Source organism: Mustela erminea, chromosome 13, assembly GCF_009829155.1.
Source record: "Mustela erminea isolate mMusErm1 chromosome 13, mMusErm1.Pri, whole genome shotgun sequence".
NCBI lineage: Eukaryota > Metazoa > Chordata > Mammalia > Carnivora > Mustelidae > Mustela > Mustela erminea.
The window spans coordinates 67,970,994-68,093,008 of NC_045626.1; the positions used below are offsets into that span (position 1 = coordinate 67,970,994).

General features: G+C 41.2%; 1 protein-coding gene across 1 annotated transcript; it reads left to right on the forward strand.

Moving 5' to 3' along the window:
* The first annotated feature begins 64,304 nt into the window (after positions 1-64,304).
* On the forward strand, positions 64,305-121,570 carry LOC116572281 (solute carrier family 5 member 4-like). Its single transcript, XM_032311155.1, is given in 16 exon segments — positions 64,305-64,439; positions 65,149-65,220; positions 66,857-66,961; positions 68,726-68,785; positions 70,523-70,627; positions 75,036-75,141; positions 95,556-95,636; positions 100,514-100,610; positions 100,612-100,729; positions 103,457-103,592; positions 106,158-106,265; positions 109,394-109,544; positions 112,653-112,821; positions 113,574-113,789; positions 117,034-117,136; positions 121,169-121,570. Coding segments are annotated over 16 exon segments (1,977 nt in total). The 3' UTR covers positions 121,384-121,570.
* Positions 121,571-122,015: the final 445 nt, after the last annotated feature.

The following is a 122,015-nucleotide window of genomic DNA, read 5'->3' on the forward strand; positions in this document are numbered from 1 at the left end:
TTCCCTTAGGTAGGATCAGTAAAAAGACCATTATGCTTGCTTTCCCCACTTAAAAAAAAATATTTTATTTATTTATTTGACAGACAGAGATCACAGATAGGCAGAGAGACAGGCATAGAGAAAGAGGGGGAAGCAGGCTCCCTGCTGAACAGAGAGCCTGATGTGGGGCTCGATCCCAGGACCCAGAGATCATGACCTGAGTGAAGGCAGAGGCTTAACCCACTTTTCTCCCAATGTTGTACTGGAAGCTTCAGACAGGGTACTTAGGAAATAAAAATATATTTTAAAAAATCCAGTTTGAATGAAAGAAGTAAAACTATCTCTATTTGTAGAAATATGATTTATATATAGAAAGTATCTAAAATACACTTAAAAAAAAAAAGAGAAAACTATTCGGACAACTGATGAGGTTAAGCAAGTTTCAGATGAGAGATCCACACAAAGAAATCACTTGAATTTCTCTACAATAGCAATGAACAATCCTCAAATAAAATTGAGAAAAGAATTTCTTTTATAATAGCATCAGAAGAGTCAAATAATGAGGGGTACACAATAAAGGAAGTTCAAAACTCATACGCATTAAGTTATGAAACATTATTGGGAAAAGTAGTTCAAAAGACCTAAAGAAATGGAAAGACTACCCATAATCATGGATTAGAAGACACATACTATTATGATGCAAGGCTTCCCAAATTGTCTACATATTCAGGAAATCCCTATCAAAATCCCAGCTACTTCCCCACTGCCAGAAATTTACATATTTATCCTCAAATGCACTTCAACATGCAAGGGACCCAGAAGAGCAAAACACTCTTGAGAAAGAATACAAATGAGTACTAACACCTTCTCCTTTAAAAACTTAAAACAATGCTAAAGTAATCAAGATAATGTTATCCTGGCATGAGGATTGACATTTGGATCAAGGGAATGTGTAACTGTCCCTCAGAACAATGTATTACCTAAAATATAGCCCATGAAAAATTACACTAGTTACCAAGCATGCTTAGATATAGCCTTAAGGAAAACATATACAGGCAACAGGCCTCTGCGGGAGAGGACGATATATGTCCTTAAACCTGAGCAGCTAGCTGTGAATGCCCAGCTAGGTCAGGGCCAAATGCCGCCTGCTTCATTTTTCCATTATCTTCCCTTCCTGCCGAGAGCACCTGTGCCTAATTAGATGAACCCTTTGAATGTGCTTGCTCAACTATAAACTTTATACTGCTTGACCAGATATATTTCACCTTCCCTCTTGTTTATCTACAAGGCATATGATTAATGTTTAGCCTTCTTCGGCTCCTTTGTTGATTACTGTCTATAGCAAATAAAAACGGAACTGAGGAGTTGTTGGGGGCAACAGTCTTTTCTACTATTGTCCCCTGCTCCCTTTCTCTTGCAGCTGACTTGTTTGTGCCTCGTTCTTCTGCCATGCACAGTCAGGAAGTGGCAGAATGGATCTGAGAGCTCGCAAATCAACCCTTAAGGTTGATTGATTTAGAAAAGGCAGCCAGCCAAGACAACTCATTCAGAAACAATCATCTTTTCAGGAAATAATACAGGAACAAGTAAATAATCACATGGAAAGGAACAAAGTGGATCTTCCCTCCTCACATGATCCACAGGAAATGATACAAAGGTATTACAAAGCTAAGTGTGAGAACTAAAACCACAGCTGGAAGGAAACACAGGAGCAAATCCTCATGATCTGGAATTATTCAAGGGTTCCATAGATATGACATCAAAAGCACAAGCAAGAAAAAAAGAGGTAAATCTTATTTAAAATTCAAAACATTGGAGCTTTAAATGAAAATCTCAAGAAACAGACAAGACAACCCACAGACTGGGAGAAAAACGTTTGCAGATTTATATCTGAAAAGGAACATAATACCACTTATATAATTGTGTTTTTTTTAATTAATTTTTTATTTTTTATAAACATATATTTTTATCCCCAGGGGTACAGGTCTGTGAATCACCAGGTTTACACACTTCACAGCACTCACCAAAGCACATACCCTCCCCAATGTCCATAATCCCACCCCCTTCTCCCAAACCCCCTCCCCCCAGCAACCCTCAGTTTGTTTTGTGAGATTAAGAGTCACTTATGGTTTGTCTCCCTCCCAATCCCATCTTGTTTCATTGATTCTTCTCCTACCCACTTAAGGCCCCAGACATTTCTGCAAAGAAGACATCCAGATGGCCAACAGACACATGAAAAAGTGCTCCATATATAATTGGTTTTTAAAAAGTAACCTAATTTGAAAAATGTGGGCAGAGGATCTGAGCAGATATTTCTCTGAAGAAGATATGCAAATGGCCAAAAAAAGCACATAAAAAGATGCCTAAACCATAACCACCGGGGAAGTGGGAATCAAAACCTACATGAGCAAACATGCCCCACCCTCCAAGATGGCTGTGGTCACCCATACAGAGGACACAGAATGTTGGCAAAGACAGGGAGAAATCAGAAACTTGGTGCAGCACTGGTAGAAATGTGGGATGGGTCAACTACTCTGGAAAGCCCTTTGGCAGTTCCTCCAAATGCTAGACACAGAGTTATCATCTAGCCTGGATGGACGTTCTGCTCCTTGGTATCTCCCCCAAAGAAAACACAGAAACTCTGCACGTAAGTGGGCATGACAACATTACTGCTCATCCCTCCCAAGTGGAAGCAAGCAAGTGTGCGTCTACAGAGGAAACTGTAGTCACTGCTCTACCCAAGCAGTGGAACCATTTTTAACAGTAACATGGATTGAATTACTGAAACATGGTACAGTGTGGATGAACCTAGTACATGAAAAGAAAGAGGCAGTCACAAAAGAGGCAAGACAGAGATGAGGTGAAAGACCCTAGAGGACCCGCACCCAAGGACGCACTCACAGACCACTGGATGCAATAAGCAAGAGGATTTTATTCGGGCATGCTCGGACTCCCAGGGACACTTGACCACGAAATCCGCGAGGGATGGGTCAGTGTCTGAGAGCCCCGATCTGTTTCGGGAGTGACTTAATATAGAATTTTACAGTCCATTACATCAGAGCCCTCACTTTTCTAGCCAGTAATTTCAAAGCATTACAGCAAGGCCTACACACAGGTAGCCAATCCTTTAAAACCAACCATACATTCTGGCCAGTCACCGTTAAGGTAGTGTACAGTAGAGGGTACGTGTTGAATTGCACGTTTCTAACCTTTATCTGTATACGTGCTGAACCGCACGTCTCCAGCTAGCGTACGTGCTGAACCGCACGTCTCCGGCCTTGGTACGGGAGACAACCCTTATCAATTTTACTTAGTAGTAGGGGAAATTCTTAACAGGGGAAGGGTATAACTTTATTTGATTACACAGCGAGCGAGGGTTTAAGCAATTTTTCATTTCTTAGCAAAGCATTAGAAGCATTATTATACAGAAGCCAGAAACAGCTGGGTTAAACACAGATTTTTGCTATTTGTTATCCTGTTATGCTGCTTGCTGACTCCCTTATCTATGGTCAGCTGGCCACAGTTTCTTAGTTAGCATAAGCTGGTTATAAAAAGAGTGTTAAAACTTATAGGCTATACTATAGTTCTGACCTGGGGTCCTTCAGAGGCGCTCTGTCTCAAGTGCCCAGAAGGCAGTCTACAGAAAGAAAGTAAATTAGTGTTTGCTGGGGCAGGAGGTGCAGGTGACCTAGGAGGTGAATCCTGAGGTACAGGGTCTCTGTTGGGGTGGTGATGAAACTGTTCTAAAACATGATTTGAGATGGATATACTAACCTTACTAAAGTATGTTCTGTAAAAGAAATATAAAATATATAAAATAAAATAAATATACTAAAACGGCATCTAGTGAATATCCTAAAATCCATCGAATTGTAAACTTTAACTGGTGAGCTGTATCGCATATGAATTCTCTCTCTCTGTATGCCTACATATATATTTAAAGAGTCAGTGCACGATTCTCAGTCTTAGGACCTCTTTACCACTGACATCAGACATTGTGAATGTTACACTATCCCAATATTCAGGGCTAAGGACTTACTGGTCAGATCCTCTTTTGGCAGGGTTGAGGGCACTGGGCTTTGGGCCCTACCCGTCACGATGGAAGCCTCCATTAATTTGGGCAAGAGCCAGCAGGTCTATGATGTGTGTTGTCAGGCCCCGAGCAACCCCAAAACCCACCCTTCCAGAAGACCAAGGCAGAGGTCACATCTTAGGGCTGTCCTTGTGCTGAACTCCATAGGCACTGCTGACACTGTCATCTGTGTAGGGGTGACCTCTCATGAGAACGGTTGCATCCAGACTACTGCATGACATAGAACCTGGGTTCTTACATCCTCTCTGTGAATTCGCAAAGCCAACAATTGTCCCGGGGGTATGTTTACTTCTTCCTTGATATTCCCATCACCCTTTGACAGCAAATCCAAGAAGACTGGGTACAATAATGAATCTCGGTGACCTTCCTCAACTTTACGAATCCCACAGTGTCAGGCTGCTGCCAACCTGCAGGATTTGTGGCCCCTTCAGGGAAGAAGAACAGAGAGCAGGGACATACTGAATACAGTTCTCATGGCAGGAGTTCTGGCCCCTGTGAGGTGTCTCATGACAAGTCTTTTGGGGGTGGACAGATGATGGACACATTGGACAAAAGACAAGGCAGGCGAGGCTCATCTCCAATCTCTGCCAACCCTCAAGTGGCCAGTCTGCAATAGGTCACATGTCACATGGGGTTCCTCTTCCCAGGGTGTTGGCCTGGGCAAAGCAAACCTCAGAACCCCCAGTTCAGCACCGATATTTGTGTCAGCTCTGATAGGAGGTCCTGATCTTCAGGGATGGAAACAAACATCTTTGTCCTAGGAAAATGCCACCCTTCAGGAAGCCATGTAGGGTGTTACAGGGGGTCCCCTGAGGGAGGGAAGAGGGTATGGAGGGAGATGTATTTTATCAACCACCTCTTCATAATTTCACTTGATGCACCCCCCCTGCCTTAGGGTACTCCTAGCAAATGACTCAATTTGAGAAGGAGCCCCAGGAGCCCCTAACCACCTCAAGACTGGGTGATAGCCTCTGAGCATGTGCACCTCACCTGAGAGCCAGAGACAACAATCACATCTGGCCCACAGCAGACTGTCTCATCCAGGCAGAAACCCACTCTGCCATTGGCGTTTACCTGCTGGTAAGCCCACTTCTCCACCTACACACTGCGAGGCCCACCAAAAGACAGACTGGACCTGCCACGACGTTGCCTGTGGCTTTCATCCTGTCACGACCCTGTGTCCATCGGTAATTACCTGGAGACTGTGGTGCCTGACACTGGGGGAGGCCATGGGCCGAGTGCCCTGGACTCCTGTCTGCACACCAGGCTCAGGTCAGCAGAGATCCAAAGCCTTCTCTTTTCCGTTGTCTTGTCCCCAAAGTCTGGATCCCAGCTCTATGTGTCCCTAGGGGGAGCTAAAACAGCGAGAAGCAGTGCCATTTATCTCTCCTTCCAAACAACAACAATTAATAATAACCTCTTACAACAAAGGTAGAGCCCACGACTCACAGTAAGTTTCTCTCCCACTGTCTCTCTCTCTCTCTTCTAAAGTTCTTTGTTCTCTAAAAAAAGAGCCAAGCAATCATTCCAAGGTGCTTTGTGGTCTCCTGAAGCAACACTCAGGCCCAACATGACCCACATGACCCCTAAAACAACTGGTGACAACAGCTCACCATGACTGTCCATTTTTCCTTTACAGCAAAAGTTGTTGTGTCAAAGAGCAAAGGTCAGGCTGCTGACCTGACCTCCCATGGGCACTTCTCACCAGGTGTAGGAGAAATTCCAACTCCCTCTTTGGAGGGAGAACCAGTGCAGTCCTTCCTTTCCCTGGGGTGACAGTTCGCCGCCTTGACAGTGCATCCCACTAGGGCAGGCAGATCCTGCCCTTTCTCCCCCAGGTGCACGGCACACCCTCTCCTGGAGTCTGCCAGGCCACGCTGCCTCCATGTTCCTTGTCCTTGACTTGTCCCATTGGAAGGCTGTAACCCAAATTATGGTAGAAAGAGTAACATAAAACTTCCTTCCCTATCTCATTCCCTGTACCCATCTGAGGTTGTGCGGGGAGGGGGGTACAGAGCTGCAGGAACATGCACATGGGGTTCTTCCTGTGTCATGCTTCCATGAATCCACTGCAGAGAGCCGGGCCTTAACACTTAACAGGCCTCTCTGGTCCCTGCCTTACTGCCCGGCCACCCCACTCACAGATCAGCATCCTGTCTGCCTGCCTGCCTCCCTGGCTAGCTGCCTTCTCTTCCCCTGCTCAGGTGCTGTACGAGGTGTGGAAAAGAGACTCGATAAAGAAACATGTGTATTGCATGTGTGTGCATGTGTGTACAGGAGTACTGGGGTCACAGCAGTCACAGGACAGATATCACTGCCACTTGTCACCTTGATTCAGTATGCGATTAGCCTGTTCCCCAAATTATTCCCACCTGCTCTGAGACATGAAATCCACCCACATCATCTCACCCTACCTGGGCGTTTCCCAGTGCTCAGGAGTCTCATAGCTGTTCTCCTGCCTCATGCTCATGGGAGTTTGGGGACCTCTATCTATAGGACAGCAAAGGCACTCAGGTCCCCTTTGGTCCTAAGCTCAGGATGAGGCAAATTTTGAGATAAGTGTTCACGGTCCCATTACTAGGTAGACAGGACAATACCATCTGATAACAAAGGCAGAGGTGTCCACACAGTGCCTGTGGATCTGGGCACAGAGGGAAAAACCTGGACCTGTACCTGGGAAGGGGCCAGAGACAGCTGGAGTTGAAGAACCTGGAGCTGTGTCCTGGGCATGAGGGGTAGAGATCAGGGCTAAGAGGCTGGGCAGTGCTCTACATGCTGAGTACAGAACTCTTAGGAGAGTTTAGAAGTCCTGGGGCGCCTGGGTGGCTCAGTGGGTTAAAGCCTCTGCCTTCGGCTCAGGTCATGATCCCAGGGTCCTGGGATCAAGCCCCACGCTGGGCTCTTTGCTCAGTGGGGAGCCTGCTTCCTCCTCTCTCTCTCTTTGCCTGCCTCTCTGCCTACTTGTAATCTCTGCCTGTCAAATAAATAAAATCTTTAAAAAAAAAAGAAGAAGAAGTCCTTTTTAGCATCTCCTGCCAGTGCCCTCAGCAACACAGCTGGCTCCTAGAGTATGTGCGGGGTGTCAGATGGCCCTGGACACTGGGCTTGATGTGTACGGCTCCTCTTTCCCTTCTGGGGGGCCATGGGGTTCAGGAGGCTGACACCCAAGTTTTGTGGAGATAGCATGGGTAGTGGGTAGTAGAGGAGATGGGCCAGGACCCCTCCCAGAGAGTGGAGGGACAAGAGGGGCTCAGTGTGCAGGAGGAGCCCACACCCCACCTCAGGGCCCAGCCCCCCACTGCAGCCTCTGTGGCTCCCCTGCCCACCCAGGAACAACATCATCTCAGCACTCCTGGAAAATACCAGTGCATCACCGTTCCCAGCAGCTCCCCTCACAGAAACCGAATGGTGGGGCTAAGCCAAGGGTCCATCAACAGATGGGGAGGGACAAAATGTGTGTGTGCACATAGCAGAATATTCCCAGCCATGATAAGGAACGAGGTGCTGATCTGTGCTAGGAAACTTGAAAACGTTTGCAGGGTAAGAAGCCAACTGGAGAGCACAGATACTGTGACACTTTCAGCACAGGCAGATTCATAGAGACCAACAGTGACCTCCAGGCTGTTGGGCCAGGGAAGTGGGGCCGGGCAGGGAGGGACAGCTGAATGGCAGGGGGCTTCTCTGTGGGGTAGGGGGCTCTGCCCATGCAGGGCTGACAGCTGCCCCAGAGCATGAGTGCACTCCATGCCACACCTTCTGCGTCAGGGTGGTGGGGATGGCAGACTTCACGCTGTGTGCATTTTCCCCTGAGACACGCCAGCCTTCCAGTGTGGCACAGAGCATGGAGCTGGGCTTCAGGTCCCCGCAATCTGGCTGGCTGACATGACTGCCTGGGTCTGCCTGCCTCTCTCCCTGGCTCCAGTCCTTTCCTATGAGCATCTGCCTTGGGCCCTGCGACTTGAGGCTCTGCCTCCAGGGCCCCGGGCCCTGGGTGCAGGCTGCCAATAGGCAGTCCAGGTGCCACGGACTCTAGCTGGCCAGCCCTGTGTTCCCCTCAACCCAACCACCGTGATGACCAATGTGGGCCCAGGTGCCAGATATGACTGGATCCCCTGCCTTCCTGCTCAACCTCAGGGGCCTCCTCTGAGGCAAGGCACATCTGCCCCCGCCTATCAGCCTGAACAACCCCTGACAACAATGCACAGGGACTCCAACACAGCCTACACTCTAGACACTGCAATTCACTCATCCTCACATCCTACAAAGCTTGTTTGATGGTTCCAGAAAAACCCTGCTAAGTTAGTCCCCAGGTGCTATTGTTATGTTTAGAACAGTAACCTCACCAGATTTTCAAAGGTCACCTGACCCATTTCTGAGGGCTGGCTCAGCGACCACGCTGACTTCTCCTGCCAGCCTAGGACTCAGTCCTCAGGGGCAATTCCCATGATTGCTGGCCAGAGGCATGGCCCTCCAACTGCTCCAGCTGACCTGAGCAGGAGCCCGGCAGAGTAGGGGGAGAAGGGACAGGGCCCTCTGTCAAACAGAACCCCAATCTACTATCGATGTGACATGACACCTCTCTGGGAACCTCCACGAAGGGACAGCCCTTGAAACTCAGGGGCTGTGTCTTACACAAAAGGGGTAAAACAATGATCCACATGGCTTTCTGTGACCTGAGAAGGGGCTATGACCAGGAAGTCAGGATGACATGGGTACCAGGTCACTGCTGGGACCCATGACGGAGAGTAATTGAGCAAAATCTTTGCAGTAGAGGCCAAGGTCCCCACATGCCTGGATTCCTGAGGAACCAGCAGCCTCTCTCCAGGAGCAGGCCCTGGGATGCAGGACGATGCCTTCTGGGTGTGAAATGCAATACTGGACGGCTCTCTCCATCTGCTGGGTCTGTCCAGCACATTGGCAAATCTGGTCTTTCCCAGCAGTGACCTGGAACCCTCCAGTGGCACACCAGAACTGGACTCCTCGATGCGGGCATGCTGCTGGGCCTGAGACACCCAGGCCAGGTCTCCCAGAGGGCCAGGGCACATGGAGTATTCTAGTCTCACTGATGAACACCTCCATGTGCACCCTGGCCAGTCTTTGGTTGATGATGTTGTAGGCCACCAGGATGAGTGCATAACACCGGCATTTCTTCTGACCTACAGGCCAGGTGGCCTGGGACAACTTCCTTGCCTTGGAACCACACCAAGGGGCCATGGGGCAGGCCAGGGGCATCCTAGATGTTTTTGCAGTGGCCTCCTCCTCCTTCCCTAGCCCCAGACTAATAGCCACCAAGTGTGACAGTAGACCCATCCCCTCTGTGCTCAGAGTCAAGGTGGCAGCAGGCTCTCTTCCAGAGGGAAGAGCAGAGGTGCCAGAACAGAACATCATGGGGGCTTGCCTTTGCTCTAGAATTTCTCTGAGAATAGATGAGGAAAGACCTTAGCATTTCAGGAGGTTAATGGACTGTTTTTAATCTCGAGTCTTTTAATTTTGTAATTTTCCAATTGTGCATACTTTGGATTTCTCCTTGGGAGTACTACTGAAAATGCCAAAATAATTGTTGCTCCAAGAATAGAAGATAGCCATCAGACCCTAAGTAACACCTAGACATGGTGTCCTCAAATCTTCTTCTTACTGAGATACGGTCCTAAGACTCATCTAGCATGGATTATCCAAAAACTAGGAAACTGCCACCTTCCAGGGGCATGAGGGACCTGAAGCAGTTTGCCAACCACCCAGACTATGAAATGTGATGGCAGGAAAATATAACTGGATCATTGATGTTTCCCTGTTAGAAATATGTCAGAAAAGAGATGGACTAGAATTGTGAAAAAAAAGGTTCATAAAAATTAAGCTTTAAAAAAAAGGATATTTATTTATTTGACAGAGAGAGAGAGATCACAAGTAGGCAGAGAGGCAGGCAAAGAGAGAGGGGGAAGCAGGCTCCCCGCTGAGCAGAGAGTCTGATGCTGGGCTTGATCCCAGAACACTGAGATCACAACCTGAGCTGAAGGCAAACGCTTCACCCGCTGAGCACCCAGGCTCCCCTTTTAAAAAACTTTAAGGTGTTGTTGGGTGGGTCTGTCAGTTAAGCCACTGCCTTTGGCTTAGATCATGATCGCAGGGTCCTTGGACTGAGTCCCTCATTGGGTTCTCTGCCCGGTGGGGTGCCTGCTTCCCCATCTCTCTCTGCCTGCCTCTCTACTTGTAATCTCTCTCTCCCTCTGTCAAATACATAAACAAGTAAATCTTTAAAAAAAAAAAAAAAAAGTAAGCTTTGCTTAAAAAGTAAACTTTGGGAAGAGAGCCACTCTAAAACTAGACTGCAAAGGACAAAACAGAAGGAAACCATAGGCACATCTCCTGTTTCAATTTTCCTAGCACCATGAACTTTTGACTTCTGGCACATGGAACTGCTCAGTACTAAATCCACCACCGCCTATACACACCTTCTACTATGGACTGAAAAAGAGACAATGTAACACCTGTTAGCTGCCATTACTCATTATCATTCTTCCGAATAAGTGCCTGTGTTGTTCCATCATAAACCTATACTCCCTGCTCAAAATCAGGACCATACCTGATTTCTCTCCACTCTAAGTATCCCAGATGACTGTCCCTAATTCCCCAAATAGAAGTGTCAGTTGTTTTCCAGCACCTACTTCTTGACTGACACCATGATGTACCAATGCAAAGGCCATGTTGGGCTATTTATACATCATCAGGTTATGGCAATCATCAGAGGAAACATTAAAATGCCAAAGTGCACTTCATGTTAAATTCAGATTCCTGAAATTGATTTGTTTACAGTTAAATCTTTTTGGAAAATTTGGTGCAAAAGAACTAGCTCTGGGTGTCATAAGTAAAATTTATATTTTGACAGTACACCAGAAATCCATCCAAGTCATCCATAATAACCTAGAAGGTACTCCTAATAACCTAGAAGTATACCTGTATTCACTCCACAACCTATAAAAAAACAAAAACAGTAAGAAAAACAAAACAAAAAATCCTGGCAAAGTCATAAACTCAAATTAGTTGTTATCCAACACTGGCCAAACAGAGATTACTTGATTTAAATAAAAATATAGTTCTTAAAACTATACATTTTTATAACACAACTAATAAACTTTTCTAAAACTGTGCCAGAAAACCACTGGATAAAATGCTATGACTGCATTACCTAAGGAAGCAAAAATATTGATTTGTAATGTTTAAATTTATGCTGTTACTCATTTTTTCCCAATCCTATTTTAAGTCCTAAAATTTTTTATTTTTCTTATTTTCTTAAATATTTTATTTAATTACTTGATAAGAGGGATAGAGAGCACAAGTAGGCAGAGTGGCAGGCAGAGGGAGAGGAGAAGCAGGCTCTCCATTGAGCAGGGAACCTGATGCAGAGCTCAATCCCAGGACCCTGGTCCTGATCTACAGGCAGCTGCTTAATCAACAGAGCCAACCAGGCATCCCAGGAGAGACTTTTTGAAACATGGTATTAATAATAAAAGTTTTATATAAAATGTAAACATAAAATGAAAATTTAAATCTCCTATGTACTTACCTTTTTTTAATTTTAGTTCATTAACATGGAGTGCAATATTAGTTTCTGGTAGAATTCAGTGATTCATCACTTACATACACCACTCAGTGCTGATCACAACAAGTGCCCTCTTCAATGCCCACCATCGTCTACCCATCCCCGACCCACTTCCCTCCAACAACCCACAGTTTGCAGAGCTGCCTTAACGCTACAAGCTCTAAGAGCATGACCCATCACCACGGTGACTTGATGACACACACCCTTCCTTGGGTATCTCTCTGTCAGCCAAGGCTTTGCAGTTTGGTAACAGGTGTGAAGGCCCCCAAGACGGGAAATGTGAACTGCTGTTCTACGGGTATGTTCATATTAATATTCTGAATTCTATTCTCACAAGATGGCTGCCTTACTCTTAGGGAAATTCGATTCTCTGTGTTTTTTTTTTTCTTTCCCTGTTCATGTACTCCTTCCAATTTGTTGATACTAGTTAATTTGATTTTTCAATGAAGATGGCTGCCTTAAATATTTTCTAAATTAAGAAAACTATATTTTTTAAAAAGATTTTATTTATTTATTTGACAGACAGAGATCACAAGTAGGCAGAGAGGCAGGCAGACTGAGAGGGGGGAAGCAGGCTCGACGCTGAGCAGAGAGCGCTATGTGGGGCTCTATCCCAGGACCCTGAGATCATGACCTGAGCTGAAGGCAGAGGCTTTAATCCACTGAGCCACCCAGGAGCCCCAAGAAAACTGTATTACTTCCAAGGGCCAATTTTTTATATAGTCCTACAGTCAACAGACATGGTAAGACAACACACTTCTCTCACTGGATCAGGAGAATCTTGGTGCGACACCAGCAACACATTCGAGTTAAAGGAGTAACCAACCAGTCAACTCTTCTCAGTGGGAAATGACAAAATCAGAAAGGGACTGTCAGCAGTCAGAATGCAGCCGTTTTTAGAAGGAGACACACTGGAAGACCCTGGGGTATTTTCATGGGTTGATGAGGGTTTCACTGGCCGTCTGCATGATGCCCAAGAGTGGATGGGAACAGGCTTGGCCACTGGGTGGGTGGAATGAACAGTTGGCAGCTGCACTGTCGACTGTTGGTCTCAAAGATACTGCTGGGGTGGGTTCTCAAGGCCAGGCCTATGGAGGGAGAGAGGAGACTGTCCCCTAACCCTACAGTCTCCAGAGGGGATCAAAAGACCTGAGAGGATGTTTGAAAGGAATGGAAGAGTAGGGAGGAACTCACTCCAGCCAGGGTAGCCATCACTTCCACCTAGGTTCCTCAGATCAGCCCACAGATCAAGATTAAGACATTCAGGGGTACCTGAGTGGCTCAGGGTGTTAAGCCTCTGCCTTCGGCCCAGGTCATGATCTCAGGGTCCTGGGATGGAGCCCCACATCAGGCTCTCTGCTCAGCACAGAGCCTGCTTCTACCTCTTGTCTGCCTGACTATCTGCCTACTTGTGGTCTCTGTCAAATAAATAAAATCTTTAAAAAAAAAAAAAGTAGGACATTCAGCAACATTGATTTCCTTCCTGAAACCAGCCATACCCAGCCCAGATGGCCACTTCCATGTTAATTCTTACCATGAACTGCTCCTCAGGATTGGCCAGCTGAAGGCAAGCGAATTCTTGGCAGGGTCATACTGTGAGAGTTGGGAGTGGAATGGCCTGGAGTGTGAATCAGCTTGGGAGCCAAGCAGAACACCAGTAGCAGTGAGGTTCAACCAGCCTTTGGGAAGGCCCTGGATGACAGTGCTGGCCTTGCAAAGAGGTGGGGGAAGGTGTCCAAAGCTACACTTTCCTGGTCCTTCGCTAGGGCTCCATTTGGAAGAAACTGCCTCATATGTTATGTCAGGGCCCCAAACACAGAGGTGAGTGACGACTGAGTCTAGTCTTGTGGCACAGACACCTCCTTTAGGGCACTCGCTCTCCCCTACAGAAACCCTGGTACAGGGGAATTGGAGATCGTGAGGGCAGCTCTTCATTCAGGGCTTCAGGACATTCTCTCAGGGGCCCTGGGCTGGTGTCAGGGGCTCGGGGATCTCCATCCACAGGGAAACAATGACATTCCTGTCCCAGATCCATCACTCATCAGCATGGCAACTCTGGACAGTCCCTTCTGCTCCCCATGTTTCAGTGCCCTCCACTGTCAAATGTGGCTTCCAACCCATTTTGACTCCCATCATTGCTGCTGTGGGGAGGACAGGAGAAAGGAACACAGATTCTCTGTTGGCTGTAAAGCATCATTCCCATGTGAACGATAAAGAGGCGCCTTCCATCCTCCTGTGCAGTGGAGCCATCCCAAGTCTCATGTCTGGATTCACCCACAGCCAGCCGTCTAGCTGATACCATAGGCATTCCATTCCTCAACACCTACAGAGAAACTGGGAAGCATCCGTCCTTTCCTATATCCAGGGCGCTCCTTGTAGTCAATCACTTGGGACACCGTGATGGCACACTAACGTCTAGGCCACAGGGCAGGGAAACAGGGCACAGAGGGCTCTCGAGAATGCCCTTGGGTAGGTGTGGCTGCTAAATGGGATGGGAATCCAGGCCATCAGGCATGCGCACTGCACTTTGTAGAGTTTCTGTAATGTCTCTGCTAAATATAAGCAGTTGTCCACAAAACCTGTGTGTGTTGGGAGTGGGGCAGGGGGCGGAATTCAGAGCACAGCACACAGCGACATCTTCCTAAGTCTGACCTGGAGGAATAAATGCCTGCTGGGCAGCTGGTGAGTAGGGGGAGGAGAAGAGTGGACTAGAAGAAAAGAATATCAAATCCCCCTATGGTCTTCCTGCCGCAGGATTCCAACACTGCTCTCTATTTCTATGCATCTCCCATGACTATTTTTTTTTTTAAGATTTCATTTATTTGACAGAGATACAGTGAAAGAGGGAACACAAGCAGTGGGAGTGGGGCAGGGAGAAGCAGGCTTCCTGCAGAGCAGGGGGCCCAATGCGGGGCTGGATCCTAGGGCCCTGGGATTATGACCTGAGCTACAGGCAGATGCTTAATGACTGAGCCATCCAGGGCTTTGTGAAGAGGAGCAGACAGAAGTTGTGGAGCCTTCCAAAACCACATCTGCCCCTTCCACGATGAGACAGGAAAGAGTCCATTTCTGTCTCCAGACCCAGGCGTACCCAATCAGAGACACAGAATCAGGTACTGTGGAAATTTACTCATTATGTTGATTTAAGAATAATTCTTGCATTTGCTAACATTGATAGAACAACAACAAAAAACACTGAAACAGATATTTCTATTATTTCATATGTTTATATTTAAATTTACTGAGTCCATCACCATTAAGTACAGCAAGTAAGATGAATTTCTCTCTGAAACTAGATCCATGTGTCATAGAAAAAGAACTGTCTATGGGCTAAATATATGGTTCTTAGCTATTTTTGGAACATAGGTCAATATAGATCTCCCCATTAAAATGGTTCTAGATTTTTAGTAAGAGGGAGACACTGTTTTGAGCAGTTTCAATTAAAATAATATTGGAACAGATAATTAGAGGAGGACTCCATAACCCATCCCTCCACGTTCATCCATTAACCACATCTTACAAGTGTGTACTACACACCTTACAATTAACAAAACAATCTCAAAAATTTATGAAAAGCCCACACTTTACATTAAAATACATTCTTTGTCTTTACCATTCTACAAGTTATACAAATGCTTAATGTCAAGTATTCACATTTCAGTAATGGACAGAAATCTGTGCAACAATGTTATGATGGCAGTATCCATATGATGGCTATTCTCAATAGCTGTAGACAGACACATTCCAAAAACCCATCACGTGAGGAAAGACCACATTAAATGTGTAATGTACACATAATGGAATGCTATTCAGCCATAAGAAGAAACAAAAATTGTCAATATTCTGTAAAATGGGTGCATCTTGAAAAACTTATACTCTTTTTGAAAGAAGGCACACACAGAAAGATGTACATTACAAGATCCCACTCTTTGAGGAAACTAGAGCAGGGAAATTCACAGAACCAGGAAGTACGATGGACAGAGGAAGGGGAGAGGGGTGGTTACGTCTTTATAGGTACAGAGGTTACATGAGATGGGATGGAAATGTTTTCAATGTAGACGGTAATGTTGTCTACAAAGCATTAGGGATGTATAGAGTGTCATTGAGATTATATGTACTAATTAATAAAAGCATAAATACTACATAGATTCCATCACATAAAAACCTAATACTCCAAGGCAATAGAAGAGAGATAGGGTCACAGCAGATGTGGAGGTAAAACAGCTGAACAGGTCCCATGACCAGGTGAAGAAGTGGCAAGCTTGGCTTCAAGCTTGGGCAGGAAGGCTGAGGGGTGCGTGTGCTGGAACCCAGTGTGCCTTGAGTGTTTTTCCCAGATTGATGCTGATGAGTTCCCACTGATGACATTCCCTCTATTTGAAAGCCAAGGCCCCATTTCCCTTTTCCATCCTGCTCCCCTCCTCTGTGTTTCTATGTACACCAAGGATGCTGGCCCAGCAGCAGGTCAGGACTTGCTTGTGGTCACTTTTCACATCCATTCACTCTGTCCCTGCATCCACATCAAGCAGTACTCCCCAAGTCATTCCTGACTAGCACAGCCAATGTCCTGACAGCTCCTCTGTGTTCTCCTAGACCCAGTGGAGATCCAGCCCAATGACCTTCCTAGGGACAGGACAGAGGAAGGCGCCCCAACTCGCCCTGAGGTAAGCTCACCTCTCTTTCTCAGAGACAGAAATGTTCCTCCCTTGATTTCTTCCACCAATGGAGGATAAAAATCTGGTACTTTACCTCCCAGGGGAAGGGGTAAGCAGTCTCCCCTTGTGGAGCAATCCACAAGCTGGGTCCAACCTCTTACGGACAGTGGACTCAAAAAGGGTGATGACACGGGACAGCCTCAGTTACAAATTTGATGTGATCAAACAGCCTCTTCAGCAGAAAAGGTTTCTCCTTGAAAAAGATGTTCTGTCAATCAGAATGGACTTCAGAGATCTGCCATGAAAAACTCCAGCATCATTCAAAGTGTCCTCTTTAACACGGGTGGGGGGACAAGGACTCAACCACGATACCTCATCCACTTAATTGCCTGAAGTCCCTCCCAGACAACAGAGCTGGCCCAACAGTGTACAGGATGCTGGGATCCTCACTGTATTTCCTTTTCCCCAATCACAGACAGACACTGGGAAGAATGACAGCTATATGTATTTAGGACTATCAGGCTTTGGGAGGAAATCTAGACTACAAAGAAGCCTGCCGCCTGATTCTGGGTTCCAACAAGGAATGGGGGTTGTGGGATACTGACTGAGACTGTCTAGTAAGGCACGGTGACCACATTGTACAGGTACTGGAAGAACTAGTACATATGGAAGGGGTGATTTTTGTCCATGTGGGATGAAGGCTCTGTGAGTGTGTGTCTGTGTGTGTGTGTCTGTGCGTTATGCTTGTGGACACGAATGTGTGCCTTTCTCAGGAGATCTTTCTCAAACTTTCATCACAATCAAAGTGTCACCCTTCCAAAACGCTATCATCACCCTGGCACACTATATACTCATTCCCCTGCTCACCACAGCTGTACCTGGAGGATGTTTCCATTTGCTTTTCTGAGGTGGGTGAGGTTTGGAGATGAATGATCCAAACCCTTGACCTCCTATATGGAGAGCCAAGATTTGAACCCAGGTTTCAATATGAAAGTTGCTCTGGCCTACACACCTTAGTCCCTCAGCCAGGGGGTCGTGATGTACCATAGGTGCTAGCTAGCAAAGGGGCACCAGCATCTGTGCACACAGCCAAAAACCTAGATCCTACAAAGGTCCCCTACAGGACCCAACATGACACAGTGGCCTCCAAGGTCACAGAAGCCGGGGCCAGGATAGAAGCCCATGTTAAAGATTACAGCCTGGTCCTGGAGTCAAGTGCACAGTGAAAAGTCACATCCTCGTGGACAAGCCCATAATGCTGGAAAGGCTGTGGGCCCATGGAGGACAGAACAGGGCTACATCTGTCATAGCTGGACTCAAGGTGTACACATGACCAAGGGCAGAAAAGCATCACAGAGGGAATTTAGATTTCCATAAGCCTTAGGAAGGTTCAAATTCTCTAAGCACACACTCAGCACCATTGGCAAATAGAAACCCAAGGTCAAGCTTGGTTGGAAGGTTTGGAACCAACACCCCTGGGGCAAATCTCCTGTAAAGCCAGCTTAGAAAATGTTAGCACACACTCCAAGACTCCTCTATGTAAGGAATTTCCCACTGGTCAGAACACCTGGGGCAGTTTGGACAGCCGCTGTCTTCATTGGAAATACACACACACACACACACACACACACACACACACACACACAGACGTATACATACATGGTACAGCCCAAGAAAAGTGGAAGGAATATATCAAACTCATTGACTTGTGGCTTTTTACACAAGCTACAATTTCAGTGTTTTCAAGTGTTGTACATGGGATTTTCTAAAGACAAATGATAAGTGAAGAAAACTACTGGGATCTTTTTCTGAGGATTGAATTCAGCCCCACAAGAAAGGTTGCTTATCATCCCGTGCAAAATCTTACAAAGACATGATGCATACAGTCACAGCATATGGGGATCCTGGGCCCAGAATGGATTTCCAAAGAAGAGTGTGACAGCTAAGTGGCACTTCAGTCAGGAGAGGTTATGGGACTCAGTCCTCACACAGAAGCCAGGTTAGGGTTCACATGTATTTGACTATTTTGCTTTGATCGGGCTCCCCTTAGCTAGAAAGACAAACCCCCTCTTCTCATTTCCTTCCTGCTCCTCCCCCATCCCTTCCTCTGTGCACCAAGGAGAAGGCCGGACAGCAGTGCAGTCTGTACCTCCTAACCATGCACACATTCCCCTCCTGTCCTCATCCATCCGAACTCCCTGCCTACTTCCTGAGCAGCCACACTAGTGTCCTCATAGTGGCTCTGGATCCTCCTAGCTCCCCGCAAGGACCTGATGGAAGAGCTACCCAGTTTGACAGCAGAGAAAGAAACTCCAATTCTCACTCAGGTAAACTCATTTTTTAAAGATTTTATTTATCTGAGAGAGAGGGAGAGAGAGTACAAGCAGGGAGAGTAGCAGATGGAGAGGAAGAAGCAGGCTCCCCATTTGAGCAGGGAGCCAAATGTGGGCCTCCATCCCAGGACCCTAGGATCCTGTCCTAAGCTGAAGGCAGAAGCTTGAGTGTAGAGCCACTCAGTCACCTCGGTAAAGTCATTTTGTGCATCTCAGGGACAACCGGTGTTTGCTTTCTATTTCCATGAACATCTGAGCAGGTACATGCCAGAGGGTAGAGAAAATTTCCTTGGTGCTGAGAGTCTGCAGTGAGTTTATACCATTAACCGACACTGTATTTAGAGGGGCACTGAGAAAACATCACCACCCATTCATTAGGCAATGGCTAGTCATGAGTGTTTTCCAGGAGATAATTTTGTCTATGGAAACTAGCTCTGTAGTTGCTGTAGAGATTGGACTTGGGAGATCTGACATTCCAAACTAGAGCCTTTTCTGGAGGTGATTTTTCTCCTTCTTTGGGTCAAACTCAATGACTGCATCCCATCTAGCTTGCTTACATCAGCAAGGGCACAGAGATGTGTGCACATGTTGTGCACAGGGTGATGTGATTCTCACAGGGTTTCCCTTTATTCACCTGCAGGAGGCGGCAACTGGAAATGGCCCATGTACGTATTCTTAGATCAGTCACATCTTGGGGACAAATCTAGCTGAAGAACAAGGTAGGGCTTTCTCTCCTCCTTTGGTCTGGAGACCTTCCCTGATTCTGAGTTCCTGCTGGGAATGGAGGCTGGGGTAGACTGAAAAAAAATGGTGTCCTGCATTAACCTAGGACCCTGTGCTACAGGTCCTGCAAACAAGAAGGTCATTTAGGTGGTGTGCTTGGTGCATCTGAGGGTTGGGGCTTGTTCCTGTGTAGGTTGATGAGATGGGACTGAGCACGTGGGTGTGCTGAGTGTGTGTTTCATCAGAAGACATCTCCCAGATAATGGAATTCAGTGCACGGGTCAAAGTTTCAAAGCCAAACCTCCTACATCCCCACTGTGCACACCCGCTAGGACACCACATTCTTCGCTGACCACAGCTACACCTGGAGGGCTGCTTAGGATTCCCTTTCCTCAGACAGGGATGGGGAGAAAGGAAGGGACCAACATCTGCCCTAGTTGGGGACATTTCTCAGACATGGTCAAAGCACAAAAGAATCAGGAAGCTTGTTTAGTCTATCAACACATAATCATCAGCCTTAGAAAAAACGCTCACATCTTGAATGCACAGAGTGAAGGCTCCTGGAAAATGGCAACTGCCAGGAAAGCGACAGCATTAGCTTGGTGCCCGATCAAACTTCCTGACAACCTGCTACATGGCCAGGTTAGAGAGTCTCGTGCTCTCACCTGAACTCTGCTCTCTAATGAAGTTACCGCTTGCTGCGGGGGGGCAGGTGGGCTCCTGGAACATTGGGTCCCACTGACTCAAAGGACACACCCACACAGGAAAGGAAGACTGGGAAGAACCAGCACTTTGTGGATGGGGACTCTTTTGAAATGCAGAGATGTCTTATGTTGAAATCCTGTGTCTTTGGTTTTCCTTATCATAAATGATTCACGAAGGAAACAAAAACAAAACAAAAAACAAAAAAACCTCTAGGATAGTTGTGCTAGGATTGAATGCAACCTTGTAACACAGTGTTCTTCTGATGAAATAAAATCTTCCAGAAGAGATTAGAGATAGGTAGGAACAGTGTAGGTTTATCCTGGCAAAGAAATGGTCTTGAAGGGACTCCTGGGTAGCTCAGTGGGTTAAAGCCTCTGCCTTTGGCTCAGGTCATGATCCCAGAGTCCTGGAATTGAGCCCAGCATCAGGCTCCCAGCTGGGGCATGGGGGAGTCTGCCCCCCCGCCGCCTGCCTTTCAAATAAATAAATAAAATCTTAAAAAAAATAAAAAGAAGAAGAATAAGTGATCTTGAGAACGTCCACGACACAGTCGCCAGTTTGAGGAATTTGTCTGTCAGTAAAACCTAGTGTGCATATTAGTATTTACCCTCTTTCATATTGAAGATGTCACCCTGATTCATCCTCTGTAGCTAAACTTGAGTCAATGTTTCTCTTTCCATTCGTGCTCCTTCCCCTGACCTTTCTTGATGCAGCAGCAGCTTGCTCAGTCCATACCCATTTAATCCAACGTCTCCATACACTTGCGTGCATGCCCATACCAAGCAAAACTCTCTGACCTATTCTGCCAAGCCCCACCAATGTCCTGAACGTTTCTCTATATTATCACCTAGCTTCCCTGGATGGCCTGACGGGCGAAGTTTCCACAGAAAGTACAGACAAAGACACTCCATTTTTCACCAGTGTGGTGTGTTGGCCTTTCTTTGTGTGAGACACAACATTCTTCTGACTCTTTTAATAAAATCAGGTGCAAAAATATCAGCATATAGAATTCACATGGTGGGGAGAAGGTTTAGTGAAAATCTGTTGCCAAAAGCTACCTAATCCCAAAGACATTGTGTGTGGGTGGGTAGGCGGACAACCACAGCAGGATCGCCTACAATCTGTAGGGCAGTGAGCTTTGGTACAGGTAACAGCTATTCCTCCTTGCCACCTATTTTGTCTAGTGGGACTCAGGACATGGAACCTGTAGGAAGATTGGGCACCTTTCTGCATGACTCATTTTGCTCTCTTCATACTTTGGGGTTCACTGGCCTCTATCACCCTTCCCCGTCTGGTTTTCTCCCATCACCAAGAGAACAAAAGAGCTGTGCACGCAGGACTAGGCATGATTTGATGTTCATAATGTTTTCTTTTCTGAAATCACAGGTGGCCCTGCCAGAAAGGGGGAGTGGTAGGTATGCTGTAATCTGGAATCTCTCACTGGTTTGGAACAACCTGGACAATGGGCAAGGTGGGGCTTCCTTGTAGGCTCCATCTTGAGAGCCACCCAGAATGCAGATCCTGCTGCAATGAGATTAAGGGTCATGTTTTGGACAAAGTCCTGGGGCCTCATGACCTTGTTCCCAGAAGCTACTTTGCTGTCCTTAGGTGCTGTAGGTTTGGGTGCTGGGCGGGAAGTGTGTTTCCAGGGGAATCCATGTGCTGTGATTCTCAGGGTTGGTGTATGTGTTAGTTTCATGAATAGTGTGTGACCAAACGGGTTTTGTCACCTCAACATGGTGATTAATGGCGTCCACTTTCTCAGCGAAGTTTCCCATCACCATCATGTCATGAATGTCTATGCATGTGAAAACTTTTCAACACGTACAATTTAAATAGGTGTTCACTCCTTGCAAATACATATCAATTCCCCTGGAAAACAAATTCCATCACTAACTAGGAAGGGGAGAACTGTGCCCCAAAGACACAAGGTTGTCTTTTCCAATCCCTGCTACGGAGTCAGTGTCCATGGCACTCTCACCTCATGGTAGGTCTCGGGCAGGAGTGGTCACGGTACCTCCCTCTTACCACTTCACTCACACACCCATCTCTGCATCAGAGGCCCCACGATGCATCTTCCCAACCTCATCAGAAGCACTGAGTGCTGGGACAGACTCCATCCTTCTGCAGGAGGTTTCTGGGGCAGCCTCATGCAACAGCCCGTTCGAGGAGGACCCTGACAAAGAAGCAGTGGCCAGGAAGCTGGGGCCAATTCACTCCATGTTTCTTCGTGGAGATCTACCATTTCCTTTCAGATACCATGTCTAAGAATTAAACCGGCCTTCTCCCGTGGGAAATCACACACCCACCACTGGTCCTAGCTGGGGATCTCTGATGTGGACCCAAAAGGTGTCCTATCAAAGGAGAAATTAGGTCTTCCTCAGGGACTAATCACCACTGTGGGGACCTGGGTCTTCTCCATGCAGAAACAAAGAGTGTTTTGTGCATTCCAAGGTGGTGAAAAAGAAGCTCAGACCTCAACAAGTGTGACAGGACAATCACCACTTCCCTGTCTGCCTGTCAGTGCAAGAGGTGCTTATTTTATCTGGAAGGCTTGGGCCTATATACAAGTCAAGGTGGTTCAGTGCCTGGGAATGGAAACAGAGCCAAATTAGGATTTCACATTTCTTTTGCAGCAAACAAGTGTTTCTCTTGTGAGAAACATGTATTTTAATAGAATCTGATTTTCATATACCCATTTTCCTTACTCGCGTGTGCTGGATCTACGGGAGTTCCTTTCGTAACTCTCTGAGGACACTCAACATGCTTGTGCAGGGTAGTTGCACTATTCTGCATTCTAACTAATACCATACAAAGTCTCAAATTTTCTGAATCCTTCCAAAATGGGTTTTGGGTTTGAATTCCTGGTTTGGGCCCTCGCTACCCTAACAGACAATGCCACAGCTCATGGTCCTTTGGATTTACATTGCCCTCACGATGCCTTATGTTGAGCATCATTTCATATGTCTGGCCAGTGATTTGTTTCCTTTGCAGCACAGTCTTTTTTTAAATTTATTTTTAGCATAACAGTATTCATTGTTTTTGCACCACACCCAGTGCTCCATGCAATCCATGCCCTCTCTAATATCCACCCACCTGGTTCCCCCAACCTCCCACTCCCCACCGCTTCACACCCCTCAGATTGTTTTTCAGAGTCCATAGTCTCTCATGGTTCACCTCCCCTTCCAATTTCCCCCAACTCCCTTCTCCTCTCTAACACCCCTTGTCCTCCATACTATTTGTTATGCTCCACAAATAAGTGAAACCATATGATAATTGACTCTCTCTGCTTGACTTATTTCAGTCTATCCAAGTCTTTTTCTCGATTCATTTGGTGAAATGCCAATCTTTTTTTTCTTTCATTTTGTAAATGAACACTTTTTGTGAAGTAAGGATTGAAAATGGGTGTCTGCAATACGTATGCTACCTTTTCATTCTCATAGTTGTTTCAAAAGAGGATGCATGAGGATGCCTATTCTGGTCTGTAGTCATGTCAAGCATTGTGATGCCATCATGAGCACATTTATTTGGGGGTTTTCTATTTCACTCCCATGTGCCCTGACTATTTTTATGCCAGCACCATCCTGCTTGCTCAGGGAAGTGATATAATGTATTTTAAAGTCTGCATATATGGAGCCAACACCTGCTTCTTCAACGTTTTGGCTCATTGTGTTCCTTTGTGGTCCCATATATATGTTAGCAATTTCTCTGTTTTGAGAACATCCCATTGTGATTTTGGTCAGTGTTGCATTGAATCTGTTCCCCATTTATTCTAGGAACTGGGGATTCACCTTACTTTCTTAGGGTCCAAAGGCCTCCAAAAGTGCCTGTGGGTGTGCATGAGCCTGGGAACTTCTTACATATCAGCGGCCCTGTCAGGCCAGCCACTAATGCTAGAGAAATATGCAGGAGAACAGGGCTTGTGTCTCACTCATGGTTGGCTTCTAGTGTAGTGCTATCCAGGAAAGAGTCTGTCTACAGCCCATTTTACACAGTTATTATCTCAATGAACTATACTAAAATCATAAAAGAAAAGGAAATGACCAATTGCTCACCCCTGAGGGGAGAGCGGTCATGGGCATGTAGAACTGACACTGAGGTGACTGCTGCAGCATCCTGGGCTCATTAGAAGGGATGAGACTCCGATCTCTGTCTCCTTGAAGGGATCTGACTGCACCAGCCCCATGAACATCTGACAGCATAGTAAAGAGATCAGGCAGATGCTGCATGGCCCATAGACATCTCAATGGAACTGGAACGAATGGGTGAGTCAGTCTGTCTAATAACAGCATTATTCCTGTTTCAGTTCCTACAGATTTGTATGTAGAGAACATCTACAACTCCAGCAGTGAGGATGAAGTCCCTTCAAGTAGGGAATGGCACAGAGGAAGGAAACAGTGGGAGAGGACTCCAGGGAACATGGGGTTTCCCCTGCCACTCTGGAGAATGAAGGTGGGTTAAAAATTAGAAAGCAAAGGGACGCCTTGACGATAGACATGATTTGTTCATTTTATTCTTTCTGAATGAAAAAACGGAAACTGTGTCCACGGGTCTTTAGGGTAGTCTGGGTTTGTAATCACCACTCTACTCCTTGGCAGCTATTTTAAGGCACTTTCCCATCAAACCTGCACTTGCCTCCCTTTGCTGCTGCCACATGTCAAAGCTTGGTCTCTTTGCTCATGGCCTCTCCGGAATTGTGCACAAGAGATTCTGTATCTTTCTTGGAATGGGCCTATAACCATCATGACTTGGCAGCCACAACAACCTCCTCCTGTGAGAGAACCAGGACACTAAGTTCCGGGGTGAGCCAGGAGGTGGAAGACGGGTAATCTCTCTCCCTCATGACATCCAGTACCAAACCTTCTTTATCCTGTCCAAGCTGCTGTACCTTCAAGGGGACTCCCAGAGCTGGAGAAGGTAAAGCGTACTTCCCCTGGCTCCACTACATAGTCTCCCATGTCCCTTAGCTTCTGCCAGCCTTCACACCCCACAGAAATCTGACATGTGAATGTGTTTGCAGGAGAGAGAGACCCCCATGCAGCTGCCTTGGAAAACCCCTGTCACGGGCCTGGGTCCTCCAGGCTCGTGTGAAGGGGCTGCTGGACCTGCTTCACACACCTGTGGTCCCAGCTCCACCCTCCCTCTCACCAGGTGTTGTCCAAGCATAGTATAGAGCCTCTCGGGAGCAGGGCCAGGGAGTCACTGCTCCTCTCACAAACCCACCTCTCCAGCACACAACACAAGCCATGTTCCCTACTCCCCCCATCAGGCCCATCCTGTGAATGTTCCTCAGGCCTGCCAAGGGCTCTACGAACACCCCTGCCCCATCCATTTACTGAAAGCCTCAAGAGGAGTACTGGCAGGAACCCTGTGTTTCAGTGACCACAAAGTTACTCATTGTCCAGGGCTGCACTCAACAGCTGAGGGAAATTGGAGAACTTCCTATGCTCTCATTTCCATTCTCTGGAAGTGTTACCTCAGTAACACTTCTGGAAACAGAGGACATTGCGTCAGCCTGAAACACGTCCCTAGGAAGGTCATCTCGGTCACTGGGCCGACATGGGCTATGGGGAGGTGGTTGGCCATCTCTCCCTGCAGTTCCCCAGCAATCCCAGACCTATGACAGCTGCTCCCAACACAGAGGGATCAGAGGCTTGATCCTGAGGGAGCCAGGATCTATACTCTCTTTCCTTGGTTGCCCCCTCTTTGACAACAGTATGACTGGTGAAGCATGGCAGGGGGAAGGACATGGAGCATCATTAGGAGAGGAGGAGGAGGAGGGGAGCAGGAAGGGAGAGGATCAAGGACAGAGGAAGGCAAAGTCCCGCATAAACAGTCATGGGGACACTGATTGCTTCCAGGTGTGAAAGGATAAAACAGACATCCTTCCTGGTCTTGGAGAGAATCGGAGGTGGGAAAAGCAGGTGGGCAACTGGAGACCCACTTCCACCCTGTGGGAATAAGTGACCAAGGTCAGGGAAGACTCAGAGCTGGGGTCCCATCCAACTGAGGTCAGAGCCCATCATCCTCAGAGCAGCAGGCCATAGGTCCTCAGCTCCACTAACTCCCCTTTGTCCTCTCCCACGGCTGCCCCAGCATCATTGGAGCTCTATGCACTGGAAGTTGATTCCCATGAAAGGAGCCACACTGTGCCTCTAATTCATTTCTGCCTCCATCTCCTGCACTTCCTCTTTCTTCTGTCCATAAGCAGCAATTCTTAGCTCTTCCCTATTCCCTGTTTTATGAGGCTCACCCTGGAGAACCTTGTCCCCTGCAGGCTCTGAGGCATTGCATCTGAACTGTTTCATGACATCCCTCTGCAGCCCTCCTCAGCCCTTTCCTAGCATCACCTTGACCCCTCACCACTGAGTCTGGTAACCAGCCCTGGACAGCAGAGAAGGGAGCAGGATTGGGAGTCACAGGGCACTGCTCACCCAGCTGGAGGGGACTCAGGAAGGGAGGCTGGGCCTGGGTGTCCCCAAATGGTTGTCTCCTGCCTGGGAGTCTGGGCTCATGCCACATTCTGCTCTTGCTTCCAGCTCTCAAGAAGCTTCCCTTCTATGGACTTCACAGAAACAACAAGGGAAGCAGAAGAGGAGGACTTGGGAATGGGGTGAGTTGGGCAGGAAAAGGGGCAGGCAAACATGGACACATGTTCTCCCTCATTTCCCTGACTTTGTTGTGGGCACGTCAGGAAGCCACACAAAACCCGGGGTGCTGCCCTAGCCTCTGACCACAAAGAGGAGATGAGAGGAAGATCACAGTCCCTGTAGGCACTAGGAAGCCCTGAGAATATCCCACAGGGAACCTCCACCAGATCCATGCAACTCCCTGTGGTGGTTGGGCAGTGTCCTCCAGGAGCTGCTGACCTTGGAGGGAGGGCAGTTGCTGCCTGGAGGGACTTGACTGCAGACAGCCAATGCATTGTGCTCTTCTGGTAAAGGGCGCCACGACCTATTGATTCCCTCACTCTACATGACCCGTGTCTTGCCCTCCTACCCTGGAAAAGTAACCAGAGGGCTTGCTCCAGAACATCAGTAGTCAGGGAGAGGGAGTAGTGGGGTGGCCTCATCTCACACTTTAGGCATCTGAGAAATGGGCAAACAAGACAGACCCCTGGGCACATGTGAGAAGGCCAGCTCACCCACACTGGGCACATGTGAGAAGGCCAGCTCACCCACACTGCATCCCTGTGGGCACGAAGTAGGCCCTGGTCTCAAGCTGAGTCATGTATGCCTGCCACTCCCTGAGGACCTGCCAAACTCCTCGATTTCCCCAAGCCTCTAAGAAGCCTTGTGGGTGGTAGTGGGTCTCCTCACGGCACCATTTAGTCATGAGAGTTTGATATTCTATTGATTCTACTCAATCCCTCAATCTACAGGGATGACCATCAAGGAAAGGACATGCTGCCTGCTCCCAACTCGCCCGCTGCCTGCCCATGGCATGTGGACTGTACAAACTCGCTTCCCATGGGAGTCGGGAGCACGTCGCCTCTGTAACACCGCGTGTGCAAAGGCTCCCCCCACAGAGAAGGGCATGTTGAGGGCTCTCAGAGAGGCTGGTGAAGGGACATTCCAGCAGGAGGAGGACCTGGCAGTCATGGAGGAGGTCAGGGAAGTGGCTAAGTGACCCTGGGAGTGTAGCCTTCATTCAGTCCCAGGGGTCCCTTGGGAAACTTCTCTTTCTTTATGCCACACAGGGGTCCTGCAGGGAAACCTCCACCTCAAGACCTCAGAAGACACATCCCACAATACACTACAGGCCTCTGGTAAGACCTGACCCAGGCCACAGGCCACTCACTATCTCGTACAACTCCCATCTGCTGTCTCCATAGCTATGCCACAGGACAGTCTGTCCATGACCCTGAGGCACCAGAGTCTCCAGAGATGCTCAGACAAAGAGAGCCAAGAGGGCCCTGGGGACCCACTTGTGGCTTCAATTTGGGCCTGGAGGAAGACTCGGTATATAAACACAAGGAAACACGTCTGCCGGAATGGCCTGACCTCTGCAGGCCAAACAAAGAGAAGACTTCTGTGCATCCCGCCAGAAGATGGCACTGGAACCCCAAGGACAAAACAAGGGGAGCCTCTGAATCAGCCCCCACACCCAGAGTTGACTGCCCAGGCCCTGCTGATGACTAACACTTGGAGCAGAAGGCAATTATCTGGGCCTTCAACAGTCCATTGTCTGGCGAGACTGGGCCCACCTGTGACTGTTGGGCCCAGCAGCCTTCCCAGTCTTTTCCCTGTTTGCTGCAGTGACTGCTCCTCCTCTGCCATCCCTCCAGACCCCAGTAAGAATGCAGATGTTTGTCTCACAACTTTTAAAATTTTTATTTCCCCTAATGCCTCTCTACCAGTTTCTCTTCTCCCTTTCTCAAACCGTTCCTTCCTCCCTTCCTTCCTTTCCTTCATTGTCTTTTTGTTCTTTGTAATCTTTCCTCCTTTCCCCTCTTTCTTTCTTTTGTTCTGTCACCATACAGTACTTCCGTAGTTTTTCATATAGCGTTTCATGACTCACTATTTCTGTGTAAGACCCAAGTGCTCACGGTAATATGTTCCCTATTAAAAGAATGAAATGATACCCACACGGGTGCATCTCAAAGGTCTGCTTCTCTGCAAGTCAAGTGTAAACTTCATGGTAATGAAGTCCACACTACAGCTGGACATGGGATACACTAAGAATTCCCCACAATCCCCTGTCTTCCAAGAGACTGAGCAAATGGGCTATTCCACCAAAAATCTAAATAGTTTCTAAACTGAAATGGGCCTCAAGTGAAGGCATCACCTGAGTGTCTGTAAAAGTCACTCACCTACATAATCTTTGAAACTTAAACATCTAAAATATAATCACAATTTTACATGGGTGTGAGGCTACCACGCAGAAAGATCTGAATTCAGGAAAGTAACAGTGCACCCAACTAGAACTGACATGCAGAGTTTTACACATAGACTAAACCTGAAGGAAGGGGCTAGAATTTGTACACTGAGTCGCGAAGGAACATGAGTGAGCGATCCTTCCACAGCCTCTCCTTTCCTGGCCATTAGCAGACGGTTCACCTGCACAGGAACCCAGCCAATGTTGGGGCAAAGGAGGAGATTTCACATGTACCTCACCTCACTCCACGTATTAATTCATGGTAGGGAGTGCTGGCCCCAATGAATGGCTCAAATCCTGAGCCATATCCTGTCTCTACATTTCAGTCACTGACAGAAATACAATGTCTTTTTCCCAAATGCAGACCCCCTAGTTGATTGGGGGGACCCCAGCATGTCCCCAGTTCCTCCTCACTTGCCTTTCCACAACCAGAATTTGACTTTATCAACTGCCCAGCAGTGGAAGTCCCAGGTCAGATGACCACCCTGAATGACCAATAGGCTTCTTGACTCCCAACTGCCTCAGAACACAGTACATTCCAAACCAACTACCTACATGACAGTTGCTCAACTGACCACACCTCACTGTGGAACTGTTAATGAACAAGGAAAGGGCTGCTCAGGCTGGCCCTTTGGTGCCTTAATGCATGAAGTCTACCAGCCCCCGAGTCTCCTAGACTAAGATCTGAATCACTATCCGTGCAGCCTGGACTAAGGCCTTGTGAGAGCGGGAAGTAGCTGCACTTGCTCTGTGTGTGACCTTTCCTGCTCCTTCCTTCCTCCCGGCATCCACTCTCTGCTGAACAAACTGCAGTTTCTTCTCTTGAATCTAAATACTGATTTACACCCACAGCACCTCAAAGTTGTAGTCAGTGGAAGTAATGTTTGTGACTCCCCTGTTGTTTGGACAGATGCCCATGTAGGTGCTGGTGAACCATGGCTGGGGAGAGCCAGGAGAATGTCTTGGCTGCCAATGATGCCCTGACTCCAGTGTTTGAAGCCCTTATGATTTTTCCTTCTTCTAACCTGAGCCACAATCCTGGAAAATACACCAAAACCAGAACCGTTAAGGTGAAGCTGAGGAAGACCCTGGGATCTCGTCATTCACCTCCTGGTCACACGCACATTCCTGTTCACGAGGACCTGGGGAGCCAACTGAGTCTGAGCTGGGCCTAGAGAGGGTTGTTGGATGTGGTGTGTACCTGACACCCCAGGGACTGGGTGGGAACGTAAGCATTTGGATGAGATAATCTCAAAATGCAGTGCTCACGGTGAGCAGAGAACACAGAGGCTGCTGTTGGTGGCTGGTATCAAATCTTACTAGAAGCCACATGTAACTGGGCAAGTTACTTGACCTTTCTGTCCCTGGCTCCCTGTTCTCCCCACGGGTCGTCCTTACTGGTATTATGTTATGAAGCATCCTAGAAAAAATCCAGGTAACCCTCAAAGACAATGAGTGGTCCCTCATAAGTGCTGCATGAATGTTCCAATATGGCACATCTGCAGGAATAAGCAAGAAATAAAGGGGTGACTTCCCCCAGAGAGGAAATGTTGATGCCGGCAGGGCAGGGAAGGGTAGAAGGTGGCCTTTCAGCATTCACAGGGACATGAGGCTTTTCTGCCCATGGAGAAGTTGTGTCATCGTCTCCTGTCATATGCCATCCTCTGTGTGGGAGGCAGGGGCCAGGGGCTATGACCCCTGTACTGGGGATCTTGGCACTGACATGTGGAGATGTTAAATGGTTTGCCCAGAGTCACAGTGCAATGACAGGGACAGGGAAAGCTCAGGGATAGGAAAGTAGTTGGTTTTCTTAGGACACAGAACCCTGAACCCTGAGTCCTTTAGGTTACATCCATGATTTCTGAATAGAGGGCTCCCCTCCTTCCTTTCCCCAATTCCTCACCCAGATAACAGCACATGCCTGACCCAGCCGCCACCCTAATGGAGTCAATTCAGTCAATTCCTGCCTGAATCAAAAGCCATGACATTTTCCTGAAAGGAACTGCAAGGAAGGCCTGGGAGGCCAATCTGTATCCCTCTTCCCCAGCATCTTTACATGCCAAATTGAGCTCCTGAGGGTCTGACCCATGGTCTACTCATGACCACCCCCCTGTCTCCACTTTGTGCTCATACACAATAGCCACCCCACTATTTGGAAACTTTTCTTGAAGTGACTGTAAGCACATCAGGGAAGTGATGGAGAACATGGGCACGTGGCTGTCCCCCCTTTTCATGCCCAGTTCACCACATTTGTATTTTCTCCTCTTGCTCTGGCTTCCAAACTGCTTCCTCTACTCTCTCTTAAGTCTGTTTAAAAGAAGCTTCCTGAGAAATGAAAGCAAGAGCTGCCCAGAGCATGACAGCCACCCAGGCAGGAAACAGCCAAGTGGGGACACCCAGGCAAATCCTCAGTTCCTGAAGCTCCTCCTCCAGCAGGCTGGACTCACCCCTGCTGACTCCTAATCCCACTCCCTGGTGGGCTGTTCAGGGCTGCTCCCTGGACTCAGTGGGCCAACCCAGGGGTCAGGAGCCAGGGCAACACCAGCTAAAAGGTGTTGAGGAGGGCTTCAGGGAAGTTTCAGGAACATGGCAAATGCGAGGCCTCAGTGCCTGCAGGAGACCAGGTACTTCCAGGTGGACACTGGAAAAGGAGGGGATGGGGAAAAGCTAAGAAGAGGTGCTCACTGGCGGCAGAAAGAGGAAGTGAAAAAGCAGGGAAGGAAAAATGAGTGAAAGGAACAGTGATGCTCCCTGTGCCTGAGCCTTTGAACTCTGCAAAGGAATCCTGTGTGCGGACAATTGCAGGGGGTCCAGGTAGGTCTGGGAAACGACAAGTACAGTCAGAACTGAAGTGGGTGCTCAGCCTCCTCACCACTGGCAGGACAGAGACTGACTCTATCTAGGGGCAGGGTCCACCCCACTGTCCCAGGAGCCCTGAGCCTTTGCTTCCTAGTGAGTCCTCCTCTGATGTTGAACTAGAAAAGCATCTTAACTTCTGCAGTTACACTAGTGATGCACTTGAATCATTTAACTGTGCTTTTATGAAATGGAAAAATGTCACACAACATCTTGATAGCTTCTCTTAAGTGTACAACACTGAAGAAATTATAAAAATTTTTCTTGAGGTAATGAGTCAATATCCAAGGTACCTTACACAGTGCCCCCAGTGGGGTACACCCGATTATGGAGGAAGAAATGGACTTTCTTCAGAGGTGGTGGTGGAGAGGCTGGCGTGGTTGTGGGCTGCTCCATATCCTCAGGGGGATGCGCTACACAGATTGCTGGGAGATGCGCAGAAATAGAGAGCAGTGTCGGCATCTTGTTGTCAGAAGACCTTGGGGGATTAGACATCCTTTACTTCTAGTCTAACCTTTTCCTCTCCCTACTCACCAGCTGCCCAGGGGCATTCATCCCTCCAGGGCAGACTTAGGACGATGTCCCTGTGTGCTGTGCTCTGAATTCTGCCCCTTTCACAAACATACAGGTTTTGTGGGCAACTCCTTGTATTTAGCAGAGACATAATAGGAACACAGCAAACGACAGTGAACATGCCCAATGGCCCTGGATTCACATCCCATTTGGCAGCCACACCTACCCGAGAGCATTCCCGATATCACTCTGAGCCCTGCTTCCCTGCTCTATGGCCTAGACGTGAGTGTGCCATTACGGTGTCCCAAGTGAGTGCCTCAGACATAGGAAAGGACTGATGCTTTCCAATTGCTCTGTAGGTGTTGAGGTACTGAATGCCTATCAAAACAGCTAAACCACTGGTTGTGAATGAATCCAGACGTGGGACTTGGATGGCTCCCCTGCATGGGAGGATGGAAGCTCCCTCTTTATCCTTCACATGGGAATGATGCTTACAGTCAACAGAGAATCCGTGTCCCTTCCTCCTGTCATCCCCACAGCAGCACCGATGGGAGGGGAAACGGGGCTGGAAGCCACACTTGACAGTGGAGAGCACTGAAATGTAGGGAGCTGAAGGGACTGTCCAGAGCTGCCATGCTTATGAGTGATGGATCTGGGACAGGAATGTCATTGTTTCCCTATGAATGGAGATCCCTGAACCCCTGATACCAACCCAGGTCCCCTCAGAAAATGCCTGAACCCCTGAACCAAGAGCTGCCCTCACAATCTCAAATCCACCTGCGCCAAAATTTCTGTAGGGAAGAGTGGGTGCCTTGCAGGAGGTGTAGTGCCATGAGAACGGTCTGTCCTATCTCTGCCTCCTGTCTCTATATTTCATTCCCTGACCCAAATTGTAGTGCAGTTTTCTCCCTACACTGCCCTTCTGGAATACAAGGGGAAGTGTGCATGAAGCCATTCCCGCCCCCCATACCGTTTCTCATGGGGCAAGCCAATGTACATGAAATAAATACAAAAATAAACATTTATATGAGTATTAACCTGAATGTCCCATAGGGAAATGATGAAATACATTATGATATGCCCTTTGATTTAAACTTATGCATTTTCAATTGTTTCAAATAATTGGAACATGATGACATTAAACACAGGGTAGTGAAAAACTGGGAATGGAAGGTATAAAGTATAATCTCTATTCTCAACCATTGAAAACACTTTTACCTAAGTGGAGGAATACTGATTATTTGCCACACTAAACAGGGGTTATCTTGTTAGAAAGGTGACAAAATTTTCCCTCTGATCTATAATATTTTCCCTCTCAAAACGCTTATCTTCTTTATGTTTTGTCACTCATGTCAGAGCACAGTGGGTCAGCAAAGGGTCACATTCTGCTGACGATGCTGCCAGCCACCTGTCCTCCAGGCCAACTGGGACGGACCCCACTGTGTACAACAGAGATCCCCAGGCTTGCCCTTTGACAGGAGGCTACTTTGCATGAAGATTTGTGAGGTTCTGAAAAGACTGCCCACTGCTTCCTTATCCCCCATGGTACATAATTAAGGACAGAAGATTTTAGTCTTGAACACATTTCATCCTGAGTTCTGGTTATAATATGAACATCCAGGAAGGAAAGCAGCTGTCCCCCAAATCTTATCAAGGATAAAGGTAACCTCCTGCCAGCCCTGGGGGGACAGGCAGAATGACCCACGGGATTCATCATTACTGGCCTTGGGGAAGAGCTCACAGCAAACTAGCTCTACCAAGGGCTTTTCACACCGTCCTGGCTCACAGGGATAGCTGCTACTGTTGGACATGGCTGTGAAATTATTCAGGAAAAAGCAGGGCAAGTACAAAGATATTTGTCAATGGCTGACCATTTTCTGGTGGGATTTCTTTTTTTCTCTTTACCAAAGAATTTATCATCTGTCCCACCTGCCTCTTTGTGGATCAATCAATCACTACTTTTTGTAGGGATGGTTGCCTGGAAGATACTAGGATTTTGCACCAAAGCCTCTGCTACAATTCCATTCTCCCATGTGAAAATGGGGTCTGCCACCTCTCAGGCAGGGTGCCTGCACTTGCTCAGCTCTTGCTATACTTCTTGGAAAGTATATTGAACACAGTGAAGAATAAGCAGTTGAGTCTTTCTCTGAAATGATTAATTTCTATTTGCCATATGAGGAGGATACACTCAAGGCCCCGGAATACTGGTCTATGATAAACTGTGTACAGACCACTTTGGGGAAGTCTAGCCAATGTCACAGTAAGGCCATGACATGGATGATTAGAACCAAGCTTCTCCCTTGCCCTTCTAGGCTTAGCTAGTAGCCCTGAGCGGGTCCCTCTCTGGGACTGTACCACTTAGGGTTCCTGTGCTCAGCTAAAGTGTAGGCTGACCAGTTCTCCACTGAGATCAGATCACATGATTGATCCCTTTGTCGCATCCCTGCCTCCTGAAATGGTTATGTTGAGTAAGAGACTTGCCACGGGAAGGGGTCAGTGAGCACTGGAGTCATCTGCTTTCTTTTACTCCCATGTATCTCACCATTACAGACCTTAGGAAGATGGAGCACACATCAAAAATGGTTTTGGCTTTTTCTTTTTGGTTTGGGTTAGTCCTTTGGGTTTGAGAAGGACTGTCAGTATATATCGCTTGGCTATTCCAAAGACACAGAGTAGAATTGCTGATTTGTGGCACCTCATATCTTTGTGATTTCTTTTTTTTTTCTCCCCAAGGACAGAAGGGAGAGTGATTCCTGACCTACTATGCGCCATATGCCTTGAAGCAAATTTCTTTCCAACTTGAATCTCATAGCTGAGAAAACTGCAGACTAATGTGTTCCCTGAGGCCAAGTGCACCCAAGGAGATAGCTGAGAGCCAACCTCGTCTGTCTAGTGACAGGGACTGCCAAGATCCCCTCTGCTTTGCCTACTTCCCTGCACAGGGGCCACCTTCAGCTGTGTGTAGCCTCCAGTTTCGGCATTGTGGGGATCCCTAGGGTTCTGAGAAGGAGGAGCCACAGGAATTCTGATGGGTGATCCTGGTGTGTATAGACCTTCTTAGAGTTCAAACAATAGGATCCTACAGACCAACTAGTAGGGAAACTTGGTGCTTACATTTTCAGGCTTTTCAGGGAAAACTGTCCACTTATTTAGGAAGGAACCAACATTAGTGCTTTAGCTGACACTATTTCAGTGTTGCTTTTCTTAAGGATGAAGCACCGTAAATATGAAAGGAAAAAGACAAAATCTTTGTACTCAATGTGTTGGTAATGAGTAAGGGGGTAATCAACACTGCAGTAGTAAAATGTCAAGTAAGACATGGTTTTAAAAAAATCCAAACATCTAATCAAAACATGCAGAGATTTTCAATGCCACTGGTGATTACAGAAGGGAATATAAAAAGCATCCATTAAGCATCCAACTGATGGAGATGAAAATCCTGCCAACAGCCAGTGCCAGGGAGGCAACAGAAGACTACATTTCACTATCTGTCACATGATGTTCACTGGGATGACATTTGTCAGGCTGTTTCTCAGTATACTGTGACAGTTCAGAAGATGCACGCAGACTTTCCCTACCTCCTGCCTCCTGCCTCCTGCTAAGAAGAATGGGCAAAGCCCAAAGGAGAGTGCCAGGCCCTGTTAATGCAGCATCTTTTATTCTATGTGATGGTCACTGGAGAGCTTCTCCTGATCTGTTTCCTCTGGCGACTGGACACTTGGCTCCTGGGAGGGCCCAAGTTATGTTGCAGTGATGCAAATGACATTTGCTCTAAATGAAGTCTCACAAATTCTAGAGCAAGGCAGACAGGATTTTAAGAGGATCCACTTTCCATTTCCTACAAGCAAATAATTAACATGGTGCCCAGGGACTCTGCCCCCACTTTGACTGCCACCAGAGGTGTCAACACTGCACTGGTCTGGGGAGGTCCAGGAAATGGCCAGACTCCTGACTCTCTGTCCTCCCCATCAGTGTTAAGGCTCTGTGTTTCAGGAACAACAAACACCACCGTCCCTGCTCTACCCTTAGAATCCGTCACCTGGAAGCTCAGAGAGAGTGCTCACAGCAGCAGCATCCATTTTTCTCCATCTGTAGGTGTCCCCAGAAGCTCAGAGCCATGAACACAGAGGAGACCTGGTGTGGACTCATGTTAAGAGTCATTGGGGTTTAGAAACTACGTATACTTGTCATGGGTAACCAATCAAAAGCTCTTCTACTTCTTTTTTTTTTAAAGATTTTATGTATTTATTTGACAGAGAGGGAGAGAGAGAGAACAAGCAATGGAATGGGAGAGAGAAAAGCAGGCTCCCACTGAGCAGGGAGCCCAATGTGAGACTTGATCCCAGGAGCCTGGGATCATGACCTGAGCCGAAGACAGTCACTTAACAACTGAGCCACACAAGTACCCCAACCAAATGCTCTTCTAAGAATTCAACTAATTACTGCAGCTAACCATGGTGTAGCCAAGCCCTGTGTTCAGGGAATTCTGCATACAAAACATAGGAATGGATTCAGAAAAGCATGATCAGGGTCAGGGAAACGAAGCCCCAGCTGCTCACAGATGAGCTGGCCAGAGCTGCCCTCAGCCTTGCCTCTCCTTCCATAGCCACATCTCTAGCCACATGTTCCAGGGCAACTGTGCCCTTGTAACAGTGGGCGGAGTTCATGCCCAGGCCCATGAAAAGTGAGTTAGGAAAGAACCTCACTTTTGTGTCCTATCTTTCACTTAACTCGCACTGTGCTCATGCGTCCAGAGGTTATCCTACATTTATTCTTTCACTTAATGAGAACACTACCTAGGGGGCAAAGCCAGCTGATGAAGAGAAAAAATGCACAGAAAGGCATTTCTGCCTTCATTGCATAACAATGGAGACTATGCAGATGGCCCAAGGGCCTGGCAGGGCACAACCACATCACTGCACAGGGCAACTCTGAGTCACCCACTGCCTCCTTTTCTCCTTTCTCACCCTTGACCCTGGAGGGACTGACCACAGCCCACCTCACTGAGTCTGAAGAGGAGAGACCACTAAACCCTCACGGCCACTCAAAAGGGTGAATCCCGATTTTCCGGGATCCTGTGGGCAAGGATGGTATCCTGGGCATTCCTGACATCACACACCACCTCCTGGTTTGTATACGCACCCGTCCCAGCATTTACAGAGATTTCACCCCTTTGATGTTTAGATAGTGGAAAGGAAGGATCACTCTTTAAACAGAAAAAAGGTTTGAAATTCAGCCTACTCTTCCTATGTCACCTTAACCAACGACCTTAAAAGGTCTCCAACTGCATGTACATATCTTCTATTTTTGTCGCTCTTCATTTGGACATCTGTTTATATCACAAGCATTGGCCAGTGTGAACTGATGCCCACCTCATCCAAATTGTGAGAGAACCCAATGGGGAAGATTCTATCGTGCTTAACGATATAGGAAATTCTATTATTTTCACAGGAGACTGCTCAGTCTTCTTTCCTCTCTCTCCCTTCCCCAACCTTCTCTGGGCATAGCTACGAGAAAACGACAGTCCAGAGAACAACAGTGTGGTTGTGCAGAGCAATTCTTCAGAACCATGAGTTCTGAGCATAAATGATATAAACAAAGGAGGCCACCTTTCTCTCTATTTAATACGACCAATTAGAGTCCTTGAATCAGTTTCTTTATTGACAATGTTACGCAATGAAGGAGAACAGCTTGAGATTCAGAAGACTGAGCTTCCGTGTGTGGTCCTCTCCCAAGAGCTCCTGCATGACCGTAGACAGTCTCCAACCCCAATGTCACCAGCGGATCCTTCTGGTCCATCACACCTCTGAAATAAACTCAGTCTACATGTTTTCAATACTGCAATATTGTAGTTCTGAACCATTGCTGATGGTGGCATATCTATGGTGTCCTGGGGCCTCTTACTTAATCCCAGTTGGCTTTCAAGAAATTAGAGTAGGAATGACTTCAATCTTCCTTCTGGCGAAATTTTTCCACTGCAGCCCAGGGACCCAGAACCTTTAGCTGGACACCAGACTATCAAAAATGACGTAGACTTTCAGCTGATGTGCCCAGTTCTTTGCTAAAGACCTTTTTTTCTACATTACTGCCCCAGACAAGACCTTAAAAACCTTGTCAGCCAACTTGTGCTAGACAGCAGCCATGGTGATATACACTCCTCTTGGCCTTGAACAGAGGCAGTGCTCTGGCTGAAAACTTAGTATGGGGGAAGTCCCTCCTGAGACTGTTGGGGCTGCAATGTCAGAATGCATCATTCCAGAATGGTGCTGTTCTACTTCAGTGGGAGGTTCTGGCAACTGGAGTGCTGCTTCAGGTACACTGAATCCCAGGCACTGTCCAAACACTCAGCTGAAGGTTGTTTCTATAACAACTGTGTGCCTACTAAGCAACTCATTAACAGTTGATGGAAGGTAATTCTTTTTTAATTCAGGGTAGACCACCTCATATGAGATCTTTAAATACCTGGAGCAATGCTCCTATCTCTCCCAGATTCATGGGTGGAAGCAAGAAGTGCAGTGAACTCAAAAGAGAATCAGTGAATCTTCAGAGCCTCCAAGCCTCTGTCCCCAAATATATATGAACAACTTTTCCCTCATCATCTGTTTCCAAGAACTGGGACTGCTTACAGCAAAAATTCCCACTACGTTGTGAGGGTTGTAACATGGGAAGATATAAAATCCATGAGAAGAGCACAATGGATAGAAAAAGGAACACAGAACTGTCCTGTGGTAAGGACTTGACAATTGGATGTTTATTAAACTAGCACACTCTTAACTCTAAGTGGATTCTGATACATTAAACTGTATACTGTGCTCCCAAGAGCAACCATAAAAAACACAAAATGTGTCACTGAGATGCAAGTAAAGGCATTAAATAGAATAAAAGGAGTATTTGGTTATAAACAAGTGGCCATGGTGCATGGCCTGCACCAAGGGGCTCTCCTGCAGGAACTCATTCACGCAGCTACAGCCCCAGCTGGGGATGGGGGCGCTGAAGTGTGGTGGTGGGTGTGGGCAGCTCCCAAGAACAAAGAGCAGCACTTCTCATCAGAAATGGACATGGATGTCAGGAAGTTAACCAGAGAAAACATGGCCTTTTAAGTTTCCTATTAAGATTCCTCTGATTTTTCTTTTCATGTCATTGTTTTAAAAGAACAGAAGGTCTTCTGATATGCCACTTCCCTTATTTTGATTTATTCAGGAATAATCACTGTACCTCATGATATTGGTAACAGAAATGTCTGGGGTTGGAAGCTGCACTTTATGGATTATCTTAATGGAATAAAAGAGCTTTTATTCATCTCTGTGGAACCAGATGCAATTTTGTTCTCAGATACTCAGATTTATGTTCCGGGACAGACCTTCATTTTCTCTCTTCATTCTCTTTTTATTTGGTAGATGGGTGCTGAAAGTGACAAATACATTTACATATAACTACAGAGTCCCACATGATTTTGCTTCATGTGTTGAGAATAGGATTGCATTAGTAATGTTGAGATTGAAAGTTTTACATTCTGAAATTGCTCTACTTCCACAGCTATAAACGTATTCTTTTAAATATTGCCTTTAAAACTGACTTTCTGTTGATCAGATAAATTGTAGCAATTAACACTGAGGACGTAAATAAAAGGAGGTACAGCGTGATGTACCTTAAACCTCTTTAGAACTAACCGATGAATTTAAATTTTCTTCATTTTAACAATTTAACATTTAACATTTTAACATTTTAAGGCATCACTGTTGTTCTGGGGAATGTGGCTCTTTATATTTGTGATGGGTCTTCTCTTGGCAGAACTTTTCATTATGAACAAAGGATTTCCATAAATTATGGCTTTCTATGTGGAAGGGAAAAATGCCTGTGACATGAAAACCTCAGTGCTGGTAGAAACATCCTAACAAATCAGACAAAAGTTCTCACCTAATATCTAGATAACCACCTTTTCTGTCCTATAGCCACATGTTCATGTTAAGTCTACCCATATTCACAGGATTGAGTTAGGAGGCACTTGTGTTTCCTTGCCATGCAAATGTAAAGGATTATTTGTGTGAGAGAAAATTCAGGCATCCGGTGATCTGAAGGAGGAAGAGTTGCCAAATCTGAACAGAGAGACCTGGCAGCTGAATGTGTCAGATCAGAATTAGTCAACATGTGTGGCTCTGGACAATCAACCTGAATGACCTAGAGCAGAAGCTATAAATGGTAGAGACAGACTTTCAGAAGCATCAATATGCTGACAACTTCCTATTTTTCCTCTATCCAGACTTTTCTTCAGGTCCCCTTGGGTATCCCTCTAGCTGCATGACAGGTCTACTTCTAGCTCTCATCAGTGTTTCAGATCCCCGTGGTCAGAAGGAAACTGGATTGCAACCACTTAGGAAATGAGCTTTCTCTTCCAGTCTCTCCCACTTCACTAAATGACTCCAAATTTACCCAGTGATCAGTCCAGAAGACTGGCAGATACTGTAAAACTCCCATACCTCACCACCCACATTCAACTAAGACATTTTAAAAAATTCATTACAAAATATATATTTTGAACTGAGGTGCTTCTGACCACTGCCACCACTTTCATCGTAGCCATCATCTTGGAGTTCAGACCACCACTCTCAATCCAGACAGTAGAAATTGAATGAAAAAGGTCAGTCAGGTGGGAACTGCACTGTTATGTAGTGAGGCACTCTTCTCCCAAAGCATTTAAACATAAATGGTTAATAAAATAGTTTTTGAAATGAGAAGACATAGATGGGAATACAAATATGTAAATATTTACAGGCATCAAAATGAAAAGGAAACCCCAAATGTGAGCAAAGCTTAAGCCCTGTGCACATTGACATCTGTGTTCTGACTTAGGTGGAGGCACCTCAGAGCATGTGTCCACAGGGAAATAGAGACTGAGTCATCCAGGCCAGAGAGCCAGCCAGAGGCAAGCACAGTATTTACAACAAGGGGCCAGAGCAGGAATCTCACTCTCATGAAAGCGGAGGTGCCAAAACAGATGCAGACTACTTCCCAGGGTGACAGAAGACTTAAGAGTCGCTTCCTGGGATTCTTACAGGAATGACTAGAAACATGATTAAAATTAGAAACCCAGCTGAGGGGGAAGAGTCAAGATGGCGGAGAAGTAGCAGGCTGAGACTACTTCAGCTAGCCGGAGATCAGCTAGATAGCTTATCTAAAGATTGCAAACACCTGAAAATCCATCGGCAGATCGAAGAGAAGAAAAACAGCAATTCTGGAAACAGAAAAACAACCACCTTCTGAAAGGTAGGACCGGCGGAGAAGTGAATCCAAAGCGACGGGAAGATAGACCCCGGGGGCAGGGGCCGGCTCCCGGCAAGCGGCTGAGCAACGGCGCACAAAATCAGGACTTTTAAAAGTCTGTTCCGCTGAGGGACATCGCTCCAGAGGCTAAACCGGGGCGAAGCCCACGCGGGGTCAGCATGGCCTCAGGTCCCGCAGGGTCACAGAAGGATCGCGGGTGTCTGAGTGTCGCAGAGCTTGCTGGTATTGGAACGGGAAAGCCGGCTACAGAGACAGAGCCGACAGTAAGCTCACAGCTCGGGGTTACCTTGAACTGGTCGCAGGCTCGGTGAGCTGGAGAGCAGCCGGAGGTCAGGCAGACGGGAGTAACTGGGCGCTGTTCTCTGAGGGCGCACTGAGGAGTGGGGCCCTGGGCTCTCAGCTCCTCCGGGCCGGAGTCCAGGAGGCCGCCATTTGTATTCCCGTCCTCCGGAACTCTACGGAAAGCGCTCAGGGAACAAAAGCTCCTGAAAGCAAACCCGAGCAGATTACTCACCCCGGCCCCTGATAAGGGGGGTGCAAATCCGCCTGGGGCAAAGACACTTGAGAATCACTACAACAGGCCCCTCCCCCAGAGGATCAACAAGAAATCCAGCCGAGACCAAGTTCACCTACCAAGGAGTGCGGTTTCAATACCAAGGAGAGCAGCAGAATTCCAGAGGAGGAGAAAGCAAACCACGGAACTCATGGCTTTTTCCCTGTGATTTTTTTTAGTCTTGCAGTTAATTTAATTTTTTTCTTTTTCATTTTTTGTTTTTTTTTCTCGCCTTCTGGTAAAATTTTTTATTAACTTTTACCTTTTTCTTTTTAACGTTTTTTAACTAGTTTATCTAATATATTTTTTTTCTTTTTTATATTTTTATTTCTTTTCTTTTTTTAAAATTCTTTTCTTTTTTTTTCTTTTTTCTTTTTTTTTCTTTCTTCCTTTTTGAACCTCTTTTTATCCCCTTTCTCCCCCCTCACGATTTGGGATCTCTTCTAATTTGGTTAAAGCATATTTTCCTGGGGTTGTTGCCACCCTTTTAGTATTTTACTTGCTCCTTCATATACTCTTATCTGGACAAAATGACAAGACGGAAAAATTCAACACAAAAAAAAGAACAAGAGGCAGTACCGAAGGCTAGGGACCTAATCAATACAGACATTGGTAATATGTCAGATCTAGAGTTCAGAATGACAATTCTCAAGGTTCTAGCCGGGCTCGAAAAAGGCATGGAAGATATTAGAGAAACCCTCTCGAGAGATATAAAAGCCCTTTCTGGAGAAATAAAAGAACTAAAATCTAACCAAGTTGAAATCAAAAAAGCTATTAAGGAGGTGCAATAAAAAATGGAAGCTCTCACTGCTAGGATAAACGAGGCAGAAGAAAGAATTAGTGATATAGAAGACCAAATGACAGAGAATAAAGAAGCTGAGCAAAAGAGGGACAAACAGCTACTGGACCACGAGGGGAGAATTTTAGAGATAAGTGACACCATAAGATGAAACAACATTAGAATAATTGGGATTCCAGAAGAAGAAGAAAGAGAGAGGGGAGCAGAAGGTACACTGAAGAGAATTATTGGGGAGAATTTCCCCAATATGGCAAAGGGAACGAGCATCAAAATTTAGAAGGTTCAGAGAATGCCCCTCAAAATCAATAAGAATAGGCCAACACCCCATCACCTAATAGTAAAATTTACAAGTCTCAGTGACAAAGAGAAAATCCTGAAAGCAGCCCGGGAAAAGAAGTCTGTAACATACAATGGTAAAAATATTAGATTGGCAGCTGACTTATCCACAGAGACCTGGCAGGCCAGAAAGAGCTGGCATCATATTTTCAGAGCACTAAACGAGAAAAACATGCAGCCAAGAATACTATATCCAGCTAGGCTATCATTGAAAATAGAAGGAGAGATTAAAAGCTGCCAGGACAAACAAAAACTGAAAGAATTTGCAAACACCAAACCAGCTCTACAGGAAATATTGAAAGGGGTCCTCTAAGCAAAGAGAGAGCCTACAAGTGGTAGATCAGAAAGGAACAGAGACCATATACAGTAACAGTCACCTTACAGGCAATACAATGGCACTAAATTCATATCTCTCAATAGTTACCCTGAATGTTAATGGGCTAAATGCCCCTGTCAAAAGACACAGGCTATCAGAATGGATAAAAAAACAAAACCCATCTATATGTTGCCTCCAAGAAACTCATTTTAAGCCCGAAGACACCTCCAGATTTAAAGTGAGGGGGTGGAAAAGAATTTACCATGCTAATGGACATCAGAAGAAAGCAGGAGTGGCAATCCTTATATCAGATCAATTAGACTTTAAGCCAAAGACTATAATAAGAGATGAGGAAGGACACTATATCATACTCAAAGGGTCTGTCCAACAAGAAGATTTAACAATTTTAAATATCTATGCCCCCAACATGGGAGCAGCCAACTATATAAACCAATTAATAACAAAATCAAAGAAACACATCAACAATAATACAATAATAGTAGGGGACTTTAACACTCCCCTCACTGAAATGGACAGATCATCCAAGCAAAAGATCAGCAAGGAAATAAAGGCCTTAAACGACACACTGGACCAGATGGACATCACAGATATATTCAGAATATTTCATCCCAAAGCAACAGAATACACATTCTTCTCTAGTGCACATGGAACATTCTCCAGAATAGATCACATCCTCGGTCCTAAATCAGGACTCAACCGGTATCAAAAGATTGGGATCATTCCCTGCATATTTTCAGACCACAATGCTCTAAAGCTAGAACTCAACCACAAAAGGAAGTTTGGAAAGAACCCAAATACATGGAGACTAAACAGCATCCTTCTAAGGAATGAATGGGTCAACCGGGAAATTAAAGAAGAATTGAAAAAAATCATGGAAACAAATGATAATGAAAATACAACGGTTCAAAATCTGTGGGACACAACAAAGGCAGTTCTGAGAGGAAAATATATAGCGGTACAAGCCTTTCTCAAGAAACAAGAAAGGTCTCAGGTACACAACCTAACCCTACACCTAAAGGAGCTGGAGAAAGAACAAGAAAGAAACCCTAAGCCCAGCAGGAGAAGAGAAATCATAAAGATCAGAGCAGAAATCAATGAAATAGAAACCAAAAAGACAATAGAACGAATCAATGAAACTAGGAGCTGGTTCTTTGAAAGAATTAATAAAATTGATAAACCCCTGGCCAGACTTATCAAAAAGAAAAGAGAAAGGACCCAAATAAATAAAATCATGAATGAAAGAGGAGAGATCACAACTAACACCAAAGAAATACAAACTATTATAAGAACATACTATGAGCAAATCTACGCCAACAAATTTGACAATCTGGAAGAAATGGATGCATTCCTAGAAACATATAAACTACCACAACTGAACCAGGAAGAAATAGAAAGCCTGAACAGGTCCATAACCAGTAAGGAGATTGAATCAGTCATTAAAAATCTCCAAACAAACAAAAGCCCAGGGCCAGAAGGCTTCCCGGGGGAATTCTACCAAACATTTAAAGAAGAACTAATTCCTATTCTCCTGAAACTGTTCCAAAAAATAGAAATGGAAGGAAAACTTCCAAACTCATTTTATGAGGCCAGCATCACCTTGATCCCAAAACCAGACAAGGATCCCATCAAAAAAGAGAGCTATAGACCAATATTCTTGATGAACACAGATGCGAAACATCTCGCCAAAATACTAGCCAATAGGATTCAACAGTACATTAAAAGGATTATTCACCACGACCAAGTGGGATTTATTCCAGGGCTGCAAGGTTGGTTCAACATCCGCAAATCAGTCAATGTGATACAACACATCAATAAAAGAAAGAACAAGAACCATATGATACTCTCAATAGATGCTGAAAAAGCATTTGACAAAGTACAGCATCCCTTCCTGATCAAAACTCTTCAAAGTGTAGGGATAGAGGGCACATACCTCAATATCATCAAAGCCATCTATGAAAAACCCACCGCATATATCATTCTCATTGGAGAAAAACTGAAAGCTTTTCCGCTAAGGTCAGGAACACGGCAGGGATGTCCATTATCACCACTGCTATTCAACATAGTACTAGAGGTCCTAGCCTCAGCAATCAGACAACAAAAGGAAATTAAAGGCATCCAAATCGGCAAAGAAGAAGTCAAATTATCACTCTTCGTGGATGATATGATACTATATGTGGAAAACCCAAAAGACTCCACTCCAAAACTTCTAGAACTTGTACAGGAATTCAGTAAAGTGTCAGGATATAAAATCAATGCACAGAAATCAGTTGCATTTCTCTACACCAACAGCAAGACAGAAGAAAGAGAAATTAAGGAGTCCATCCCATTTACAATTGCACCCAAAACCATAAGATACCTAGGAATAAACCTAACCAAAGAGGCACAGAATCTATACTCAGAAAACTATAAAGTACTCATGAAAGAAATTGAGGAAGACACAAAGAAATGGAAAAATGTTCCGTGCTCCTGGATTGGAAGAATAAATATTGTGAAAATGTCTATGCTACCTAAAGCAATCTACACATTTAATGCAATTCCTATCAAAGTACCATCCATCGTTTTCAAAGAAATGGAACAAATAATGCTAAAATTTATATGGAACCAGAAAAGACCTCGAATAGCCAAAGGGATATTGAAAAAGAAAGCCAACGTTGGTGGCATCACAATTCCGGACTTCAGGCTCTATACAAAGTTGTTATCATCAAGACAGCATGGTACTGGCACAAAAACAGACACATAGATCTATGGAACAGAATAGAGAGCCCAGAAATAGACCCTCAACTCTATGGTCAACTAATCTTTGACAAAGCAGGAAAGAATGTCCAATGGAAAAAAGACAGCCTCTTCAATAAATGGTGCTGGGAAAATTGGACAGCCACATGCAGAAAAATGAAATTGGACCATTTCCTTACACCACACACAAAAATAGACTCAAAATGGATGAAGGACCTCAATGTGTGAAAGGAATCCATCAAAATCCTTGAGGAGAACACAGGCAGCAACGTCTTCGACCTCAGCCGCAGCAACATCTTCCTAGGAACATCGCCAAAGGCAAGGGAAGCAAGGGCAAAAATGAACTATTGGGATTTCATCAAGATCAAAAGCTTTTGCACAGCAAAGGAAACAGTTAACAAAATCAAAAGACAACTGACAGAATGGGAGAAGATATTTGCCAACGACATATCAGATAAAGGACTAGTGTCCAGAATCTATAAAGAACTTAGCAAACTCAACACCCAAAGAACAAATAATCCAATCAAGAAATGGGCAGAGGACATGAACAGACATTTCTGCAAAGAAGACATCCAGATGGCCAACAGACACATGAAAAAGTGCTCCATATCACTCGGCATCAGGGAAATACACATCAAAACCACAATGAGATGTCACCTCACACCAGTCAGAATGGCTAAAATCAACAAGTCAGGAAATGACAGATGCTGGCGAGGATGCGGAGAAAGGGGAACCCTCCTACACTGTTGGTGGGAATGCAAGCTGGTGCAGCCACTCTGGAAAACAGCATGGAGGTTCCTCAAAATGTTGAAAATAGAACTGCCCTATGACCCAGCAATTGCACTATTGGGTATTTACCCTAAGGATACAAACGTAGTGATCCAAAGGGGCACGTGCACCCGAATGTTTATAGCAGCAATGTCCACAATAGCCAAACTATGGAAAGAACCTAGATGTCCATCAACAGATGAATGGATCAAGAAGATGTGGTATATATACACAATGGAATACTATGCAGCCATCAAAAGAAATGAAATCTTGCCATTTGTGACAACATGGATGGAACTAGAGCGTATCATGCTTAGTGAAATAAGTCAAGCAGAGAAAGACAACTATCATATGATCTCCCTGATATGAGGAAGTGGTGATGCAACATGGGGGCTTAAGTGGGTAGGAGAAGAATCAATGAAACAAGATGGGATTGGGAGGGAGACAAACCATAAGTGACTCTTAATCTCACAAAACAAACTGAGAGTTGCTGGGGGGAGGGGGTTTTGGAGAAGGGGGTGGGATTATGGACATTGGGGAGGGTATATGCTTTGGTGAGTGCTGTGAAGTGTGTAAACCTGGTGATTCACAGACCTGTACACCTGGGGATAAAAATATATGTTTATAAAAAATAAAAAATTTAAAAAAAAAAAAGGATTATTCACCATGACAAAGTGACATTTATTAGCGGGCTTCAAGGTTGGTTCAACATCACAAATCAATCAATGTGATACAATAAATTAATAAAAGAAAGAACAAGAACCACATGAAACTCTCAATAGATGCTGAAAAAGCATTTGACAAAGTACAGCATCCTTTCTTGATCAAAACTCTTCAGAGTGTAGGGATAGAGGGAATATTCCTCAATATCACCAAAGCCGTCAATGAAAAACCCACAGTGGATATCATTCTCAATGGAGAAAAACTGAGAGCTTTTCTTCTAAGATCAGGAATACAGCAGGGATGTCCATTATCACCACTGCTATTCCACATAGTACTAGAAGTTCTAATCTCAGCAATCAGACAACAAAAATAAATTAAGGACATCTGAATCAGCAAAGAAACCAAACTCACTCTTTGAAAATGATATGATAAAAGCTGCTAGAACTTGTACAGGAATTCAGTAAAGTGTCAGGATATAAAATCAATGCACAGAAATCAGTTGCATTTCTATACACCAACAAAAAGACAGAAGAAAGCAAAATTAAGGAGTCAATCCCATTTACAGTTGCACCCAAAACAATAAAATGCCTAGGAATAAACCTAACCAAAGACATAAAGAATCTGTACTCAGAAAACTATAAAGTACTCATGAAAGAAATCAAGGAACACACAAAGAAATGGAAAAGCATTCCATACTCATGGATTGGAAGAACAAATATTGTGAAAATGTCTATGCTACCTAAAGCAATCTACATTTTTAATGCTATCCCTATCAAAATTCCACTTTTTTTTTCAGAGAAATGGAACAAATAACCCTAAAATTTGTATGGAACCAGAAAAGACCTTGAATAGCTAGAGGAATGTTGAAAAAGAAAGCCAAAGTTGGTAGCGTCACAATTCCAGACTTCAAGCTCTATTACAAAGCTGTCATCATCAAGACAGTATGATACTGGCACAAAAACAGACTCATAGATCAATGGAACAGAATAGAGAGCCCAGAAATAGACCCTCAACTCTATGGTCAACTAATCTTTGACAAAGCAGGAAAGAATGTCCAATGGAAAAAAGGCAGCCTCTCAACAAATGGTGTTGGGAAAACCGGACAGCCACATGCAGAAGAATGAAACTGAACCATTGCCTTATACCACACACAAGAACAGACTCAAAATGGATGAAGGACCTCAATGTGAGAAAGGAATCCATCAAAATCCTTGAGGAGAACACCGGCAACAACCTCTTTGACCTCAGCTGCAGCAAATTCTTCCTAGAAACATTACCAAAAGCATGGGGAGGAAGGGCAAAAATGAACTATTGAGACCATCAATATCCAAAGCTTTTGCACAGTAAAGAAAACAGTTAACAAAACCAAAAGACAACTGACAGAATCAGAGAAGATATTCGCAAATGACATATCAAACAAATGGCTAGTATTAAAAATCTATTTAAAAAAACTTATCTGAGGCACCTGGGTGGCTCATGGGTTAAGCCTCTGCTTTCTGCTCAGGTCATGATCTCAGGGTCTTGGGATCGAGCCCTGCTGCTCAGCAGGGAGCCTGCTTCCTCCTCTCTCTCTCTCTCTCTCTCTCTCTCTCTCTCTCTGCCTGCCTCTCTGCCTACTTGTGATCTCTCTCTCTGTCATAAATAAATAAAGTCTTTTTAAAAAAAAATGAACTTATCAAACTCAACACCCAAAGAACAAATAATCCAATCAAGAAATGGGCAGAGGACATGAACAGACATTTCTGCAAAGAAGACATCTAGATGGCCAATAGACACATGAAAAGTGCTCAATATCACTCAGCATCAGAGAAATACAAATCAAAACCACAATGAGATACCACCTCACACCAGTCAGAACGGCTAAAATTAACAAGTCAGGAAATGACAGATGTTAGAGAGGATGGGGAGAAAGGGGAACGCTCCTACACTGTTGGTGGGAATGCAAGCTGGTGCAACCACTCTGGAAAACAGCATGGAGCTTCCTTAAAAAGTTGAATATAGAGCTACCCTATAACCCAGCAATCACACTACGGGGTATTTACCCTAAAGATCCAAATGTAGTGATCTGAAGGGGCACGTGCACCTGAATATAATGGAATACCATGAAACCATCAAAAGAAATGAAATCTCACCATTTGCAACAACGTGGATGGAACTAGATAGAGTGTATTAGGCTGAGCAAAATAAGTCAATCAGAGAAAGACAATTATCATATTATCTCCCTGATATGAGGAATTTGGAGAGGCAACATGGGGGGTTTGGAGGATGGGAAAGGAATAAATGAAACAAGATAGGTTCAGGAGGGAGACAAACCACAAGAGTCTCTTAATCTTACAAAACAAACTGAGGGTTGCTGGGACAAGGAGGGTAGGGAGAGGGTGGTGGGGTTATGGACATTGGGCTTCCACTGTGCAATGATGAGTGCTGTGAAGTGTGTAAACTTGGTGATTTACAGACCTGTACCCCTGGGGCTAATAATATATGTTAATAAAAAAAATTTTAAAGGAAGAAATACATACTTCCCTTGGAAAATACAAAGTTGGCCCCATTAAAGAAAAAATTTAAAACAGACTGATTTCATTAGGGAAAAAAATAGAGAATGCTATCATGAAAATATTCCACAGAAAGACATGAGTTATTAAGAAATCTGTTAATAATATAATGTGCCATATTAATAGGTCAAAAGATAAGATCGCATTCACCAAATCTGATAACGACTCCTATTTAAAAAAAAAAAAACAGGTAAAAAAATAAAAACGGGGGCACCTGGGTGGCTCAGTGGGTTAAGCCTTTGTCTCAGGTCACAGTCTCAGTGTCCTGAGATCGAGCCTCGTATCACCATCAGGATCTCTGCTCAGCAAGGAGCCTGCTTCCCCCTCTCTCTCTGGCTGCCTCTCTGCCTACTTGTAATCTCTTTCTCTGTATGTCAATAAATAAATAAAATCTTTAAAAATTATTTTTAAAAAAGAAAATAAAAGAAAAAGAGACAGATAATTTATAACATGGAAATACACTCTCTCTCACAAACACATATCATTTAGTTCCAAAGTCAGCATCTCTTTTAATGGGGCATCTCCACAAAAATCAGGAAAAAAGAGGTTTCTCATTAGCTCCGCTATTATTCAATATTCTCCTATAACTATTAATGCAATTTTTTAAAGAATAGTCAATGGTCAGGTCTAAGCCTTGGCAGGACCACATGAGTAGACATTGATAAAGACCCAAATGCTTTAGGTTTTTGGGTACTGGTGCCAGAAGCAACAGCAGAAACGTCCCCAGCGAGTTAGTTTTGGTCGCCCAGGTTATGATAAGGATGTCAATGGCTAGGCTAAGGATGCAGAGAGGATGTCTTGGAGCACTTCCCTAGGGCTAAGAGCAGAGCTCTGAGGCTGTAATTCCAGGTCTGCAGTAACAGTCTCCCCTCAGTCTATAGTCAGGGAATAACAATCATTATATTTATAGCATTTTAGGTTGATAGCTGTGGATGCTATCTATGGCTATTCATACACTGTATTAAAATTACCCACATTTTTAAGGCTTCCATTGAAGAAGCTGGAGACCTTCTGACCAAGTGACCAATACACCAAGACAGAGGGTTATGAGAATAGTATCACAGCACACCAGCTCCTTGCAGACCAGAGAAGAAAAGCAGATCCTGTGTGACCTCAAAGTCCCCTTCACCTAAATCCCTGGCAAATGCCCTATTTACAGAAGATTGAGGGAGGAAATCTCCAGGGCATGTTGAAGATGCCTCAGAGCTTTGTCTCCAGGAACCACAGTGGGGACTATGCCTAGAAGCTGTGTCACACTCCCTAGCCAGACTCTCCTAGGAGCAAACTTAACTCTATCCATGTACATTCTGGGTCTCCACTGTCTATCAGTCCTTCTTGGACAGTTGGGAAAAGACTATAGCCAGACCCAGAAGCTCATGGGGATGGGAGATGGGCATCACAGGTGGAGGAAAGTCACACATCAGTGAGGGCAGGTTTTGCCCAAATTTCCTAGAGCTAGCTGAATGGTTTACCAGTTATCTGGCATATCTCAGGGCATCACACAGCACCCCCTGCTGGCCAAAGCACCCACATCCTCCAGGCACTGTTCTAACACTAAGCACATGGGACAATATCTTTACACTATTTTTCCTGGTGTCACCATCCAAGACAGTAGAGTGAGAAGAGGCCTCTGTAAGCCCACCATTGGAACAGTGATGTTCTAACACCCAGTTTTTTATATTCATGGAAAACTATCACTTTTTTTTTTTCGAAGTGTCTATTTCAATTATATCCCTACAGCTCCAGAGTCCCTACCTTGTGGCAAGATCTACAGCCAAGTGATGGCATTTTTCATGTATGAGGGAGAAAAAAGTCTTTATTGATAAATAGGTTACAATGAAATAAATAGACTGTCGAGGAATAAAAACTCTAGCAGAATCTGACTCTTTCCACCCTAGCTCTAGCATTCAGCTTCTGCCTTTCTTCCTGAACAATTTGGACAATGAGGTTTTGGTGGGCATGCTGGGACTTCTCAGGCCCTTAGGAGCCTCTGTCTTCCTGGCCAGGGACTCAGACACCATCTTAAAACCACCACCCCTAGGAGGAGGAGCAGCCTTGGCTTTGGGCCCCTCCTTAATGGCATGGGCAACAACCTCTTTAGGGATGTTGTTCTCCTAATTTTGGCTGGAGAAGAAACACTGTTCTTGCCCTTGGGGACCATGGATTTAAACTCAATTTCCCAGCTTTTGTTTTCCTGTGGGCCTCACCATCTTCACTGCTCCTTCAGCCCAACTTTGCTTGCTCTTTCCAGACATCTACATATGGTATGTGAAAAGACAGTTTAAAGGTGAAACAGGAACACAAATATGGGGAAATTTCCCTGTGTGCATATGGATAGATGGAGAGAAGTTAAGCCCAAAAGTCACAAAAAGCCTCAAAAACTCTTATGTGTAAGTTGGGATCTGTAGGATTAGTCAAGTGATCTTCCTGGAAAAAAGAAAGAAAGACCTCTAGAGTCAAAGGTCAGGGCATGTACAAAGGTTAGAAAAAAAGGAGAAGCTGGTTGTTGGTGACCCTTTTGAAAGACTACTCCCAGTTGCAGAGCCAAACAATCTGAACATATGAATCTAGCACCCCCAAGTGGAATAAAAAAGAAAAATCTGGGGTAAAAATATTTCTAGTTTAAATCTTGTATTCCTTTTTGCCAATTTTTTTATTAAATTTTTTATTTTTTTTACAAACATATAATGTATTTTTAGCCCCAGGGGTACAGGTCTGTGAATCACCAAGTTTACACACTTCACAGCACTCACCATAGCACATACCCTCCCCAATGTCCATAACCCCACCACCCTCTTCCTTTTTGCCAATTTTAAATGCATGTGAATGTATAGATGTTTAAATTACCATAAATATATTCACAATGATGTTTCCTGTATACATTTGCCAAATCCATTCATTTTAACTCATATTATTTTTAATACTCCTGAATAGTATATTCACCTGTCACTTGGAACTCAGCCTTGTTTTTTCATGGGTCCAGTTCAAATGGTGCTCTGTGAGGCCAAAGGAGCTCAGCGCTTGTACCTCACTTTCTCACTGCCCTGAATCACTGTGCAAGTGCTGAGGCTGCTGCCCCATGCTGAGCAGTAATAATCAGCATCATCATTGGGCTGGAGCACCAAGATAGTCAGGGAAGCCATACTGCCTGACCTGGGGAAAGAGAATCAGCTTGAGATCTAATATTATATAATACTATATCATTATATCGTTATAGTATAGTATTTTAAAATGACATATTTGGGGGTCAAAAGAAATAGAATTCTTTATCACAGAACCAAGCTGCTTATTTTAGAACCAAAGGCTTAGGGAAAACTTATTATGACTACCAGGCTTCTGCTGGAAATATTCAGGTTTCTACTCAGTAATTCATAGATTATCACCTAAGACTCCATTGACATCCTTCCTCAGAGGAACACAGCTATGAAGTCATCAATAGTAAGCAGTCTCACCCTCAGACTTGGGGTTCATTCAGCTGGGAGCAGCTAAGAGCAAACTATTCATGATTAGTCCCACAAGACCTTCTGGTAGTTCAAGTCAAATCTTCTCGAGGACCTGATAGTTCTGGGACTTTCCTTGTTTTAACTGGGTTACTAGAGACTGCAATGCACATTTTTTTTTTACATGACTCCAATGTGCCAAGTATTACCATAGGGCTTAATGTTAGGACAACACAGCTCCTTACCATATGACTCTCTATATTTGGGCCTTTCAGAGGAGGTAGAACTTGTTATAGTTCTAAAGGGATAGCAGAAAGGACATTGTAAAAAATAGAAATAGAAAGCACAAAACCTTTGCAGCATTCCAGATCAGGGACATCCAGAAGTTAGCAAGAGTCTTCTGTGCTTGCAACAGGAGAAGATGGTGAGTTGGGGAAAGGCTAAGTAGAAAAAGGAACAAGAGAGACTTGTGATGGGGGTAAGGGGCAGCAGAAAAGTGCTTTATATGCCATCCTTGGGACTTAGAGCTTCATTTACTTGAAAGACATTGAAAGTGACATTCTCAAGTTTCCATATTTGAAACATTAGAAAATATAACTTAAACTAGAGAAACCCAGCAAAAAGAGAGCATGGCTATAAGATAGTGTGCCTGGCATAGAAATCAAGAAGGAATGAGCTTGAAATGTGATTAAGAGTAAAATCTTGTATGGAGAGAGTGGTTGGGTTATGGACATTGGAGAGGGTATGTGCTATGGTGAGTGTGTGAAGTGTGTAAGCCTGACAATTCACAGACCTGTACCCCTAGGGCAAATATACATTATATGTTAATTTTTTAAAAATAAGAGTAAAATCTATCCAGGTGGTGAGCATGTGGATCTAGCAGGTGAGAAAAGAAGTTAAAAAGTTTGAAGTTTAAAAAAAAAAAAAAAAAGTTTGAAGTTAACTAAGGTGGTGGGTTTGGGTGATTGTGTCAATGTTTCTAAACTGGGGATAATTTTTGTCTCCCAGGGGACTTTTGACAATGACTGGAGACATTTTGAGTTGTCGTGCTTGGGGTTAGAGGGATTAGGTTGCTAAAGGCATCTGGGGGGTGGTAGCCAGGAATGCTGTTAACATCTTTAAATGCACAGGGCATCCCCCCCATGACAAAAATTTATCCAGCCCAAAATGTCAGTTGTGCTGAGGGTGGAAAATCATGACTCATATGGGAAAGGTTTGGGAAGGACTAAAATTAAGCAAATCTTTCTCTCCCTGACAAATAAATAAAATCTTTTTTAAAAGGAGTTATCTGCAATCTCATATTCATAGAGCATTATTCACACAGCCAGAATATAAGAAGAGTCTAAGTGTCCAATCTTTAGCTATGAATGGATAAAGAAAATGTGGTTCATGCTCACACATATGCACACTGGAGTATTATTCAGAATTAAAAAAGAAGAAAATTCTGCCATTTGAGATAACATGGATGAATCAAAAGGATGTTCTGCTAAGTGAAATAAGCCAAACACAGAAAGATAAATAGGCCGTTCACAAAAAGATAAATATTGCATGATCTCACACGTGGAATCTAAAAAAAATCAATCTTAGAAGCAAGGAGGCTTGGGGTTGGGGAGGGAAATGGGAAATGATGGCCAGAACTAATGAAGTTTCAGTTCTGTAGTATGAATAAATTCTGGGGTCCAACATTACATCACGGTGACCATAGTTAATAAAACTGAATAATATACTTTAAACTTGCTAAGAGAGTAGATCTTAATTATTTTTTTATTTTGTCTTTTTAATTTAATTTTATTTTTTCAGTGTTCTAAGATTCATTGTTTATGTACCACATTCAGTGCTCCATGCAATACATGCACTCCTTAATTTTTGGAGGACTCTCCACACTCTTTTCCTCCACCAGTCTCACCCATCTCCCCATCCACTCTCTTCCAAAACTCCAGTTTGTTTCTCAGAGTCCACAGTCTCTCATGCTTCATCACCCCTTCCAATTTCCCCCAATTCACTTTTCCTTTCCTTCATAATTTTATTAATTTGGATCCTCTCTCTTTTCTTTTGGATTAGTTTGGTCAATGGTTTATTGATCTTACTGATTCTTTCAAAAAACCAGCTTCTAGTTTCATTGATGTGTTCTACTGTATCTCTAGTTTCTTTCTCATTGATCTCTGCTCTAATCTTGATTACTTCCCTTCTTGTGCATGGGGTTGCCTTAATTCATTGTTGATTTTCCAGTTCCTTAAGGTGCAGAGTGTATTTGGGGTTATTCAATTTTTTTAGTGAGGCTTGGATGGTCTTGTATTTCCCCCTTAGGACAGCCTTTGTCTTTTCCCATAGGTTTTAGACTGATGTATCTTCATTCTCATTGGTTTCCATGACCAGTTTAAGCTCTTCTTTCATTTCCTGGTTAATCCAAACATTCTTTTTTTTAATTTTTTATAAACATATAATGTATTTTTATCCCCAGGGGTACAGGTCTGTGAATCGCCAGGTTTACACACTTCACAGCACTCACCATAGCACATACCTTCCCCAAAGTCCATAATTCTACCACCCTCTCCTAAACCCCCTCCCCCCAGCAACCCTCAGTTTGTTTTGTGAGATTAAAAGTCACTTATGGTTTGTCTCCCTCCTGATCCCATCTTGTTTCATTTATTCTTTTCCTACCTCCCAAACCCCCCACATTGCATCTCCACTTCCTTATATCAGGGAGATCATATGATAGTTGTCTTTCTCTGATTGATTTATTTTGCTAAGTATAATAACCTCTAGTTCCATCCACGTCATTGCAAATGGCAAGATTTCATTTCTTTTGATGGCTGCATAATATATATATATATCTCACATCTGCTTTATCCATTCGTCTGTTGATGGACATCTGATTCTTTCCATAGTTTGGCTATTGTGGACATTGCTGCTATAAACATTCAGGTGCATGTGCCCCTTGGATCACTATGTTTGTTACCTGTATCTTTAAGGTAAATGTGATCCAAACATTCTTGAGCAGGTTGGTCTTTAACTTCCAAGTGTTTGAATTCCTTCCAACCTTTTTCTTGTGGTTGAGTTCCAGTTTTAAAGCACTGTGGTCTGAGAATATGCATAGAATAATCTCAGTCTTCTGGTATCAGTTGAGCCCCGACTTGTGACCCAGTATGTGATCTATTCTGGAGCACTTCCATGTGCCCTCGAGAAGAGTAAGTATTCTGTTGTTCTAGGGTGAAATGTTTTGTATGTATCTATGAGGTCAACTGGTCCAATGTGTCATTCAAAGTTCTTGTTTCCTTGTTGATTTTCTGCTTAGATGATCAGTCTATTGCTGAGAATGGTGTTTCCAGATTCCCTACAATTAATGTATTCATATCAGTATGACTCTTTATTTTGTTTAACAGTTGGCTTATGTAGTTGGCTGCTCCCATATTGGGGGCATAAATATTTACAATTGTTAGAGATCTTCTTGGTGGATAGACCCTTAAGGATGATGTAGTGTCCTTCTGTTTTCTGTCCACAGTCTTTAGCTTAAAATCTAAATTATCTGATATGAGAATCCCTACCCCAGCTTTCTTTTGAGGTCCATTTGTATGAAAGATGGTTTTCCATCCCTGCACTTTCAGTCTGGTTGTATCTTTAGGCTCAAAATGTGTCTCTTGTAGACAGCATATGAATGGGTCCTGTCATTTTATCCAGTCTGAAACCCTGTGCCTTTTTATGGGAGCATTTAGGCCATTCACATTGAGAGTGAATATTGAAAGATAAGTTTTTATTGACATTATGTTGCCTGTGAAGTCCTTGTTTCTCTACACTGTCTCTAACTTTCTGTTCTATGTCACTCTTGGGTTCTTTCTTCTTTTATAGAAACTCCCCCCCCCACCATCCCGCTTAGTATTTCTTGTAGCACCAGCTTGGTGGTCACATAATTTTTAAGACCTTGCCAGTTATGGAAACTCTTTATCTCTCCATCAATTTTGAATGTCGTCCTTTCTGGTTAAAGTATTCTTGCCTGCATGTTCCTCTAATTCAGTGCCCTGATTATGTCTTGCCAGCCCTTTCTGGCTTGCTAGGTTTCTGTGGACAGGTCTGACATTATTCTGATGGTCCTTCCTCTGTACATAAGGAATCTTTTACCCCTAGCTACCCTTAGGACCTCTTGTCTGACATTATAATTCATGAATTTCACAAGTGTCTGGATGTCTTTCTAGACTCATTGATCTTGCGGGGAGGGGGCTGTGTTCAGATTTCCAGATTATGGAAAATTTCATCCAGTATTTTCATCCAGTATATCTTCTAGTCTTCTCTCTTTCTCCACCACCCCAGAGATCCCAAAAATTCTGACATTGGAAATTTTCATGGTGTCATTTATTTCCCTAATTCTGTTTTCATGGCTTCTAAGTTGTTTGTTCCAGACCTCCTCCTGGTCCTGCTTTTCTATCAGTTTGTCTTCTAGATCAATAATCCGATCTTCTGCCTTGGTTACCCTAACTGTTAGAGTATTTAGATTAGATTGGATCCCATTAATAACATTTTTTACTTCTGCCAGATCCACTTTCACTTTTGCCCATAGAGATTCTATGTTGGTCTTCTCCCACCTAGACATTGTCTGGACATTTTTTACTCTGAATTCCTTTTCCGACATATTGTTTGTGTCCATATCCAATAGTTCTGTGACAGAGGCCACAGTCTCTAAACTTTTCCTCTGTTGTGTGTTCCTCCTCATGGTCATTTTGGTGAGAGTTGGTTGAGGGGATGTATAGCTGAATATATCCACCTCGATCCAGTCAAGGTGCCTCTTGGAAAGTTTCAGAGCAATCAGAAGTCACCACCAAAAAGAGAAAAAGGAAAGAAAGAGAAAAAGAAAAAATTGAGCCAATCATGAGTTCCAAAAATAAGATTTATAAGGCATGTAAACCAAAAATGAACAAACAAAAAGACTGACAAAAGTAAAAGATAAGGGGGAAAAAAGGAAAAACCCAGTCAAAATGAACCCCAAGAATAAAATTTATGTAGTACAAAAATAAAAACAAATACACAGAAACACTGACAGAAGAATAAGAGGGGAAGGTGGTTATAAACCATTGATGTGGGTAAGGAAGTTTATTTCAGTACTTCCTGGGAAGTTATTTCAGTACTTACCTTATCTTTGTTAAGGGACTCAACTTTCTAGAGATACAGGTAAATTAAACCTGCCTTATATATAGGGGTAATATTGAATAGGGAAAAGGATTACCTTGACGTTCACATCTATATATTAAAAAAGAAGAAAGAAAAAGAAACCCAGGTATATGTATGAAAACAGTTCAAGTTAAATAGTAAGTATGTAATATGTTGTATTAAATATCTAGTTGTAATGGCGAGTAGGTTAAAAAAATAAAAGAAGAATTGTGAGAGCTAATTTAAAAAAAAAAGTTGTATCTCTGAAATACGCAGGGGCGCCTGGGTGGCTCAGTGGGTTAAGCCACTGCCTTCGGCTCAGGTCATGATCTCAGGGTCCTGGGATCGAGTCCCACATCGGGCTCTCTGCTCAGCAGGAGCCTGCTTCCTCCTCTCTCTCTCTCTGCCTGCCTCTCTGCCTACTCGTGATCTCTCTTTGTCAAATAAATAAATAAAAATCTTTAAAAAAAAATGGGCAGGAGATATGAACAGACACTTCTCCAATGAAGACATACAAACGGCTATCAGACACATGAAAAAATATTCATCATCACTAGCCCTCAGGGAGATTCAAATTAAAACCACATTGAGATACCACCTTACACTAGTTAGAATGGCCAAAATTAACAAGACAGGAAACAACATGTGTTGGAGAGGATGTGGAGAAAGGGGAACCCTCTTACACTGTTGGTGGGAATGCAAGTTGGTGCAGCTTCTTTGGAGAACAGTGTGGAGATTCCTTAAGAAATTAAAAATAGAACTTCCCTATGACCCTGCCATTGCACTACTGGGTATTTACCCCAAAGATACAGATGTAGTGAAAAGAAGGGCCATCTGTACCCCAATGTTTATAGCAGCAATGGCCACAGTCACCAAACTGTGGAAAGAACCAAGATGCCCTTCAATGGACAAATGGATAAGGAAGAGGTGGTCCATGTACACTATGGAGTATTATGCCTCCATCAGAAAGGACAAATACCCAACTTTTGTAGCAACATGGACAGGACTGGAAGAGATTATGCTGAGTGAAATAAGTCAAGCAGAGTCAATTATCATATGGTTTCACTTATTTGTGGAGCATAACAAATAGCATGGAGGACATGGGGAGTTAGAGAGGAGAAGGGAGTTGGGGGAAATTTGAAGGGGAGGTGAACCATGAGAGACTATGGACACTGAAAAACAATCAGGAGTGGGTATTATAGAGGGCACGGATTGCATGGAGCACTGGGTGTGGTGCAAAAATAATGAATACTGTTATGCTGAAAATAAATAATTTTTTTAAAAAAAGAAGTAAGCTGTCTGCATCCAGTCCTTGGCCTCAGAGAGAAGCCTCAGTCTGCTCCCCCCAAATGATCCAGAACACACAGACTCACCCTCCACAATCTCCGCTAAACACTGCAATTCCCACAGGAGTGCACATTTCCAGCCACCACTTCAGTGGTCGCCCAAGGCCTCTGCTTGTCTATGCACTCCAGTGCCACTAAAAATGCAAGCAATATTGGTCTGGGGGAGCCCGATCCCGGTGGCTTTTGGGACTGCTGCCTGGGGTCCATGTCCATGACCCAGCAGCAGTGTAGGTCACAGAAAGCTGTGGGTTCAGAGACCACTGGCTGGCACCCACACCAGGCTTTCTCAGGGGAAGGCGGGGGTGCACCCAGCCCAAGCAGTGGTGCAAGCAGGGGAAAGCTGCAGCCTGGGCTTTGGAGCCCCTGCCAGATTCTCTCAGGCATAGGTGATTGCCAGCTATGACCATCCTGAGACCATGGGTTTGACCACCCAATTCCACTAGTTGCCCCTTAAGACCTTTTGCTCTTTTTGAGTGCTTTTAACCAGACTCTAAGTTAATGCTGGTCACCAAGCACAGGGCAATTTCATACTGGGTTACTACTTTCCAGTGAGTCACTTCTGATGCTTCCTCCCCCTTCTGTTTATCCCCTAATATCAGTCCAAGCATTCCCACTCCATTTTACCTCTTCACAGATGATCTGGCCCTGTAGAGATCCAGAAGTGTATAATCTTACATCTCAGGCTGATTTCATGGGTGTTCAGAGTGTTCTTGCAGATATTTAGCTCACTTCAGGGGACCATTTGAAATGGGGTCTCCTACTTCTCTGCCATCTTGCCCCTCTTTCCAGATGAAACCCTTGTTTTCAAAATGTCACTTGGCTATCTTCTGAATGGAGGTCTGCATAAGGGATGGGTCCTGGATGCTGCCACTAGCCCTCCAGAACCTTGCATGCAATGCTTTAGCCTCCAGACCAGCCCATTCTGAGGTAAAAAAGAGCCTTACCACATTGCCTTTAATGTGAATTTATTTAGACACAAGCACTGGGAACATGGTCTGTACATATGGAATGGGCTGGTTTTGACAGCAGATCCTGTCTGAAGTGGCCTTCTTCCTTCATGGTTTTCCCCTACCTGTTCTATGATTGAACCCCAGATGTGTTCTTACTAGCCAAGCTAATATGTCTGCCTAAAAACCCCACACAACTGTAGGGTCAAATCCAGCTTGAGTGATGGTGTTGGGCAAATTCACAAATAAATCAGATTTCTGGAAAAAAAAAATCTCAAATCCAATAACTAAATTTTACACCGTAAGGAATATTAAAGACTAGATCAGAGATAAACAAAATAACAAATAGGGAGGAAAAAACCCCAGAAAATCAACTGAAAGGGCACCTGGGTGGCTCAGTTGCTTAAAAATCCAACTCTTGATTTCTGCTCAGGTCATGATCTCAGGGTTGTGAGACTGAGCCCAGCTACAGACTCCATGCTGAACATGGAGCTAGTTTAAGATTCTCTCTCTCCCTCTGCCCCTCCCCTCTACCTACATATGCACTCTTTCTCTCTCTCTCTAAGAAAAAAAAGAATAAAAACGAAAGTACAAATCAAAATCACAATGAGATAGTTCACACCTACAAGTGTGGTTATAATTTTTAAAAAATGAAAATAACACATGTTGGTGAGTACATGGAGAAATTGGAAATCTTGTGCATTGCTGGTAGTAAAGTGAAATGATGCAGTTACTGTTGAAAACAATGTGGTGATTCCTTAAAATGTTAAATATAAATTTATCATAAGAACTAGCAATTCTGTTTCTGGGTGGGTACTCAAAAAATTAGATGCAGGCACTCAAAGAGATACTTGTCTGCCATGTTCATAGCTGTGTTATTCATAAAAGCTAAAAGATACAAATAACCCAAAGGTTCATGAGCAGATAAATGGATAAACAAAATGTGATATATCCATGCAATGGAATATTACTCACTTTGAAAAAGAATGCAATGAATGAATGCTACGACATGAATGAATGTCGAAAATGTCACACTAAGTGAAAAAAAATTGGACCCATAGGGACAAATATTATATGATTCCACTTATTTGAGGTACCTAGAACAGGCTAATTCAGAGGGACAGAAAGTAGAATAGAGGTTACCAAACACTGGGAAGAGGAAGGAACACAGAATTATCATTTATTAGGTAGAGAACTTCTGTTAGGGATGATGACAAACTTCTGAAAATGGATCATGGTAATAGTTGCACAATATTGAAAATATTCTTAATGCCACTGAATTATAGACTTAAAGTATGACAATGGGGGTGCCTGGTAGCTCAGTCAGTGAAGCATGTGATCTTGATCTTGGGGTCATAAATTCAAGCACCATATTGGGTGTAGAGCTTACTTTAAAAAGTGCCAACTATGGCAAATTTGATGTTATATAAACTTTATCACATTATTTTACCAAAAAATGTGGAGGGAAGAAAAAAGTTAAGGCTTTACTTTTTTTTTTTTTCCAGCATAACAGTATTCATTATTTTTGCACCACACCCCGTGCTCCATGCAATCCGTGCCCTCTATAATACCCACCACCTGGTACCCCAACCTCCCACCCCCCATCCCTTCAAAACCCTCAGATTGTTTTTCAGAGTCCATAGTCTCTCATGGTTCACCTCCCCTTCCAATTTCCCCCAACTCCCTTCTCCACTCTAAGTCCCCATGTCCTCCATGCTATTTGTTATGCTCCACAAATAAGTGAAACCATATGATAATTGACTCTCTCTGCTTGACTTATTTTTTACTTTTAACTTTAATCAGCTGGTGGGGTCCTGGGTCCCCAGATAAACAAAATGTATTATACACATGCAATGATATAGTATTCTTCAGCTTTAAAAAAAAATTTTTTTAATTTTTTAAAAAAATTTTTACATTATTTTAAAATTTCTTTCCAGTGTTCCAGAATTCATTGTTTATGCACCACACCCAGTGCTCCATGTAATACGTACCCTCCCTAATACCCACCACCAGGCTCACCCAACCTCCCACATTCCCCCCATCCAAAACCCTCAGTTTGTTTCTCAGAATCCACAATCTCTCATGGTTCATCTCTTCCTCTAATTTCCCCCAACTCACTTCTCCTCTCTAACTCCCCAAGTCCTCTGTGTTATTCCTTGTGCTTCACAAATAAGTGAAACCATATGATAAATGACTTTCTCTGCTTGACTTATTTCTCTTCCAGTCCTGTCCATGTTGATACAAAAGTTGGGCATTCATCCTTTCTGATGGAGGCATAATACTCAATAATATATATGGACCACATCTTCTTTATCCACTCGTCCGTTGAAGGGCATCTTGGTTCTTTCCAGTTTGATGGCTGTGGCCATTGCTGCTATGAACAATGGGGTACAGATGGCCCTTCTTTTCAGCTTTGAAAAGGGATGCATTAGAAGTACAAATCAAAGAATCATTATTACATGCTTTTAGGTTGATTCACTCATTGTCAAAACCTCTGGTTCAGTCCCACAATAGCCCTGCTTGTAGAGCAATTTCCCTTTCCTGCATTGGCTACCACGGTCCTAATGTGTCATATAAAACCCACTTAGATTACTTGTTCCAGAGAAATATGAGACTCTGGAACCCATGAAATGCACAATCAGCCTCACCTTCAAGAGATATATTCCTCTGTGAAGAATATTATCTGTCCCATGAAGGACCCTCACCCCTGTCCCTCTTGGCTCTTTTCTTGCCCCTTCACTCTGTCCTTCTTCCTTCTTTGTCCCCATGATCTCTCTTTAATCTTCATAAAACCTGGTCAATCTTAAAAACCCATCTTTCCACTTAGTGAACCCCCCACTCTTTACCTGCCATTCTTATCCTGTTTATTATCTTTCACTGCTCATTCCCACAATCCACTTAATTCAACACTGACTGCTGGAGAACCAGGGTCTCAGAGCTTCAAAGAAAATGTTTAAAGGTCCAAATACCCAGGGGCTGGCTCTGATAGTGTGCTCCACCTGCTCAAGGCTAATTATTAACCCAGAGCTTATAAAAGGAAAAGGCCATCCCTGGGATGGGAAAGTATCACCTGCAGTCATGGCCAGCACATTAAGCCCCAGCACTGTGACTGGGACCCTGGGTCCTCCTGAGATGTCAGAGCGTATCCAAAATGCTGCTGACATCTCTGTCATTGTCATCTATTTCATGGTGGTGATGGCTGTCGGGCTATGGGTATGTAGGAGTCCAATGGGGTATTCATGGTAGGCACCAAGCTTATGGTTAAAATGTCTGAGGGAGGGAGGGGTGTGGTGCGACAATATGATAAAGCTAAGGGAACATTAACAGCTGTCAGATTTCATTATCCTTCCTTCAGAATCATTGTCTTTTGTGTGACATAAATAATGTTTATTCAGTTAATATAGTCTCCTACCAAACCCATTTGAACAAAGCCAGCAGTGAGAAGTTTGGATTTACTCAGTTCAGCATCTCCAACTCCTGGTATAATGAATAAAGATGTTATTTTTATTATCTCACTACTTTTATTTTATTTTTTTCTTTTGCTCACTTTCTAAATGAGTCAGTTGGGTGCTTAATTAACTTATGCTCATTCTTAATTTTTAGCAATATAAGGCTGAAATTTATATCCAAGCACAGCTTTAGTGTCACCCCTCATTGCTTTCATAAATGAAAAGAAACAGAGCAATTGGGACAGAGTTAGGGAAGATGGTTTTTTAAAATCCTTCTATTTCTATGAAACTATGATTTTGTCTACTGTGTTTAAAAAATTTAAAAATTGATGCTATATCACAGTTTCTAGGAAAATGTTTCTCTTCAAGAGTGCTGGAAGAGTGACCACTATGAACACTCTAGCCAGATCATCTGTAGCACTATGGGTGATCCTGTGGTGGTTTGGCCCTCACATGTCTTCCCTTCTGCTTAGGCAATGCTGAAGACCAACCGGGGCACCGTTGGAGGTTTCTTCTTGGCTGGTGGAGATATAGCCTGGTGGCCGGTGAGTGGGTCAGAGTTTCCCAGAGACAAATTTCCTGTGTTTCCATGTTTTAGAGTCATTAAAGAGAACACTGGGAATGCTGAGTTTCTTATGTGCATTTGTTGCCTACTTGCTGCTGTCTTTTCCTAAACTCCTGACCCCAAATGATAGTGTGTCACCCATTATGAGAGCAAGTGTAATGTGGCATTTGAGAATATTCAGTTCAGCTCTGTGTCATATTTTTCCCCTGGTCCTCATCAAGAATCTTCTGCCTTGGCTCCTTAGCATCCCCAACACATTCCTTCTTTGTTCCCAATCCTGAACCAGGGCTGCCCCTCTTGTTTGGATGAGCATCCCCCTTTCTGCTCTCCTCCTTCAATGTTCAGCTCCAGCCCTGCCTCATTTGAGATGTCTTACCCTGCATTCTGGCCTGACTGTCTAGTCCTTATGATCCATGCAGTTATGATAGTGGTTGTGTATTCCCTGTGATGTTGTAAATCATGATGCCTCTTTGATTCTTGCCCAGTTGATCATTTCCTTGCTGGGTTTTCAATGTCTGACCTCCTTGACAAGAGTCCCATTGCACCAGAAGGTCCATCTTCTTTTCTGAATCCATACAGAGTCAGCAGAGTGTTGGGTAAGACAGTGGGTGCACAGTACATTCTTCCTTCATGGATCCGCTGATTAAGTTGTAGGAATGAAAGTGGAGAGTGGGAAGTGATTTGGCCAGAGTGGTTGAAGCAGACCAACTGCAAGCTTGAGACGAATTGTTACTGAAGTGTCCAATCAGACATTACCTTCTTAAGACTGTTTATGAAACATTCAAGTATCAGCCAATCCCATAGCCACCAATGAGCTCAATCCCATCCCCTGGATCCAAACGTCTGAATAGAAAATGTGGTTTTACAAAGGGTTGGAAAGATGGGAATGAGTGAATGAGCATTGCAGCAGTCCCACATTCCAATTCTGTTTTGTCAAGACTAGTGCTTGCTCCTGCCTACTCACAAGATTTCTCTTTATCTTTGATACTTAAACACAGTAGACATTGGGATGGAAGAAGAAGTAGGTGAGAAGAGAGTCCTTAGGGCTGGGAGAATGAAGAAAAACTTCCTCCTATCCACCTTTGTAGTCCTTGAGGATGAGTGAGGGGGCCAACAGGAGGTCTGGCAGTTCTTGTCCAAGAACAGTCTCAACCCAGAGTATCTGGGTGGATAAATTAATGTTCCCCTGCAAAGTTCTCTGTAATGTTCTCTGTAAAGTGCCAGACTGTAAGTATTTTAGAGTTTTGAGCCATACAGTCCATTGCAGTCACACAGTGCTGTTTCTGCTGTTGTAGGACAGAAACAGCCAGGGTGAATATGTAAAACCAACAAGCCCAGCTGTGTCCCCATAAAACTATTGATGAACATTGAAACTTGAGTTTCATATAATTTCAAAAATATGGGTCTTCATTCGTCTTTTTTAAACCATTCAAAAATGTAAATAAAATAAAGCATTTTTAGCTTATCAACCCCACAAAAACTGGTGAATGGTTGGATTCAGCCCACAGAACTCCTGCCCTAAGGAGGCATGATGGTAACATCTCAACACTTGCCTATTGTCAAGGAATCTGATTTGGATCTCTTAACTCATACTCATCTGTTCTCTTGGATTCCAGATGGGGGCCTCTCTCTTCGCTAGTAACATTGGCAGTGGCCACTTTGTGGGGCTGGCTGGGACAGGGGCAACTTCAGGAATTGCCACTGCAGCATTTGAATGGAATGTAAGTGACATCATAGGCTTTTTCCTTTAAATCCAAACTCTGTCCAGGTATGTTTTTCTGGGAGTCCGTATAGGATAAGCTTCTCTTTGATTTGATTTCTATTTTTCATTGTAACCTACCCATTGTTTGAAACTCAAGGCCTTCCCTGTGTGGCCTCATTCTGCCTACCTGACCCAGTCCGGTCCCATTATTCCCCACCTCTGAGATTTTGCTCAAGCAGTATTCCCACAAGGAATGTCATTTCTATATGATTTAATCCCCACTTTCACTTGACTTTCTTAACCATTTTATCTCTCACTTTTTAATTTCCTCCCTAAGCTAATACCCTATGTGTCCAGCTCTGAATTAGATGCAGAGAATAGAAAAATACAAAAAGCAATGGTCCCTTCTTTTGGGAAACTTACATCCCAGTGGGCCAGACAGGTGCATGCTCACTGTGGTGCAGAAAGTACAAGGAGAGAATTATGCATGAAATGTTGAGAGAACTCACACAAGAGGGGCAACCATCTCAGATGATTGGTGAGACTTGGCACATATCAAAGAAGCCTCCTGGAACTGGTACCAGATAGATGGACAGAAACTGATGAAGTAGGACCTAGATAAGTAAGTGACAGCAGAGTAAGGAATGAATGATTTAGACATAGTAAGTAGAATCTTCAAGGCTTTGTGATTGAGTTTCTAATTGCTCTATTACTTTCTTGCCAGTAGAAGCTGTGCCCCCTTAATTAGACACTAAATCCTTTAAGGAAGAGACCATCTCCTCTCATGTCATGCATATCACCCTGTCATCTAGCACTTGGCTGGGCACATGCATTAATAATTCTTGAGTTGCCTGAGCTTTTTCTGTTCTTGTATCCTTTCTGATTTGCATATATATGTGTGTGCATTTCAGTCAGAAGGAGATGCTTATGTGGAAAAAAGTCAGATCACAGTGAACATGTAAATAGATCATGCATGGATGAGCTTAGAAAATGACCTTGAGTCATCAAAATTCTTGTACCTCTCCCTTGTTGAAGATTTTGTCTCTAGCTTTGATTTATTAGTTTTGGGGCCTCCAAACCAGACCAAGTCTCCAGACATGCCCTATGGCCCAAGTTTTGTTCTGATAGTGCCATAACTCCAGGATGGAACCAGCTTCCAGAGATGTGAACAACATGCCCTATGGCCCCAGTGTGTGTGATTATCAGGTTGCCAAGAGCCTGGCTCTTTTAGCCTGTGACCTTGGACTTCTTTAATCTCTGTGAGGCTCAGGTTCCCCTTCCATTAAACAGGAATAACTGCTTATCATATCTGCCCCACTGATTGTTGTGAGGGCAGCATGAGTATATATATATATATATATATATATATATATATATATATATATATATATGGCAAGACTTGGGGGACAGTGGGAATAGTCTATCACCAAGTTGTTTTCTCATTGCTTTGTCACTCTGTATAATTCCTTCCATTCAAGAATTAGTCCTTTTAGCAAAGATTGTATGACCTTTCAGGGGTCCACTTGCGCTTTTGGATGTCTTATTTTCTGTCCACCTTATATCAAACATCTTTTGTCCCACCTTAAACCCCAGGAAGGTGTAGTATCTGAATCATGAAAACAGAGGAAAGGAATCCACAGTTGTCTTGGGCTCATAATTGGTTGAGTGGGACAAGATCCATGCAAACTTATTTTATTTTCAGACTCAGAACTGTTGAAGTGATAAGTCCCACAAGCCAAGCCTCTTGAACTTTGTACTCTTTTTTGAATTTTTTTTTTTGCAGGCTTTGCTGTTGTTGCTGGTTCTAGCTTGGGTCTTTGTCCCTATATACATTAAGGCAGACGTGAGTATCTCCAAGTGTTCTCATACATCTGTCAGTATTCATTTAATTACTCATTCTTTCTGCTTAGTCATGAAACCTGGGTAATATCCCTTGTTCCAGGATCTCTGGGCTTATGTAAATCCACTAAACTCTATCAGATTGCTCTTGGAAATGGCTGCTGATCACTATTGTGAGGGTTCCCATTTCCCCACATCCTCACCAACACATGGTAATTTTCTTCACTCTAATTTTTGCCATTCTGAGATTTGTAGTTTCTTTTTTAAATTAAGTGTAGGATATTTAGATACTCAAAAGTAGTAGACAGTTTTCCAACTGAATATAACATTTCCCAATGTATAGAAATAGAGACAACATGTATTTTTAGATATCAAAGATATAGCAGAATTCCAAGGGAAAAAAAAATTAAGTGTAGGAAATACCACAGCTATGCTAGCTCCTCTTCAGAGCCGGTGTTGCCAACCACTTCTGTGCTTCTCTGATCCTACTACCCACATTTATTCTTCTGCTGCTTGTGCTCATACCATGAGGTGCTATAACCTAGAATAATTCCTGAGATGAGTGTGCTCAGTGGATAAGCCTTCTGGCTTGTACCTCTGCAGGTCACCATATATTGTCTCTTTGCTCATCTTGGGTCCTTTCTAGTACCAGGTTTGAACAATTTCTGTTTAAGTGTGCTCTCCTTGGTGCAAGAACAAATGCCACAGAACTCATGCATGTATTTTTGGATGTGGTTTGCCATGTTTGAGGGGGTTCCACAGAGTTTCTGAGCCACCAAGTGTTCCCTTTTTTGCTTTTGATGTTATATAAATATGTATTCTTTTATACTGAAGGAGATTAACTCATGAGCTTAACCTGCTCTGGTACTACTTACACATCACATAGTTAATCCCATATTTCAGAAATGATAACCTCAGACTTTTCTCTCAGTAGGGATTTAATGTAATTGTCTTTTTTTTTTTAATTCATCTCTTTGGCAGAGAGAGAGAGCAAAGACTCACTGCTGAGCAGGAAGCTGTACATGGGGCTCAGTCCCAAGACTTTGACATCATGGCCCTGTCTGAAGGCAGACGCCTAACCAAATGAGCCACCCAGTCACCCCCTAATCTCTTCTTTTCAATAAAGATAATCAAATAGATGTGTATTAAGGATGAGCACTGGGTGTTATATGCAACTAATGAATCATTGAACACTACATCAAAAACCAATGATATACTATATGCTGGCTAACTGAACATAACAATAATTTTAAAAAGATAATCACATAAATATATACCCAAGTTTATATTTGCAATTTGTTTAATTATCAATTTATTATAACCATTCATTGTGGTTCATTATTTATAAATAATGTTTTTACTAGACAGCAACATTATTTTAGTGAAAATAATGAAAAGTATTTGTTGAGCATTCACCATGCATTAGGTGTTGTTGTGGGTATTATACATCTACTTTCATATTAAACTCCCACTTTACAAATGAAAAAAATGGAGGTTCAGAGAGATTGTCGATTGCCAAAGGTCGCATTTCTAGTAAATGTCCAATCTGGATCCTAAGTTTTCAATGTCTGTGTTTATTCCAGGCTCACTGTTCTCCCAAGGGACTGTTTTTCTATCCTTTGCATTCCTAAGGTACCATGCACAGTAACCATGTGCAGGTATACAAGTGCTTAGTAAGTGTTGAATAATATGAATGTGCTGGGCTCTGAAGGTGAATCTTTGTTGATGTCTGTCTCTGCAGGTGATGACTATGCCAGAATATCTGAGGAAGAGGTTTGGTGGGAAGCGACTACAGATATATCTCTCTGTCCTCTCCCTCTTCATATCTGTGGCTTTGAGAATCTCAGTAAGTTCAGTGCTCCTGGCATTTTTGATTCTTAAGATTATTTTGGTGGGGCTAGAATGATAGAATCAGAGAAATGAGTGTAGAGACTATCATTAGCCTTTACATATTTGGTCATACGGATGTCTTAAACTACCTAGGATCTTTCTACCAAGTTTTTATGGGGGGGAAAGGAGCTTTAGAAATCCTGCATGCATAGAATAAAATAACTACAAGTCAAGAGAGGCTCCAGAGTGTAAACCCACCTATTAATTAAATATATTAAAAAAAACAGATGTACAGAAGAAACAAAATGTCTCATTCAAGAAATACATTTAGTAGTAGAAAGGAGGAGGATTCTCTAGTCCCCTGCCTTTCCACTGTAAAATAACCTCTTTATTCTCTTAGTTGGAAACAGTCTGGGCTTATATTTTCATTTTCAGCTTGATTATCTGGCACATGAACCAGAAGGAAAATGCTTCATATTATTAAACTGACTTCTTACATTTATTCTATTTTATTTTCTAAGACTGTCCTTAGTATACAGATGTCACAAATAAGTCTTAGAAGAATTCTAAAGCTTTTGGAAAGCTAAATTCCTTGGAGATAATCATTGAGGAGAAAGAAAGGAATTTCAAGATTGAGCAAAACATGTAGAAAACAGAGTACTAGGTGATATACCTAACATGTTATATTTAATCATTGAACACTGCATCAAGGACTAATTATGTAATATACAGTGGTTAACTGAACATAATAAAAAAATTAAAGAAAACGAAAAGAAAACAAAGAGTTACATTTGCTCCTCATGTTTGGTGACTAATAAAATCATTTCCTCCAAGTTTATGGTATAGGAGTTCACGAAAGAAGCTGACCCTCATATTTGCTCTTCTGTTGAATCCTTGTTGTAAGTAAACAACAGCTGATCAGATTAGAAGGCATGAGCTTCCTAATGCAACATGAGCACTTTCCAATACTCACTGTATATTGCTGAGTATCTGTGCTAAAGATAATAAAGATTCCTGTGCATTAGGAGTTCACGATACAGTTAAGAATATAAAAATTTTACTCATGAAATCATAAGCACTTTATGACAATATATGAAAGTATATTAAGATGTGAGCTGGAATAGGTTTTGTGGACAAGTATAGGAGACATGCTACAGACATCCAGGGAAAGGGGTGATCCCAGCTGGGTGGAATTGGACATCACCCTCATGGTGGAAGAAGGGGTTGCTTAAACAAATCCTCAGGATGGGAAATTTAGGAGAGGGCAAGAGAAGCAGAGGAGCCTGTATGTTGCACAAATGGGTGGGATTCAGTGATCTCCCTCTTCTTCTCTGGCTCTGACATCTACAGTTTGTCGTTTTAAAGAACATGAATAAGGTGCTGGAGCAAAATGACAGTAACCAAAGGGACCTGAGGGATGCACTTCTGGAAGTGGAAGGTTCCTGGTGGTAGGGAGGGCATGGATTCTTAAGGAGCTGGATGGGCAAGCAGGAAAGGCCAAGAGCCTAGATATAACTATGCAAAGTCTGTGGTTGGCTCGAAAGACACAATGGGCAAGGGTCCATTCTTACCTACAAGGTTATGTTTAAAGTGATATTAATTGTGATTAATCTTACACATGACATTTTGTGTATTATTACCCTTTGATAACAGAGTCATTTTAGTTATTCATTAAACAGATCATTATGAGGAGTTAGGACAGTGCTGTTTTCAGTCTCCCCTGTCCCAGGTTTGAAAGACATCATCTTATTCACTGGTTCTCAACCTCCAGTAATACCTATATTGAGAATCATTGCAGATATGATGCACCTTGAGCCCTAAATATTTCAGTCTGCATGTCTTTTTTTTTTTTTTTACAGACAGAGATCACAAGTAGGCAGAGAGGCAGGCAGAGAGAGAGAGGAGGAAGCAGGCTCCCTGCTGAGCAGAGAGCCTGATGTGGGGCTCGATCCCAGGACTCTGGGATCATGACCTGAGCCGAAGGCAGAGGCTTTAACCCACTGAGCCACCCAGGTGCCCCTCAGTCTGCATGTCTTAAACACACTGATATTCTTTTAGAAAATGCACTGCAAATTTTAAAATCAGAAACTTAATCTTTATACAAACTAATATGTAACTTATAGACCTTATTCAGATATGACAATTGTCCTAATACTATCTTTTTTTTTTAAGATTTTATTTATTTGACAGAGATCACAGGTAGGCAGAGAGGCAGGCAGAGAGAGAGGAGGGGAAGCAGGCTCCCAGCTGAGCAGAGAGCCGGATGTGGGGTTCAATCCCAGGACCCTGGGATCATGACCTGAGCCAAAGGCAGAGGCTTTAACCCACTGAGCCATCCAGGTGTCCCATTAGTAATATCTTTTAACAGGGGGGAAAAAAAAAAGCTGGGTTTTTTTTTCATAAGAAATATTCACTTTTTATGAGAAATACTTTATAATCATTGTAAATTTAATTAATCCCATTGAATTATACATACTAAAATTGCAAGTTGCATGTTATTTATTTTACCTCAAAAAAAATCACTGGTAATAGAGGCTTGTATATGTCAAAACTATCAACTTAATGTTTTAACTGTCCTAGATAAGAGAAATTAAAGTCAAGAAATGCATAATATGATAATTTGTGTTTAACATATAAGTTATTCAATATGAATATACAAGGCCTAATGCTGTGGTTAAATAACTATCACCACTGTGTAAAGCAGTATGAATGTGACAGCTATAAATCCAGGCAGATGCAGGTATGTTTTATGGCAACTCAGATACAATGAGTGGCATCTCAGTAAGTGATATCTTTTTTGAAATGGTAAATAATTTTTTTCCAAATACCCAATTTTGTAAAAAGTTAAATCTTGCCTCAATTTACACAGAGGTTTAATTCCTTGAAAACCCAGTGATAAAGTTGCAGAAAGCACTTTGTGTGTAACTCAGAATCAGGTTCTAAGTTCAAATAATCAAGAACAGGATTTTCACTGACACAAATGTCTAGTGGGATGATAAAGCATCAGGTTTTATTTCAAATTAGGGGGGAAAGTTAACCATACCCTGTGAAACCCCTTGCAAATTCAAGTTCTACAAAAAAATTTAACTTTAATTCTTTGATTCTGAATCCTGATATCTTATTCTTTCCGTCACCTCACTCATGCTTTCCTTTTTCTTAGATTCCATGATCCATCCTTATAATCACCCTTCGGTCTCAGTTTCGTTGTCTATCTTTCCTTTCACTGAACTCCCCAAGAAGAACTCCAAAACTGGTTGAATACAGCTTCCCACTTACTCTGTGCATTCCCCCAGAGATTTTACTTCTGTATATCCAACTATCATTCTTATGTGATGTGTTGAGGGTTTTGGTTTGGTTTAGGGTTTTGATATGGAACCTGGGAGGATCAGAGTTGATGGGGTGGATCCAAGTGGGGCCAGCCCAAGTTTATGTTGAAGAAAGATCCAAGAAGCTGGTAAGCACACTTTACAGGCACAAGCATCCAGGTAGTGCAGGGTGGACATGATCTCTTCAGGAGACTCTGCTGGCCTCTAAGCTTCAACCAACAATCGTTTTATCTGTGCTTATTATTTTCTCTGGTACTCTAAATAACTATTCTAAATGATCCACAATTTTTTTTTATCTACTAGACCTCTGCCTCTTATCTAAAACCCTCATCTCACACTTTATCTAGAAAATTTAAGCATGAAGCACTAATCCCCCACTTAATCTACATTTGCCTCATTCTTTCCACCAGTCTGAAGATAGAGTCTTCTTTTTGTCAAAGACCAACTCCTCAACCTGTGCCTACTCGTAATCCCATCTCTTCTCAAGGTTTCTGAAATTTGCTTCATAATTACCCCTCTATCATGTTTTCTTTTTATTTTCTACTACCTCAAATGTGCTCAACTATCCTCCTCCTTAAAAACCATTGCTTTGGGGCACCTGGGTGGCTCAGTGGGTTAAAGCCTCTGCCTTCAGCTCAGGTCATGATCCCAGGGTCCTGGGATTGAACCCCACATCCCGCTCTCTGCTCAGCAGGGAGCCTGCTTCCCCTCCTCTCTCTCTGCCTGCCTCTCTGCCTACTTGTGATCTCTGTCAAATAAATAAATAAAATCTTTAAAAAAAAAAACATTGCTTTACTGTGCCTTTTATATCTAATATTCTAGTTTTAATCATTGTTTCTCTGCAGACAATCATGAAAGAGTAGTCTATGTAAGCTATAGTGTAGACATTTCTTATTTTCTGTTCACTCACTCATTGTTCCTTTTTATGGCCTGTCCAATAACTAATCCTCTGAGGATGAGATCTGGCTTCCAAGGAGTTCATATTTGGATTGCAGAAATGTCATGTATAGGTACAGCAAATACCAGTGGGAAGTCATCAATGAAGAGCTAAGTGATGCAGTTCATGTTTCTTTCCCATTCTGACTATTTCCTTTTTAGTCAGATATATTTTCCGGAGCCATATTCATCAAGCTGGCCTTGGGATTGGACCTTTACCTGGCAATCTTCATCCTCTTGGCTGTCACCGCTATTTACACAATCACCGGTAAGTTTTTTGCCTGTTTAGCTCAGTTCTGCTGACCTCATACCAATCTTCAATTAGCAATTTCAGCCTTGTCACCACTAAGCTTATGGTTATCATTTTGTTCCCAATATGAGAGTCAGGCACAGGCCCAGAAACACAACTAGAACAAAGCAAATAGAATCCTCAGTATTATAGGATGACAGGGTGACTAAAAAACCAAGACTCATCTCTATGTAGCCTGCAAGAGACTCAGATTTAAAGTGACGAGATGAAGAAACATTTATCATGCAAATGATGTCAAAAGAAAGCCAGAGCAGCAATATTTATATTGGACAAAATAAACTTTAAAACAAAGACTGTAAAAAGAAATTTTAAAAAAACACTGTGTAATAATAAAAGGCACAATCCAACAAGAAGATATAACAATTGTAAATATTTAGGCACCCAACATGGGAGCACCCAAACACCTAAAATAGGTAATAAAAAACATAAAGGAACTAACTAATCAATTGTAAAACAATAATAGTAGGGAACTTTAACACCCCACTTACATTGATGGACAGATCATTCATACAGAAAACAACAAGGAAACAGTGGATGAGAAGGATTTAACAGATATATTCAGAGCTAAAACATCCTAAAATATCAGAACACACATTCTTTTCATGTGCAAATGGAATGTTCTACAGAACAAATCGCCTATCAGGCCACAAAATAAGCCTCAACAAATTCAAAAATTTCAGTCATACCCTGCATCTTTCCTGACCACAAAGCTAAGAAACCAGAAATCAACCACAAGAAAAAAATCTGGAAAAAGTTCAAATACATGGAGGTTAAATAAAATGCTACTAAACAATAAATGGGCCAACCAAAAAATCAGAAAGTACAGGAAATAAACAAAATGAGAACACAGTTGGGATGCAGCAAAAGTGGTTCTAAGAGGGAAATTTACAGCAATATAGGCCTATCTCAAGAAGCAAGAAAAATATCAAACAACTTAACCTTACACCTACATGAGCTAGAAAAAGAACAACAAGCAAAACCCAAAACCAGCAGAAAGAAGGAAATGATAAAAGTTACAGCAGAAATAAATAATATAAGAACAAAAACAAAAATGAAACCCAAAAACTATAGAACACATCAATGAAACCAAGATCTGGTTCTATGAAAAAAAAATCAATAAAATTGATAAACTTCTAGATAGACTCATCAAGAGAGAGAGAAAGGGAGCATTCAAAAACCACAAATTAAAGATAAATAACAATCAACATCACAGAAACACAAACTTTGCAAGAGAACATTATAAAATACTACATGCTGTCAAATCAGGCAACCGAGAAGAAATGGATAAATTCCTAGAAACATATAAACTACCAAAACTGAACAGGAAGAAACAGAAAATTGAAACAGACTGATTACCAGAAATGAAATTGAGTCAGTAATCAAAAAAACCCCAAAAAACAGAAGTCCAGGACCAGATAGCTTCACAAGCAAACTCTATCAAACTTTTAAGAAGAGTTAATAACTGTGCTTTTCAAACTATTCCGGAAAATTTCCAAATTCATGCTATGAGACCAGTATCAATGTGACACCAAAACCAAAAAAAAAGTACTCCAAAAAAAATAATAATAATAATAATAATTGTAGGCCAATGTCTCTGATTAACATAAATGTAAAAATCCTCAACAAAATACTAACAAACCAATTTCAATAATACATTTTTTAAAAATCATTCAACACAGTCAAGTAGGATTTATTCCTGGGCTGCAAGTGTGGCTCAATATTCACTAAACAATCAACATGATACATCACACCAATAAGAGAAAAGATTTTTTTAAATAACCATTTCAATAGATGCAGAAAAATCATTTGACAAATTACAACATACATTCATGATAAAAACCCTCAACAAAATACATTTAGAGGGCACATACCTAAACATAATAAAGGCTACATGTAGAAAAAATCCACAGCAAACATCACACTCAATGGAGAAAAACTGAGACCTTTCCCCTAAGATCAGGAACAAAAGAAGAATGTCGGTTCTCATCACTTTCATTCAATAAAGTACTGAAAGTTCTAGCCACAGCAACAATGAAAAGATATGAAATGTATCTAAATCAATAAGGAAGAAATAAAACTTTCACTATTTGCAGGCGACATGATATTATACATGGAAAACCCTAAAGAATCCACCAAAAAAATGCTAGAACTGAATTCAATAAAGTCACAGGATACAAAATCAATGTACAGAGGGGCGCCTGGGTGGCTCAGTGGGTTAAGCCGCTGCCTTTGGCTCGGGTCATGATCCCAGGGTCCTGGGATCGAGCCCTGCATCGGGCTCTCTGCTCAGCGGGGAGCCTGCTTCCTTCTCTCTCTCTCTGCCTGCCTCTCTGCCTGCTTCTGATCTCTCGCTGTCAAATAAATAAATAAAATCTTTAAAAAAAAATCAATGTACAGAAATCTGTTGCATTTCTTTTTTTTTAGTATAGATTATTTTTTTTTATTTTATTTTTCCAGTATTCCAAGATTCATTGTTTATACACAGTGCTCCAAGCAATATGTGCCCCCCTTATTACCCACCATCAGGCTCACCCATCCCCCTACACCCTTCTCCTCCAAAACCCTCAGTCATTTCTCAGAGTCCACACTCTCTTATGGTTTGCCTCCCCTCTGATTTCCCCCCAATTCACTTTTCCTATCCTTCCCCTAACGTCTTTCATGTTAATCTTTATGCTCCTGAAGTAAGTGAAACTATATGATAATTGACTTTCTCTGCTTGACTTATTTCACTCAGTATAATCTCCTCCAGTCCCGTCCATGTTGATACAGAAGTTGGGAATTCATCTTTTCTGAAGGAGACACAATATTCGATTGTACATATGAACTATATCTTCTTTATCCATTCGTTTGTTGAAGGGCATCTTGACTCCTTCTGTAGTTTGGCAATTGTAGCCATTGCTGCTTTGAAAATTGGGGTACTAATGGCCCTTCTTTTTTTTTAAGATTTTATTTATGTATTTATTTACAGACAGAGATCACAAGTAGGCAGAGAGGCAGGCAGAGAGAGCGAGAGGAGGAAGCAGGCTCCCTGTTGAGCAGAGAGTCCAATATGGGATTCAGTCCCAGGACCCTGAGATCACAACCTGAGCTGAAGGCAGAGGCTTTAACCCACTGAGCCACCCAGGAGCCCCGCAAATGGCCCTTCTTTTCACTACATCTGTGTCTCTGGGGTAAATACCCTGTAGTGCAATTGCAGGGTGATAGGGAAGCTCTATTTTTAATGTTTTGAGGAATCTCCACACTGTTTTCCAAAGTGGCTGCACCAACTTGCATTCCCATCAACAGTGTAAGAGGGTTCCTCTTTCACCACATCCTCTCCAACACTTGTTGGTTCCTGTCTTGTTGATTTTGGCCATTCTAACTGGTGTAAGGTGATATCTCAATGTGATTTTAAATTGAATCTCCCTGATGGCCAATAATGATGAACATGTTTTCATGTGTCTGTTAGCCATTTGTCTGTCTGTCTTTGGGGAAGTGTCTGTTCATACCTTCTGCCCATTTTTTGATGTGGTTATCTGTTTTTTGAGTACTGAGTTTGAGAAGTTCTTTATAGATCTTGGATATCAGCCCTTTGTCTGTAGTGTCATTTGCAAATATCTTCTCCCATTCCGTGGATTGCCTCTTTGTTTTGTTGACTGTTTCCTTTGCTGTGCAGAGCTTTTAATCTTGATGAAGTCCCAAAAGTTTATCATTGCTTTTGCTTCCTTTGCCTTTGGAGACATGTGTTGAAAGAAGTTGCTGTGGCCAGTTTCAAAGAGGTTACTGCCTATGTTCTCCTCTAGGATTTTGATAGATTCCTGCCTCACATTGAGGTCTTTTATCCATTTCGAGTTTATCTTTGTGTATGGTATAAGAGAAGGTCGAGTTTCATTCTTAGTTTTCCCAGCACCATTTGTTGAAGAGACAGTCTTTTTTCCACTATTTTTTCCTGCTTTATCAAAGATTATTTGACCATAGAGTTGCAGGTCCATATCTGGGCTCTCTACCCTGTTCCACTGGTCTATGTGTTTATTTTTGTGCCAGTACCATCCTGTCTTGGTGATCACAGCTTTGAAGTAAAGCTTGAAATCAGGCAACGTGATGCCCCAGCTTTGTTTTCCTTTTTCAATGTTTCCTTAGCAATTCAGGGTCTTTTCCAGTTCCATACAAATTTTAGGATTATTTGTTCCAGCACTTTGAAAAATGCCAGTGAAATTTTTTTTAATTTTTTAAAAGATTTTTATGTATTTGACAGACAGAGATCACAAGTAGGCAGAGAGGCAGGCAGAGAGAGAGAAGGGGATAAGCGGGTTCCCTGCCCAGCAAAGAGTCCAATGCGGGGCTTGATTTCAGGACCACGATATCATGACCTGAGCTGAAGGCAGAGGCTTTAACCCACTGAGCCACCCAGGTGCCCCTAACAGTGGAATTTTGATCAGGATGACATTGAAAGTATAGATTGCTCTGGAGAGTATAGACATTTTAACAATATTTATTCTTCTGATCCATGAGCATGGAATGCTTTTCCATCTTTTTGTGTCTTCTTCCATTTCTTTCATGAGTGTTCTGTAGCTCCTTGAGTATAGATCCCTTGCCTCTTTGGTTAGATTTATTCCAAGGTATCTTATAGTTCTTGGTGTTATAGTAAATGGAATTGATTCTCTAATTTCCCTTTCTGTATTTTCATTGTTAGTGAATAAGAAAGCAACTGATTTCTGTGCATTGATTTTGTATCCTGCCACAGTACTGAATTGATGTTTGAGTTCTAGTCATTTGGGGGTGGTGTCTTTTGGGTTTTCCATATAAAGTATCATGTCATCTGTGAAGAGAGAGAGTTTGACTTCTTTGCCAATTTGAATACCTTTTATTTCTTTTTGTTTTCTGATTTTCCTTGCTAGGACTTCTAGTACTATGTTGAACAAGAGTGGTGAAAGTGGGCATCCTTGTCGTGTTCCTGATCTCAATGGGAAGGCTATCAGCTTTTCTCCATTGAGAATGATATTCACTGTGGGTTTTTCATAGATAGATTTTATGAAGTTGGGGAATGTTCCTCTATCCCTATACTTTGAAGAGTTTTAATCAGGAACAGATGCTGTATTTTATCAAATGCTTTTTCTGCATCAGTTGAGAGGACCATGTGGTTCTTCTGTCTTCTCTTATTGATTTTTTTCTATCACATTGATTGATTTGCGAATGTTGAACTGCCCTTGTATCCCAAGTACAAATCCCACCTGGTCATGGTGGATAATCTTTTTCATGTACCATTGGATCCTATTAGCTAGGATCTTATTGAGAAACTTGGCATCCATAATCATCAGAGGTATTGGTCTGAAATTCTCCTTTTGGATGGGGTCTTTGTCTGGTCTGGGGATCAGGGTAATGTTGGCTTCATTGAAAGAGTCTGGGAGTTTTCCCTCTGTTTCTATTTTTTGAAACAGCATCAGGAGAATATGTCTTATTTCTTCTTTGAATGTTTGGTAGAATTCCCCTGGGATTCTGTCATGTCCTGGACTCTTGTTTTTTGAGAAGTTTTTGGTAACTGCTCCAATCTCATTACTAGATATTTTTCTATTCAGGTTGTCAATTTCTTCCTGTTTCAATCTTGGAAGTTTCTAGGTTTCCAGGAATGCATCCATTTCTTCTAGGTTGCTTAACTTATTGGCATATAGCTATTGCTAATAATTTCTGATGATTGTTTCTATTACCTTGGTGTTAGTCATGATCTCTCCCCTTTCATCCATAATTTTATTAATCTGGGTCCTCTCTCTTGTCTTTTGGATTAATTTGGCCAGTGGTTTATTGATCTTATTGATTCTTTCAAAGAATCAGCTTCTAGTTTTGTTGATGTGTTCTACTGTATCTCTTGTTTCTAACTCATTGAGCTCTCCTCTAATCTTGATTATTTCCCTTCTTGTGTGTGGGGTTGCCTTAATTTGTTGTTGATTTTCCAGTTCTTTAAGATGCAAAGAGAACTGGTGTATTTTGGATTTTTCAATTTTTTTTAGGGAAACTTGGATGGCCTTGTATTTCCCTCTTAGGTCCGCCTTTGCCTTATCCCATAGGTTTTAGACGGATGTGTCTTCATTCTCATTGGTTTCCATGAATAGTTTAAGCTCTTCTTTCACTTCCTGGCTGATCCAATCATTCTTGAGCAGGTTGGTCTTTAGCTTCCAAGTGTTTGAATTCCTTCCAACCTTTTTCTTGTGATTGAGTACCAGTTTTATGGTCTGAGAATATGCAGAGAATAATCCCAATCTTTTGTTATCAGTTGAGCCCCGATTTGTGACCCAGTATGTGGTCTATTCTGGAGAAAGTTCCATGTGTGCTTAAGAAGAATGAGTATTCTGTTGTTTTAGGATGGAATGTTCTGTATGTATCTATGAGGTCCATCTGGTCCAATGTGTCATTCAAAGCTCTTGTTTATTTATTGATTTTCTGCTTGGATGATCTATTACTGAGAGTGGCATGTTAACATCCCCTACAATTAATGTTTTCATATCAATATGAGTATTTTGATTAATAGCTGGTTTATGTAGTTGACTGCTTCCATATTGGGAGCATAAATATTTTCAATTGTTTGATCTTCTTTGTGGATAGACCCTTGAATTACAATATAGTAATAGTGAAGCAGCAGAAAAAGAAATAATAAAAAAAAGAAATTACAGAATGAATCACATTCACATTGTACCAAAACAATAATAAGATACCTAGGAATCAATCCAGTCAAAGAGGTAAAGATCTATATTCAGAAAACTATAAAACATTGATGAAAGGAATGTAATGGACTAGAAGAATGAATATTATAAAAATTTCTATATTACCCACAGGAATCTACACATTTAATGTAATCTCTATCAAAATACAACAGCATTTTTCACAGAACTAGAACAAACAATCCTAAATTTTATATGGAACTAAAAAGACCCTGAACAGCTAAAGCAATTTTTAAAAAGAAAAGCAAAACTGGTTACATCATAATCCCAGATTCAGTTTATATTACAAATCTGTATTTTCAAAACAGTATGATACTGGCACAAAAAAGACACATAGATCAATAGAACGGAATAGAAAACCCTGAAATAAACCCATAATTCTATGGTCAATTAATGTTTACCAAAGCAGCAATGAATATCCAATGGGAAAAAGATAGTCATTTCAAATGGTGTTGGTAAAACTTGTCAGATACATGCAAAAGAGTGAGACTGGACCACTTTCTCACACTATATACAAAAATACTCTCAAAATGGATTAAATGTCTTCACTACAAGTGAAGATAATCAGGTTCACAGCAGATCAGTTCACAGCATATCAGTCCACAGACACTTGGCAGGTCAGAAGAAAGTGGCAGGATATATTCAACATGCTGAATGGGAAAAAATTACAGTCAGGAATTCTTCATCCAGCAACCCTGTCATTCAGAGTAGAAGGAGATATAAAGAGTTTCCCAAATAAACAAAAACTAAAGGAGCTCATAACAACTAAATCGGCCCTGCAAGAAATTTTAAGGGGACTCTTTGAGTGGATTAAAAAAAGACCAAAGCAACAAAGACTAGAAAGAACTAGAGAACATGACCAGAAGCACCAACTCTACAGCTAACACAGTGACACTAAAATCATATGTTTCAGTAATCACTCTGAATATAAATGGCCTAAATGCTCCAATAAAAAGACTTAGGGTATCACAATGGATTAAAAAAAAAAAACAAGATCCATCTATATGTTGCCTATAAGACACTGAATTTAGACCTAAAGACACCTGCAGATGGGAAGTGAGGTGATGGAGAATCATTTATCATGCCAATGGATGTCAAAAGGAAGCTGGAGTAACCATACTTACACAGACAAGCTAGATTTTAAAGCAAAGACTGTAACAAGAGGTGAAGAAGGACATTATACCATAATTAAGGGGTCTATCCATCAAGAAGATATAACAATTGTAAATATTTATGCCTATTTTGGAGCACACAAGTATATAAATCAATTAATAATAAAAATAAAAAATTAAAAAAAGAAATATAATAATAGAAGGAGGCTTTAACACCCCACTGACAAGAATGGACAGATCATCTAAGTGGAAAATCAACAAGAAAATAATGACTTTAATGACACACTGGGCCAGATGGACTTAACAGATATATTTAGAATATGTCATTCTAAAGCAGCAGAATACACATTCATTCTGAGTGCGCACAGAATAAATTATATACTGGATCAAAATCAGCCCTCAACAAATACAAAAATATTGAGATCATACCATGCATATTTTCAGACCATTATGCTATGAAACTTGAAGTAATCACAAGAAAAATGTGGAAAGACCTCAAATACATGGAGGTTAAAGAGCATCACTAAAGAATGAATGAATTAACCAGGAAATTAAAGAACAAATTTAAAAAATACATGGAAGCAAATGAAAATAAAAATATGACTGTCCAAAACCTTTGGAAGGCAAAACGGCAATCCTAACTGGGAAACATATTATAATAGAGGCCTACCTCAAAAACCAAGAAAAGTCTCAAATCCACAACCTAACCTTACAACTAAAGGAGCTACAAAAAGAACAGCAAATAAAGCCTAAAGCCAGCAGAAGGAGAGAAATAATAAAGATTAGATGAGAAATAAATGACATAGAGACAAACAAACAAAAAACAATAGAACAAATCAATGAAACTAGGAGCCAGTTCTTCAAAAACAATTAATAGAATTGATAAAACCCTAACCATACTTATCAAAAAGAGAAATGACCCAAATAGATAAACTCATGAAAAGAAATAGGAGAGCTCACAACCAACACCAAAGAAATGCAAACAAAGAGAATACTATGAAAAATTATATGCCAACAAACTGCACAACCAGGAAGAAATGGTCAAATTCCTAGAAACATACAAAATACTAAACTGAAACAGGAAGGAATAGAAAATTTGAACAGACCCATAACCAGTAAAGAGATTGAATCAGTAATCAAAAATCTCTCAACAAACAAAAGTCCAAATTTCTTAAGAAATTAAAAATAGAGCTACCCTATGATCTTGTAATTGAAATATTGGGTATTTACCCCAAAGATACAGATGTAGTGAAAAGAAGGTCCATATGTACCCCAATGTTCATAGCAGCAATGGCCACAATTGGTCAAACTGTGGAGAGAGCTGAGATGCCCTCCAACAGACCAATGGATAAAGAAGATATGATCCATCAGAAAGGAGGAATACCCAACTTTTATATCAACATGGATGGGACGGGAGGAGATTATGCTGAGTGAAATAAGTCAGGCAGAGAAAGTCAATTGTCATATGGCTTCACTTACCTGTGGAGCATAAAAAATAACATGGAAGACAATAGAAGAAGGAAAGGAAAAGTGAATTGGGGTAAATTGGCAGGGGTGATGAAGTATGAAGGACTGTGGACTCAGAAACAAACTGAGGGTATTGAAGGGGAGGAGGGTGGAGGGTGTGTGTGAGCCTGGTGGTGAGTATTAAGGAGGGCATGTATTTCATGGAGCACTGGGTGTGGTGAATAAATAACAAATCTTGGAACACTGAAAAAATAAAATTAAATTTTAAAAAAATTCCAGGGCCAGATGGCTTCCCAGAGAAATTCTACAAGACACTTAAAGAAGAGTTAATACATATTCCCAAACTGTTCCAAAAAAAAAAAAAAAGATATGGCCCAATACCTTCCATTTCCGTATTGGAAATGGAAGGAAATGTTCCAAACTCATTCTACAAGTTACCTTGATTCCAAAACCAGACATAGACCCCATTAAAAGTAGAATTACAGACGGTTATCCAATTGGCATCCAAATTGGCAAATAAGAAGTCAAACTTTCACTCTTTGCAGATGATACTCTATGTAGAAAACCCAATGACTCCACCAAAAATTGCTGGCACTGATGCAGAAATTCAGCAAAGTCTCAAGATATAAAAATCAACACACAGAAGTTGCATTTCTATACACTAACAAGAACACATAGAATACTTATGAAAGAAATTGAGGAAGACACAAAAAAATGGAAAAGTATTTCATGCTGATGGATTAGGAGAAAAAACATTGTTAAAATGTCTATGCTAGCCAAAGAAATCCACACATTTAATGCAATCCCTACCAAAATACCACCAGCATTTTTCACAGACCTGGCACAAACACTTCTAAAATTTGTATGAAACCAGAAAAGACCCCCAATAGGCAAAGTGATGTTGAAAAAGAAAAACAAAGCTGGAATCATCACAATTCTGGACTTCAAGCTATATTGCAAAGCTGTAATTATCAAGACAGTATAACACTAGCACAAAAACAGACACACAGATCAATGGAACAGAATAGAGAACCTAGAAATGGACCCTCAATTCTATGGTCAACTAATCTTTGACAAAGCAGGAAAGAATATCCAATGGAAAAAAGACAGCATCTTCTACCAGTGGTGTCAGAAAAACTAAAAGATACATGCAGAAGAATGAAACTGGATCACTTTCTCACACCACACACAAAAAATAAATTCAAAATGGATGAAAGACTTAAATGTAAGATAGGGAACCATCAAAATCCTATAGGAGAACACAGGCAACAACCACTTTGAACTAAGCTAACAACAACCTCACACTAGACACATCTCCAAAGGAAAGGGAAACAAAAGCCGAAGGAACTATTGGGACTTCATCAGGATAAAATCCTTTTCACAGCAAAGGAAACAGTATGGAGTTTCCTCAAAAAGTTAAAACTAGATGAATGAGTCAAGATGGCAGAGAAGTAGCAGACTGAGATGACATCAGGTAGCAAGTGATCAGCTAGATAGCTTATCAAACCATTCCAAACACCTACAAATCCAACAAGATATCCAAGAGAAGAAGAGCAGCAATTCTAGAAATAGAAAATTGACCACTTTCTGAAAGGTAGGATTGGCAGAGAAGTGAATCCAAAATGACGGGAAGATAAACTGTGGGGGGAGAGGCTGGCTCCTGGCAAGTGGCACAGCAATGAGCACAAAATCAGAACTTTTAAAAGTCTGCTCCACTGAGGAACATTGCTCCAGAGGCAAAGCCAGGGTGAAGCCCACGTAGGGACAGCATGGCCTCAGGTCCCATGGGGTCACAGAAGGATTGGAGCTGAGTGTTGCAGAGCTCACAGGTATTAGAGCAGGGAAGCCAGCTACAGAGACAGAGCCAAGGAGTGAGTTCTCAACTCGGGGTTACCTTGAACCATAATCCATGGCACAGGTCACTGCTCAGTGAGTAGGGTCCCCACAAGATCCGGGGAGACCCGCCTGGAAGAGCTCAGGGATCTGCGGGGTTCAGAGACTCCAGGTGGAGCTGTGTGCCAGAGACAGAGATGCTTGGTCTCAGACTGGGTGAGCTTGGAGAATCGCTGGAGGCCAGAGAGATAGGAGTGATTGAGTGCTTTTCTCTGAGGATGCACTGAGGAGCGGGACCCCAAGCTCTCAGCTCCTCCAGGCTGGAAATTGGGAGGCTGCCATTTTCATTCCTGTCCTCTGGAGCTCTACGGAAAGCGTTCAGGGAACAAAAGCTCCTGAAAGCGAACTGAGAGAGCTCTAACCCTGAGAGCGGATTACTTAGCCTGGCCCCTGGTAAGGGTGGTGCAATTCTGCCTCGGGCAAAGACACTTGAGAATCACTACAACAGGCCTCTCCCCCAGAAGATCAGCAAGAAATCCAGCCAAGACCAACTTCACTTACCAAGGAGAACAGCGGAATCCAGAGGAGGAGAAAGCAAAGCATGGAATTCATGGCTTTCTCCCCATGATTCTATAGTCTTGCAAGTTAACTAATTTTTTTTAATTTTATTTTTTTCTTCTGCTAAAATTTATTTAACTTTTACCCTTTCCTTTTTAATGTTTTTAACTAGTTTATCTTAACAATACCTTTCATTTAAAATCATTTTTTAAACCTTCTTATTATACTCATATTTTATCCTTCATTGTATCTAACTTATTTTGTATACACATAGGGTTTTTTCTTCTAAAAAAAATTGGGATAAAACTTCTTCTAATAGATCAAAATATACCTAAAATCTAACACAGGGCTTTGTTCTAGTCTTTAGCATGAGCAAATTCTCTCCACTTTCTTTTTCTTAATGCTCCCAACCATCTTATATTATCAACTCCTTTTTTAGAAATTTTTAAAAATTTTTCATCTTTATTTTTATGCCAGTACCATGCTGTCTTGGTGATCACAGCTTTGTAGTAAAGCTTGAAATCAGGTAACGCGATGCCCCCAGTTTTGTTTTTGTTTTTCAACATTTCCTCAGCAATTCAGGATCTCTTCTGATTCCATGCAAATTATTGGATTATTTATTCCAGCTCTTTGAAGAATACCAGTGGAATTTTGATCGGAATACCATTAAAAGTATAGATTGCTCTAGGCAGTATAGACATTTTAACAATGTTTATTCTTCCGATCCAAGAGCATGGAATGGTCTTCCAACGTTTTGTGTCTTCAATTTCTTTCATGATTGTTCTGTAGTTCCTCGAGTACAGATCTTTTACCTCTTTGGTTAGGTTTATTCATCTTTATAGTCATATTCCATCCCTTCATTGTGTTTTCCCTTATATATGTTTTCCATTCTTTAAAATTTTGGGAGGCTGTTTCTTCTAAGAGACCAAAATATTCCCAGAATTAAGTGGGTGACCCTATTCTATTCACCAGTCTAATATATATTTTTTTTCTTTTTATATTTTTTCTTTATTTGTTTTCTTTTTTAATTTTTTTCTGACCTTTTTTTTAAAGATTTTATTTATTTATTTGACAAACAGAGATCACAAGTAGGCAGAGAGGCAGGCAGAGAGAGAGAGGAGGAAGAAGGATCCCTGCTGAGCAGGGAGCCTGATGTGAGTCTCGATCCCAGGACTCCAGGATCATGACCTGAGCCAAAGGCAGAGGTTTTAGCCCACTGAGCCACCCAGGTGCTCCTGAACTTCTTTTTACCCCCTTCTTTCCCCACAATTTGGTTAAAGCACTTTGGTTAAAGCATTTTCCCCCCAATTTGGTTAAAGCATTTTGGTTAAAGGGTCCTTGACACCCTTTTAGTATTTTATTTGCTCTTTCATATATTCATATCTGGATAAAATGACAAGGCTGGAAAAACTCACCACAAAAAAAAAAAAAAAAGAACAAGAGACAGTACCGAAGCATAGGGAACTAATCAATATGGAAATTGGTAATATGTCAGATCTAGAGTTCAGAATGACAATTCTCAAGGTGCTAGCTGGGCTTGAAAAAGGCATGGAAGATATTAGAGAAACCTGTCTGGAGAAATAAAAGTCCTTTCTGGAGAAATAAAAGGACTGAAACCTAACCAAGTTGAAATCCAAAAAGCTATTAATGAGGTACAATTAAAAATGGAGACTCTTACTGCTAGGATAAATGAGGCAGAAGAGAGAATTAGATATATAGAAGACCAAATAGCAGAGGATAAATAAGATAAGCAAAAGAGAGACAAACAACTACTGGACCATGAGGGGAGAATTCAAGAGATAAGTGATACCATAAAATGAAACAACATTAGAATAATTGGAATTCCAGAAAAAGAGGAATGAGAGAGGGGAGCAGAAGGCATATTGGAGAGAATTATTGTAGAGAATTTCCCTAATATGGCAAAGGAAACAAGCACCAAATTCTAGGAAGTGCAGAGAACCCCCCTCAAAATCAGTAAGAATAGGTCCACACCCTATAATCTAATGGTAAAATTTACAGTCTTAGCGACAAAGAGAAAATCCTGAAAGCAGTCCAGGACAAGAAGTCGGTAACATACAATGGTAAAAATATTAGATTGGCAGCAGGCTTATCCACAGAGACCTGGCAGGTCAGAAAGAACTGGAATGATATATTCCGAGCACTAAATGAGAAAAACATGCAGCCAAGAATACTATATGCAGCTAGGCTATCACTGAAAATAGAAGGAGAGATAAAAAGCTTCCAAGACAAACAAAAATTAAATAACTTGTAAACAACAAACCAGCCCAACAGGAAATATTTAAAGGGGTCCTCTAAGCAAAGAGAGGGCCTAGAAGTAGTAGATGAGGAAGTAACGGAGACAATATACAGTAACAGTTACCTTATAGGCAATACGATGGCACTAAATTCATATCTCTCAATAGTTACCCTGAATGTACATGGGCTAAATGTCCCAATCAAAAGACAAAGGGATGTCAGAATGGATAAAAAAAACTAAACTCCTCAATATGCTATCTACGAGAAGCTCATTTTAGACCCAAAGACACCTCCAGATTTAAAGTGAGGGGGTGGAAAACAACTTATCATGCTAATGACCATCAAAATAAAGCTGGGGTGTCAATCCTTCTATCAGATAAATTAGATTTTAAGCCAAAGACTATAATAAGAGATGAGAAGGGACACTATATCATACTCAAAGGGTCTGTCCAACATGAAGACCTAACAATTTTAAATATCTATGCCCCTAACATGGGAGCAGCCAACTATATAAACCAATTAATAACAAAATCAAAGAAACACATCCACAATAATACAATAATAGTAGAGGAGATTAACATTCCCCTCACTGAAATGGACAGATCATTCAAGCAAAAGATCAACAAGGAAATAAAGGCTTTAAATGACACACTGGACCAGATGGACATCACAGATATATTCAGAACATTCCATCCCAAAACAACAGAATACACATTCTTCTCTGTTGCACATGGAACATTCTCTGGAATAGATCACATCCTGGGTCTAAAATCAGGTCTCCATCAGTATCAAAAGACTGGAATCATTCCCGGCATATTTTTAGACCACAATGCTCTAAATCTAGAACTCAACCACAAGAGGAAATTTGGAAAGAACCCAAGTACATGGAGACTAAGGAGCATCCTTCTAAAGAATGAATGGGTCAACCAGGAAATTAAAGAAGAATTTAAGAAGAAGAAAAAACTCATAGAAACAAATGATAATGAAAACACAACTGTTCAAAAATTGTGGGACAAAGAAAAGGCAGTCCTGAGAGGAAAACAAACAAGCCTTTCTCAAGAACCAAAAGGGTTTCAAATACACAACCTAACCCTACACCTAAAGGAGCTGGAGAAAGAACAGCAAATAAAACCTAAACCCAGCAGGAGAAGATAAATAGTAAAGATCAGAGCAGAAATCAATGAAATAGAAACCAAAAAAATAAATAAATAAATAAAATAGAACAAATCAATGAAACTAGGAACTGGTTCTTTGAAAGAGTTAATGATTGATAAACCCCTGGCCAGACTTATCAAAAAGAAAAGAGAAAGGACCCAAATAAATAAAATTATGATTGAAAGAGGAGAGATCACAACTTACACCAAAGAAATACAAACTATTTTTTTTTTTTTGAAATACAAACTATTTTAAGAACATACGATGAGCAACTCTACGCCAACAAATTTGACAATCTGGAAGAAATGGATGCATTCCTAGAGACATATAAACTACCACAACTGAACCAGGAAGAAATAGAAAACCTGAACAGACCCATAACCAGTAATGAGATTGAAACAGTCATCAAAAATCTCCAAACAAATGAAAGCCCAGGGCCAGACGGCTTCCCGGAGGAATTCTACCAATCATTTAAAGAAGAACTAATTCCTGGGGCGCCTGGGTTGCTCAGTGGGTTAAGCCGCTGCCTTCGGCTCAGGTCATGATCTCAGGGTCCTGGGATCGAGTCCCGCATCGGGTTCTCTGCTCCGCAGGGAGCCTGCTTCCTCCTCTCTCTCTCTCTGCCTGCCTCTCTGCCTACTTGTGATCTCTCTGTGTCAAATGAATAAATAAAATCTTTAAAAAAAAAATAAAGAAGAACTAATTCCTATTCTCCTGAAACTGTTCCAAAAAATAGAAATGGAAGGAAAACTTCCAAACTCATTTTATGAGGCCAGCATCACCTTGATCCCAAAACCAGACAAGGATCCCATCAAAAAAGAGAACTACAGACCAATATCCTTGACGAACACAGAAACATTCTCACCACAATACCAGCCAATAGGATTCAACAGTACATTAAAAGGATTGTTCACCACGACCAAGTGGGATTTACTCCTGGGCAGCAAGGTTGGTTCAACATCCACAAGTCAATCAATGTGATAGAACACACTAATAAAAGAAAGAACAAGAACCACATAAGACTCTCAATAGGTGCTGAAAAAGCATTTGACAAAGTACATCATCCCTTCCTGATCCAAACTCTTCAAAGTATAGGGATAGAGGGCACATACCTCAATATCATCAAAGCCATCTATGAAAAACCCACTGCAAATATCATTCTCAATGGAGAAAAACTGAAAGCTTTTCCACTAAGGAACACAGCAGGGATGTCCATTATCACCATTGTTATTCAGCATAATCCTAGAACTCCTAGCCTCAGCAATCAGACAACAAAAAGAAATTAAAGGCATCCAAATCAGCAAAGGAGAAGTCAAACTATCAGTCTTTGCAGATGATAAGATACTATATGTGGAAAACCCAAAAGACTCCACTCCAAAGCTGCTAGAACCTGTACAGGAATTCAGTAAAGTGTCAGGATATAAAATCAATGCACAGAAATCAGTTGCATTTCTTTACACCAACAAGACAGGAGAAAGCAAAATTAAGGAGTCAATCCCATTTACAACTGCACACAAAAACATAACATACCTAGGAATACACCTAACCAAAGAGGCAAAGAATCTATACTCAGAAAACTATAAAGTACTCATGAAAGAAATTGAGGAAGACACAAAGAAATGGAAAAATGTCCCATGCTTTTGGATTGGAAGAACAAATATTGTGAAAATGTCTATGCTACCTAAAGCAATCTACATGTTTAATGCAATTCCTATCAAAGTACCATCCATCTTTTTCAAAGAAATGGAACAAATAATCCTAAAATTTATACAAAACCAGAAAAGACCTCGAATATCCAAAGGAATATTGAAAAAGAAAGCCAAAGTTGGTGACATCACAATTCCGGACTTCAAGCTCTATTACAAAGCTGTCATCATCAAGACAGCATGGTACTGGCACAAAAACAGACACATAGATCAACGGAACAGAATAGAGAGCCCAGAAATGGACCCTCAACTCTATGGTCAACTAATCTTCAACAAAGCAGGAAAGAATGTCCAATGGAAAAAAGACAGCCTCTTCAATAAATGGTGTTGGGGAAATTGGACAGCCACATGCAGAAAAATGAAATTGGACCATTTCCTTACACCACACACGAAAATAGACTCAAAATGGATGAAGGACCTCAATGTGCGAAAGGAATCCATCAAAATCCTTGAGGAGAACACAGGCAGCAACCTCTTCGACCTCAGCCACAGCAACATCTTCCTAGGAACATCGCCAAAGGCAAGGGAAGCAAGGGTAAAAATGAACTATTGGGATTTTATCGAGATGAAAAGCTTTTGCACAGCAAAGGAAATAGTTAACAAAACCAAAAGACAACTGACAGAATGGGAGAAGATATTTGCAAATGACATATCAGATAAAGGCCTAGTGTCCAAAATCTATAAAGAACTTAGCAAACTCAACACCCAAAAAACAAATATCGAATCAAGAAATGGGCAGAAGACATGAACAGACATTTCTGCAAAGAAGACATCCAGATGGCCAACAGACACATGAACAAATGCTCCACATCACTCGGCATCAGGAAAACACAAATCAAAACCACAATGAGATACCACCTCACACCAGTCAAATTAACAAGTCAGGAAATGACAGATGCTGGTGAGGATGCAGAGAAAGGGGAACCCTCCTACACTGTTGGTGGGAATGCAAGCTGGTGCAACCACTCTGGAAAACAGCATGGAGATTCCTCAAGAAGTTGAAGATAGAGCTACCCTATGACCCAGCAGTTGCACTGCTGTGTATTTACCCTAAAGATCCAAATGTAGTGATCTGACAGGGCACGTGCACTCGAATGTTTATAGCAGCAATGTCCACAATAGACAAACCTATGGAAAGAACCTAGATTCCATCAACAGATTTATGGATAAAGAAAAAGTGATATATATATACAATGGAATACTATGCAGCCATCAAAAGAAATGAAGTCTTGCCATTTGTGATGACATGGATGGAACTAGGGGGTATTATGCTTAGCAAAATAAGTCAACCGGAAAAAGACAATTATCATATGATCTCCCTGATATGAGGAAGTGGAGATGCAATGTCGGAGCTGTGGGAGGTAGGAAAAGAATAAATGAAACAAGATTGGATTGGGAGGGAGACAAACCATAAGTGACTCCTAATCTCACAAAAAAAAAAACTGAGGGTTGCCAGGGGAAGTGATGGGGAGGAGAGGGTGGTGGGGTTATGGACATTGGGGAGAGTATGTGCTATGGTGAGTGCTGTGAGGTGTGTAAACCTGGCAATTCACAGACCTGTATCCCTGAGGCTAATAATACATTATATGTTTATTTTAAAAAATTATAAATGTCTTTAAAAAACATTTAAAAAGTTAAAACTAAGACTACCTTATGATCTAGAAATCATACTACTAGGTATTTACCCAAAAAATGCAAAGCACTGATTCAGAGGGATATATGAACCTCTATGTTTATAGCAGGCTTATTTACAATAGCCAAATTTTGTAGGTAGCCCAAGTGTCCATCAATAGATGAATGGATAAAGAAAATGTTATATATATCTATATATCTACATATCTATATATACATATGTCATATATATATATAACTTTCCATTATATATACATATAATGGAATATTATTCAGCCATAAAAAAGAATGGTATTTTGCCATTTGCAGAAATATGAATGGAGCTAAGCAAAATAAGTCAGTTAGAGAAAGACAAATACCATATTATTTCATTCATGTGGAATTTAAGAAATAAAACAGAGCAAAGGAAAAGAAAAGAGAAAGAGAGAGAAACAAAGAAACAGTCTCTTAACTATAGAGAAAAAATGGATGTTTACCAGAGGGAGGTAGATTGGGGGATAGATGAAATATGTGATGGAGTTAAGACACTTTTTTTAAAGATTTTATTTATTTATTTGACAGACGGAGATCACAAGTAGGCAGAGAGGCAGGCAGAGAGAGAGAGAGGAGAAAGCAGGCTCTCCACAGAGCAGAGAGCCCAATGCAGGCCTCAATCCCAAGACCCTGGGATCATAACCTAAGCCAAAGGCAGAGGCTTTAACCCACTGAGCCACCCAGGTGCCCCCTAAGGCACTTTTTCTAATGAGCACTGGGCAATGTATGGAATTGTGGAGTCAATATATTGTACAACTGAAAGTAATATAATACTGCATGTTAACTAATATTGGAATGAAAATGTTTTTATATTAATTGAGGAAAGAAGAATTTGACTGCACATCCAGAACATTTCCATTTCCAAAATAAAAAAATCTTCAGTATTAGGTGTGAATACCTTGACTGAAGATAATCATGTAGTAGTTAAAGTGGAGAAATGGTGATTTGGCTCAGCTATGTGTTCAGTACCCAGACTGACATTTGGAATCCATCATATCATACACATGCAAAGTCAGAATGAAATAGCAGCTCAGACATGAGACTGGCAAATTCAAGGCAGGATGCAAATGAATGCAGGTTGCCTGGGTTCTGAATGGCAGAATCAGGAGGGGAGAACTGAAGCAGTGTATTGTAGAGAAAAAGTATCTGACAACAGTCCAAGCAGGCTCCCATGGACCACATCCACTCCCCTAGTGTCCAACCCTTACTAACTTATGAAAATGAAACTAGACCAGCTCAGTTGGAAAAAAATAGAGAAAAATAACAGCTAGAACAGTCAAGACAGCTCTAGAGTCATTTTCACACATTTAGTTTATGTTTCAAAAATAAATAAAATATGAAGACTTGAGTCTTTTCCTTTACAGAATCAGTCTTGTTTTCCAATGACACTCTCATAAGAAAATAGCTTGTTCACTGAGAGACTAGCAAGTCTAGGGTTGAAAAAGAAGTTGTTGTTTGTACAACACTGAAGCAAAACACAAGTGAATGACTGACTATATAACTGGCATTCAACTTATGAGTCAATGATGTGTTTCAACACTAGAGTAAAAATGGCTGTGCCCAAATTTTTGAGAAACAGTATACATGGAGTATTACATGGAGTGAATTAAAGGATTGTTAAGGGAAACTTCCATGATAGTAAACTTTTGCTTTTTCTACTATTTAATATTGAGAAACTCACATGAGTGTGGAATTTCACTATGGTTCATAGAAATTTGAGTTGAGGCCAGGCAAGGGAGACAGGAGGGTCAATGAAACACATAATTAAGAAGATAATGATACCAAGAGAAGCTTGTGGCCAAGCCAAGAGCTTTTCATATGTTCTTTGCTGAGTTTCTAGGGTTTGGTTTTAGGAGAACCTAAAGGTGAAGGCAAAGAGATGAGGGGACAAAGATAAAATGTCCTGGTTCTTTTCTTTCTCTCCACAGGGGGGTTGGCCTCAGTTATCTACACAGACACCCTCCAGACCATCATCATGCTGATAGGTTCTTTTATTCTCATGGGGTATGGTAAGTAATGACAGTACGTGCAGTGCCCTAGGGCTGGAAATGGTGAGACTGCTCTTTACTGCTGCCTCCCTGTTCTACATGGTTACACTCTCTAACCATTTATATAATTTATATCATTGAAACATCTGCTTAACTTCTTTCTTGCTATACTGTCTCAGCATGAGGGAAGAACTTCCCTTTCTTTAAAAAAAATTCTTGCTCAGGTTTAATCTTAATATGTTTGTGTTTGGAATCAACAAAATCAGTTTCACTGAGTTGTTTTTTTGCAAAAATATTGGTGCACTGGATTCAAGGCACAGAAACTATTTACATAAAACCTTCATAAAATGAAGGATTAAAAATAAGAATAGTTTAAGATAATGATAACTATTAACTTCGTTATGACTGATGCCATGGAAATTATTAAAGTATGTTACTCCCTCTGCTGCTGGAATATACAAGCAGAGGTTGGATTTTCCTTTATGACTCTCACTTAATTAGTATCAGTTCATTCTTTTAAGTCATGCAGCAAGCACTATTAACGAATTTAATTTACAGTTTGCCTATTTTTGTTTTCTTTTATTATGGTATCTGTTTACCTTTGCCCAGGAAATCCATGTGCAAAATCAAAAGGATATAAGATGAAAATAAGTGTCTTTTCATTCCTCCCCTGTCCTGCAGCCACCATGTCCCAACCACTCAAGCTGCACTGAATACAATTCTGAATATGCATGCACCTAATCACAAGCCACAGTAAATACAACTCTAAATATGCAGGTACCAATTACAGAGCTTGAAGATAATGTGAAGCAAAAACTGATAAAACTGTAAGGTCAACAAATCCGCAAAGAGAGTTGGTGATTTTGACACAACATGGGTACCATTAGTCACATATGGCTATTTAAATGTAAATTAATCAAAATTTAAAATTCATTTTCTCATTTGCCTAGCCATATTTCTTTTTTTATTCCGTTTATTTATTTGACAGAGAGAGAGAGATCACAAGTAGGCAGAGAGGCAGGCAGAGAGAGAGGGGGAAACAGGCTCCCTGCTGAGCAGAGAACCCAATGCAGGGCTCAATCCCAGGACCCTGAGACCATGCCCTGAGCTGAAGGCAGAGGCTTTAACCCACTGATCCACCCAGGTGCCCCTGCCTAGCCATATTTCAAGTGCTCAATATATGGCTAGTAGTTTTCATATGGGCAGCACAGATATAGAACTGTTCCATCATAGCAGAAAGTTCTATTGAGAGCAGCTCTAGAGACAACTACTAGTACCCAATTGCTTGCAAACTTTCTATTTAGCAAATTTCTATGCTGTTCTTACTTGTGTTTCTTTTTGTCTAGTTTTGGTGATGTACCTCTAGAATCACCTTCTCCTAACCTTGTAAGAAGAGAGGAGGTTCACATCCCCTAGCATCATTCCTTTATTGCTGTTAAAAACTGTATTCCCCTTAGCAGAAAAATTTCTTTGTATGTTCTGTATCCTCCATTGGATTGAATTCCTGTCCTGCACATTTATTTTGAACATAATCCTAGCACAACGCTTGGCACATACAAACACTTTGGTGCTAAATGAAATAAGTAATGGAGAAGTAAATTAATGACAACCACAACACTAAGGATGTATGACACTCTGATGAATTTTGTACTACTTTATTTAACTTATCCTAGGTGGGCCCAGATGCCTGGGCTCATACTTCTTTCTAGGGTTTCTATACATTATTGCTCTTTTCTACATTTCTCTTGCCTTTCCAGACCCCCAGTGGGCTCTCACAATTTCACCTCACTACACATAATCTGCTGCCTCCAATATCTGTTCCTTATCTTCTCATTTTTTTATTCTAGCATGAGTAGAATACAGTATTGCATCAGAAAAACCAAACTGTGCATAAGGTCAGAATAGCCAGACTTTCTGTCAGCAAGAGAGACCATTGCTCTGGTTTTTTCAGGAGAGTTGGGGCTTTCTCATGGCTAATTCTGCTACTCTCACTCTGTTACCTCACCTTCAGGCTTATTTCTGTTCTGGATGGTTATGAGACATCAACATAAGTCTGTTGCATAACAGTTTTATTTTTACTGTAAACCTAGGCACTAAAAACAATTTTCAAAAGTGACATAAGGAGAAAGGTTAAAGGGTGATTTGCTTTGTCTACCTTGTGAAAGCATGATAGAATTGCCAATGCCGATGCGAAAATTCTCACCAAAATACTAGCCAATAGGATTCAACACTACATTAAAAGGATTATTCACCACGACCAAGTGGGATTTATTCCAGGGCTGCAAGGTTGGTTCAACATCCGCAAATCAGTCAATGTGATACAACACATCAATAAAAGAAAGAACAAGAACCATATGATACTCTCAATAGATGCTGAAAAAGCATTTGACAAAGTACAGCATCCATTCCTGATCAAAACTCTTCAAAGTGTAGGGATAGAGGGCATATACCTCAATATCATCAAAGCCATCTCTGAAAAACCCACCGCAAATATCATTCTCAATGGAGAAAAACTGAAAGCTTTTCCGCTAAGGTCAGGAACACGGCAGGGATGTCCATTATCACCACTGCTATTCAACATGGTACTAGAGGTCCTAGCCTCAGCAATCAGACAACAAAAGGAAATTAAAGGCATCCAAATCAGCAAAGAAGAAGTCAAATTATCACTCTTCACGGATGATATGATACTACATGTGGAAAACCCAAAAGACTCCACTCCAAAACTTCTAGAACTTGTACAGGAATTCAGTAAAGTGTCAGGATAAAAAATCAATGCACAGAAATCAGCTGCATTTCTCTACACCAACAACAAGACAGAAGAAAGAGAAATTAAGGAGTCCATCCCATTTACAATTGCACCCCAAACCATAAGATACCTAGGAATAAACCTAACCAAAGAGGCACAGAATCTATACTCAGAAAACTATAAAGTACTCATGAAAGAAATTGAGGAAGACACAAAGAAATGGAAAAATGTTCCATGATCCTGGATTGGAAGAATAAATATTGTGAAAATGTCTATGCTACCTAAAGCAATCTACACATTTAATGCAATTCCTATCAAAGTACCATCCATCTTTTTCAAAGAAATGGAACAAATAATTCTAAAATTTATATGGAACCAGAAAAGACCTCGAATAGCCAAAGGGATATTGAAAAAGAAAGCCAACGTTGGTGGCATCACAATTCTGGACTTCAAGCTCTATTACAAAGCTGGCATCATCAAGACAGCATGGTACTGGCACAAAAACAGACACATAGATCAATGGAACAGAATAGAGAGCCCAGAAATAGACCCTCAACTCTATGGTCAACTAATCTTCGACAAAGCAGGAAAGAATGTCCAATGGAAAAAAGACAGCCTCTTCAATAAATGGTGTTGGGAAAATTGGACAGCCACATGCAGAAAAATGAAATTGGACCATTTCCTTACACCACACACAAAAATAGACTCAAAATGGATGAAGGACCTCAATGTGCGAAAGGAATCCATCAAAATCCTTGAGGAGAACACAGGCAGCAACCTCTTCGACCTCAGCCGCAGCAACATCTTCCTAGGAACATCACCAAAGGCAAGGGAAGCAAGCGCAAAAATGAACTATTGGGATTTCATCAAGATCAAAAGCTTTTGCACAGCAAAGGAAACAGTTAACAAAATCAAAAGACAACTGACAGAATGGGAGAAGATATTTGCAAACGACATATCAGATAAAGGACTAGTGTCCAAAATCTATAAAGAACTTAGCAAACTCAACACCCAAAGAACAAATAATCCAATCAAGAAATGGGCAGAGGACATGAACAGACATTTCTGCAAAGAAGACATCCAGATGGCCAACAGACACATGAAAAAGTGCTCCATATCACTTGGCATCAGGGAAATACAAATCAAAACCACAATGAGATATCACCTCACACCAGTCAGAATGGCTAAAATCAACAAGTCAGGAAATGACAGATGCTGGCGAGGATGCGGAGAAAGGGGAACCCTCCTACACTGTTGGTGGGAATGCAAGCTGGTGCAGCCACTCTGGAAAACAGCATGGAGGTTCCTCAAAATGTTGAAAATAGAACTGCCCTATGACCCAGCAATTGCACTATTGGGTATTTACCCTAAAGATACAAACGTAGTGATCCAAAGGGGCACGTGCACTTGAATGTTTATAGCAGCAATGTCCACAATCGCCAAACTATGGAAAGAACCTAGATGTCCATCAACAGATGAATGGATCAAGAAGATGTGGTATATATACACAATGGAATACTATGCAGCCATCAAAAGAAATGAAATCTTGCCATTTGCGACAACATGGATGGAACTAGAGCGTATCATGCTTAGCGAAATAAGTCAAGCAGAGAAAGACAACTATCACATGATCTCCCTGATATGAGGAAGTGGTGATGCAACATGGGGGCTTAAGTGGGTAGGAGAAGAATCAATGAAACAAGATGGGATTGGGAGGGAGACAAACCATAAGTGACTCTTAATCTTACAAAACAAACTGAGGGTTGCTGGGGGGAGGGGGTTAGGAGAAGGGTGGGTGGGGTTATGGACATTGGGGAGGGTATGTGTTTTGGTGAGTGCTGTGAAGTGTGTAAACCTGGCGATTCACAGACCTGTACCCCGGGGGATAAAAATACATGTTTATAAAAAAATTTTTTAAATTAAAAAAAAAAAGAATTGCCAATGCCAGTGAAAGTACTAGAAAGACATGGATCCAAGAACACTGAAGATTTGACTAGGCTGATTGGAGATGCTTGGATACCTCCACCACAAAGGAATAACTATGAACAGATTCCTATTAAATTATATTTAATAATAGATTTCGTTCTATTAAATTAGATTTAATATGATTAGATTTCTATTAAACATTTCATGTTATCCAATACCTTTGCAGCATTTACCGAAGTGGGAGGCTATGAGAGTTTTACAGAAAAGTACATGAACGCCATCCCAACCATAGTTGAGGGGGACAACCTGACAATCAGCTCCAATCACTCCTCAGGCTGACTCCTTCCACATTTTCCGAAATGCTGTCACAGGGGATCTTCCTTGGCCAGGAACAATATTCGGAATGACCATAGTAGCTCTGTGGTACTGGTGCACAGATCAGGTAAAGTATGTGTGTGGTGTATAAATATGTTTATGTTGCTCTTTTTCTACTCATAGAAAAGCATCTAGTTTCTATTTTGTACACACATAAACACACATGCATGCACACACATTGTTTAAACAGCCAAACACTTCTACAAGGGTTGTTATAAAAAATAAATGTCTGTTGTCCTGCTCTCTATCCTATTTGTCCCTCAAAAGCAAACATTTTTGACTCCTTCAGTTAAGTATTTTGGTTTGTATTTCTCTTCTCTAAATCTTTGTACAGCATGGTTGTACAAACCTCCAGGGTCATGGACTATGGAGTTTAAAGGGGCAAGTCTGGCCTTTCCTGGGTCAGCAGTGGGGTATCCAGGTAGAGGCACAGGTGGAGGCCAACAGCCCATTCTTCCCACCTGTCTGCAGTCTAGTTGTGTTTGGAAAAGTATTCTTTGCTGTCGTCCACGTTAGGCTTGATTGTGTCACTGCCTGGCTTCCAGCCAGCAGGACAGACTTTCCCATGCTCATCCATGTACTGGAAGGCCTGAACCAGCTGTAGGACTTCATCCACAGAGCGCCCCACAGGCAAATCAGTATGGTTGGTGAACCATTGGAGTGTCATCACCTTGGAGCACATTAGAAATAAATGCTCTCAGATGTTACCCAGACCCACTGAATCAGAATTTACTTGTAAATTTGATCCCTAGGTGATTTAAATAAATTCTTGCATTGTTCCCTTTTGGTTTTCCAGTTTTCAGATTTTTATATTGTCTTCCAATAATTGAATTCTCCAGCAATTCCTGAGGAAAATAGGAGATAAATTTGTCTTCATGTTTGAAAATGTCTTCACTTCAACTTTTCTTAAATTGATCCTCTGGCCATCTACACATTTCTAAGTTGGAAATAACTTTCCCAAAGACATAAATTCATTGTCTTCTGACTTCTACCATTACTGGTGAGAAGCCTGAAGTTGTTCTTGATCCTTTGGATGTAACCTGTCTTTTCTCTATGGAATTTTGTGTTTTCCTTTGGAAACCCTCTGCTGTTGGATGTTGGTCTTCTACAACTGGTTTTCTAGTGTTCTTATCTTTCATCCCCCATCTTTCATCTCTTGGTCTTTTTGCTCTACTTTCTAAATTTCCTCAATATTATCCTCCAGTTTCCTGCCTTTGTGTTTATAACTCTCAAGATCTTATTTTTTGTTTTTTGGATGTTCCTTTTCATAGCACTTGAGTTTGTTTTTGTTTTTTATTTTGAAGTCTTCATCACCGTGCTTGCTTCAGCAGCATATACACTAAATTTGAATGAAGTTTTCATCACCATCTATAGTCTCTGTCAACTCAAACCTATAATTTCACAATTTTAACCCATCTTGGGCCAGTGGTCACTTGTGTCAGTGAGGAATCAGTTCTCTTCTCTATATAAAATAAACTGATTTTCTCAACCTCTCTACCAAAGAGTGCATCCTTTCATTGATTTCTGCAACTATCTTTATTATTTACATTTGCCTCTGACCATCTGATTTATCTCCTGTAAATGGCCTCACATTCACCCTTAGATTTGATATCTGACCTTGCTTGTCTGCTGACAGGCCTCCCCTCCTCACCTTTGTGTTGTTCTTCCAACTTTCTGTTTCAAGCCCTCTGTCTAAAGATGGCACTGCTCCCCCAGCACTGAGTGACACTGTTGCTATCTCTCCAAACAGAATGAAACATTAAAAGCCATCCCTATATTCTGACATTCCTTGAGAAGAAGAATGTCAAGAAGTTATGGCATTATAGGTAGAAATCCTGCTTTACTAGAAAATTCTTAGTTAAGGGATTGCACAACTTAAGTGGAATGGTAAAATTATACACATTGAATTTCCCAGGACCACTATTTTTGCTCCATATCTCAATGAGGTCCTCAGAATATTCTGAAGAAATCTAGAGATTAGTGTCTCGGGGTTCTCTTCTGATGGCTGCCTGACTCTGATGTTTCTATGCCAATGAGTTTGATTTCCCAAGGAGACAATTCTTTTCTAATGGTGAAGAGATACTGATGAGTATGTGGCTTATTTGGTGCTTACAACACTAAAAGCAAAACTTAATCACACAACTGGTGGCAAAGACCAGTAGTGACAGCCTTCTACTTGGAGGAACACATGGCCATGGTTTCAGTGCAGCCTAGGAGCTGTAAATATTTTAATAGTACTGATGTGTATTGACTTGTATGTATCAAGAGTCTTACAAACATTATACCAAATATTCAACTGTTCTGCAAGAAATAACCCTTTTATTTATTTTTTATAACAAGTTTTTTTTATTATGTTCAATTATCCAACATACAGTATATCATTCGTTTTTGATATAGTGTTCAACAATTCATTAGTTGCATATAAAATGTGAATTGTGTAATGCAATCACAAGTTTAGTGATTATTGAAGTTAGTAATTATTGACATTTCAGTTGACCCATTTATATCCTTCTCTAAGTTAAAGTTATCATTAATTCTTTTTTCCATTTTTAAATTTATTTTTTATGTTCAATTGAAGATAACCTTTTTAGAGATGAAAAATCTGCATGTCACAAAGCCAAATACTCAAAGAAGTAGAGCAGAGACTCGAATTCTGATTTCACTCTGAAGTCCATTATTATCCATTATTCATGGCCTCATATCTTATTGTAACATTAATCCCTGAAAAGAAGCACTCACCTTCTTTTACATCATCCTCAAGTTGTTTGATGACTATGTCATGTTTTCCTGGCAGGTAATTGTGCAACGCTGCCTATCAGGTAAGAACATGTCTCATGTGAAGGCCGCCTGCATCATGTGTGGGTACCTGAAACTGCTGCCCATGTTCCTCATGGTGATGCCAGGAATGATCAGCCGCATCTTATACACAGGCAAGCCATTGATTCATAAATCCTCTTTCTTTTATTCTTGAACTCTGAGTTGTGGTTTTAAGATGTATTAAAACCTTGAAAAGATAGAAAACCCATTATGGGGCGCCTGGGTGGCTCAGTGGGTTAAGCCTCTGCCTTTGGCTCAGGTCGTGGTCTCAGGGTCCTGGGATCAAGCCCCACATGGGGCTCTGCTCAGCAGGGAACCTGCTTCCCCCCTCTCTCTCTGCCTGCCTCTCTGCCTACTTGTGATCTCTCTCTCTCTCTCTCTCTGTAAAGTAAATAAATAAAATATTAAAAAAAAAGATAGAAAACCCATATGAATGGAAGTAAAAACACAATTCCAGGTGGCAAGAACAGTTTTTGCAGGGGCTCAGAAACAGGAAATTCTGGCATATTTGACACCTATATATCCAATTAGTAGGGAACAGTCAACAAAATTATTGTATACCCCCTTTATGAAAATTACACACAAGAGACCAAAAACTTTCTCAAAACTTAGTAAAATTGTTATTATGTTTAAGTGTAAAAAGCAAACTACAAGGGGTGCCTGGGTGGCTCAGTGGATTAAGGCCTCTGCCTTCAGCTCAGGTCAGGATCTCAGGGTCCTGGAATTGAGCCCTGCATCGGGCTCTCTGCTCAGCAGGGAGGCTGCTTCCCTTCCTCTCTCTCTCTGCCTGCCTCTCTGCCTACTTGTGATCTCTGTCAAATAAATTAATAAAATATTTTTTAAAAAAGCAAACTACAAAATATGATCTCAACAATTACTACAGTTTTGCAAAAGAGACATTTCTCTGTGGGAAAAGATTAGAAAATAATTAAAAGAAAAAACAAAGAGGTTCCTGAGTGGCTCAGTCAATTATCTGCCTTCAGCTCAGACCATGACCCCAGGGCCCAAGGATAGAGCCCCACATAAGGCTTCCTGCTCAGTGGGGAGTCTGCTTCTCCCTCTGACCCTCCCCTTTTCATGCTCTCTCTCTTTCACTCTCTCTCTCTCAAATAAATAAATAAAATCTTTTTTTAAAAAGAATTAAAAAACTAAAAGCAGCTAATGTGTTATGGTGTTAGTATTCTGGGAGATTTTTTTTTAATATATGGACCATACCGTTCATCTTTTGAAAGGGCATCTTGGCTTTTTTCACAGTTTGGTGATTGTGGCCATTACTGCTATGAACATTGGGGTACAGATGACCCTTCTTTTTAATACATCTGTATCTTTGGGGTAAATACCCAGTAGTGCAATTGCAGTGTCATAGGGTATCTCTATTTTTAATTTCTTCTTTTCCCTATTAAAATTACATTTTATTTATTTTATTTTTTAAAACTTTTTCAGTGTTCCAAAATTCATTGTTTATGCACCACACTCAGTGCTCCATGCAATACATGCCCTCCTTTATCTGCCACCAGGCTCACCCAATCCCTCCAACCTCATCCCCTCCAAACCCTGTTTGTTTCTCAGAGATTTTTTTAAGTCATTTTTTTGCTATCTGTTGTCATAATGATGAAGTTCTAGAATCTAGGTGAGGTTCGGTGGGCTGAGGTCTGGAGCCGATGACCAAGAAAGAATTCTTGAGACATCTTTAGTGCAAAATGGTGGTTTATTAAAGCACGGGGACAGGACCCATGGGCAGAAAGAGCTGCTGCCCTGGGTTGTGAGGGGTGGGCAGGTTATGTACCCTTTGGTTGAGGGAAGGTGAGGGAAGGGAGGTTTCAACGGAGTTTTCATATGCTAAAGAGGGCCTACAAGGTGCCAGGATGTCAGAGGCCTACCGGAGGCCTTGCCCTGGTGGCCTGATCAATGTTGTCTTTAGACCAACCATTAACATTAAGATAGTTGGGAGACTTTTTGGTGGGATGTCACAATCGTCTTTGTTAGTGAGATTTAGGACATTTGTAAGCCAAGGGAGACTCCTGTCTAGCAGGATTGTGAGCTCTGCGAGTTAACTATTTGCTTGTTGTTCATGGCAGTCAGGGCTGCCTGAGGGATGCTACATATAGGACTGAGGGGGAGCAGATGGGGGGTGGGTACAAGGCACCAGCTTTTGCTTTGTCTTCTGCCAGCCTCGTGCTGCCTCATCAATAATATTAAGCAAAAAAAAAAAAAAAAAAAAAAAAAAATTTTGCCAAGGTGTTGTAAAACTGCCATAGTGAAGGGAGACCTCATCCCACATGAGCAATCATCCCTGAGAAAAATCACAAGTGACACCTCTTCTTAGATGCAGGTGGAAAGCACTGGGCTAAATGACTGGACACGGAACTAACTTCCTGAGTATTGTTTGGCTGTTATGGTTATTTTATCTCGGGAGTTCTGTGCCTCTGGGAGGATTTATGCTTTTGCAACTTCTCTGGAGGATGGAATCAGTTCCTCCTGTTTGCTCTCATGTTCTAGCTGGGCCACAACCCCAAGAGGAACCCTGCTCCTTAGGTCAGTGCAAAGGGAGCTAAATGTTCCCAGCAAATGTCTTTCCTCTCACCCATAATGTACAACTTGTCTCTATGTTCAATGGTTGTAGATCTTACCTGTTTGGGCCGCACTCACTGAACATACTTATATGAATCCCTCCTCAGAGAAAGTGGCCTGTGTTGTGCCTTCTGAATGTGTGAAACACTGTGGTGTTGAAGTTGGCTGCAGTAACTATGCCTACCCAATGATGGTGCTGGAACTGATGCCTGATGGTAAGAAAATGTCCATGCCCAAATGAATGGAGAAAATGTAATGATAGTTAGGTAAATGATAGAGATAGATAGATAAATGATAGGTGGATAGATAGATAGATAGATAGATAATAGACAGTAGATAGATGACAGATAGATGATGATAATAGATAGATAGATGATAGATGATAGAATGATTCCATTAATTTGTGGAACATAAGGAATGGCATGGAAGATATTAGGAGAAGGAAGGGAAAAATGAAGGGGGTAGGAATCTGAAGGGGAGATGAACCATGAAAGACTATGGACTCCAGGAAACAAACTAATAGTTTTAGAGGGGAGGGGAGTTGAGGGATGGGTTAGCCCCGTGACAGGTATTAAGAAGGGCCCATGTTGTGTGGAGAACTGGGTATTGATGAAGTTCTAGAACCTAGGTGAGGTTCAGTGGGCTGAGGTCCAGAGCCGATGACCAAGAAAGAATTCTTGAGATATCTTTGGTGCAAAATGGTGGTTTATTAAAGCTCGGGTGGTTTATTAAAGGACCCATGGGCAGAAAGAGCTGCCCCGGGTTGTGAGAGATGGCAGGTTATGTACCTTGTAGTTGGGGGAAGGTGAGGGGAAGGGAGGTTTCAACGGAGCTTTCATATGCTAAAGAGGGCCTACAAGGTGCTGGGATACCTGAGGCCTTGCAGCTTGATCAATGTTGTCTTTTGGCCAGCCATTAACATCAAGATAGTTGGGAGATTCCTGGTGGGATGTCACAATCCTGCTATCAAAGCGTCTTTGTTAGTGAGATTTAGGTTCAGAAGAGATTCAAATATATTTACATTTCCTTCTACCTCAGCCTCCTTCAGTTTTGTTTATGGAGTGGAGGGTGACATTAGGACTTGAGGAACTGAGCTATTTGTCTCTGGAAATCGTGCTATTGATAAGGTAACTTCTTTGTAGATCTCTAGGACATTTGTAAACCAAGGGAGACTCCTGTCTTGTAGGATTGTGATCTCTGCAAGTTAACTATTTGTTTCTTGTTTATGGCAGTCAGGGGTGCCTGAGGAATGTCACATATATTACTGAGGGGAGGGGAGCGGGTGGAGAGGGGGTGCAAGGTGCCAGCTTTTGCTTTGTCCTCAGCCAGCCTCCTGCTCCCTCATCAGGTATTATACACAAACAATGAATCATGGAATGTTACATTAAAAAATAATGATGTACTGTATGGTTACTAACAGAATTTTTAAAAAGATAAATGATAGATTAGATAGATAGATAGATAGATAGATGATAGATAGAAGTGTAGAAATGAAAATGAAAACCTGCCATTTGCAACAGCATAGATGGACTTAGAGGACATTATGCTAAGTGAGATAAGCCAGTTACAGAAAGACAAATACCAAATAATGTCACTTATATGTGGAATCTAAAGAAGTGGAACTCATGCAATAGAGTAGAATGGTGGTTGCTGGGGCTGGGGGGTGGGGGAAATGGGAAGATGTTGGTCAAAAGATAGAAACTTTCAGTTATAAGATGAATAAGTTCTGGAGAACCAGTGGACAGCAGGGAAATTATAGTTAACAAAAATGTATGCTTAAAATTTGCTAAGAGAATAGATCTCAAGTATTCTCACCACAAAACAAGAAAACCATAACTATGTGAGGGGATGGATATGTTAATTAGCTTGATTGTGGTAATCATATCACAGTGTACAGTGTACATAAACATCACATTGTACACCTTAACTGTATGCAATTTTTATTTGTCAATCATGCCTCAATAAAACTGGAAAAAAAAAAAGAAAAAGAAAAATGTTAATGCTGGGACTGCCTCACAGACCTGGTCTATAGATGGGCCATGGGGAAAGATGATGGTAGAACCCTCAATAATTCTAACTTCCATTAATTCAATTGTCTTCATCAGACATTTCTTGAGCACTTTACATAGGTTATCAGCCCTGAGCTGACCCTGGGGAATACGGAGATGAATCAGATATAATTCCTATTAGAAGAATTTTACTCCTTTGGATTTAAGATGTCTTCCAAGGCAATCAAGAGAATTTAAGTGATGGATTTGTCAATAAAAGTGTTGCAACTAAAGCCTTCTCATCTTTGATGCCTGGGTGGTGTAGTTGGTTAAGTGTCTGTCTTTGGCTCAGGTCATGTTCCTGAAGTCCAAGGATCAGCGGGGAGTCTCACTGTCTCTCACTCACTCTCTCTCACTCTCTTTTTCAAATAAATAAATAAAATCTTTTTTAAAAGGAGTTGCATAGACATAAAATTATAAATTCAGAAAACTAGAAGTTAACTATTTATCCTGCTTTCTTTAGACCAATTATACCCAAATAATAGACCCCAAACTATGCAATTTACAACTATTTATTTAGTGCCTATTATGTGCCAGATAGTGCCCTGATGGTTAGAAAACATCAGTGAAATAGGCACAAAATCCCATATATGTTGGAACTTGCATTGTAGTTTCATGAGATAGAAAATAAATTACACATGTGAAAACGAAGTAAATTACTAGGATACTAAAAGGTGATCTGGGTTGGTCAGAAGCAAAGCAGAATATGCAGGTGCTCTTGTACCTTAGGTCCATCAAAAGTTAGCTAACACTTCTATGATCTTTCTCCTTCCTGACACACATAAGCATTGTCAGGAGGACGGGAGCACCACCCACAAATGACATCACCCATCCACCTCATTCCAACTTGGTCCTAGGAGTTTTAGGGGCATTACTCATAAGCAGAAAGAATTGGAGGATGAAGTGACCATAATATCTCAAAATTACTTGCTTTTCCCACCAAAAACTTCAACAGAACTACCTACTATTGTATTCCCTCTCCAGTTCCCTAAGTCTTCAGGAAACCAAGAGGTTCTCGCCCAAAGAAAGATGGCCCAACACTGTTTCCTCTCTCCAAAATTTAAGTTCCAGCAAATTATCTCTAAATTTATATTTATAACTAAAATTATATACTGGATTATTCTAAAATCACCAGGAAATATGCATGAAATGCCACATGATTATATAGATTGACAGAAGCATCAGTTAGTAAATGTTCCAGGTGACACTTTTCAACAACTCTCTGGTTTGGCAAGGTCCTCATTAATCATGGAGTCTCATTTCTAGCTAATGTTTGCACTCTCATCTGGCCCTAGGACTGCGAGGTCTGATGATGTCAGTCATGTTGGCCTCTCTCATGAGCTCCCTGACCTCCATCTTCCACAGTGCCAGCACCCTCTTTACCATGGACCTCTACACCAAGATTAGGAAACGGGCATCAGAGAAAGAGCTTCTTATAGCAGGACGGTGAGAGCATCCGGATTTTTGTCTAAAATTTCTCTGGAAAAATGCAGAAATAAAAGTGAACTAGAGCCTTCTCATCTTTGGTTTCAGTGAAATAAATCATAGAATTCTAGAATGGGGAAGGTACATTAAGAGGACGTTTAACCCAACTTTATCTCTTTCCAGATACAAAACTTGGGACCATACTTTTAAATGAAATAGTTGCTTTCTCAGACTTTCAAATGCCTCTCTGATTGTCTCTTATTTCTTCCTCTCATCACACTCTCTTCCACTTACATCTTCATTAAACTCTAGTGTTTTTCATGGGGTATAAATTTCCCACCTACTCCCATAGGCTAATACATTGTCTCTAGAAGATTCCATGTACATCTCATGAAGCAATCCAAATTGTCATCCACTCACTACTACAGGGCGGTTTATCAACTGCATTCATTAAGAAATGGGTTGTTATAGGGTAGCTTTATTTTTAATTCTTTACTTTTTTTTTTTAAATTCCTTTTCAGTGTTCCAGAATTCATTGTTTATGCACCACACCCAGGGCTCCATACAATACGTGCCCTCCACAATACCCACCACTAGACTCACCCAACCTCCCACCCCCTTTTAAGGAATCTATACACTATTTTCCAAAGTGTCTGCACCAACTTGCATTCCCACCGACAGTGTAAGAATGTTCCCCTTTCTCCACATCCTCTCCAACGCTTGTTGTTTCCTGTCTTGTTAAATTTTTGCCACCCAAAGATACAGATGTACTGAAAAGAAGGGCCATATGTACCTCAATTTCATAGCAGCAATGGCCATGATTACTAAAATGTGGAAAGAGCCAAGATGCCCTTCCACAGACAAATAGATAAAGAAGATATGGTCCATATATACAATGGAACATTATGCAGCCATCAGAAAGGATGAATACCCACCTTTTGAATCAACATGGACAGGACTGGAGGAGATTATGCTGAGTGAAATAAGTCAAGCAGAGAAAGTCAATTATCATATGGTTTCACTTACTTGTGGAGCATAAGGAATAACATGGAGGATATTAGGAGATGGAAAGGAAAATTGAATTGGGAGAAATTGGAGAGGATGATGAAGCATGAGAGACTATGAACTATGGGGTAGGGGGTGAGCCTGGTGTTGGGTATTAAGGAGGGCATGTATTTCATGGAGCACTGGATATGGTGCATAAACAATCTTGGAACACTGAAAAAAAATTAAGATGTTAAAAAATAAAGAAATGGGGCATCAAGAGAAATTGACTACATATATAACAGATAGTGGTTTACTGAACACAGTAAAAATTGCTTAGTAAATTAAGCACTTCCAGGGAAAATTCCAAGGAGTCACTTGGTCCAGGTTTTGACTCTGGAAAAATGCTATAGAAGAAGAACAGTAAGGGATCTATGTTTTTTGGTAGAGAAAGTGTTAAGACCTGAATTCAGTAAGCCCAAGAAGCAGAAGTCCACTAATAGGCATATGATCTCGGGTATGAATACTTTTTAAGTTTCAATAATAAATTAATGAATTTTTCTCTCTCTCTTATTAAATGCCTCCTAGGTCCCAGAATACAAATATAAAAAAGGACATATACATGAAAAATAATTTCCTGCTTTGTAGAATTTATGCCTTTGTTGGGAAGATAGACAATTAATAAACATATTCTATGTCTAATGACAGAGAGTGCTAGGGAAAAAAATTAAAGCAGGATTAACCACTCAAGATAGCTGTTCAGGGTGTCTTCCCTGAGGAGGTGGCATTTGAGGGAAGCCCTGACGGAAGTGTGGGAGTAAACCCAGTGGCTTTGTGGGAATGGAATAGTAAGTGTTGAATTCTTACTACAGTCATGTGTGCAGTGTATTTAAGGACAGCAGGGGTGGGGTTGGCACATGATGAGCAAGTAGAAGCATGATAAGAACCAAGGTCTAAAAGGTAACTAGAGGTGAAATTATGTAGGACCATATAAGCTGTAACAAGACTTTGGATTTTATTCCACATATGATGGAAAACTACTGAAGATAAGAGAGCAAGGTAGGTACATTATTTGCTTCCCAATGATGATAACAAGGAGAATGAGGGTAGTGGGCATTATTTGTTCATTAAAGTTTATTATCTAGGAATCATGTTCAGACTTTCCATGGTTTATCATATTTAATTATTGCAAGGTTGCATAAGTTTGGCAAAGCTTCAGTGAGACACTTGTGCCTCAGTCTCTTGCCCAAATGCTTGTCCCTCTTGTCTCCCCCACAGCTCTATTTCTGGTGAGCACAGAGAAGTAATGAAAGTCCAATAAATTGTTCATTTATTTATACAATAAGCACAGAATACTGTGGAGTTTAACCTTAGTCATTCTCCCTGGACCCCAGGAACCTCTAAGCAGTTTTTAGCAATATTTTAACCAATTCTTTCTACCTGCCAATGTACTCAAGTAGTAAAACACACAAATTAACATTTCTGGCCAATTCACTCAGCATTTTGGAATAAAGGATATTTTAATTAACCTGGGAAGCCTGACTTAGTTTTCCTCAAGCTAGGAAAAAAGATTAAAATGGAAATCACTTTCTTTATCATACAAATAATTACTTACTCATAGAAATACTGTGATTTTTTTTCTAATTGATATATTAAATAAATTGTGTTAGAGAATTATTAACAAGTTGGTGACATTTGAACTGTTATGAATGGATGTTTAACCTTATAGTTGAAGCTGCTTTTACTAATTATAGACAAGAAATTTTTTTATTGGCATTTTGCTAACCAATGGTCATTAAACATGGCATGGCTTAATGTGAGGTCAAGGAGTTTGATTTTTTTTAAGATTTTTATTTATTTGACAGAGAGAGACATAGTGAGAGAGGGAACACAAGCAGGGAGAGTAGGAAAGGAAAAAGCAGCCTCTCCGCTGAGCAGAGAGCCCGATGTGGGGCTCAATCCCAGCACCCTGAGATTATGACCTGAGTAGACACTTAATGACTGAGCCACCCAGGTGCCCCTGGGAGTTTGATTTTATTTGGAAAATCAGTGAATGACCACAAGAATGAATTCAAGAAAAAAAGCACAATAGAAGTACCCATAATACTTTTGTTTAATATTTAAATCATTTTGTTTTCTCCCCAGGCTATTTATCATTCTATTAATTGTCATCAGCATTTTGTGGGTCCCATTAGTGCAAGTATCTCAAAATGGACAACTGTTCCATTATATAGAAGCAATTTCTAGCTACCTTGGGCCTCCTATTGCAGCTGTCTTCCTGCTTGCCATCTTCTGTAAAAGAGTTAATGAACAAGTAAGTAAAAATCAGAAAACTTCTTTCAAACTAGAGTGAGAAAATTATTTCTTTCACTGGTAGAAAAATGCATTCTTTCCACCCTGTTTATACAACTCAAAGCCCATCTCAATTACAATCATAGTCAGTTACAATTCCTCATTCTCACTGAAGTTTGTAAATATATAGGGCACACTTATAGTACAGTCTTTACATTTCTCACAAAATATTATACATACAGGACATGATGATGAGGAACACAAGTTTTGAAGTAAGACTGACAGGACCCAATCTTGGCTCTACCATTTTATATCATTGTGATCTTAAGCAAACCATTTTGTTTCTGGGTAGAACAAAGATCATCATAGTGCCTAACTGATAGAATTCTTGTGAGAATTAAAAGAGATTTTTTTAATGTGAAGTGCTCCAGTTCCTTCTATGCTGATGCAAATGTTGGGTATTCATCCTTTCTGTTGGCTGAGTAATATTCCACTGTATATATGGACCATCACTTCTTTATCCATTTGTCTGTTGAAGGGCATCTCAGCTCTTTTCAGTTTGGCTCTTGTAGACCTTGTTGCTATTAACATTGAGGTGCATGTAGCCATTCTTTTTACTACATCTGTATCTTTGTGGTAAATGCCCAATAGTGCAATTGCTGGATCATTATTGATTCTTAGTGAAGAAAGCAGGTAGGATAATAAATATGATCTATTCAAATGAGCTTCTCATCTTTTCTAAATATTCTGATTTTATTCTTATTTTCTTTGCAGGGGGCCTTCTGGGGTCTAGTCACTGGACTTGTGATTGGCCTCGTTCGCATGATTGCAGAATTTGTCTATGGAACAAGTAGTTGTTTGGCTACTAGTGACTGTCCCAACATCATCTGTGAAGTGCACTATCTGTACTTTGCCATCATTCTCTTTTTTGTTTCTGTGCTGGTCATCTTGGGAATTTCCCTGCTAACAAAACCCATTCCAGATGTACATGTGAGTAATGAGTAGTAGATACATGCTTATTTTAAAATAAGAGTTCTTTGCCTTCCAGGGAATTGGGAAATGGGCTTCAACCTCAAAAAAACTTCACAATGCATTAGGGAGGTAAATCTTCATCTTTATTTTAGGATACCAAGAAGAGACTAATTAGTGTTGCCTGAGAGTTTGGAAAAGTCTTCAAAGCAGAGCTCTCATCTGAGCTGGTACTATTTGGCTAACAAGTAGAATTTCATATGCAACACAAACACTGACACAGATTTTTTATTTAAAAAAAAAAAAAAAGCAGGTACCAGTTGTCAGGAAAAAGAAAAATAGAACAATGAGATGCCTTTCAAATTAGCATAAATGTTTAATATTAATATGTCAAGTTTTGGTAAGGATGTTGGGAAATGTCCACTCTCCAAAATTGTTGGTGAATGTATGAATTTTGTAATTTGTAGGAAGATAATTGGGCAGTATTTATCAATTAAAATTCTCATACCCTATGAACCAACAGCCACGTTTCTAGGAGCTTATTGTGTAGAAATACTTGCACAAGCAGGAAAAATAATATGTATAATGATTTTTCTCTACCAAAGGCTTTTGGTAGAAAAAAGATGAAGAAAACTCGGATTTCTCTCACTAGTGGAATGGATACACAATAGAACACTGAACTTGAGAAGAACTTGAGAAGCTCTATTATTTGCTTTTTCAAGAACTTGAGAAGCTCTATTATTTGCTTTTTTAAATGCCCACGATATGGTTAAGGGGGAAAAACACTTGCAGAAATATATACTATTATATAATACCACTTTTTGAAAACAAAATACACATATATAAGTTTGTCTAAGCATAGACAGAATACCTTAAAACATATACACCAGAAATTCTCAGTAAAAGGTATCTCTGGGGAAGACACTATAGAAGACCAGAAAATATTAGTCTGGTTTTTTTTGCTTGTTTGTTTGGGTATTTTTTTTTTTTTTTGGAGAAATGTCTGTTCATGTCTTCTGCCCATTTTTTGACATGATTATCTGTTTTGCATACAAATGGCTAACAGACACATGAAAAACTGTTCATCGTCACTAGCCATCAGGAAGATTCAAATCAAAACCACATTGAGATACCACCTTACACCAATTAGAATGGCCAAAATTAACAAGACAGGAAACAACAAGTGTTGGAGAGGATGTGGAGAAAGGGGAACCCTCTTACACTGTTGGTGGGAATGCAAGTTGGTGCAGCCACTTTGGAAAAGTGTGGAGATTCCTTTTTTTTTTTTAAGATTTTATTTATTTACTTATCAGATAGAGGTCACAAGTAGGCAGAGAGGCAGGCAGAGAGAGAGGGGTAAGCAGGCTCCCTGCTGAGCAGAGAGCCTGATGTGGGGCTCAATCCCAGGACCCTGGGATCACGACCTGAGCTGAAGGCAGAGGTTTAAACCACTGAGCCACCCAGGCACCCCCTGAAAAGAAATTTTAAAAATAAATAAAAAAAAATTTTAAAGGTAAAAAAAAATTAAAAATACTCATTTTAAAAGATATATTGCTTATATACTAATATTTTTTAAATTTATTACATTTATTTTGCATTAATCAATCTTTGAAGTAATATTTATTTGCATATTTCCTTGGAAAGTAGTAAATATTAATTGTGGAAGAAACCTGAAGTACAGAATGGCTCAAACTACTTTACCTAAGACATGTCACCAGAAGTCGTAACTAAATATTTATGTTGAATATTGGGAATTGAGTGAAAAAGACACTAAAAAACATGCTGGTTTTCAAAAATATATAAATATTAAGCTCTTTTATGGCAATAAAAATAACTACAATTTATTATAATTTTTAGAAAATATGTGTCTGAAGGTTCAATGAGACCCTTTATCTAATTTATGTTTCAGATTCATAAATACACTGTGTGGTTTGAATTTTCAAAATCAACTGATAAAAATCAATAGTCATTTCAGAGGAAGGCATGAGGAGTGTTGTAGACCTAACCTAACAGAGACAGAAATTTCAGAATGATAATTTTTTTTACCTTGGGAAGACTACAAATTGCCTTGTCCAAGTTAAAAATTCAATAAAGAGTTTCAGTAAAGAAAGTAGATATTGTTTAAGAAGTGTTACGATTTAAAAAAATCTTATGAAGCTATATTTAGGAATCTTAGTGGTAAGGTGCATGTGCCCGCTATGCCAACAACAAACAAAAAAGCCAATTACAAATCCTGGTAAATCTGTACAAGAAAGTCATGAGCTAAATATGAAGCCAATTAAAATGAAGCATGACTTAGAACATATGATAGGTTATAATTTTGAAACCCATTTGACATTTGGAACCATTTCCTTGGAATGACTTAGAGCTGATATTTATTCATTGTGTCCAAGCACATGTCTTGAATCTATGGCACTAAAAAAAGTTATATAATAATATAAATAGCTATTTGTTTTCAAATTCTAATCAACATATAAAGCATGAAAGTATTAATCACATTTGCAGAAAATAATTAAAATTCTATTAAGCTTATAACATCTTTAAAATAATGACACAGTTGACAAAAGTTTGGAGGTTGGCTGGGAAATGGATGTGTAAGAGCATAAATTGTTATCAGAACTTAATAGCAGTACATAGATACTACCTAAACATGATAAATCTAAAAATGAAGCTTAAGAAGATATTTTAGGGACACCTGAATGGCTCAATCAGTTAAGCATCTGACTTCAGCTCAGGTGATGGAATTCTCAAAGTCCTGGAATTGAACCCCAAGTCTGCTCTATGCTGGCCAGGGAGTCTGCTTCTCTCTCTGTTCTTATCCCTGCCCATGATCGCTCTCTCTCCTCAGATAAATAAATAAAATCTTTCTTTAAAAAAAGAAGATATTTTACAAGTTACAAGAGTAACCACTAGACAAACTGAAAGTAATAATTATGCAGCTAATAACAGCTGAATGATAAGGACAATGAGTGAAGCAGGGGTTAAGTTAGATAAACCTTTGACTTTTATAAAATTATAAACCCAGAAGTAAGAATTTTAAGCATATTACTTAAAAGTGTTTAAGAACTACTGGAAGAGTTAAAAACAAACAATTTTAAATGGTTAGTGTGTTTTTGTGAATTAGTGTGGTAGAAGACCTTTTTTTGTTACATACACTATTAAGTGCCATTTGATTTTTTTTGCACTACACAATAAACAAATGTACCATCATATTATTGTAAAGATTTTCCCATCACTAATGTGCTTGTCTTTGGTTTCTATGCAGCTGTATCGCCTATGCTGGGCTCTTCGGAACAGTACAGAGGAACGAATTGATTTAGATCCAGAAGAGATAAGACATGAAGAAGCTGATGGTGATGTTGATGAATGTAATACCTGGTTTACATTTGGTTTTCATGTGGAAACTCTATGTACCTGAATTACTTATGCTTGCTTTATTTTTTAATACCAGTAAATTCAGTTTCTGAAAAAGCTATTAGGTTTATGGCAAACTGAAACTTTAAAATCTTACCACCCCAAAACAAAACAAGACAAGACAAATCTTTACAAATAAAATATCCCCATTAATCTGCCTATCTATCAGTCTGTCTGTTGATTCATCCATCATCCATCCATGGATCTGTGTTCTAGCTCTGAGGTGAAAATCAATTCCAGTATCTCCTGTTCCTGGTCACGTATTAAATGTTCAACCAATCAAACTTGATTGATCATGATTAGGTGTACCTAGCATCTAGTCCCACCTTTTTCTCCAAAATTGTTTCTCACTATTCTCTTCAATATACCCTGCACTCCAGCCAACCAGATTTCTTCACTTTTCCCCCACATATACCAAGCTCTTTAGAATATTTTTACCTCTCCTCTCTAAGAGAAAAAAGTTATCCTTTGAAACTAGGTTCTAATCTCATTTCCTTCAAGGAAACTTCAACAAACATCCCTGTGGATCTTTGTTTACCTGTTTGTTTTTGTTTTTGTTTTTGTTTTGTTTTGTTTTTTTGAAAGTCTGCTTTGGTTTTTTATTTTGATTGTGTGGTTAGAATGACAACCATTGTATTAATCTGGTTCTGGAAGTGATGTGCCTTTGTTGTAAAGTGAATTTGTTTCTTTTTATTATTATTGTTATGTTCAATTAGCTGAGATATGTTCTAGAAAATCCTGTTTTGTTTCAGTAAGAAACAAATCAGAGTGGAAGATATACCTGGCATTTTTAAAACCATTGACAAAGTTTAGCACTTCAGGAAATGTTGTCTTGAACTATACGTAATTGTTTCATTTGGCTTGGCTATATTCCTCAAATCTAGGGGAGGATAAATGTCTTCTACTCCTTTTAGATTTTTATATTAGTGTTCCTGAGTTATACTATCTTGTATAGTTTTCCCTTTTTATACTTTGTCTGATTATATTAAAATCACAGTGTTCTATAGAATGAATTAGAAATATTTCAATAAGATTGAAATGATTTCTGCATTGAAACTTTGGTATTTTGCTAATTATACCATTAGGCATTAGGCCTAGTGAATGTGTGCGTGTGTGTGTGTGTGTGTGTGTGTGTGTGTAAGAGAGAAAAGGAGAGGCTATAGAGGTATTTAGATGTTTCATTTCTTGGTTAATCAGTTTGGGAAAATTATATTTTCTAGGATTGCATCCATTTAGTACCTATTTTAAATATATTGACATAAAGCTATTTATACTATTTATTGGCTTTTCCATCTCTATTACCTCTGTAGCTATGCCTTCCTTTTGACTCAATATAATTTTTTGTGAGTTCTCTTTTTTCTTGATAAATCTTAATAAAGGATTGACTATTTTACTTTTCTTTTACTTTTTTTATTATATTATGTTAGTCGCCATGTATACACCATACATCATTACATTTCTTTAAAAAAATTGTTTATTTAAGAGAGAGTGTGTGAGCAGGGGGAGGGGCAAAGGAAGAAGGAGACAAGCAGACTCCCAGCTGAGCAGGGAGACCTATGTAGGGCTTGATCTCATGACCCTGAGATCATGACCTGAGCCACAATCAAGAGCTGGACTCTTAACTGACTGAGCCACTCAATTCCCCCTATTTTACTTTTCTTAAAAAACTAATTTTGGGTTTTGTTATTATTCTCTATTGTTATCCTTCTTTTCTATTTTATTACCTTCTTTTCTCTTTTGCCTACCCTTCCATTTACATTATTTGGATTTGTTCTGTTGTTATTTTTTCTAATTTATTTTTTAAGACTGTATTTATTTATTTGAGAGAGAGAAAAAGAGCATCTGAGAGAGAGAGTATGAGTGGGGAATGGAGCAGAGGGAGAAGGAGAAGCAGATTTCCTGCTGAGAGAGCCTGATGCTGATGCAAGGCTTGATCCCAAGACCCTGAGATTATGACCTGAATGGAAGGTAGATACTTAACAAAATAAATACCCAGGTGTCCCTATTTTTTCTAATTTAAATTTAATATTATTTTATTAATTTTCAGGCTCCCTTCTTTTATAACGTAAGTAAGTAAAGCTAGGCATTTTCCTCAAAGTAATGCTTTGCTACATTTCACAGCTTTTAATTTGTAGAATTTTCTTTACCATTTGTTTACAAGAATAGTCTTACCTTCATTATGGTTTTTCAAAGACATTTGAATTTAGAATTATGTTCTAAATTTTTTTTATGTTCTAAATTTTCTAATGCAAGAACAAATAACCTTGTACTTAGAGCTTTTTGTATTTTTACCAGTTTACCTTTGGGATAGATTTTGAGAAGTTGAAGTTTTGGGTCAAAGGGTTAATAACTAAGCAATTTTGCTGTACACTACCAAATTCCCATCCATAAGAGTTGAGTCATGGTTTCCTAGCACCAATGTGTGGGAGTACCTGCTTCCACACAAACTAATATAGTATATTGTGAAATTTTAAAATTTTTGTCACTGACAGATTAGTAGTGGTATCTCAGTATCATTTTATTTCAAAGTTCTATTTTTTTGTTGTTTCATGTTTTTATTTAAATCCTAGTTAGTCAGGGTGGCTGGGTGGTACAGTCAGTTAATTGTTCAACTCTTGATTTTGACTCAGGTCATGATCTCAGTGTTATGAGATTGAGCCCGCTGTGGAGCTCTGTGCTCAGTGCAGCATCTGCTTAAAATTCTCTCTCTCTCCTTCTGCCCTTCCCACTTGCACTTTCTCTCTTTTTAAAATAATTAAATAAAATCTTTTTTAAAAATTAATAAATTCTAGGGTACTTGGGTGGCTCAGTCAGTAAAGCATCTGCCTAGCATCTGCCTTTGGCTTAGGTGATGATCTCAGGGTCTTAGGGTAGAGCCCCACATCAGGCTCTTTGCTCAATGGGAAGTCTGATTCTCCCCCTCCCTCTGCCTGCTGCTCTTCCTGCTTATGTTCTCTTTCTCTCTATCAAATTCATAAATAAGATCTTTAATAATAAATAAATTTATTTAGTGTATAAATTATTAATAAATAATAATTGTTTATTTAAGAGTGTGATTTATTTATTTATTTGTTTATTTATCTGTTTGTTTAAGAGAGAGTGTGTTTATTATATAAATTAAAAACCTAAATTTATTAGTTTAAAAATTAATAAATTATAGTTAGTCAACATATAGTGTAATACTGATTTCTGGTGTAGAATTTAGTGACTCATCACTTACATATAACACTCAGTGCTCAACATAACAAGTGTTAATACTTAATTAATACCTTAATACTCATCACCCATTCAGGCCATCCCCCACCCACCACCCCTCCAACAACCTTCAGTTTGTTCTCTATGGTTGAGCCTCTTATAGTTTGCTTCCTTCTCTTTTTTTTCCTTTCCCCCATGTTCATCTGTCTTGTTTCTTAAATTCCACATCTGAGTGAAATCATGTCATATTTCTATTTCTCTGACTGACTTATTTCACTTAGCATAATACACTGTAGCTCCATCCAAGTCATTGCAAATGGCAAGATTTCATTCTTTTTGATGGTTGAGTAATATTGCATTATATATATATCTCTATAGATAGATAAATGATAGATAAATAGATATAGTCACATCTTTATCTTTTCAAATTTCTCTTTTTTGAGTGAATTTAATAACTATTTATCTATGTATGCATATGTGTCTACATGGAGTTAATGGAAGTCTTCTTTATTTTTAAAGTCCATTGTATATTAAGAATATTAAACCCTTCATGGTATAAGATGCAAATGTTTTTCTCCAGTTTGTCACTTGTTTTGACTTTATTGAACTTTATGCAATGCAAGTTTTCTCTTTTTATATAATCAAGTTATCTATGTTTTTCTCAAGGATTCTTCTAACACTTAAAAGTGGCTGTAATCATTCATTACAGTCATCTGTACTACATTTACAGAGGTTTTATTTCCCATGTTCTGTGATCATTTGTTTGTCCTTTTTTTGTTTGTTTGTTTCAGATAATCTTGAGGAACCCCGGGGATGCCTCAGGAAAGCTTTTGACTTATTCTGTGGTTTGCAGAAGACAGGCCACAAACTGAGCAAAGAGGAGGAAGAAGCCCAGAAAAAGAAGCTGAGAGACACATCTGAGAAGCCTTTATGGAGAACTATAGTGAATGTCAATGCCATTCTCCTCCTGGCAGTGGCTGTCTTTGTCCATGGCTATTTTGCCTGAACTCTGAGCCACTAAATATTTATTAAGCAAAGGATAATTTTATTGATTTTTTTTCACTTTTTGAGTTTGCTATGTTTAAAAAGGGAGGTAATTTCAAAAGGGAGAAAGAAATTGGTAATTTTATCATATGAGATGACTACAGACCTGATTTTTAGCTTTTGTTATTCCTTTGTGTCAATAAAGAAACAGTCAATTTAGAAAGCCAGGGAGCTGACTCTATATGTGTGTGTAAACTAGGAGGATTTGGTCTAAAAAAATTTTTTATAGTTCACCTAGTAGATTACCCTACCTTATTCTTGCTTTCTGTTTCCAGAGATTATCACTTAGAAAGAATGCCTCTTCCAATTCGGCCTCATGTAGTGACCTCCTCATCTATAAAACAGTGACCTCCCAACCTCACTTTATTGACCTCAAGGAAAATAGAAATATTTCCTAATGGTTGAGGGGAGGTGAGCCACAAATGTCTGTTGTAAATATTTTTGTGAATTTCCTGGAAATCATTAGCTTATGTCTTAAATAATACTTTAAATATTTTTTTAATATATTTGTGAATTTACTGGAAACTATCAATATTTTTGTGAATTTACTGGAAATTATTAACTTATGTCTAAAAGCCATCATCCAATAAATGT